The sequence below is a fragment of the Musa acuminata genome, chromosome BXJ2-9 (assembly GCF_036884655.1).
Source record: "Musa acuminata AAA Group cultivar baxijiao chromosome BXJ2-9, Cavendish_Baxijiao_AAA, whole genome shotgun sequence".
Lineage (NCBI taxonomy): Eukaryota > Viridiplantae > Streptophyta > Magnoliopsida > Zingiberales > Musaceae > Musa > Musa acuminata.
In genome coordinates, this window is record NC_088346.1 from 43528269 (window position 1) to 43669718 (window position 141450).

The 141450-nt window shown below is 40.7% G+C and overlaps 14 protein-coding genes and 1 long non-coding RNA gene across 23 annotated transcripts; 7 read left to right on the plus strand and 8 right to left on the minus strand.

Annotated features, from left to right (window-relative positions):
- Positions 1-11085: 11085 nt before the first annotated feature.
- LOC103998705 (uncharacterized) lies at positions 11086-15985 on the minus strand. The gene is made up of 6 exons (XM_009420259.3): positions 15450-15985; positions 13187-13223; positions 12864-13100; positions 12731-12778; positions 11461-11906; positions 11086-11333 (listed from the first exon to the last, which is right to left on the minus strand). Exons 1-6 carry the CDS (start codon positions 15752-15754, stop codon positions 11240-11242), a joined length of 1167 nt encoding a protein of 388 aa, XP_009418534.2. The 5' UTR covers positions 15755-15985; the 3' UTR covers positions 11086-11239.
- Positions 15986-18357: 2372 nt separating this feature from the next.
- LOC103998707 (vacuolar protein sorting-associated protein 32 homolog 2-like) lies at positions 18358-34548 on the plus strand. 5 transcript variants are annotated; one of them, XM_065126565.1, is made up of 10 exons: positions 18358-18608; positions 29212-29392; positions 29480-29589; positions 29678-29980; positions 32294-32396; positions 32776-32875; positions 33296-33381; positions 33464-33555; positions 33869-33983; positions 34068-34548. In XM_065126565.1, the coding sequence occupies exons 5-10, from the start codon at positions 32322-32324 to the stop codon at positions 34254-34256; spliced, it is 657 nt and encodes a 218-aa protein (XP_064982637.1). In that variant the 5' UTR covers positions 18358-18608; positions 29212-29392; positions 29480-29589; positions 29678-29980; positions 32294-32321; the 3' UTR covers positions 34257-34548. The 5 variants fall into 5 exon arrangements, with proteins under 5 accessions (XP_064982637.1, XP_064982634.1, XP_064982638.1 ...); XM_065126562.1 differs by having other exon boundaries at positions 29678-29975; XM_065126566.1 differs by having other exon boundaries at positions 29678-29953.
- LOC135622060 (uncharacterized) lies at positions 22613-24418 on the minus strand. The gene is made up of 2 exons (XM_065123695.1): positions 24256-24418; positions 22613-24117 (listed from the first exon to the last, which is right to left on the minus strand). The coding sequence occupies exons 1-2, from the start codon at positions 24416-24418 to the stop codon at positions 22613-22615; spliced, it is 1668 nt and encodes a 555-aa protein (XP_064979767.1).
- Positions 34549-37221: 2673 nt separating the features above from the next.
- LOC135623509 (eukaryotic translation initiation factor-like) lies at positions 37222-43928 on the plus strand. Its single transcript, XM_065126567.1, has 9 exons — positions 37222-37507; positions 38304-38375; positions 38646-38741; positions 39288-39500; positions 41153-41250; positions 41520-41607; positions 41701-42051; positions 42139-42381; positions 42506-43928. Exons 1-9 carry the CDS (start codon positions 37382-37384, stop codon positions 43535-43537), a joined length of 2319 nt encoding a protein of 772 aa, XP_064982639.1. The 5' UTR covers positions 37222-37381; the 3' UTR covers positions 43538-43928.
- Positions 43929-51849: 7921 nt separating this feature from the next.
- On the minus strand, positions 51850-57306 carry LOC103998710 (uncharacterized). 3 transcript variants are annotated; one of them, XM_018818528.2, is made up of 7 exons: positions 56943-57012; positions 56550-56619; positions 56100-56384; positions 55246-55419; positions 55066-55172; positions 53331-53647; positions 51850-52776 (listed from the first exon to the last, which is right to left on the minus strand). In XM_018818528.2, the coding sequence occupies exons 3-7, from the start codon at positions 56364-56366 to the stop codon at positions 52199-52201; spliced, it is 1443 nt and encodes a 480-aa protein (XP_018674073.2). In that variant the 5' UTR covers positions 56367-56384; positions 56550-56619; positions 56943-57012; the 3' UTR covers positions 51850-52198. The 3 variants fall into 3 exon arrangements, with proteins under 3 accessions (XP_018674073.2, XP_009418538.2, XP_064982640.1); XM_009420263.3 differs by lacking the exon at positions 56550-56619 and having other exon boundaries at positions 56943-57306; XM_065126568.1 differs by lacking the exon at positions 56943-57012 and having other exon boundaries at positions 56100-56387; positions 56550-56612.
- A 2104-nt stretch (positions 57307-59410) lies between these two features.
- On the plus strand, positions 59411-61302 carry LOC103998711 (aspartyl protease family protein At5g10770). Its single transcript, XM_009420265.3, has 2 exons — positions 59411-59735; positions 59820-61302. The coding sequence occupies exons 1-2, from the start codon at positions 59426-59428 to the stop codon at positions 61070-61072; spliced, it is 1563 nt and encodes a 520-aa protein (XP_009418540.2). The 5' UTR covers positions 59411-59425; the 3' UTR covers positions 61073-61302.
- A 1128-nt stretch (positions 61303-62430) lies between these two features.
- Positions 62431-63519, minus strand: LOC135621958 (transcription factor IBH1-like 1). Its single transcript, XM_065123587.1, has 2 exons — positions 62869-63519; positions 62431-62749 (listed from the first exon to the last, which is right to left on the minus strand). The coding sequence occupies exons 1-2, from the start codon at positions 63420-63422 to the stop codon at positions 62743-62745; spliced, it is 561 nt and encodes a 186-aa protein (XP_064979659.1). The 5' UTR covers positions 63423-63519; the 3' UTR covers positions 62431-62742.
- A 9978-nt stretch (positions 63520-73497) lies between these two features.
- Positions 73498-76155, plus strand: LOC135623510 (trihelix transcription factor ENAP2-like). The gene is made up of 2 exons (XM_065126569.1): positions 73498-74819; positions 75824-76155. The coding sequence occupies exons 1-2, from the start codon at positions 73905-73907 to the stop codon at positions 75830-75832; spliced, it is 924 nt and encodes a 307-aa protein (XP_064982641.1). The 5' UTR covers positions 73498-73904; the 3' UTR covers positions 75833-76155.
- A 935-nt stretch (positions 76156-77090) lies between these two features.
- LOC103998714 (D-3-phosphoglycerate dehydrogenase 3, chloroplastic) lies at positions 77091-82301 on the minus strand. The gene is made up of 5 exons (XM_009420268.3): positions 81616-82301; positions 78917-79293; positions 78496-78606; positions 78128-78223; positions 77091-78049 (listed from the first exon to the last, which is right to left on the minus strand). Exons 1-5 carry the CDS (start codon positions 82217-82219, stop codon positions 77378-77380), a joined length of 1860 nt encoding a protein of 619 aa, XP_009418543.2. The 5' UTR covers positions 82220-82301; the 3' UTR covers positions 77091-77377.
- A 9563-nt stretch (positions 82302-91864) lies between these two features.
- On the plus strand, positions 91865-93032 carry LOC135623512 (mitogen-activated protein kinase kinase 5-like). Its single transcript, XM_065126570.1, has one exon. The coding sequence runs from the start codon at positions 91960-91962 to the stop codon at positions 92947-92949; it is 990 nt and encodes a 329-aa protein (XP_064982642.1). The 5' UTR covers positions 91865-91959; the 3' UTR covers positions 92950-93032.
- Positions 93033-94598: 1566 nt separating this feature from the next.
- LOC135623513 (uncharacterized) lies at positions 94599-102683 on the plus strand. 3 transcript variants are annotated; one of them, XR_010491421.1, is made up of 3 exons: positions 94599-94910; positions 98661-99866; positions 102467-102683. It is a non-coding gene; the product is annotated as an uncharacterized LOC135623513 (long non-coding RNA). The 3 variants fall into 3 exon arrangements; XR_010491420.1 differs by lacking the exon at positions 102467-102683 and adding an exon at positions 101669-102120; XR_010491422.1 differs by lacking the exon at positions 102467-102683 and adding an exon at positions 100876-101653.
- A 7-nt stretch (positions 102684-102690) lies between these two features.
- LOC135622061 (zinc finger protein 2-like) lies at positions 102691-103053 on the minus strand. Its single transcript, XM_065123697.1, has one exon. It carries the CDS (start codon positions 103051-103053, stop codon positions 102691-102693), a length of 363 nt encoding a protein of 120 aa, XP_064979769.1.
- A 22307-nt stretch (positions 103054-125360) lies between these two features.
- Positions 125361-127743, minus strand: LOC103998718 (4-coumarate--CoA ligase CCL1). The gene is made up of 4 exons (XM_009420272.3): positions 126635-127743; positions 126347-126545; positions 125930-126143; positions 125361-125851 (listed from the first exon to the last, which is right to left on the minus strand). The coding sequence occupies exons 1-4, from the start codon at positions 127625-127627 to the stop codon at positions 125626-125628; spliced, it is 1632 nt and encodes a 543-aa protein (XP_009418547.2). The 5' UTR covers positions 127628-127743; the 3' UTR covers positions 125361-125625.
- Positions 127744-129188: 1445 nt separating this feature from the next.
- On the plus strand, positions 129189-132357 carry LOC135623514 ((DL)-glycerol-3-phosphatase 2-like). The gene is made up of 6 exons (XM_065126572.1): positions 129189-129349; positions 129434-129658; positions 131280-131340; positions 131536-131683; positions 131812-131888; positions 131965-132357. Exons 1-6 carry the CDS (start codon positions 129274-129276, stop codon positions 132095-132097), a joined length of 720 nt encoding a protein of 239 aa, XP_064982644.1. The 5' UTR covers positions 129189-129273; the 3' UTR covers positions 132098-132357.
- Positions 132358-132469: 112 nt separating this feature from the next.
- LOC135622688 (fasciclin-like arabinogalactan protein 14) lies at positions 132470-133601 on the minus strand. The gene has a single exon (XM_065124729.1). It carries the CDS (start codon positions 133563-133565, stop codon positions 132675-132677), a length of 891 nt encoding a protein of 296 aa, XP_064980801.1. The 5' UTR covers positions 133566-133601; the 3' UTR covers positions 132470-132674.
- Between the last annotated feature and the right edge of the window lie 7849 nt (positions 133602-141450).

Here is a 141450-nt window from a genome sequence, read left to right on the forward strand (position 1 = left end):
TCCATCGACGCTTCGTTCGATTCTTCAGCGCATCGTCCTCTCTTGCGGCATATTGCCCAATCGGCCAGTTGACCTCCACAACTCCGATATCGTTGGCGCAATATCCGCTCTTCTTGGCTTGATGCTCGAATCCATGGCTCGAAGCCTTCTGTCGATACGTCGATCGATCCTTCGGCATCACGTCCAATCTTTTGACATGTTTCTCCGGCTCAACATGATTCTTCTTGCTTTAATTGTCTTATCCTGATCGAAGCTTCCTGCATCACTCAAAATGCATATTAAATAAAAAACACTTATCAATTGGTTTTATCATCAAAATTTAAGTTTCGATAATCTCTCCTTTTTTTTTTTTATGATGACAACCAATTGATGACGGAATTTAAACAAACTCCCCCTATCAATATGCTATATTGATAGAACTCTTGGATTCAAAGATCCAAACAGCATGTTATCATAAACTTATGCATAACATTATCATACTTCTCCCCTTTTGTCATCAACAAAAACGAGAAGTCCAACTATCAAGTATTTAGACATACAAGTTCAAATTATTGCATAAAAAACATAATATCAAGTTTTATCACCATGCAATTTGTAAGTTAGAAAATTTAGCAAGTTTTACATTATGCAAGCTAGTAAATTTTTCATCACTTTACAACATGTATAATCACCAAATCATCATTAATTTTAAAGATGTGCAAGATTGTAAATTATGCGAGTTTGCATTTTTGCTTCTTAAGATGGGCAATCCATCAATTTTTTTTGTGATGTTCAATATAGCAAGCTCTTTCCTCTCTTCTGAGAAGTGTTATTTTTGCTTCCTTTGCAAAGTGTAAGCTAGCAAAATTTTACTTCTTGAGATAGCACTATTGCTTGAGATTGTAAGATAGCATTTCTTGTAAACTAATAAGTTTTGCCTCTTTTTACGATATGTATGTTTATAATTTTTGCTTATCTTTAGATGTGCAAGCTGTAACGAACAAACTTCTAAACAAGATGTTGGATGTAATGTTGATGTCTGTCCGTTGTCTTTTGGCATGGTCATGCCTTGTATAGCAGGTAGAGGGGCGGCCGAAGGCTTATAAGTCTCATTTTAGTTGGGTTGGTGGCCTCTTTAGGCTTGTAAATAAAGGTTGTGTCATGTGGACACGTGCGAGAGCTTTTCGGTCTGTAATGGATCATTTTACCCTTTGTTGTGCAACTATTCAGAGCTTGTAAAGTCTGTTTGTAATTTGTATTGTCTATGAAGTGTTTTTCGGACATGTTTGCTTGTGGATTCCGATTGAGGCGTTCTCTTTAACCCGTTCTCTCTTTTGTTGGTCCTAAGGGACAATAGGAGGCTTCGGGGAGGCTGACCTTTGCGGACGGACGCGCGAGGGTGCCGCACGCCTTAGGCAAAACCAGCTAAGGTCGTGACATTATGGTATCAGAGCGGGACAAGCACTCATAGAAACACTTGACATACAAACGTGGGGGACCTAGCGGGGCTGCGTTGAGGGCAGTCAGCACACGCGCGACCGTTTGAGGGAAAACGGGCATGGAGATGTAGGGAAAAGAGTCGCTCAGAGGAGCGGGCATCTAACATTGGCATTCAGTAGAATGGCCAACCCTTCGCGCGAGAGGCACCACGAGAACAGGCAAGCTTGGAAGAATTTGGAGCGCACAAAGGTTGGGATGGCTGAGTTTGAGCTACGGCTCAACGTTGACAACTATATACTTGATGGTGCTCTAGGCAAGCGAGGCGCTTGGCAAGAATGAGACCATCCAAGGTCGAATGAGTTGCTCAACGACCAAAAGAGTAATGCAAAGCTCACATAGGTGAGGGGAATTGCTAACTCGAAGAATTTGGTACTCATGCATGGGCTTGTATGCGGACGATGGAATGTTCGTGGCCATCCCAAGGCGACCGAGACTCGGCGCCATGGAGCATTGAAACTTTCTCTTCGGCATGTGAAGGATACGTCCGTAGGAGGCTGAAGTGTGCAATGAGTTCAGCATGTTGCTAGGCCTTGAGGGATGCAGCGGTGGCTGTATTGATGTGGAGGCGCAATCTAGCAAGTGCGTCTGCAGGAGGCAGAACAATGCACAGTTTGTTCAGCAGATCGGAGTAGTCCAATGGGATGGTGGTCTCCGTAACGAAGAGAGATGTTGCTCCAACGGGATAGTTATCCAGGAGGGATAAGTCTCAGCACTCCAAAGGGAGAATCATGTGAGACGGACTTCACATGTTGAGGAGGAGTACCTCACAAACAACAACCCCACGAAGCTCAATGGACCGAGCAAGCAGCGAGGAGTTGCCGCATGATCTCGCTCGAGAGAATGCATTGGTGGATGCATTGCGAGATCAAGTGGGGGGGGAGTGACTTGAAGCAACTTAAATGAAGGCACACTTGAGTCGATATGGAGATCGGACTCAAGGGAGGGCTGACCCGTGGAATGGTGGGCGCGAGGGCCACCATCGACTCAATGCAAGAACGAGGAGTGGAGCAACTTGGGTGTAACTTGGCGAAGTACCCAAGCCGCATGAAGGGAGCCAGCAGTGAAGTTGGAACATGGAGCAGAAGCACAGTGCTTTCCTTAGACAGAGGTCAAAGACATGAACTCTTGCAGAGGCAAGGGTAGGATCATGTTGTTCCATGGGTCCTTCTTTCTGACGGAGCGGACTCATCTTGCATGGTGCCAAAGACGAAGGGAGCTTTGCGACACATGCACCTTAACTCGGAGAAGCATTTGATGAGGAACTAAGGCGACTCAATTTGCGGAGGCGAAGTTGGGTTCAGAAGGTCTTTGCACGGGGCAAGAGGACGCAGAGGCGGGTACTCTTGAAGAATATGCCACAGTGTTGCCATTCAAGTTGCCATGAAGGAAGCAGTGCGCAGCGGAGATTGTGCTGGTAGGGGCAGAGGCCCAGGATCCAGACAATGGTGCACAAACTACAATGAAGTCGATGGACTTCGGGAGCTACTAGGCGACGTACTGCCCTAGAGTGGTGCTTCATCTAGGTGTGACCCAAGAGTGGGTGGATGAAGGTTGATTGCCATGGGAGTGAACAAAATCGAAGGTGGAGGAGACCCTGCGATGTATTGGCAGAGGCCACACATGGAGGGTTCACAATTCGAGTTTATTCCAAAAAAAGATCAGAATGCAATGGAGATGTCACCAGGAGGCGACATGGTGCAGCGGATCGTGGTGGAACAGTTCGCGGCAATGCGACACACACGACTAGTCCCGTGAGGGATGAGATCATATGGAGGTATGATCGGGAGCTACTGGGAGCTCCGCTTTGGTGAACAACACGACGGCAAGAAGGGCTATGGATTCAAGGAGTGAAGGCCATGGTACCGCAGAGGCGGGTCTTCCGGGCGTGCACCGAATTTTGCATCGGATGAAAACCTTGGTCATCAGCATATGGGAGCTGGGTTCCACCAAGGGAAAAGTTCGAATGCAAGTACCAGTGAGTTCCATGGGAGGGACTTGATCATGCAGAGGTATGATCGAAGCAATTGGAGAGTTGGATTGCTCCAAAGCTCATATTCGCTTAAGGGAGCCCGACAAGTCAGAGGACAAGGTCGAGTAAGCGAACGTTGCTACCAAGGAAGCTAAGGAGAACAGAATCGGTGCAAACTCTACAACGTGATGGCAGAGGCCATGCATGGGAGTTGCAGTCTGTCTTTCCATCGACCAAACGGACTGCTTGGAGAACACAGAGGTGTTGAAGCAGGGGGTCGAAAGGGGCGAGGAAGCGACGATGAGTCCAGAGGGACTTAGCTACCCAAAAATCAAGCATCAGTTAGAATGGAGATGGACTCAGAGGAGTGCCACGGAGACATCTCTACTGATTGTGAAGAAAAGGGATACAGAGGCGAGGCGACGGATAGTAGGGCCATGGGCATGGCAGCGCCATGGTACCGCAGAGGCGGGACTTCCGTGCAAGTCATTGATCCCTTGCTCTCACGGAGGGAGAGCGCTTGGTCGTGAAAGGGGCTGAGGAGGTGGAGCATGTAGAGGCAATCTCTAAGTACCGAGACAAGGCTGAAGGGCAGAGGCTAAGAAACTTCGTAAGACCGGTGTCAACAAGTTTCTCATCAAGATAGCCGTAAGTGAAGGACTTCGGGTCATGCAAGAGTGCACGACCAAGGAACGAAGCAGGCAGTACGCGGTGCTGTACCTTTGCTACTCAGTGGAGTAGGCGGCAGGGTTGATGGAGAAGACGGTACAATCCCAGAGGCGACCTCATCTATCAGAGAATTACTCCAAGTTGGGGTGAAAACTTCCTGCATTCCAGAAGTTCAATGGCTTTGAGAAGGTGAATCACAGTAGCTAACTCAACGCAAGGAGTGCAAACACTTCAAGTGCTTCAGAAGTGTGAGCAAAGAGCAGGCGAAGACCAGTAACCAGCTCGATGCATGAAGTACAACCTCGAGGAGGCGGGCGAAGTCAAAGTAACCTTTGCCTTCTCAACTCTTAAGAGAATGGGCGAAACCGAGTACCCCAGTTCTCTTATCTATCCAGCAGAGGAGCTCTGCACAAGTTCAAAGACCCTTCGAAGATAATGGAAGACAATAGTTGTCAAATCCTCACCAACGGTGATCAGTGCTACTGAGAGTAGATCGTCCGCTTCATTTCCCAACGAAATGCCAATCGAAAGCGGAAGTGATGCGAACCTACTTGGATGTGACATCTAACTGAAAGAAGAGTCAATGAGCAGATTTTGTGGAGGAAGGACCCAAAACTTCAGAAGTTTGCGAGGCGATGCTCGTTAAAGCTCCAACAAGCATCCACCCAGTTCAAGCAGCATGTGGAAATTTTTCGAGACTGGCGCAGAAAAGATGGTCTTTTCCTTCATTTGGTGGATCCGCAAGAATCGACAAGGATCAACACAACTCAGCCAACCCCACACCAGAGTTAGAGTCATTGGCGAGTTGAAGCAGCATGGCGGATCAAAGGTTCGACTACTCAGAAACAGCAGCGGAGAGCAGCTGGGAGCCAGGAGGCGCATTGCAGCTGGAGCAGAAGATTGAAGACTCAGCAAAGGCGAAGAGTTGCAGTGTTCACAAAGGCTTCGACGAGGACGTCGAAGGGATAAGTGGGGGAGAATGTAACGGACAAACTTCTAAACAAGATGTTTGATGTAATGCTGATGTCTGTCCGTTGTCTTTTGGCATGGTCATGCCTTGTATAGCAGGTAAAGGGGCGGCCGAAGGCTTATAAGTCCCATTTTAGTTGGGTTGGTGGCCTCTTTAGGCTTGTAAATAAAGGTCGTGTCATGTGGACACGTGCGAGAGCTTTTCGATCTGTAATGGACCATTTTACCCTTTGTTGTGCAACTATTCAGAGCTTGTAAAGTCTGTTTGTAATTTGTATTGTCTATGAAGTGTTTTTCGGACATGTTTGCTTGTGGATCCCGATTGAGGCGTTCTCTTTAACCCGTTCTCTCTTTTGTTGGTCCTAAGGGACAATGGGAGGCTTCGGGGAGGCTGACCTTTGTGGACGGACGCGCGAGGGTGCCGCACGCCTTAGGCAAAACCAGCTAAGGTCGTGACATCTTTTTGCATCTTTTTAACTTGTGCAAGCTAGCTAGCAAGCTAGCTATCTCTCCCTTTGTCATTGTAAAAAAGAATTTTTCTTTTTTCCTTTACAATAATTGTCATTGTAAAGAAGAATACAATTTTATATTTCTTTTTTTCTTTACAATAATTTTTAAATCATGACAAAGGATAAATTATGAAGATGAAAAATCTAAGTCATGAATGTCAAAATAATTTTTCATCATGAATATTTCATCATTATCATAAGTTGAAGTATAGCATACATAATGTCAAATCATCATATATATTTCCAAAATATAAAATGTATGATTCCAAATCATCATTCATAATTATATCAATATTCCAATCATTAAAAAAGAAAGATCAAGTCTAAAATTCAAGAGATCAAGATCATAATCTGGAAAATGTATAAGAAGAATTTATGCGTTTGGAAGATCTAACATGTCTAAGTTTATCATTCAAGCTAGCAATTTTCTTTCTCCCTTATTGTAAATAAGGAAGAAGTAGAGTGGAAGAATACAATTTTTACATTAATACTCTACTTATTATAACATAAGGTTTACAACCACAAATACAAACGAATTTACACATCATGTCATGAAAGATAATAATATCAAATCATTGAATGCCATAAGACATGATTTATTTCATCAAATCTCTACTTTTTATAAATGGATAAAAGAAACATAGGAGATTTTGATTCGTGCATAAGAAATCTCAAGTTATAAATTTTAAAAAATTAAGATAAAGCTCATTTAAATTCAAATCATCAAATCATCAAAATCTCAATATTTCTTTCAAGAGATTCAAAATGGCATAAATAATTTTATTGATCTCTTAGTGAAAAATCGATAAGAAAGAGAAAAAGAAAATTTTCAAGAAAAATGCTTTCCTCCTTTTGTTTCAACTCATTGATTGATCCATACATGCATGTTCTTTTCTTTCAAATTCATACATCATTCGTTAACACCAAAAATGAACTTTCAAAAGATCGCAAAAATTATCATACATAAGTTCGAAATATAAACTCATTAAGCATGCTTTCAAATCATCATTACATTTTTATTAAGACATCAAGCATGATTTCGTTGAACATAATGTTGAATATTTCTTAAAGATATCTAAACTTTTTTTTGTTTCAATTTGTGTGATTGACTTTATATTAGCATGCTCAAATATTTTATTCTTATGTTAAAACCATGCATCAACATTTAAAACAAAAAGATAAAAAAATCATCAAGATCAAAAAGTGTAACACATAATTCCAAAACACATGATTTCAAATCATTACTTCAAGTCCTTATGCATAAAAATCATCAAGTATGATACAAACATTTATTTTCAAAATATTCATCAAGGCATACAAGTCAAAGAAATCATTAAACATAAAGCATATTCATAAATCATAGTTTCATTGAGCATAAGACATTTTTAATCAAAATCATTTTGTTTGTTTATCATAAAACATATAATTTTAATGATCATTTTCAAAATTACCATAAGGATAAGCATGATCCTATTTTATTTTTGTATTTTCATTACATCATTAAACATGCAATTCAAAAAATATTTATATAATTTTTTTTATAAACTAATTTAAGAACAACTCATGAAAAGCATTATGTAATCTCGAAATAAATTAAAGGAGTTTCGTTTGAGTTGTTCACCTCATTGTCAAATGTCGTTAAAGTGTAGTTTGCGACCTCGCCTTTGTTGATTTTCTCTTCGTCTTCAGATGAGCTCAATTTGTCCAAAATCACCTTCTTCTTCTTGCGTTCATAGCAAGTAGTTGCGTTCTTTTTGTTCTTTAATTTTTGTTTCATGAACTTTTAAATTTCATAGTGAGGAGTTCAAGTTCACCATCACTTGAGCTTATGCTCGAGTGGTCTTCGATTGATCTTAGTCCGAAATCCTTCCTGTTCTTTGAAGGTGGTTCTCAAGTTCTTCACGTGCATTGCACGTCATTTCATAGGTCATTAGAGACCCGATAAGTTCTTCGATCAAAAAAGTATTCAAATTTTCTGATTCTTGAATAGCCGTTATTTTCGAATCCCAATTTTTAGAAAGCTATCGTAATATCTTGTTAATGAGTTCAAAATTAGAAAAGCATTTGTCAAGAGCTTTTAAACCATTAACGACATCCGTAAAACGGGTGTACATGTCAATAATGGTTTCGTTCGACTTCATTCGAAATAGTTCAAAATCGTGTATTAAAAGATTGACATTCGAAACTTTTAATCTACTAGTGCCTTCGTGAGTGGTTTCAAGAATGTGCCAAATGTCGAAAGTCGTTTCATAAGTAGAAACCCGATTAAACTCATTTTTGTTTAACGCACAAAATAGAGCATTCATAGCTCTAGCATTTAAAGAAAAAATCTTCTTCTCCAAATCATTCTAATGGTTCATCGGAAGAGAAGACCTTTCAAATCCGTTTTCAACAATATTCCATAAATTTAAATCCAAGGAAAGCAAGAAAACTCTCATCCGAGTTTTCCAATAAGTGTCGTCCGTCCCATTGAACAAGTGAGGACAAATGAGAGAAAGTCCCTCTTGAAAGCCGAAAAGAGTCATTTCTCTTAGGTGTTAAACCAAATAAGAAATCACGAGGCTCTGATACCAACTGTTAGGAATGAGTCAACACTAAGAGGGGGGGTGAATTAGTGTAGCAATAAAAATTACATCGGTTTTGAAAAATTCTTCGTATGATAAAATCGATTTCAGAAAGATAGCTTGAAATTGAAAGCGTATGGAAGAGCGTAGAAAGTAATGAGAAGGTAGTTTGCAGTTTAAAGTAAATTGCTTAAGACGAAACACAAACCAAATTTTTATAGTGGTTCGGTCGTCGTGACCTACATCCACTCCGTCGATTCCTCTTCCATTGAGGCTACCACTTACTCCTCTCTCAAACTATTCTAACACTTAGAAGAAAGAGAGGAGTTCACACAAGATTGCAGCAGCATTTTCTTTCTTTTTCACTCTCAATGCTTGTGTTTCTTAACCAGGGATGAGAGTGGTATTTATAGGCCTCAAGTTGATTCAAACTTGGAGCATAAAAATATCTCATCTCGGGTTTCCTGCCTATGGGCGGTACCACCGCTAGTGTCAGTCTGACACTAGGCGGTACCACCGCCTACAGCCTCTCGGAGACTGTGTCTGGGCGGTACCACCGCTCGGACTGATGGTACCACCGCCTAACACAGTCTTGGAGACTGTGCCATGACGATGTCACCTCTTGGGTCACTGTTTGAGCTTTTTCATTGGGCCCAACATAATTCATACATGGACCGAATTGGCCCCTAATTGGGTTGGCCCAATTCAATCTCAATTATGTGCTAACTACAAATTCTAATACATTTACTAAGCTAAACAAGTCCGTAAGTCTAGTTTCTTCCAACGAGCTTCCGACGATCTTCCGACGAACTTCCGACAATCTCTTAGCAATGTTCTAACGGACTCTCGACAAGCTCTTGGACTTCACGACGATCTTCTTGGTGAGTTCCGACGAGCTTCTTTGGCAAGTTCCTGGACTTCTCGATCAATTCCAGCAGAATTTCCGACGAACGTCTAGACTTTCGACGAACTCTTGAACTCTCGACGAAATCGCGTTCTTGACTTCTGGACTTCATTTTGCTTTATGTCTTGCTATCATAATTAATCCTGCACTTGTAAAAACACATTTCGATCTAGACAATTATTACTAAGAATGAATCATATTATCTGGCATGTTATTAGTCCATCGATGCTTCGTCCGATTCTTCGACGCATCATCCTCTCTTGCGGTCTATTGCCCAATCAGCGAGTTGACCTTCATAACTCCGATATCCTTGGCGCAATATCCGCTCTTCTTGTCCCGATGCCCAAATCCATGACCCGAAGCCTTTTGTCGATACGTCGACCGATCCTTCGGCGTGACGTCCAATTTTCCAACGTGTTTCTTCGGCCCAACATAATTCTTTCTTCTTTAATTGTCTCGTCCTGATCAAAGCTTCATACGTCACTCAAAATATAGATTAAATCATAAACACTTATCAATTAGTTTCATCATCAAAATTCGAGATTCAACACTATATTCTTATTATTGTATTTTGTAGAGAGAGAGAGAGAGAGGGGAAGCAGGCGTGAGGCTCATTTCAAATTCTCAAAGGATAAAATTTGAGTACTTTTTTTATCACGTAGATGATAAATGACTAAAAGAATTACAAACTTATTACAGGATTTTTTTTTTACATTTTCTTCTTAAAAGATATAGACAATCATTCTTTGAAGTATTTAAACGGGATGAACTCATTTTGATTTTCCAGAGATAAACTCAATTTTTTTCTAATTTTTTACAACTCTTATTTTGTTTCCTATCATTAGGAAGTCCAAAAGGTGGCCATTTGTTACTTCTGAGCTATCTAAAATAATTTTTTTGTTTTCTATTTCCTTAAAGAAATTTTGTTCCACAAGTTTGGTCACTACTAACTCTAATCTGTGTAAAAATCCTTATCTCATATATTAAAAATGTAATGAAAAGGGTAGTTTAATCAAACCTCTGAGGTAACTATCCAAAGAAAAGAACATGAAACAAGCATAAAGCCTAAGTTTTGGGGTAAAACCTGGAAATATGGAGAATTAAAGCACTGTTTGATGTTAAGACTTTGACAAATGCTATTCCTTTGTATGATTAAGAGAGGATCAAATCTGTGTTCAGATGTTACCACAACAATGCTCATAAGGTTCTCATGAACCACATGCAGAAGACTTATGTGGTGCAGTAATTTAGCTATTGAGGATAGAAAGAGCTTAGGAAATGTACATGGGATTTATTTTGGGCCTTTTCTTCTTATGGAGCTTCAGATAGAAGGAACAGATCAATTAAATGATCATGTTCTGCCTGTCACGGAGAAAAAGAGCAATCAACACTGCAAAGCCCCCAAGTTCATCACTGAAATTGGGAATACTGAAAGAACAGGTACGACTCAAGTTTGTGGAGGAAAAACCAAAAAACCTCACCATATAATACAGATGAAGACTGCTCAGTTGATAGACTAATAACAGGTAATCATGCAAAGGAAATTTTTTTTCTTTCTTTTCTGGGATCTATATGCATTACTGAAATGTCATATTACAAGTTTTTGTTATTATCATTTGATGTATGAAGTCAGATAAGTTAGCAAATCATATTGTGAAGAAGATATTTTGATTAACCTATTCAGCAAAGCAGCAAATGACAAAGGTTGTGTGAGAGACTTCTGATGCATATGTAACACAGCACTTGTACGAGGCAAACAGCCATGCAGAACTTAGCCACCGATTGGACCATATGATTTGCCTTTGGTCTCTAGTTTCATTTCTGGAAAAGCATTCTCACATCAATTGATGTTGATCGGATAGAAATGGATCATCTCCTACATTCATAGTTTGGTAAGAGCAATTTGACTTAAAAGGATAGCTTGAAAAACACAGAACACAACAGGATGCAAGAGACTGCTAATTTTATTAAGTACAGATCCTATGGAAAGCATTGCTTTTGTTTGCACTCCACTGGACAATATATAAAAGAAAATTTGCATTTATGGGAGATAAGTGGCAAAAACAACTCAAAATTATCGATTCTTGAATAAACACGGATAAATTTCCACCACTTTAATATCCCCATACAATTAAAACAATCATTTTATCAATACTCATGCAGCCAAAGGGTGGTACTAACACTGACCTTTGCACTCCTCGGCCTGAGAAGCTGGGACTCTGAAACAATCAATATTGCACAAGTTGACTGACTTTATCATTCCTCCAAATCTGCATCCATTTTAATAACTGATCAAAAGAGGTATCGTGTAACCAAAACTATCAAATATAAATGGGTAATTGCCATAAACTTATGCATGATACATATAACAATCTTTAAAAAAGAGTGTTATCAGACCGGTCAAAACTTTTCCGTGGCTTCTCTTGCTGTTCCACACAGCTTCTCGCTTTGTCAGTGACATCAAAGCTTTTTCTTGATTTTTCTTTCTTATCTGTGCTAACCCTTGGCTTGTCTCTCCTATCTGTACTGTTCCTACCCTTATCCTTACGATCAGTACTTGGCCTTGGCTTTTCCCTCCGATCCGTGCTTTTTCTCTGGAGATCCAAATGATCGGTGCTCGTACTAGGAGGATTCCGGAGAACAGAGTTCTCGGAAGATGCAGTTCTAGCTGGAGGTGCCTTTTCTATGACTGATATGAACTTCCTAAGATGTCTTATGAACTCTGGGTACAGTTCCAAATTACAGTGATTCCCTCCCTTGATCCATAAAGGCTCATACTTTTCTTTGCAACGCTCCCAAAGCTGTTTCCCATGTGATGAATCCACAACATCATCAGCCATTCCCTGCAAACACCATATAGGCCTTTAATATCCAAATAAGCTAGGAGGAAAACCACAAGAAACATTTGCAGGTGGGGTGTGTAACATACTGGCATTTCTCAGTATGGCCAAGCCATATAAAGCAGATGCCTGATTAAAAGCAGCTTTAGGGGATTTTAACCACATAATCATTGACTATTAGGAACTTATATAAACTCAGTGATTGTAGATAAAGGCATTTCAATAATCAAAGAATCAACTTATGATACTGAGAATGTTATGGCAGAATTTTAGTGAATTTCTATAGCTTATTTACCAAAAATCTACAATTCCAAGAGTCAGGTATTGTATAACAGGCTCATGTGATACCTTGTTCCTCGGTCCTATGACCGTAATACATGTGTTTTTCCATGATTGACTTCAATGTAAATTTTTTTTTTATGCACCTGATTGTATGTGAACTACTTGTTATGCCTAACAGATATCAAACTGCAAATGAAAGAAAATATTCTTCTTGGACAACCTAGAATTTAGTATCATTAGTCAAAATGGTCCAATGCATTTAGACATTCGGTGGCCAAGTAAAAGAATATCAATGCCAGCTTAATCAAAAGTAAGTGATTTCATATCCTTTTCTAATATTATGAAGAAAAAAAAACATTTTCTTGCATTTTGTGCTGGTCTTCGTTGCTTTTTTATGTACCATGAAATTTGGCCTACAAAAGCATTATAAATTGCTGTTAGATTTTATCATTTTAGCTTCAGAGGAAAGATCAACACAATACTACACAGCAGTATCTAGAACATGCTATGAAAAATCAAGAAAAGCACTCTAGCAGTGTACTTACGTGTATTACCAACACTGGACATTGGACCAAGGGAATTTTATCAATATTCTGCAGAGAATCGACAAGTCCTGTTTAAGTCCTATTGTGAGGAGAAAAATAGATTTGAACTATTGACAAGAAAAGAAATGGGAACCTTATAAATGTCAAACCAGTATGTATGCTTCACGGGATACATGACACGCAGACCAGACAAAATGGGACTATGGAGAACAATTGCTCTCAAGTTAGGTAAATGAGTAGCTAATTCCAGTGTAGGCCCACTACCAACTGATTGGCCATAAAGGATAACATCTTCTGCATGGATTCCATAAGATGCTTCAAGACACCTATAAGCAGCTTCTATATCTGCATAAGTATTTTGCTCACTTGGCTGCAAGCAAGGAGAGAAAAAGTGGAAAATTTTATTGTTTCACATTTCTAACAAAAGCCAAAAAAGATCATCAGTGATCATCCTACCTTTCCAGAAGACTGCCCATATCCAGAATAATCGTACCTGAAGAAAAATGATCCAATTATTTAATGGCATATTTATATATCAAAATCACCAGAGCATAGACATGCCACAGACCTGTTCGCTCACACGTACATGCACGCACACTCACTAAATCACAAACACAGTGAAAGAAGAAGAGAGAGCAGACACTTGATTTCTAAGAAAATAATCAAGGGTCAATCAAGAAGCAAAAAAACTCCAACTTGGGTTGCATGATTTGATCTCACTCTCTTAATAGATAAATACAAGAATATTTAAAAATAAAAATGTTTTAGACAATTTTTATTTTCTTTTTAATTACCATTTAAATTTATTTTACCATTGATTATTTGTATCATTAGATGATAAATTTCACTATATGCAGTAATAGTCAAAACACAGGGCACATATTTCACTAGATTTTCCCTAATAATTCAAATACCAAACTTACTGCACAAAAAGAAAGTGATTAATTATGGTATTTACCATATATATACTAGCCAGATTAACCATTTCATAACATAAGAAGCAAACATGTACAATGAATCTACCATCCATGTCAGTTTAATATCAAAGGACTTGTCAACAGTGATAGAGATACCACAAAAGATTAAAACAACACCAGAGAATCTTGTCGTGCAGCAGTCTGCATATGGACTAGATGATCCTTGCTTTCATTGAGCTCTTTAAATAAATTAATGGTGATTTTTGCTTGCAATCCTCTTCACATTGTCACATATTCTTAAAGAGCATCTATCATAAGTGTAGTTAGGGAACATTTAGTCAGTATACTATGGATGGCTTCTGTCATTCATATCCAAACTTCATCAAGCTTTAACCTATAGAATCTTGTCACTCTACAATTTTGCTATTATCAGAGCATGCTAATAAAAAAAACACTTTCTTGACTATTTAAAACAGCACATCAGAGACAAGTTCTGCAACATATTTGTTTCGAAATAAGTTAAACTTATTAAAAGTGGCCAAACCTGCAACCCAAATAATGAGTCAACCTCCACATTAACAATCCCATAAAAATTGTCACCAAAATCATGATCTCTTTGTTTCTTTTTCCTTTGGTTGAAGTCATGCCAGAAGCTAAAAAACCATGAATACAAGAAAAAAAATAAAGTATATGGATTGGTACATTAAAAGGGAAGTTAACCTAATTGCAATCAACAATGGGTATGTATCGTGAGACCAAGGTATATTTCTCTCCATTATTTATCTTCATGATAAAATAAAACATATCTGTGCTAAAACATAAATTAGGCCAGTCACATATTAACTAATGTTCCAATTAACTGTTCATCTGCTTTGCATTTCAACTGTTGATGGAGCAAGCAAGATGCAACAAACAATTAAAATTGTCAGCAAGCACTCAAAACTCACCTAATTCATGATTTTAGGTAACAAATGTGAACACTCATCATACTTAGGTTGAATGGGCAACTAAGCTGGGAAATCCCTGTTACACGTATCCTTTTGTTAATGCAAATTTTGACATGTAAGTCCATAACTACAGAATCTATTTGTCCTGGGTCAAGATACTTTTAGCCTGTGCAATTGTTCATGCTATATCACACTTGCTTGACTTTTCATGTACAACCCTATCATCTTTAAAGGCACATAGGGGACCTGCCTGGTCCCCAAATCAGTGTCATATCGTGCTTTGAAAGACCACTCGATTGATGTATTGGGTGTGTCTCCTCAGTGGTGGGAAACAGCATGCATTTATTAGGGTTGGGTAGCATGTTGGAAAATCCATCTGTGCTGTGGATATATTCAGAACAATCATCATAGATTTTTTGATCCCATGAAACCTCATGAATGATTCTGTCAGACAAATACAACTATTGTATCACTATATATACAGTTTATGAATGAATATGCCAACAGAAAAACAAGAACCAGTTACAAAGCTGTACTTTCATCAAAAAAGTTCCCTCAGATGTTTAATAAGTTAGGCCACTTATCCACCCAAATGAAATATAACTTTGTAATCAATACTGAAAAAATAACCAAATGTATTTCAATAAACCTTGACCAAGAACATGAGAAGGACCTCTTCATGAAGACATCTGAGTGAAAGATGTTGGCATAGCATCATGCCATCAACTAAAAGTTCTTGGTGCATAATTTCAGGTCAAATTCATCAACTTCACTAGTAGAAATGAACAAAGCCCTACTTCTATTTACAGAAAACGGAGGAATAAGAGAGAGAGAGAGAGAGAGAGAAGGCCTCACCCCATGAGGTTGACGCAAAGGTGTTTGCTGAGCTCACAGAAGAGTTCAAACATCTGACCGAGGTCGGCGGCGTTGCCGTGGGAGTAGAGCACGGTAAGGCTCGCCGCGGGATTCTTCACGTACATGGCGACGATCTCAGTCCCCCGCCTCGTCCGCAGCCGCCGCACCTCCACGTTCTCCCGCGCCGGCACCTCCGTCATCTCCAGCCGCCCCGCCGCCGCGTCCGCCACGACCACCCCGTACGACGGCGGGCTCGGCGGGAAGAATGCAAACTTCGCCGCCACCGAAGACGTTACCCCGCCCATCTCCCACCCCAGAGCACCCGCAAAGGCCCGACCTTTACGCTCCTCGCCTCTCCAACGCACCTCCGATCGTCAGATTCGCCGCGAAAAGGATCGAAAAGAGCGATTTTGATCGCACTCCAGGGAGACGGCAAGGTTAGGAGGATAGGATTCGAGGGAAAGGGTTCGGCTTGCTCTCCAGATTCGGGCGAGCTCGATCGATGGAAGGAAGAGACGGGAGAGGGGAAGGAGAAATAGAAGCATTAGTTACCATTTTAAAATGGATAAAATTACGGGGGAAGTCTTAAAAGAGTGAGATGGATTTTAAATAATAATATTATTATTGCATATAACCAATAATAATAATAATAAGGAAAATAATTAAAAGAAAAAAGAAAGAAGGAAATGGTATTGGAGCACGTGATTTTAGATGCGGATCACGTGCAACCCGGATACCATGGTGGCAATTTTGTGATTTCTCGCTGCAAATGGCACCATGAACAGTCCCCTATTATTTTCCTTGATGTGTGATCAATGTATACATTCAAATATCAAATCGAAGATTGAAAATAAATGACTGCACAGCCTTTCTGATCCCACTGATGCATTCAAGAACATTAATGATACTCAATAATTTCAGAAGATTACTCAGGAACATTGATGATGGTCAATAATTTCAGCATGTAAAGGCTCTGCTACTCTCCCTTTATTTAGTCAGACAACAAACAAATAACATCTACTAGGAGTGGCTACTACTGTCATTTTCTACTCAAGATCAGAATAGCAAAGATATAAGATGTAGTACTTCAATCATCTGCCTTATAAATGTGTGTAGTTTGATTTCTTTCAGCATATCTGCAATAAAGAATGATTAGAACACATGAATTCAGTAACTTGACACATTTCTTGCAGGATTTTATGCAGAATCAAAGGCAAATTGTGAATATTTCAAGCATTCATCAGTCATTATGTGGCCTCTCCTGTTAATTATGGCATGGGGGAGTCTTGCTATCTGCATCTGCTGAAGCATCAGGCAAAGAGGGGGTTGCTGCTCCATTTGTTTATCAAAAGCTGATGACTTTGGTACTGTCTAAGCTTATCATCTGACATGGGGACCTCCAGCCTTTATTGGAGTGCAAAGGTGGACAGTGCAGTGTTGCTTTCTTAGCTTTGTCCTGAAGAAGTGATGATATGATATCAATTCAAATGGAAAGAGACATTTTTTTTCTTTCTGGGCATGGGGCCATACCTCAAAAGGGCTCATTCTCTTGCATCCTTCATCCTGTTCCTGAGACAATTCCACATGTCACCTCTTTGGGTGGACTTTTATGTGGTCAATGATCCTGTGATTTTTTGCCTCTTCACTAACTGTGGTCACTGGAATTCTACTTTGGAGAAAGAGCTGAAGCATTTCATCAAATGCTATGAATTGCTTGGGCAGAGGAAGATTGGAGTGGAAGTCAACTTCAGCTGAACCAGATGACTTTGGCTTTGATGAGGATGACAAGATTTTTGCAGACCTTGTCAATAGTCAATGTGGAAGTGCACTGAATGATGGCTCCTCAATCACATGTTTGTGCCTGTTACGATTTGGTGAGGATGACAATAACCCCTTGATGAGACTGTCATCAGAGGATTGAACAAAAGCAGATTAAAGTGGTGGCACATCACCTGACTTTAACTATAGGAAGAATCTCTTTGGTGTCTGAATGGTTCTTACCATCATCAAATTCCCCCCTCAGCAGTCCCTTTTAGTGGCTAAGTGACCACTTGGGTGACATGAGAATGATTGATACATCAATCTCATTATGCATACATACATTGCCCTGAAAGATGAGTTCAGAATTCAGCAAAACAAAAGCTAAAATGAAACTTTCTTTCGAGTTAGGAATGAAAGTGGAGACATTTTCAGAAATACTCGTGTTACTATAGTCATATCCACACAGCAACCAGAGAAGATTCAAAGAACCACCTTCTTCAATGAAAATAAGATGCTTCTTGCCAAGTTCATGGACTGCAAAACTAGCTGAAGCTACAGAATGAAGAGCTTGCCATGCCAATCTTTGTTCAATGCACAGATTGTTTCGTTTCAATCATTTTGAATGCTTACAGTTACTGGTGAATATGCTTTTTATTCTTGGTTCCATCTTCTGAAACGAAGCTGGAGAGCAAAAGTCTTGATTGCAAGACCAAGAACACCATGAAGAAATGGAGAATGGCCTGTAAATGGCCCTTCAGTGATCAGCAGCTAAAAGAATAGACTGTTAACATATGCTATAAAGTTGTCCTTTAATGTAGATAGATAAAAAGTACTTGAGGATATAAAATATTTTTTTTTGACAAAGGGTTAGATATATAAAAAGCATGACTAAGTTAGAAATATATATTATACTAATTTAAAATTTTAGAAAAAAAATTAAATTAGATTCATATTCAAACCTTATAAAATCATATAACAATGTCTTAGCAGTGCTCTTCCTAAATTCTGAAAGTAAAAAAATCAATTTTGGACAGATTTTTTCCGATAAATTATTCTGTATTTTTTTTTTCCACGTATCAGTTCGTTTTGTATCTGTTATAGCAACAATGACATAAGCAACACGCGGCACGTGCTACCCACCATCTGGCAGTTGTCGCGGCGGCACCTCGCTCTCCCGCGAACCAATCGAAGAACGATCGACGAAGCGAAGAGAAGAAGAGGTAGCGATGTGCCAAATCCCTAACCCTATCTCGTCTCCTAGTCCCAGTCCGATCCCGAGCCCTGGCCCCGACCCTGACCCCGGCGGCGAGGAGAGGGTCGCCATGCTCCCCGCCCCTGACCACGATAAGCGGGAAGCTGCCCTCCTCGCTCTCCTCAACCTCGCAGTCCGTAACGTGAGTGAGTTCACCGATCTGCTCTTCTTCTTCTGCCCCTCAGAGGACCTTTCCGATCTGGATGTTTTGAGGATCATCCGTCATTTAATTGTGAAAATCCTTACAAGAATTTGCGTCCAAGTTTGCTTGGGCAAATCAAAGCTGATGATGAGCAGGGTTGCGATTTCAATGGGTGTTTGCCTTCCCTGTCTGCACTTGGGGCTTGTTGAGATAATCTTCAAATGATTGGGAATTGAGGAATCTCGTGTTTATCGACTTATTTGAGGATCGTAAAGACATTTAGCTTCTTTGATTTGTTTTCCGAAAAAGAAACAAGCAATTGCAGGCTAAGTTTCATGTTACAGCTGAAGTTGTAATTACCTCGTTCTTTCTGTTCTGATGGCTTCTTAGCATCTTATCTCTTGTGGAGTAGCTTTATGAATCATGTGTCCTGTGCTTTGAATTTTTTTTATTACAAGTCAAGGAACTACTTAATTGTTAAGGTGATGACTAAATTGTTAACCTTTTTAGCACAAAATTTTGTAAATTAAACATATTGTGCTAACTTTAAGCAACCTGATATCTCAAGTATTGGTACATTATGAAATCTGTTAGCCCATGAAAACTTTGCCATCACAATGGATGTTTATGAATGACATTGCGAAATCAACATTCTGAATTACGATCTGCCGAAATTAGTACCTGAACTCTTCTTAAGTCCAGATGCTGCCTGTCACTTACTGAGTATTGTTACTGTTACGGTAAGTAACTTTTTAAGCCGTGGCCTCAGGGCCGACGCGGCTTGGTCCTGGGGTCCGGATGTCGGGGATCTCGGGCGACGTCCCTCGGGGTCTCCCTGCGGTCGGGATCGGTCGTTCGGGGTGGTAGATCGGGTCGGCAGCTCAGCAGCAGCGCCAGGAAGAGACCACCCCGCCTTCATTCCTGCACACAGGTCGGGCCGGGGGCTCGGCCCGACCCCTCCGACGATCAAGTTAGCGATGATGTGGAGAGGGTTTTGGAGGAAGAGAAACCTCCGTGTGTTGAGCGTGTGTGTCCCCTCTCCTCTGCTCAGGACTCAGGGGTATTTATAGAGGAGGTTGGATGTTACCGGACGTAGCTGTCTGTAGGGCAGGACTGTACCTTTGGTGGCGTCTGACATTGCCACTGGGGCTGCGTGGGAGGCCGAGCCGCTGCAGGGTATGGCGAGCCTCGGGGATCGTGTCGCTTAAGGGGATGCTGTCATGGCGTGTCATATCACCACTTTTACCCCTATCATATGCCCCCCCCGAAAGGAGCCATGCGTCGGTTTTTGCATGCAGGGAGTCCGATGCATGGCTTCTTACTTCAGGTAGGCTGTTCATGCGGATCCGAGGGGCATGATGCAGACGAGCCGGTCACGCGAACGCGTCTCGAGCAGCACGAGGCCGAGGTGCGCAACTTAGTCAGGAAGCCGAGCAGAGTTGGACTCGGGGGCAATGGAGCCGATGTGGGCCGAGGAGCACAGTGCATGCGGGGTGACCGCGCAGGTGTGGTTTCGGGAGTCGTAGAGCCGAGGGCCGAGGAGCACAACGCAGGCGGGGTGACCGCGCAGGTGTGTCCTGGATGGCGTAGAGCCGAGGAGCACGACGTAGGCGGGCTGGCCGCGCAGGTGTGTCCCGGAAGCCGGAGGGCCGAGCAGCAAGACGCAGGCGGGTGAACCGCGCAGGTATGCCTTGGGCGGCGTAAAGCCGAGGGCCAAGGAGCACAACGCAGGCAGGCAGGCCGCGCAGGTGTGGCCTTGAGCGGCATAAAGCCAAAGAGCCGAGGAGCACGACGCAGGCGGGCTGGCCGCGCAGGCGTGTCCCGGGTGGCGTAAAACTGAGGGCCGAGGAGCACAACGTAGGCGGGGTGACCGCGCAGGTGTGATCTCGGGAGGCACAAAGCTGAGAGCCGAGGGGCACAACTCAGGCGGGGTGACCGCGTAGGTGTGGTCTCGGGTTGGCGTAGAGCCGGGGGCCGAGGAACACAGCACAGGCGGAGTGACCGCGCAAGCGTGGTCTCAGGTTGGCGTAGAGCCGAGGGCCGAGGAACACAGCACAGGCGGGGTGACCGCGCAGGTGTCTCGGGGTGGCGTAGAGCCGAGGGCCGAGGAGCACAGCACAGGCGGGGTGACCGCGCAGGCGTGGTCTCGGGTTGGCGTAGAGCCGAGGGCCGAGGAGGTGCTTGGCTTTTGGCCAGCGATTGGTTGCGGCCGGGGATCGGCTGTTCGAACGTGCGCGGGCGCGGGAGGCCGGGTCGCCTTTCTTCTGGGGAAAGTAAAGGGTTTCCCCCTTTTGGGGCTGCCGGTTTTCGAGGCTGACATGATTGGGCGCCTTCGCACTGTGCTGCTGCTGGCAGCCATGTCATACTGCATTTATGGCGAGGTGATGCTCTCTGTTTTTCGAAGCGTATTTGGGAGACGAGGGGTTGCGTTTCGGCGGGACGCGGCCCGCTTATAGGTAGCCCGAGGTTAGCCGCTGGGGTTTCGTTCATCCGTTTTCATCGCTCTACTTTGTATACCTACGCTTGTCTCGCATCGGTCGTTCCCTCTTTCCCTACTAAAGGTCAGTGAGAATGGTGTCTTCCTCCTCCCTTTCGTCCTCTTTGAAGATCGTGGAGACGGCGACTTCGTCGAATCCCGCCTCGTCGTCCGATGAGAAGAAAGCCCGGGCCCTTGAGGCCCTGATGTGGTCGCACGACCATGACTCTACCGTGGGTGAGTCGTTGCTGTGCCTCCTCTGGGACCGTTATGGTATCCCGGAGGAGTTCGTCCTTCGTGCTCCTGAGCCCGGTCAACGGGCATATGACCCAATCCCTAGGGGCTTCGCCCTCACCCTAGATGCTTTCGAGGCCGGGCTACGCCTCCCCTTCCACCCCGTCATAACTTCATGTGTTTCCTGGTGGCGTATCTCCCCGTCTCAGATGGCGCCGAACTCGTGGCGCTATCTGGCAGTGTTTCTGGGGCAGTGTCACTATGCCCGCATAACCCCGACCCGTGATCTCTTCCTTTCTTGCTTCCGTCTTACTAAGGGGTCGGGGGTCTATTATCTGTCCGCCCGAGCGGGCTTTCGGGTGAGCGGGGCCCCTTCCAGCAACAAAGGGTGGAAGGAGCGTTTCTTTTTCGTCAGCCGCCCGGGAGATTGGGGTTTTGGGGTTCGCTGGGGCGCGCGTGTGATAGACAACACCGTCCCAGTTTTGGACGACGAGGGGCGCCGAGGGCTCCAGAGGCTTAGAGAGATCCTCCCGGCCTCCCGAGCCATCCGGAATATGTCCGAGCGGTGGTTGGCGGAGGCGGGTCTCAGCCCGGTGCCTCTAGGTATGCTCCTCGGGGTGGTTCTAGGGGTTCTCTTTTCGCTCATGGGTTGCCCGCCTAACTGATTGTTGTTTTGGCTTTTCCTCGCAGAGATGGTGCGTCTCGAGGCCCTTCGAGGGGTAGAAATGCTTGCGGCTGCGTCGGACCGTTCGCCTTCTGTCGCCAAGGCGGGAACAAGGGAGGCCCCCGTGGACGTCGATGCCGGTCGGCCTCGGAAGAAGGCGCGGGTGCTTCCGAGCGACGGTCCTGAGGTGGTCATGGCCTCAGCGGAAGGTGTCATGGCACCTGCGGCGGGGGCTGCCATAGCATCGGTGGCTGAGGGCGTGGTGGCGCCGGCGGAGCATGCCGCGGGGAGTCAGGCGGAGGGCGAGGCTGGTCCGAGTGGGTGTGCAGCGATGGAGGCGCCTCGCCAGCCCTCCATTCGCGAGCTTCTTCGTCTTCCGCTCGGGAGAGAGGACGAGCCTTACTTGGCGCGGGAGGTGGGCGCTCTTGCCTCTTGCCCTGGTCGGGTTGCTGACCTCGGTCCTTCGCAGGACCAGGTCGCCTAGTTTGATGGGTCGGGGTCGCACCCTTCGGTTGTAAATCTTTGCGACCGCCCTTTTGTACGAAAGGGCTCTCACATGTGCGTTGGCGCGCCGTTCTTCCAGCAGATCGAGGGCTATTCGAAGTCCTTCGTCCGAAGTCTTCTCGTCGTAGCTTTATGTTCGGAGGGTGGTGATGGCTACCTCAGGCGGCAGGACAGCCTCAGTTCCGAACGCGAGGCTGTATGGGGATTCTCCGGTTGCGGTTTTGGGGGTGGTGCGCAGCGACCACAGCACGCTGGGGAGTTCGTCTGTCCAGGTCGATCGGGCTGCAGTCACTCTTCTTTTGAGTCCATCCAGGATGGACCGGTTGGTTACCTCCGCTAGCCCGTTGGTCTGAGGATGGGCCACCGAACTGAACCTCAGCTGGATGCCATGATCGACACAGAACTCCCGGAATCTTCTACCGGCAAACTGAGGTCCATTGTCCGTGATAATGGCCCTGGGCAACCCGAACCGAGTTACAAGGTTCTTCCACACGAATTTCTCTACTTGATGTTCCGTGATTGTTGCTAGCGGTTCGGCCTCGACCCACTTCGTGAAATAGTCCACCCCTACGATTATGTACTTCCGCTGTCCGGAGGCTAGTGGGAAGGGCCCGAGCAGGTCCAAACCCCACTGCGCGAATGGCCACGCGCAGTCGATGGGACTGAGCGGGACCGCGGGCTGCCGGGGTGCACGGGCGTGCTGCTGGCACGAACTGCACCACCGAACGTAAGCTTTGGCGTCCTGGGACATGGTCGGCCAGTAGTAGCCTTGACGGAGTATCTTGTGCGCCAAGGTTCGCCCGCCGATATGCTCTCCGCATACCCCTTCGTGGGTTTCGGTTAGGACCATCTGGGCTTCGTCGGGCTCTAAGCATTGCAGGAGGGGGTAGGTGAAGGACCGTTTGTAGAGGCGACCACACTCCACGGTGTACCACGCGTGCGTGCGACGCAGGCGCCGAGCCGCGACTTCGTCGAGGGGGAGGGTTCCATCTCGCTTGAAGCGCAGCAACTCCTGTACCCATGTGGTCGGCGTGCCGCCTGGGGCTGTAGTTGCTATTTCGACGGCGCGGGCAGGGAGCTCCTCGATCTCTGGCCATGTTTCGGAGATCGGTTTTGACGCCAGCTTAGCTAGTGCGTCGGCCCGCTCGTTCTCCTCCCTCAGAACGTTGGATAGTGTGAAATAGCGAAACTTGGCGGTTAGGTCTCTTACCCGTGCCAGGTATTTCGCCATGGTCGTGTCTCGTGCTTCGTATCCGCCGTTGAGCTGCTCGGCCACAAGTTGCGAGTCGGTGAGGACGCGTATCGCGGCCACCTGCATTTCGAGGGCCAGCTCCAGCCCTGCCAGGAGCACCTCGTACTCCGCCTTGTTGTTGGTGGCTTTGAATCCGAGCCGAAGGGATCGCTCGAACGAGCGTCCATCGGGGGCGAGGAGGACCAGCCCTGCGCCGGCGCCCTTTGGGTTCGCCGAGCCGTCAACGTGCAGGGTCCAAGTTTCGGGAGCTTGTTCGAAATCTGCGTTCTCGAGCTGTGTCAGCTCCGCAATGAAGTCGGCTACCACCTGGGCCTTGATGGCGGTCCTGGGCGAGTAGCTTATGTCATGTTCACCGAGCTCTACCGCCCATTTGAGGAGCCGTCCTGCAACATCAAATTTTGTTAAGACCTGTCGAAGGGGTTGGTCGGTGATGACCTCCACCGGGTGTGCCTGGAAGTAGGGGCGCAACTTCCGAGCTGAGAGTACCAGGGCGAGTGCGAGTTTCTCTATCGGCGGGTAACGCTCCTCAGGTCCACTTAGGACGTGGCTGACGTAGTAGATCGGGAGTTGTTGGCCGGAGCTTTCCTTGACCAGGACGGAGCTGACTGCATGCTGGGAGGCCGCCAGGTAGAGGCACAGCTTCTCGCCCGGAGAGACGGAGGCGAGCCGGGGGAGGCTGGCCATGTGCTGTTTTATTTGTCTGAAAGCTTCCTCGCATTCTGGTGTCTATTGGAAGCTCTTCGGGCTCTTGAGCGCCTTGAAGAATGGGAGGCAGCGATCGCCCGATCGGGCGAGGAAGCGAGACAGAGCGACAAGTCTTCCGTTAAGTCGCTGCAGGTCTTTAACCGTCCGGGGAGACTGCATATTGATTATAGCTTGAACCTTCTCCGGGTTAGCGTCGATTCCTCTCTCGTGCACGATGAACCCGAGGAACTTCCCGGAGGTGACACCGAAAGCGCACTTTGTGGGGTTGAGCCGCATGCCGTACTTGCGTAGCGTGGCGAAGGCCTCGGCCAGGTCGGCAAGGTGTGTTATGGCCTCCTGGCTTTTCACGATCATGTCGTCCACGTAGACCTCCATGTTTCTCCCTATTTGATGGGCGAACATCTTGTTTACCGTTCTCTGGTATGTGGCTCCAGCATTCTTCAACCCGAACGGCATGACTTTGTAGAAGTACACGCCTTTATTGGTAAGGAAGGCCGTGTGCTCTCTGTCTCCGGGCGCCATCCTGATCTGGTTGTACCTTGAGTAGGCGTCCATAAAAGAGAGTCGCGCGTGACCGACCGTTGCGTCGACCAGCTAGTCGATCTTCGGGAGGGGGTAGCAGTCTTTAGGGCATGCATCGCTGAGACTGGTGTAGTCGACACACATTCTCCAGTTTCCATTGTGTTTCTTCACGAGGACTACATTGGACAGCCACTGAGGATATTTGGTTTCTTCTATGAAGCCTGCGGCTAGGAGCCGGTCCACCTCCTCTTGTATTGCATGCTGTCGGTCAGGAGCCTGGCGCCGGGCCTTTTGTTTTACCGGGCGGGCGTCAGGTGGGATGTTGAGGTGGTGCTCCGCGATCCCTGGATCGACGCCCGTCATGTCCGATGGGGACCAGGCGAAGATGTCGGCATTTTCCCGTAGGAGACCGACGAGTTGCTCCCGTTCTTGCTCAGGTAGTTCCGATCCGATCTTCACGGTCTGGTCTAGTCGGGCTTCTATCAAGGGAATGTCGACGGTGGACCCCGTCGGATGGGGATGAGGAGTCAGTTTTTTCGTTTCCCGCGGATCTGCCAGGGGTGACTTGGTCCTGGTTTTCTTGCCCAATTATACGGCGGTAAGGTAGCACCGCCGGGATTCTCGGGGGCTTCCCGTGGCTTCCCCGACTCCATCGTGAGTCGGGAATTTAATGGTCTGGTAGTAGGTCGAGACGACCGCTCTGACTTTGTTGAGGGTCGGCCGACCGAGTATGGCATTGTAAGCGGTAGGGAGGTCGACCACCAGGAAAGTGGTCATCACCGTCTTCGACCTTGACGGGGTCCCCAGAGTCAAGGGCAAAGTAATGGCCCCCAGGGGCGATATTGAATCTCCCGTGAAACCGGTAAGCGCCGAGCACATCGGGCTTAGGTTTCTCCTGGCCAAGCCTAGCTTCTGAAAGGCGTCGAAGTAGAGTATGTCGGCCGAGCTCCCCATGTCGACCATGATCCTCCTCACATGTGCGTTGGCTACCCTGGCGGATATCACCAGGGCGTCGTCGTGGTCGGGTTTCTCGGCAGCTCCGGTTGGGAAGGTAATCTCGGGCTCCGGCTCGTGCCCCGAGGCTTCGTCGGGGGCGGCTCGAGCATACGCCTTCCTGCCTGACGTAGAGCCTCCTCCTAATGCGGGGCCCCCGGCTATCACATCGATGTGCCGCTCGACGGGGCCCTCTGGGCAAGGAGACTGTTCCTTGTTCGGCCGAAGGTACTGGCTGAGGTGTCCTCTGAGGATAAGCTCCTCGATTTGCTTCTTCAATTCGTAGCATTGTTCAGTGTCGTGCCCGTGCTGCCGATGAAATCGGCAATATCTTGATCGGTCCGCGAGCTCCCGCGGGTTCCTCATCGGGCGAGGGTCCTTGAGCAGCCCTTTCCCCTTCTCGTGTAGGAATATTTCAGTCCGGGACGAATTCAAGGCGGGAAGAGGAGGCCTTGGGTCGGGTCTGTCCAACTTTCGCCGCGAGGCGGCGGGTTGTTGCTGTTGAGGCGGCTCTGACTTAACCTTTTTGTGTTCCTCCCGCCTTCCAGCCATCCAAGTCTCCGTAGCGATAAACTGACTAGCACGTTGGAGCATCTCGGGGACCGCGACGGGGGGTCGCTCCACGAGCGACCAGAAGAATCTGGAGGGTCGGAGGCCTGTCATGAATGCCTGCATCAAGAAAGAGGGGTGAGCGTCCGACAATCCATGGATTTGGGTCGTAAATCGGTTCACAAAATGGGAGAGGGGCTCGTCCTCCTTCTGATTGAGCCCGAGGAGCAACGCCATGGACGGCTTAGGTCGGGCGTACGCCAGGAAGTTAAGCTGAAAATCTTTGGCGAGCTGGTCGAAGGAGGCGACGGTCCCTGGCTTCAGGCCGCTGTACCATGTGCGGGCCGGCCCCCGCAGAGTCGTGGGGAATGCCCTACACATCAGGGCGTCAGAAGTCCCGAATAGTGCCATCTGGGCGCGAAAGGCGGCCACGTGGTCCGTCGGGTCGGTGGCGCCGTCATACGCATCCAGGGAGGGAAGGCGGAAGTGCGACAGGACCGCCTGCTCTTGTATCTCGGGGGTGAATGGAGACCCTTGGCGTCCATCCACCCCGAGCTCTCCCTTTGACTTGCGGACTTCCTGTTGTACATCGTCAAGCCTTTGACTGACAAGGCGTAGCTGAGCACGCAGAGCATTAGTCGAGTCGGCGGTCGGAGCGTCGGGCTCGGGTCGACTCGCTGTGTCTTCTGCTTCTCGGCTCCCCGGCCGAGCTGCGGGGTTTTGAGGTGAGACGGGGAGCTCAGGGAGTGGTGCGTGAGTCTGGACAGGGGTCTCCCGTTGTGGCGAGGGCCGGGTTGCGTGCGGAGGGGTCCGTTGGGAGACGATCGGGATGAAGGTCTGGACCATGCTGGTCAGGGTCTGGACTTGGTGGGCGAGGTCGTGCAAAGCCTCGGGCGATACTGACGGCGGGCGAGCGGGTGCGCCGTCGGGAGGCGTAAAGGCTGGGTCATTGAACAGTTGCCAATAGCGTTCCGCCACCGCCGCAGGGCGTTCGTCGCGAGCTTGGTCCTGCGGGGGGTGTTCCCCCGAGGCGGGGAGCCCAGCGGGTGAGGATTCGTCGGGGTGGATTCGCTGGTCACTTGACATTTGACCCTCCTTCTAGCGCCAATCTGTTATGGTAAGTAACTTTTTAAGCCGTGGCCTCGGGACCAACGCGACTCGGTCCTGGGGTCCGGATGTCAGGGATCTCGAGCGACGTCCCTCGGGGTCTCCCTGCGGTCGGGATCGGTCGTTCGGGGTGGTAGATCGGGTCGGCAGCTCAGCAGCAGCGCCAGGAAGAGACCACCCCGCCTTCGTTCCTGCACACAGGTCGGGCCGGGGGCTCGGCCCGACCCCTCCGACGATCAAGTTAGCGATGATGTGGAGAGGGTTTTGGAGGAAGAGAAACCTCCGTGTGTTGAGCGTGTGTGTCCCCTCTCCTCTGCTCAGGACTCAGGGGTATTTATAGAGGAGGTTGGATGTTACCGGACGTAGTTGTCTGTAGGGCAGGACTGTACCTTTGGTGGCGTCTGACATTGCCACTGGGGCTGCATGGGAGGCCGAGCCGCTGCAGGGTATGGCGAGCCTCGGGGATCGTGTCGCTTAAGGGGATGCTGTCATGGCGTGTCATATCACCACTTTTACCCCTATCAGTTACCTTCACCATGTATTCATTTGTAAAGTTGCTGAGGTACCTGTGTTCAAGGTGGCAGGAATTTTGATGATATAGAATAGCTAGCAAAGGGTTCAGATTGGCATCAAGGATCATATAGCGTCGTGTGAGTTTCTTTGTCTGATTTGGGTTGTTGGAGTTAGTTATTCTTGTGAATTGCCGGACCAACAAGAGAGTTGACCTGTTTTACTTTTTTTTTTCACAAAACTACCCTTGACCCAACATGACATCTGCCTGAAATTATTTTGTTGATCTTATTTTCATCCGTCTTGAACATTGGAACCAAGAGTGCCATATGCTTCTTTAGTTCAGTACCTTTTCTGGGCTTATCTTTAGGTTGTAAAACCTTGCCAGAACTAAATTAATTTCTGTTGTCAAATGTTTGTCTGTTTGTTGAATAAGATTAACTTGCTTTTTATTTCTCTGATTTTAAAAGAAATTGTTAGAATGAATTATTTTGTTCTTACTAGTTTTATGCATCAAGAGTATTAGGACGAAAAGAAACTTGAGAAGTTAAATAAATTATTGTTGATCTATTGAAAATGGAGATTTTCCTTTTTACAAGGCTGCTTTTCTGTCAAAGAAACACACCAGCATTAGTACTTGTAGTTATTTACTACTTACAACTATTATTGGCTTCTTGTTTGGAATAAGTATTAGTGGTATGATACCTTAAATATTACTGTATTATTTTTTATTAATATATTGTAGTTTTGTTATACTGTGGAATTCGTCTCACAAATAGTTATGGTTACTTTGGTCATTGGGTTTTAGTTCTGCAAACATACATTTTGTTACTTCATATATTTTGTGTGTTTCTGTGATTTTTTTAATCATTTTCTTATCATAGATACTTTAAGATGCTTCAATTGCTTTGATGGTATTGATAGTGTTGGCTGTTGTAATTCAGTTAACATAGTGAAAGTTGCATGCATTTGGTTGAATTATGAACAAGTAGGATAGAAGTATTGAACACCTATTCCTAGTGTACTTTTAATTTATTTTTCACTTTTTTGTTGAAACATTGATTTCTACTAAGATATTTTTTTCTTGTCAGAAATAAGGATAGAATAGTGAAGAGTCGTGCTGTGCCGCATCTAGTGGAGCTCCTCAGGTCTCAGAAGAACAATCTAAGAGAGCCACTGCAGCAGTGCTGACGCTCTCAGCTTCAACACCTAACAAACCAACTATTGCCACCTACGGAGCAGTGCCCCTTCTTGTTCAAATACTCATTGCAGGTAGTATCCAAGTAAGGGTTGATGCTGTCACAGTCTTGTATAATCTGTCTCCCTGTGAAAACATTTCCAATTTTATTCTTCCCTCAGAAGCAGTTAAGCCTCTCCTGACCCTTTTAAAGGACTGCAAGAGATACTCTAAGTTTGTTGAGAAGGTCACTGGTCTATTGGAAATCCTGTCCAGAACTGAAGAATTTGAGGTAGGGATTTTAACACTGGTAGAGACTGTTGAGAAGGTTCATTGCTCAACGCAGAATATGCTGATGGAGTGTTGCTTTCTTTGTGCAGTAGTTGCCAGGAGACATATGGGGATCTTTATCCTAAAAGAAGGTCCAATTCCAGGACTTATGTTAATTTTGGAGGGCACAAAGAAGGCCTGGGAGCGGGCTCACAACCTTTTGGATCCGAGATGACTACACTAAAAAGAAAGTTGTGTCGAAGGAACTGGAGATTCTAGTTTATGACATTGCTACTCGGGTTGATGATCCAATCAATGCTGCAACAACAGCGAAGAAATTAATGGAGGATATGGCTAGATGAGATACAGAATATACCATCACCAAGGTTCAGCCTTGACAAAGACACCGTTAGGTCACTAACTTGATATTGCTTTTTTCTGTAGCTGGTTTACAAAATTTTAGTTACAAGTCTAGGATTTGTTGGCATTAAGTGTAAGATAGCTGTGTTGAATTGTTTGTAAACCATGCTCTTCTTTTCCTTTTTGTTTCCCCTTTTCTATGTACATACACCTTATGCATACTGGCATTTAGCCATCTTGCTAGGAGTGGTGTGGTATGGCTTGAGTTGTGCAATGATTTTCTGCATAGTAATTGTCTTTTGTTTTTATTGAATCTTCAGTTTAGTGAAAAAGATGTTCTTGAAAATTCAATTTAGAAACCCGTAGTGGACTTTAATGTTGTTACTTTTATTACTTGATACAGTATATCAGTGTTCATGGATGATTGATTTGCAACTGCACTGGTACAGTTGATCTGCAAAAATGTGGGTAACCCCATTTAATACGTATCTGACATTTTGAGAAAAATTATCATGCTTATGATATGCCCACATTCCGGAAAAGTGATCCAGTCTGAGGAAAGCCTATGCATATAATCGATGAGTGCCATTACTGCTGCATATACAAAATGTTCTGAATGATGCTACATTCTTTTCAAATATATTTCTACTCCCAAGTTAATCTACCTCAATCAACTTGTGAACCATCTTTCTTTTATTTGATTGTTGCTTCCTTGATCTGAATCAATAGGTGATCGTTTGTATTTTTTGATTTTGTTATTAAAAAAATCATGCTATGATGCAAATATTTCCCTGACCTTTTCGCAGATTGGATTTCCTCTTTTATCTTTCCTTCTTTGTGTGGATCATGTGCCAACAAAATTCCTTAAGAAAAGAAAAGAAGATTAAATACATAAATAAATAATTGATGAAAAATGTTAATAAAAATGTAATGGGAGAATAAAATATATTATTAAAGAAAATTTTCCTCATCAGATTTCTCTTTCTGAATTTTCTTTTCACAAGAAAATTGTTTCCATAAGAATAGGAAAAGAAGATTTTGTCCTAACAAGATTTTTCTATTGTGTTTTCCTTACGAACCAGAAAAGAGTCAAAGTAGTAGTTTATTGTTGTTTTGATAAATAAAAAATAAAAAACACATTTATATGTTTAAAAATATTCTGTGTTTGGTATCCTCCACGGGTTGTGTAATCACTGAAAAATTTAAATCCATTTTTTTCTTAAAATTTAAAAATTTTATAATTCGATTTTTACCCTATCTTAACAAGGAAAATTAATTCTCACTTGAAATCTAATTCTTGAATCATGTGGATAAGAATTAATTATTTCTTTTTTTAGTGAGAAACTCTCCCTCTTCTCATATTTAATGGGTAACCCTTGTTCATCGAGGGTGACCTAGTGTTATATGTCATCAGAAGATCATAAGGGAGGACCTTCAACTCTTTCTTGTCAATTATTTTTATTTTCAGAATTTTAATTCATAATATTCTTTGTTCATTATTTCAATTATTCTCTATTTATAGAATTTTGATATTAACTGTTGATGATGTTTAGGATTAAAAAGATGTTATTGTTGCATTGTTTTATTATTAAATTTTAAATCCTTATTTGCTTAAAACTTAAAAAATCTATAATTAGAATTTTACCTCAGATAGGTTAATTTGTTTCCTTGCATGGATCATATAATAAGGAAAATTATTTCTCTGATAAAATATAATTCTTAATTCGTGTGGGTAAGTTAGAAATAAAATAAAATAATTAACTAATTATTAGATATAAGAATTAATTATTCCTTTCCTTATTGAAATCATCTTTCCTCTCCAATTTAATGACAAACAAACCTTTGTGTTCATCAATACTGGCATAGGTTTGTCTGTCAATAGGGATTGTGAGGGAGGAGGATCTACATCTTGGTGAGCTTGGTGAGAGATAGCTTCTCCTACTCTCTCTTATCAATTATTTTTATTTTTGAAGTTTTAATTCATAATTTCATTTGCTTATGATTGCAATTATTTCCTATTTTCAAAATATTGTTTGCTCATTATTTTTAGAATTTAAAATATATTATTCATGCGCAATTTTATTATTAAATTTATTTTACATATTAAATTATGATTCTGATAAAATTTTTGTTTTAGACTAATTATGGTAGTTCTTGCACGATTTTGTAGATTAACTCTCATGATATTTATGCTTTAGGGACCTTTGATTAAAGGAAATAATTTGTTTTCATGTTGATGTCCAATTTTTTCCCCTCATTTCTGCATGGAGAACATCTTCATCCTTTGAGACCATATTCAAATATTTTTGCTTGAATAAAATTAATTTAATTGTATAGGAAAGATGATTACATTTTTGTTGTTGCAGATTAAAGATCAATAGGAGGAAGCACATCATGATGTTTAGTTGGCTGTTCGGAAAGCGCAAGGAGCAGCCAAATACCTTGGCTACACTGGAAGAACTCAATGAGGTAATTCTGGTTTTCCTTGTTTTTGATTTTATATGTTAGGAACATTTTGTCGTCGTTGAATACTTACCTTTGAGAGGGGGGTTGTGATATGTGAAGGAAGATCTCATATGCAATATGGAATTCTATGCTCTCATGTACTGTCACATTATTTGTGTTCTGAACTTTTTTATAGTTACAGATTTATATACGAGACTCATAACAAATTTATCTTCTTGTGTTTTCAACTTTGTTGCACTTACTGATTTATACATTTGATGACACCAAGAATGTTGTCACATTAACGTGGTGCACATCTGGTTATTTAATGCAACATGTAAAGTAATTACTGTATCTAGCACACTGATACTTGATCCCGTCCTTGGTGTTTTATATAATTCAGAAACTCAAAATGCTAGAGAAAAGGGAGCAATTTCTTCTGAAGAAGATGGCTGCTGAGGTTGAGAAAGCTAAGGAGTTCACCAGAGAAAACAACAAGAGAGGTGAGCCTTTATGATGCTGATGGTGTTAGTTGGTAGAATGATCTACCTAGATATGGCTTTCCATGATACCAAAACTATGTCATCAATTTTTCTAAAAGAACAAGTTTGTGTCACAGGTCCCATAAGGATAAGATATATGTAACATGTCTTTTTCTTTTTCTGTAGAAACTCATTCATATCTGTTATGCAAGTGAGTTCCTTTGAGTTTTAGAGTTTAATCTGATGGCTATTTCTGTGTCTTCTGTGTTTGAGAAACCCAGAGTGCAAAGGATGGATATCATTAGTTGTTGTTTACCAAACACATCTTGTGATCAATCCTTTTTCCGTTGTTGGTTATCAAGATTAAAAAATTAGGATATGTTGATATTGCCATTTTTTGTAAATTTGAGTTTTTTTAATATAATTTTGTGCCAATTGCAGCTGCTATACAATGCTTGAGAAGGAAAAAACTTCATGAGCAAGAAGTTGAGAGGCTTGGGAACTACCAATTGCGGATTCATGATCAGGTTTCTTTTAGTTAAAGATGGATTTCACTGAGGTTGTGCCTCAGAATCAAGTAGTTAACTTTGGGGTTTGGTTATTTCTCAGATTATATTGTTGGAAGGTGCAAAATCTACAACAGAGACTGTTGATGCATTAAGAACTGGAGCAGCAGCTATGAAGGCTATGCTGAAAGATACGTGAGTAGGTCATTTTGAAGTTCAACTGGACATTGCATATGGTTTTTCCCTGGACTTTTGTCTCATTCATTATTGCTTTGGTGGATAGGAGCATGTCTTATCTGTGCTGTTAGGGTTGCACAAAACAAATTAATAATTGAACTATCACCTCTACTGAATTGTTGAGCTTGCGCACATGCTGTATGATGGAATGTCCAACTCGTGAATCATGTTTAATTTGGTCATTCCTTGTCCTCTGAACTGAATCTTGTAATTCTTATATGTTGTCTTTTAGAAGAGATATGTGACTAATTGATTCTGCTTTCTGTTACAGTAATATTGATGATGTGGATAAGACAATGGATGAAATCAATGAGCAGACACAGGAAATGAAACAAATTCAGGAAGCTTTGTCTGCTCCTATTGGAGCAGCAGCTGATTTTGATGAAGTATTAATCCTTAGAACTATTTCCATTTTCTTCTTGATAGCTGTTTTCCTGCATGTTGATTGATAAGCCATGTTGAAATTTCAGGATGAATTGGAAGCAGAACTTGAAGAGCTGGAGGCTGATGAACTGGAGGAACAACTACTTCAGCCAGCAACAACTGCTCCTGCTCCTTCGGTGCATGTTCCTGTCCATAGACAACCAACTCAGCCAGATCCACAGAAAACGCCTCCTGAAGAAGAACTTTCAGAATTACAAGCTGAAATGGCCATCTAGAGAGATGGTTTGCTTTTAATCTCTACAATGAATGGCAGAATTGCTACTTGCAGTTCATGATAATACAATTATCGTTGTTGCTGCTGGTCTAGCTGATAGTTACTGGCGGAAATATTTGTAAAGTTCATGATCGAGTATGAGGAGCCTTGTGAGATAATGAACAAACTTCTGTTGTGTTTTGCTTATCTTTCTATTTTTTACTTGATAATGAACAAACTTCTGTTGTGAGATAATGAACAAACTTCTGTTGGTATGACAAATTTTGAGTTGTGTGGGTGTATGTATAAAATCCAAATTTGAATGTACATCCAAATTAATTGTAATTGGTATGATGTAAACTATGATAGTGATGTTGAGATGCTGCAGTGTATGAGTTTTGTTCAATGGCATAACCAAGATAACGCCTTTGGAAGTTCACTAAATTTGATCTTTGACCATTATGTATTTTGTGTTATCTTATTGGTTTTCTTGAGTAAAGGTTGCCATCAAAGAACAGGTCATTGGGACCTTCAAACTGCTAATCAAATATTGTTGCTTTTATCAACTTGTATAGACTGGGAAAGAATATTGTTCAAATTGTGGACATTAGAATTCTGAGGTGAAACATTAATCTCAATACCAAATATGTTAGCATACTATAACAATGATGATGAAATCATCATCATCACAAATCTCCACCCAAGCATCTTTCTATCATAAAACCTAAGACATGTCTCTTTAATCTTTCAATAAAAAATTGCAGTGCATGTATTTACAGGTTTCTTGAAACTACTTTTGAAATTTAAAATCCAACAACCCAATTGCACCAACCAATTTTAAGTGGAGACTGACTCAGCCCTCCAATTGCTCTCAAGAACTACTTGGCTCCAAGTTTGCATGACAATGATAAGCACTCCAAGAATCCAACACTTGGGCCCACAAGGAGTCTAAAACTTGTTCCACAGGGTTGGAAGTATGAAGTTGAGAACAAAACATAGGTTTACAGTAAACAATTTCTTGATAACAGAAAAAAAACCATTAAATTCTCAAGAAATCATATCCCAGTTGAAAAGTTCTGTAGGGTCTATCTACAGCATGTTTGTATTTTTTTTCTTTTCTTTTTTTGCAAAAAAATATTATTATTAATTTTGTTCTAAGCTCTTGACAACTGTTCTTGAAAAAACTGTGACTAAGAAATATATTACACATACAAATAACACATTATGTGATGGTTAAATGACAACCAATGACTTTTGCAATATAGTGCTCCACTTCCACAACAGGAAAGTGATAAATGATTCCTATAATTATAATTTTTGTTAGTGAGTTTTGTAAGACTTTGGTCTCTTATGAGGGCCAAATACTTAGTTCCTATGGGAGTTGGCTCATATCTTGGGTCATTAAATAAAGAAAAAAAAATATAAAGGTTTTATCTTATTGATGTTTCTAAGGTTGTTTCACAATGTCAAATGTGTTTCTTTTAGCTGACTGAAGTTTCTTATGAATGAATATAGACAATGTTGGCCCAACAACATCTATATGTTTTGGATTTTTGATTGGCTTCAACCTCATAATTGACTTGGTATATAAGAAAACAAATAACTGGGCAAGTGATAAGGCAACAATGAAATATTTGTTCTTTGAAAATGGTTATTGATGGGGTCTCTTTGCCTGTGTTGTCCAAAACAAAAATATTAATTAGTATTCCTTCCCTAGGATTAGGGCACCTTTAAATTGATAGGTGATTGATTAGGCATGCTAAACCTCACATTGAGGCATTCTTATAATCATTGCTAAATATATTAAAAACCATAGCTGAACATATGATTAAAAGCCTAAAGATTTGACTTGTAGTGACCAAAAAAAGCCCATCAAGATTCCAATGTGCTAGTTTGAATATTTGAACATGAGGAGCACTTGCAATGAGGTGGTACATTTTTTATGTTGGACTAGCCATCATAGATGTGGCAAAGCACATTTGCACCTACAAATTGAAGTTTGGGTGTGCAATGAAATTAACCATAGTAAAACTTCCTAATCAATCAGTAGATAGAGAAACTTAATCCAACCAAATACATTGAATGAAAGAATGTATCTAAAATATACATGAACCTTTTCCATTATGCAATACATAATCTTGATGAGATTCTATATTAATCTATGCCTATTCCTTTATGTAGATACCATCACATAAAATTTTCTCATAGGTTTCTTGCATGGACAATGAGAACTTTTTTAATTCAAATATCATAATTTTAATTCATAACTTTGACTTTTGCATAAGTTATGTACAATCTTTTCGATGCATAAAACACATATTTAATTATTGCCCATGAAAATAATCCTCCTTCACTTGGCTGTTTAGCTGATTTCATATAAATCAATTAATCAATACCCAATTAAAAGTCTTTACATCACCTTATTGGTTCTAATTAATCTTTTTCTATCCTTTTGCACCAACAATGTGTTGACTTAATTCATCAATTAATACAAGACTTATTTTGATTTCTTATATTTTCGTTTAGATATATATATATATATATATATATATATATATATATATTAGTGACATTTATATTTAATTCCTCGTTATCACGAACTCAGCACGTGCCAAAGGGGTCGCCAGGCGCCCGACAATGGCACTCATCCGATATTTACTGTCACGCACGGGGGTAAACTCGTCAATTTGCAGAATAATACAACTCTACTAGAAAAGGAAACACGTGACTCGGTTGTCGTCGACGCCGTATTGCAGATTGATCCAATGGGGCCCGCTTAATATCACCAATAAGAAAGAAGGTATATGATGGGGTGAAAGACAGGGCATAAAACGTATTGCTCTATTTAAAGCTACAAATACGAATTGCGTCAGTTACAAGACTTAGATATACCCCCTACAAGTCAATATAATTACGAAACTACACGGCGACAGCACTGTTGCTTTCGGACAATTATAAGGGCTTCCGCATCTCCGTCTTTTGTCCTTTTCTCTCGCCCTTCTCTTCGCGGCCCCCCGATAGCGAAGAGGGCTTCGCCAAGAGCTCCTCCTCTCATCCCCTCCGCTTCCTCCTCCCGTCGCAGAGCCGATTGGATTACCGCCGTGGTCGCACCACCGCCCAGAGAAGGAGGACGTTATTCGGCGAGGTATGCAGACGGATCAGACGGTCATCAGCTTGAGGCCTGGCGGCGGTGGCAGCGGGAGCCGAGGCAGCAGAATCTTCGGCACCCGGTTCGACTCTTCGGCCTCCGCCGGCGTTCCCATCTCGCTCAAGGTCGGTCGGGAACTCTTTGAATTGACATGTGGCTTCCTTCGATTGATGAAAGCTTGCATCTTTGAATTGTTTGATCCGATGTGCGAGATGGGATTTTACGATTTGTTGCTGGACTCATCGATTGGCTTTATTACATATGCTTTAGTTCCATCTGCTTTCTGTTACCTGTGGTGGTTGGAGCTTGATGGAAAAACTGTGGTTTTTGGTGGTAACTCATTCTGCGTTATTCCAGAATCGTGTTTTCCCACTAATTGACACGGTGGAACCAGCTTTTTGATTCTAAAAAGGTATCAAATCATGCGGACTAAGTTTGGTATTCTTAATTGGTGTGGTTATAATTAGGGTGAATGAATCCTTTTTGGTTACTACTGAACTTGACTAGTCTGTCACTGTCAAGTTCATATCTTATTGTCGAAACCATGTTATTGTAAATCTTCATATTTGTTTTCTGTATTACATGATTAGATTGATTGGTTAATCTCTTTGTCCAATTTCCCCAGTGTGACTAGTTGCTCATATACTTTATGTTCGTGGCAGTTAAACCTTGTAACGTGCTTATGAACAGATTCTAGCATCAGTCCTTCAGGTTACTGGGGCTGGTTATATCCTATCCAACTTCTGGAGTTTATCGGACTTCTTATATGTTTCACTAGTACAGCATGCCATTTTGTCATGTTGTTCAAGTTATTGTGATTGCTGCCCTTTGGAATTTTCTACTTGTTATTTATTGCCTTATGGACACCTGTCAGAGCAACTCTTTAGAGTATCATCTAACTTTGTATCACTATTTTGTCAGACTGGAGACTCAAGATTTGAAAGTCGTGAATGCATTCATTACACTAAGGACCAACTTCTGCAACTTCGTGAGGTATGCCAGAATATTCATCTTCTGAAGTGTATTTCTTTCATCACATTATGATCTCCTGTTGATTCTCTTGAACATGGTAAAACTTATTACTCATGACAGTCTCTAACAAGATTGGTTAAATATCGATTGCATATCAACTGCATTTTAGCTAGTTGTGAGAACACTTCTTTGATAAACTAATCCCATCCTAGTAGATGTGCTTGGTGGATCATATGTATCTTTGAAATTATAGCTTTCCATAACTGTTAATCCTACTCCTTCTCTTGCCAGGGTGTGCAGACACCAGAGGACATTCTGAAACTCAAACAGGAGATTGATGCAGAATTGTTTCCCGAAAATCAGACTTGGGGTCATAGTGATGCTAATGTATGTTCTCCTACTTCATGTTAAAGAGCATTGCTAAGTATGGTGTCCTGACTAAATTCGAGAATCATGTGGATTTTCCCCACACCTTTAAATCACAAGATTTACTGCAAGTGATGTGGGATCCTAGGCTAATGAAAGCACAATCTGTTCCTTTCATAATTAGGGCATACTGTTCTCAGCTGGATCATAGGTTCACATGATGCATATTAGGTCCCAACTCTATCATTGTTCTGTGAACAGCTGATGCTCCAGTGTCATATTTATCATTATGAAGCTGGTAACAGTGTGAGCTATGCCTCAAGAAGGTTCTCTTCGGTTAAGTGTCATGATTTGCACATGATACTATATGTCACATCCAATGTGGAACTTTTTGAGGCTATCACATTTGATCTGACATTTATTTCTCAGTGACACAATCCTAGATTGTGCAGCAGCATGAGCAAGCTTCTTGTTTCTAATGGTTGTTTTTTGTATCTTCCATTTGTCTATGCTCATGAATTTATTAAAACGTTTGGGACATCATCTTATGTTTGTCTGTGTCTCCAGTTGGCAAGTCAATCACAGAGTCGCTATTTTGAACCAGAAAGTCGTGATTGGCGTGGCCGTTCAGGACAATCTACTTCATTTGGAGACGAGAGATCTTGGGATACAATTCATGAGAACAAAGAATCAATGGACTCTGGACATCAAGAAATAAGGCAATTGAATAAGCAGGGCTCCCAGTTTTCTTCAAACACTCAAGTTTCTTCTATTCAAGCGGTAATATATTTGTTGGACTGAAGAAATGTTTCTTTTCTTTCATGTAGTTCGAGCTGTTTGCTTTATATACCTTCTTTTCTTGTATTTGGTTTTTTTTTTTTCACTATCTTGGTGACTTGTGGTCTTTCTTTTTTTTACATATATGTTACTTGTCTATCACTGTTGCATTTAAAACCATGGTGTCTGAATGTTTCTTCAAAATTTCATTTTTAATTGTATATAAGTCTCCTATGTGCAGTTTTAAGCTTAGTCTTATATTTCCTTTGGCAGTCTGTTTGACTGAATTTTTATTTTGTCATTATAGTATGTTGTTGCTCCACTTCTAAAGAGTTTAGATCCTTTAGAAAGTGTTGAGTCTATTCATTATTATGAGTGAGTTTTTTCCTTTTATGATTGGTTTAATAGTCTGTTTTGTGGATTCCCAGAAGCTTGATTGCATCCCACACATTGTCTCTTGGTTTTGGAGGCTTGATCCCCTCAAATTGATCATAACCAATTTTTACTATTGATAGAACCATTTTACTCTTACCGTCATCGTTCGATCCTCTTTCCGCTTACATCACATCCAGATTCTCCTTTGCTTTCACTTTTTTTGTCTGTCCCCATGTCTTCCCTCTACACCTTTTAGTGATTTTTCTCTTTGTTTCTTTTTTCACGCAATCTAGAAACTTCTTGTAAAAATGATTACACGAGAAGACAATTATTTGGGCTGCACATGCCCTGAAAATATTTTTTATATGTATGTATATATAAGATATGTGTATCGGTTAAGTGAATCCTGTCACTTTCTTGGTCTAATCTTTCATCTTCTATATGACCACATCTTAGTTAAAGTATGCATAATATTCGGGCATACTATGCTCACATTCTTGGTAGCTGCCAACACTGAATCTGTATAAGAAAGGATGTCTTTTTGCACTTATAACTTGACTACTGACGGTTCTTGTGAGGACAACATATTCATCCCTCCTGTCAAGTTGCTGATTCATTTTCTATGTTTATACCAATCTTCCATGAGAATTTTCTTATTGTCAAGTTGTTGACATTAGTTAACTTCAGCATCTAATGTTCTTGTTAGTTTTGCTCCTTCACATGGGTAGCAAGTATGTGAGTTATTTAATGGGTTTTTCAGTAAAAGGAACGTCTGCCAGATTGAAAACTTAAAAGTGGTACCTAATGGTATATTTAAGATTGTACTGTTTTAACTTTTAGGTGTGAGTACTTCATGATAATTTGAACATCTCATGTAGTCCTTTCCTTTTAACCATTAACTTGTTCCAAATGTGTAACTTATGTTGTTTTTAGGCCATGTTCTTTAAATAGGTCTATGTTTCGGCTTTATATGGCTTGCCTGCCCATGGTCAAATTTGTGCAATACCATCTATGCCTACTTAACTATCCTGGATAACTGTGGCCATGAGAACTGAAACAGGGACTTAGCATGGGTTCATATATAGGCATTTGCTAAGAATCTTGCTTTTATCAGTGTCTCACATGCTTAAGTAGCTGTACTATCCTGCCCACCTTCTAGATTATTCAAGGAACATTATGCTTGTCATCTCTGCAATTTTTAGTTCTTCTATATTTTTTTTGTGCATTTTAGAATTCTTTTCTTGTTTGTGTTTTGACATTTTTTAATTACAATTTATTAGATAGGACGTGCTCCTGCTCTGGTCAAGGCTGAAGCGCCATGGTCTGCACGAAGAGGCAATCTCAGTGAAAATGATCGGGTGCTAAAAACAGTAAAAGGGTACTTTAACTAATTTATTAGTCTACTGAAAGTTGTTAATGATTTGCATAATTGCTCTTGCTCTAACTATGGAGGTGACTATGTATGTGCATTGCAATAGTCATCCTCCATTTGATTTATTTGGTTTTGGCTTTGTGGTTCTGGTTTAGACTAGAATTTGTTTCACTTCTTTTGAAGGTACATGGACTACATTTTACTTGAAAGCAATACAATGTTTATTAATTGGATCCACTAGAACAGGTTTCATTTCCTGGTGATATTTGTTGCAGTATCTTGAACAAGCTGACACCAGAAAAATTTGATGTCCTCAAGGGACAACTAATTGATGCTGGAATTACGACACCTGATATTCTAAAGGTTTTGATTTTCCCATAGATTTATACTATATTGCCATTGATATGTTTAGTTGTAATTTATCAGAATTTAATTTGAAAAACACCTATGCTGCAGGGTGTCATTACTCTCATTTTTGAGAAAGCTGTTTTTGAGCCAACATTCTGTCCCATGTATGCTCAACTTTGTTCTGATATCAATGAAAAACTTCCCTTATTCCCCCCTGAAGAAGAAGGTGGGAAGGAGATCACTTTCAAGCGTATACTCTTAAATAATTGCCAGGAGGCATTTGAAGGTGCTGACAGCCTGAGGGCTGAATTGCGAAAGCTGACTGCACCAGACCAAGAAATGGAACGTAGAGATAAAGAGAGAATGGTGAAACTTCGAACTCTTGGTAACATTCACCTCATTGGTGAGCTTTTGAAGCAAAAGATGGTGCCAGAGAAAATAGTTCATCATGTTGCTCAGGTAATGATTGCTTATGCTGATTATAGTTCTTATTTTTTATGGAATGTACTCTTTTTAGAGATTTTCTAACAGAGAATCTGTATACAGGAGCTTCTGGGGCATGATGGCAAAACCTGTCCTGCCGAAGAAAATGTTGAGGCAATCTGCCAGTTGTTCAATACCATAGGGAAGCAGCTGGATGCAAGCCCCAAGTCTCGTCACTTCAATGATGCCTATTTCAATCGACTAAAGGAGCTAGTTTCCAATCCTCAACTTGCATCACGCCTAAGATTTATGGTCCGTGATGTGCTTGACCTACGTGCAAACAACTGGGTCCCCCGTCGTGAAGAGGTAACTACTTGGTTCTGTCATTGATATTATTTGATGGATGACCATGCAAGGAGGATTAATTCTTTCTAAGACACATTGCTTGATGTTACCCCTGTGAGAATTGACGGCTTTCCTGGTTTTCCAGGTGAAGGCCAAGACCATTAGTGAAATTCATACTGAGGCAGAAAAGAATCTTGGTTTACGTCCTGGTGCAACTGCAAGCATGAGAAATAGCCGTGATATCAGTGCTTTAGGGGGTATTAACACTACTGGATTTCCTGTCAACAGACCTGGAATTGGTGGTATGATGCCTGGGATGCCTGGAATGAGAAAAATGCCTGGAATGCCTGGATTAGATGGGGATGACTGGGAAGTTCCACGGAGCAAATCTATGCCCAGGGGTGATGCCAATCGTGTCCGTAGTTCTCCTATGGCCAAGTCATCATCCATCAATTCTAAGTTCTTACCTCAAGGCAGTCGTAACCTGATTTCCGGTAAGACTAGTGCGTTGCTGCAGGGCAGTGGCCCACCAGCTCGTTCTTCTACTCTTGTTTCAGGCATATTAGATTCTCCATCTCCAAGCTCTGGGTCGCTGAGGCCTGTTGGTCAAGTGGCACCAGCTATGATTCCAGAGAGGTCAGTGGCAACAACAAAATTTGATCCTATGGAGTTACATAAGAAAACTGTTGCTCTTTTGGAGGAGTATTTTCACATTCGCATTCTAGACGAAGCACTTCAATGTGTAGAAGAACTGAAGAGTCCAGAATACCATCCGGAAGTTGTCAAGGAAGCCATCAATCTAGCACTCGACAAGGGCCCTTCATGTCTCGAACTCCTAATGAAGCTTTTGGAGCATTTGCTGATTAAGAAAGTTTTTACTCCAAGGGATTTGGGGACAGGTTGTCTGCTTTATGGGGCTATGCTGGACGATGTTGCCATTGATTTGCCGAAAGCACCTGCATTCTTTGGTGAAGTGGTTGGTAAACTAATACTTGTCCATGGTGTTGATTTGAAGGTAGTGGAGGAAATTCTCAAGAAGGTAGAAGATGCCAACTTCCAGTCAGCAATATTTGATTGTGTCTTAAGAACTCTTCAAGCGAGTCCCGATGGTCAGCCGCCATTGAGTGAATATGCTGCAGAAATCAACGCTTGCAAGAAACTCATACATTTGAACTAGATGATTAGAGTTACTCCTTTGCAACTTAAATGATCGGAGCTTAAACAATGCCAATAGTCTCTTTGCTTACAGGGTAAGAATACGCCCGATGATCCTTCATCCTTCCATACTTTGCATCATTAGCAGTGTTTGCGTACTGGAAATTGGTACATCGAATTTTGTACGATGGCTTCCAGTATAGGTTGTCATCTTCTACATGTTGTACCCCTAGTAAATTCACTTGTTGAGTACCATTTCTTTTGCCTTTCTCTTCCTTTCAATATGTTCCATTTCTTTTGTATGGGATGTGGAACACGTTCAAATTAAGTTTGTGAGTTGTACAATTGTTGCGATGCTATCTGAACTTTATTGAAGTTGGAAGGAACAATTACTCCGGCCATTAGGCATGCAAGTTGAGAACAGTCTTATGTGAGATAGCTTGCAATGGTTTCTCAGAACAACCATGAGAGTTTTTGCGACTGTGGAACTCTGGGAATTGCCCTTTCTTGTTTTGTAAATAATATTTAGTCTTTCTTTAAGAAAAAAATTCTAATAAATTGATCATTTCATCCAACTTGAATAAATAATTCACTATGGATGTTAGATTATCTGCATTTTCTTAGGTAAAAGTTAATAATCCTTCTTGGCTATTGCACTCAAAAATTCTCCACCTCGTATTGTCATTCCACTTATATAAATCGTTTCTTTAAGCTTTCTATCATTGGAAAATTTGATCTCTACCTTCTAGATTATATAGTTTTATTTAATTAGATAAAATATATTATAGATCTGATTAAAGTTATAAATTAATAAAAAATTTAATTATGATAGGATTCTTTAGTAGATGATCTTGATAGGAAGAAGTCTAATTATAATAGGATCGTTATAAGCAATCATAAGAAGAGAGAAGAAGATATATTTTTTTTTCTTTCTTGTGTAGATTCATGGTGCATGCAGATCACCATGTGTTGCTTCACAATATCCGAGATATCATTTTGATTATGATGTTCAAAAAGTATGTATATTGTCTCATATTTATGAGATTTGATTTCAATTATGATATTAAATTTTTATATAATAGTTTTATTTCATACAATACAATGTGTGTCAAAGCTATGTCATTGAAATCTAAGTTATTATAGATTATTAAAGAAATTAGATCTATTTTTAATCTATTTGTGCATTAAATCTATTTTATATAAAATCTATTATTATCATCATTTTTTATTTACCAAAATATGTTTTTATTTACCAAAGTGGTGTGGAGGTGGTTGCGTCACACACCGAGCAGGCTGTGCTACTATGTGCGACAAGGCTTTTGCAGGTGGTGGTGGACACAACAACATAAGATGGTGATACAATGCGCTGCTACTAAGTGATGGTGTACGGTGAAACGGGCAATGGTGCTATATTTCCAGAATGGGCAGAAGCAAGCCACCAGGTGATCAACAGTGTTGGGTCACTTGACGACCGTCGGTGTTGAGTCACCTAGCGACCGTGCAGTATAACAGCAGGAAATCCGAGAAACAGTGATTGTTGGTGTTGAGATTATTCAGATAGTTATCACGATAATACAGTGGTTACAGGATGATTTCAATAACTTCTTCAATCTAGTAGTTATAGGGTGATTGTCACTAGATCCTATAAATAGGACTGTAGTTCATGAAGCAATGTATATGAAGAGTTTGTGAATTTGGTATCTTGTAAGTGTTTTTATCAATCCTCATGTTTTTAAATACTACATCAGTTTTCTTGAGTCAAAAGGATTCTTTTTACTTGTATCGTAGTATTCTATTTTTTCCTTGCTCCTCCATCCCCAATATTTATGGTATCAAAGCTAGTTTCAATCTGAACTGGGCACTATGACTTTCAACGACAATTCCATGTCTCAACCTCTGAATACTCTATTCAAGTCTCAAGATATTTGGGATTTAATAGAGAATGAATATACGGATCCAGATAACGAAATCAGGTTGAGGGAAAATAGAAAGAATGACTCAAAGGCATTGTTCTTCATTCAACAAGCTGTACATGAGACGATCTTCTCAAGAATTGCAGTGGCGACAATCTCAAAGTAAGCTTGGTTGATACTTCGAAATGAATTTCAATGCTTATTAAGGGTGATTATGGTAAAACTTCAAACCCTTCATCACGAGTTTGAAATTTTGTTCATGAAAAAGTAATGAATCGGTATAAGATTTTCTTTCTCAAGTGATTGAAATTGTTAGTCAAATAAAATCTTATGGTGAACATCTTCCTGATCATATAATTATTGTAAAAGTTTTGAGAAGTTTAACTCCAAAATTTGATCATGTTGTTGCCGTAATTGAGGAGTCAAAAGATTTATCTACATATTCATTTGATGAACTAATGGGTTCCTTCCAAGCACATGAAGTAAGGTTGAACAGGTCACTTCAAAAAAGTGAAGAAAAAACATTTCAAGTTAAGGGGGAGTCTTCTACTTCAAAAGAACACAAAAAATCAATAGGAAGATGACGTGGTAGAGGAGGATTTCATGATAGAGGAAATGGAAGAGGAAGAGACAGAGGGCACTTTGATGGGCATGATAAACAAGGGCAATCAAATTATGATCAAAGAAATTACAAAGTTGAAAGTTAGACTTGGAGATAGCAAACAAATCCAAGTGGAAGGGAAAGAAAAAATTAAAGTGAAGACAAATCAAGGGAAGGTAAAAATACCTTGATAATGTTTTTTCTTTGTTCTTACTTTATCACATAACTTGTTAAGTGTTGGACGATTAGTAGATGATGGATATTCAATAATATTTGATAATGGTTCATGCACTATTAGAGATAAAAAATCTGGTTTGATTATAGTAAATGTTTGCATGATTTAAGTAAAAAAGGAATGGTTTTCGGATTGCCCAAGATTAATACACTCAATGTATGTGAAGGATGCATTTATGACAAACAAAGTAAAAAATCATTTCCTATTGGAAAAGAATAGAGAGCATTCAATTGTCTTGAATTAATTCATGCTGATTTATGTAGACCTATGAATACAAAATCATTTGGTGGAAGTCAATATTTTTTATTATTTACGGATGAATAAGTTATGGATATCCTCACCAAATCACTTCCAGTTCGAAAGCATGTTTATTTTCTATCGCAAATTGGTGTATGCAACTATGAATCAAGGGGAAGTGTTGAGATTTGATTCATAATTATCTAGATAGTTATCATGATCTAGTGGTTACAGGATGATTTTAATAAGTACCTCAATCTAGTAGTTATAGGGTGGTTGTCACTAGGTCCTATAAATAGGATCGTAGTTTATGGAGCAATATATATAGAGAGTGTATGAATTTGGTATCTTGTAAGTGTTCTTATCAATCCTCCTGTTTTTAAATACTATATCAGTTTTCTTGAGTCAAAAGGATTCTTTTTACTCGTATCGTAGTATTCTGTTTTTTTCTTGCTCCTCCATCCCCAACAGTTAGATAATGGACGACGATAGCACTAGGTGATAGCATATGCTAGCCATCACCAAACCAGTGAAGGATGCCACAGAAAGGAGTCATGATGGACAGACGACGGTCGCCTAAGCATCACGAGAGGGAATCATAGTGGAAAAGGGAAGCATCGCACCTTGGCGTTGTTCTCTAAGGTAATAACTACAGGCGCTATAGATGGCGTGTAGGCCATGCACCGCAACGACAATAGTCCCTCGTGTAGGCACCATGTCGATAGCTCCACAGCACAACGACGGTGCTGCTCCTTGGTGAGCGCACGACCACACTGCAATAAAGATGTTGCGTGAGGATAGGGCTTCATTTTGACCAAAATCACCTATTTTGATAACTATTTTATTTTGACAAAATTTTGACCTCGATCAATTGACCAAACTTTGATTAGTTTAAATTTGATTGGATTTTGATTTCGATCTTTTTTTTTTTTTACTTGATTTGAATTTTGATTATTTAATTAAATTTAGAATGATCAATCAGATCCAATTCGAAAAAAGTTAAATTTTGATCAATTTTAATTTTGACGGGCCTAATTGAACAAATGATTGGCCCAAATCTATTAGTCTAATTTGGATAGTTCAATTCTAAACCTACCCAATCAAATAGGGTAAACTAGTATAAGGGTTACATGTGAAATTAAAAAAAATTATAAATTATGATTTTCTTTGATAGTTTTCTCATATGATATATTGATAAAATTTTGCTTATGATAAATAAAAATTTAATTATTATTCTTAGATATTTATTTGATCAAGCTATTAATACTTTTAGATGTACATAAATGAAGCCAAGAGATAAGTAGATAAAAATGTTAAAATATCAAATCTAACGAGGGTGATAATTTTTTTTATGATAGATATGATAAGCCTGATCATAATTTTGGTTCTTTTACCATATTCCCAGAATAGTAAGGTATTTATACTTAATATGTCTTACTAGATGTGCTATAGCAAAATGATATTGTTAAAAGGTAAAATCCTACTATTATAAGAGCTTGATAAATTATTCTTTTGTATCTGAATCGATGTGAGGAGAAGCTCTAAGAACGATTATATATATCTTGAATATAATTCCTAATAAGTCAACTACATCAACTCCTTTTGAGTTATTGACTAATAGAAAACCTAATTTAAGATATTTACATATTTATGATTGTTCTACGATAACAATCTTCAATTCACATGAAAAGAAATCATATTCAAGGATTATTTCTAGACATTTTATTTATTATTTAAAAAATTTAATGGGGTACAGATTTTATTACTTTAATCATAGTACAAGAATAACTGAATATGTTACTATAAGATTCCTAAAAAACTAGTAAATCAATGGGAGTGAAACTCTTAAAATTTAATTTTGATATTGAGGAGATATATGTTGATACTCTTTTATTATTTTTTATTCGAGAGATTGTTGTTCCTCAAATCACTGAATAATTTAATAAAAACGTATAACAAAAAAACATAAACTCACACATAATATTGATATTACTACTTATGAGCTTGTAGGATAAATCATAATCGATAATTTTGAGAATATTTTAAAGGAAAATGAGATTTATCATTTTTGTCGATTATTTATATCTACAAGAATCATATTTTGATATAGAAATTAAAATAATTTCTCATTGTTTTCATATGTTAAGGAAAATAATAATTCTAAAAAGTAATATGATATAAAAAAAAGTTAAAAGTTGGGGCCAGAATGATGTTTAAAAACTTATCGAATTATCCAATAACTATAAAAGAATAATTTGTTACATAAACATCACTCAAAGGATAATATCAAACAATATAACAATTAGACTTGTGATTAAAGATTTTACTCATAAAGAACACATCGATCTTAAAAAGACTTTTGTTTATTATTTAAATAAACTTACTAAAAATCATCATGACATTATAATTTTGAGTTACAACATATATATGTAAAAATAAGTTTTTCGAATAAGGAACTAGATTTATATTAAATAATTCAAAGGCAAAATAAAAGAAATAGAAAATTTGGTGTCTAAATTTAAGAAAAATACTATTGATCAGTATTTATATCTAAATATCGATATGAGCAAGTTTATTATACTGGTATTATATATGGATTACTGATAAGTGAGAGCAGTGATCTTATGATCTTAGTTTATTATACTGAATAAAGAAATTTCTCACCAATAATTTTAAAATGGTTGATATGAATGAGGTATCTTATATTAATAGTATTGAAATATTTAGAGATAAATCTCAAGGATTATTAGGACTATCTAAGTAAGGATATATTGATCGAGTCTTGGCGAGACTAAGTATACAACTTTTTTTTAGCAAACAATGAAAGTAAAACAATTTAGTTAAAATAAATGTTTTTTAAATATTTTAGAAAGGAGTCAAATTAGAAAAATATTATATATATATATATATATATATATATATATATATATATATATATATATATATATATATATATATATATATATATATATATATATATATGCTAGTTAGAAGTCTATTGTACGCTCAAGTCTATACTAGATCATATATTAGTTTTGTAATTGAAATACTAGGTATATATTAGAGTTACATAGGAATGAAAACACCAAGAGACTACAAAGGAAATAATATTTGGAATGAACAAAGGATTATATGATCATATATATGAAAAATTATTTATGTATATATAGTTGGAAGTTTATTATATGCTTAAGCATATACAAAATTAGATTTCAATTTTGTAGTTGAAATACTAGATAAATATTAGAGTTACCGGGCAATGAAAATACTAAAAGACTTTTAAAAAAGTAATAAAATATCTGAAATAGATGAAGGATTATATACTCACATATACAAAATTAGATCAGCTTGAAATGATGGTATTTTCATATGCTAATTTTGTAAATTATATTGACAATAGAAAGTCCACTTTACAATTTATATTTATATCAATTAGATAGATAATTTATATAAAAAATAAAATAATATATTATTATATTATTAATAATAGAAGTTGATTTTATGATATGTTTTGATGCCATTAATCAAGTTTCATGGTTATCGAAATTTTATCTCAAGACCTAGATATGATCAGATTCAATTATCAAGTGGTTGAAGATACTTTGTGACATATCAAAGTAGTTTTCTTTTCTAGGGATGATAAGTAATATAGTAGTTTTATGCATTATAGTATAAAGTATATGATAGTCAAAGTTCAGAAACAATTAATGTTAATTAAATATTCGAGTTCTACTATATTAATTATTAATCCATTCAATTAAGACTTATAGCTTAGAGTGTTTGAAAGAGCATGTTCATATGATCGAGTTTTTAAATAATCCATAAAAGATAGATGATGCTGAGTAGACATTATAATTAATATTCTTACTTACGTAATTAAAATTATTTATTTTTATTATCTTGTTCACATTTATGTATGTGTATATTATGATTGAATGTGAATAATAATATTGTCTTGACAAGACAAATTATATGGGTCATTTTAGATTTTATTAAAAAAGACCAACAACGAAGTATGACATTGATGATATACAACCGTTATAACTCATAATGCTAGTAAGACTTAATGTAGTATTATTATGTTTATTAAACTTATTGACCTATTTTTTAAAAAAATTTGTACGTGTACAAATGATTTTTAAAATTTCATAATCTAGTTGGGTAAAATTATTTTAAATAAATTTTATTATATTTATTTTAATTTTAAACCCTTTTATATCTTTTTAATTAACGAGTCAGTTAAAAAAATATTAGATTATATGACCCTATTTAATTAGGTAAGATATATTATAGATCTGATTGGATTTTGATTATTATTATCGGTTAATATAAAAAAGTTCAATTATGATTGAATTTTTTAGGAGATGACCTTGATGGGAATAACTATCTAATTATTTATCTTAGAATCTCCATAAAAGGACCGGACCTTCTTAAGAACTCAATGCGGATATGTAGATATATGATATTATTGAGAAGTTATAGATCTTTTCTTATCATGATATTATCGAGAAGTTATAGATCTTTTCTTATCTTCCTTTTATCCATCACTCATAGTGATTATGTGAAAGATAGAAAGAAAAATTCAAGTCTAGCTTCTTTCGTGTAGATTTACATTATATATGATTTTGATATTTTGTTTCAAATCTACCATGTTTGATTTCAATACTAACATTAATTTTTTATATAATAATTTTATTTCTTATAATAATTACTCCCACAATTAGCTATATGCAAGTTAAGAACAGTTGGTTTATCAGAGAACAGCCATGGGAGCTTTTGCAACAATTGAACTCCGGGAATTGCCTTTTTCTTGTTTTTCTAAATAATATTTAATCTTTTTTATAAGAAAAAATTCTAATAAATTGATCATTTCATCCAACTCGAATAAATAATTCACTACGGAGGTTAGATTACAGCATTTCTTAGGTAAAAATTAATAATCCTTCTTGGCTCTTGCACTCATAAAATCTCTACCTTTATTAATTCTCCACGTCGTATTGTGATTCCACTTATATAAAATCGTTACTTTGTTTTGATTTAATTTTATGTGCTAAAATATGCTTTGCATCAGTTGCTAGTCGTCTAATCAAACTTTTCCCTCTTCTTTTTTCTTTTGATGTAGGAAAAACCATCTTAGAACTTGAATCTGCCACCACCTTAATCTTCTCTACAGATTACCAGTGTCTACAGACCTAATCTTGAATTAATTCTCCCTCCTTTCTTCAGCTGCTTCTCCTTGAAAATATAATTCAGGCACAAGAACTGATATTTTCGTTGTTCAAGAATTGATCCAGGATTGTTCCAAATCAATTTCTCTTGAATAAAGAAGGCACAACAAACAACACAAATAGAAAGCAACCAAGCGGAAGAATATGCCTTGTTATAGATGAAAGAATAAAGGTCAATCTGTACCACAACTGATGTCAATCCCAGCAACTGTAACCCACAGAACAGTTCAGCCAATTTGGTCAACTGTATTACCAAAAAGGATGGCCTACCTCAAGAGTTTAGACAGCAACATGACCTAACATCTTTTCTCTTATTTATTTGAGCTTAACATACTTCACCAAAGCACATAAAAAGCTCCAACAATATCGTCAGCTACTGAAGGAACTTTATCCCATCCATCACCATTATCTGACATCCCAAGACTAATCTAGACTCTACTGTTCTGTACACAAAAGAGCTGCATCGAACTCAGCTTGACAGAGAGCTATCTTCTTCATCTTCAGCAATGTTGAACAAGAACTGAGGCAGCGAGGCAATGCGAGGGAGTTGCATCAGCAGATCACTGAATGAATCCTTCCTTGACATGCTTGCCACTGCCTTGGGACCAGGTACATCGTTGATCTCACCTTTGGTAATTGATGTGTGCTTCTCCGAAATATTATTGCAGAAACCATTTTCGTTAGCTGCAGGTCCGCCGCCATCTGTCTGTTGGCTGTCGGCTGTGCCAACATCTTTCTGGAGCAGACAGCAAAATGAATTCACCTTTGACATGACAGATTTCTCATCTGAGGTGGGCATTTGGGAATCGCTGAAGAGGCATTGGGCCAACTCCTCCAACATTTCTTTGTCAGGTATAACCGAGCCAGATAATTGTGGATTCCCCAAACTGATCTGCTCAGAGATGCGATGTCCTATTTGATTAACAAAGTCGCTGATGGACATTGAATGCTTGAGTCCAGGAACTTTCAACTGGTCCCAGCACCACTGATTATTCGAGTCTTCAGTTTCAGCAGTTCCACTTCCTTGCGTCACCCAAGGTTCCATCACTGTACACAATGCCAAGGATAAAAAAACAATGCGAAATTGCAAACAGTAAATATGTTACTGCAGGTCAATGGATTAATAAATTAGCATCCAATCTGAAGTAATGTGGAACTAAGAACTCTTACAAATCGATGAGCTAATGGAATCCGTCAAAATATTACCTTTGTTCCAAAAAGGCATGCATGCATGACCTCATGGAACTCTTACAAAATACCAAAGATCCACATATCTACTATATCAAGCAGTTTTGAGCAGCCAAAATGATGTGGAACAAAGAAGTAGTCATTTTGGTATTGATACAGAAGATCAGCATAGAGATGCATGAATTTAGTAATATAAAAACAAGAGGCCAAGCATGTAAAGAATGGATGAAACATAACATGTCCTTTAGATAGTTTAATGCTAAAGTTCACAGGAATAATAAGATGGGAAGAAATTGTACAGAAAAAATGCTAGTCATAGTTGGTCCAGCCTTCTATGTAATGAAAAGCAAAAATTTATTTTCCTGAACCATAAAACTTAAATACACCATCATAAGAAAGGGCTTCAAAACTACCTGGGCTTGGTGAGTGGATTTTCCCAGTATCAATAGGATCTCTGATGTCATTCTTAGCAGAAGTTGATGTGCTAGCACAAGTCAATGCAGAATCTTCAAACTCTTGAACCACAGATCCATATGGATCCTTCAGCTTGTCAAATGGATGGCACTTGGATTCATCATGATCCTCAAAAACAGAGCACCTTGGTTCAGAGAATGGTGCATCCAGGAGAACATCTGGTTCATGACTTAGTGCACATAACCGTGGATCACACTGGATAAGCTTCTCAAAATGCTTGCTCAACAAACCTTGTGGACAACGTAGAAGATGCCTCCTGAAAGCAAGTATATCATATTGTAGGCATTAAAAATAATCAGTCCCAGAAAAATCTTGAATTGCATTCTCTTATTACTTCACATTTACCAAATAAATAGCACATACACAAAGAGACATATAACTAATGTATGTTATGAATCAATCAACAGCTCAACATATACCCTATAGATCTTAATTTTTTTTATCAACCGCGAAAAGCACATTTAGAAAGCAGAAAAACAAGTAAATATTCGAGAAAAATGTCAGCTAACAATTCTAAAACATGATATAGAATAGCCAAATGAGAACAAATGCTAAATCCAACTAAGTATCTCATAGATAAGTTTCCAAGTTCTCAATATTTTTTTTGTAACTCAAACTAGATTAGCTAAGACCATCTCCATGCCAAGATATGATCATGATGCTCATGTATCTCAATGTTTCCAAAAGACACTCGGGTGAGATGAGGCGTTTCAATGAAGCACCACTTGGGCGCAAGCTTGAGCCCAAGTGTTGGGCGACTCGAGCATGCGCCCGAGCCAAATTGGTCATGGCTCAACCTGGGTTCGAGCCTCGGCAACTAAGTTAGTTCAACCAAACCAACTAATACCACTTACTCGATCCCCAATGCAAGCAACCAACGAAACCCTACCACTTCATCTGCGGCCATCTGCAGCCTTGTTTCATCGCCAGTTATCTACCAGTGCATACCCATGCTGATTTATTTGATAGTTTATCTTCAGCTTTAAGGTTTCTCATATTGACAATTACAACTGAACTTAGAGGGTGATGCAAATTCATTAATTTTGTTGAGTTATTTTCTCTTTTATTTTGTTATTTGATCCTTTTTATATTTCAGGTTTTTCATATGTGTCAATTTTATTTTTGTGATCATATTTATCAATAATAATATATATTTTTAAATTTTAATATTCGGGAGCATTTGCTTGGATTGTGTTTTGGGAGCTTGGTACTTTTTGGTGCCTAGCACTTTTAAGAATACTGTTGTATGTATAGGAAAAGTCCATCATATCTACCACATGGAACCATGCAGTGAAAGTCAGCATATTAAAAAATGTAACTATGCATAGTTCATTGCGACCAATATAAAAGAACAACAAAAATTCTAAGACAAATTAAACAAACTAGATGCATTTTCATAAAATTGAATATCAATAGCTCACTATAAGTTGAAAGGACCATACCGTAAGAACATGAGAAATAAAAAATTGGTCAGCAACAAATATATCATTCCGAGGAAGGTAAATAATATCTCCATTTGTGGCAATTTTGTTTCTTGTAAGAAAAGGTAACATGAATTTCCTAAACTGTTGATTCTTAAATGCAGATACAATCAAGGTACAGAAGTCTCAGTGGTTGTAATATCAATATCCTCCTTAAGGTATCAATAATTCAACCCAAGAATATCCAGTTTACCTGTGCATGCTTGCTTGCCCATCAGTGAAATCTGAAGTAGCTTGCCATAAGGTGTGCTTCCTAGGCTGTGGATTGGTCTCCCTAAAGAAAAGAGGCTGCCCACCCAGCTGCACAAAAGAAATAAATGTTCATGGAATTTTGACAAACTCTGTGCAATGTACTGTCAAATTACCACTATACCACTATATCCAAAGTCCCAGGAGCATCTTCTGGGCAAGTTGCCTTGAGAGCTGTGATATCTGACCACTGGATCTCAATCTTGCTCTTGAGACCACCTTCAAGAATTTCCCAGACAAGTTTCCGCTTTGCAAAATAGCATTTGGCCACCAAATCCCCTTCATACCTTGATACATACTGTTCAAAAAGGAAATCGGATAACATCCCTAAATTCCACCAACTTGATATGTAAACAACAGATTCAAGGGCTATGGATGCTATTATATCCAACCGAACTGGAACACAGCACTAGTATATGCTGCCGATTATGCTACTACACAAAATTACAGCACACATGTTGATATATGGCATGGCAATGCACAACATCTTGTCTTGATGGGATGGCATGCCGTGTCTGTGGCTCCCCCAACAGAGACACAACACAACTCAACCTTTGATATTAACAATTCAAGACAAGAGAAGGCATATGAATTCTTAATGACTCATCTGTTTTGCACTATGAACATTTGCAACAGTAATCATCTGCAATGTTATATTCTCAAAATCCAAACTAATTGCATAGTACTCAAAGAAATAATGGCCAAACACTTGTGGTGAGTAAAGAAGGCTAATAGTAACTACAGAAAAACAAGAGGAATAAATCACAAAGGAAAACATCTACATAATCGGGTCTACTAGTTCAACAGAACATTCGAAAGCAATCAAAGTATTGGTAAGCCAGCATAACTTAATCATACTTCTGTGACATAGTACTTCATATGGACATAAGAACAAACTGGAACGTACTAATCAAAGATATTCACTCCATTAAGGATAAAAGAAAATAACAAGATTTCATCAAACATAATGGAGATTACCTCCCACGTCCCAATCCTCAAAAGGGAAGCTGGAAAGTTTGATGCTTTCAACTTTTCGGTGTTAGCCAAAGCAATGGTAGACCTAGTATCATTCTTTTTCCCATTCTCCAAGTTCTCATCGTTCAAAATGCATGAATTAGCAGCTGCATTTGCTTGAGACAACCTCATTTGAATCAAATCTACCAGTGATGGACTCTTTCGCAGACGAAGACCCAATGGGCTAGGCTCATTAAGCAGATTATTTTGAATAACTTCTGTTAGAGGCATGCTTTCACCTGTTCCACACTGCTATCACACACAAATTTAGTAAGTAAATCTGCAAAACTATATAACAATTTTGTTTTCATAACCAGATTGTAAAGTACAATAAATTGCCCTAAATACATTGCTCGTGTCAAAAATCACATCAGCGAAAGGAAGAGATTTTGTGAAACAATTAAAGGAACTCACCCAATTATGCTCCAAAATAAAGTTTGATTCTCAAAGATTAACATTCTCTTCCGTGAAAACAAGCATCGGCCTATGAAATTTAAATCTTTAGAAAGACGGAAACACAATTCAATGTCACATATCTATCATAAGTTATATGGATTTTTATATTTTCAGTGATCCCAAAAATATATCTTTCAAAAATATAGATCCGCCAGCTGATATTTGCCAATACGAAAATTTACCATGAAGAAAATTTGCCAATACGAAAATTTACCATCAGAACCCTCAAACCCAACCAGATCAAGTTATTTTTTGAGGGCACTCACAAAGATCGTCTTTTTAATTGAAAAAGAGAAAGAAGAGAAGAAAGCAAAGAGATATCCCCTGCTGAAGATAAGGAAGAGAAGCGACCTTGGATCTCTTGTTGAGCGGACCATGCTCGTCCTCCAACGGGTCCTCGATCTCCAGCTTCGTCGCTAGCGGCAGCGTCATCTTCATCGGCAGCTCGGATTCCGGCCGCAGCTTGCCGTGATTCGTCAACTGAACCATCAAAAAGCCCACACCACAAGAAGAACAACGCACAAAAAAGCCGGTAGGATCACCGAACCCCGCGGAAACCCTAACTAAAACGCGGATCCCCGCGGTCTCCCCCTGCAACCCAAGACGAATCAAAGCTCTAATCGCCCACTACGGATCACGAAATGGAGTTGAGATTTGGAATGGTGGGAATCGACGAATGCGCCTCTCCACCTTCCGGATTTGGGGATTACAAACAGATAATTTAATGAAGCGGTGGCCTCGTTTTTGGCGAGCAGCCGTACACGTGCCTCCCGGTAGCTGCGCACGTGGGGTTTAGATTTTTTCCCCCGAAAATTACATCTTTACCCTCCCCGAGCCACGACAAAAAATATCAACCTTCAAAAATAAGAGTTCTGAATAATAACGATAATAATAATAATAATAATATAATTGTGACCGACGTGGGCTATGATCGAGACAAAAGTCGTGACTCAGTTCCGGTCAAAATAAGCTTAGGAAAACGTGTGTTTTGTTGGTCAACCATACCAAACGTTGGAGTTGGTCAACGTGATTCTAATTGAATTTGCAATTAACAGGTATCAAATAACATGGATATCAATCTTTCCTGCACTAATTTATGGGATTAACACTGTGCCCTGTGATTACCTTCGATTAATTAGCATCATCGAGTTGGGTAATACACCCAATAATTAGGATTTGTGTCCATAAAAATAAAACTAATTTGGTCGATAATAAAAAATAATAACACATTGAAACGTCTACTATAATTGTTATATATAAGGTTGATAATAAATAAATATGGAACCAATGGAAGAAATGGAGAAGGGCAATTTCGTCTTTTCGTACTAGCGAGAAAAGGTACGGGCCGCCGGATCGTGTACCTTCTCCATGGGGCCCGCGGCGGGACGGCATGTGGATGGTGGGGCCAACGGCGGCGTGCCGCCGAGTTGGATTCCCAGAGGAGTAAGATGGGATGAAAGGCGACGCTGAATCACGAAAGCACTCGACAACCGTCGCGAACAAGGCGACGAGGATTGAGAGTCGATTTAATGGCAAGTATTGTTCATGAAAGATTCCTTCTCGTGTCCCGTTTCATCGCATGCAATCCCTTTCCCTTTGAAATGACATGAAGAATTGTTTTCTATTTCATCCCCGTTGTTATTATGGTCGCCATCATCGCCTTCCCATCAATGAATGCTACACTTATCAGGATCGTACATTATTGTATGCTCTCAGCAGAAGCATCGGCCACTTATCCTGTCGACGTGTGCTGCAAGCAAGACAAAAGTGTTTATGTCATCCTCCTATGTTAAATATTCATTCTAAATTGATAAATATATTGATATCGTGTTTGCGGATGGGGAGGATAAAACCTAATCTTAGATCATTCGTTGTCGACGTAAAATGCATGAAGAGACACTCAAGCTATGAGCATAAAAAAGTTTATGAGAATACATTGAAAATAAATCATATATCCATCTATATTAGTCGCTATAGGTTGATATCGATCAAAATTTAATAGCGTTGATTTTAAACACAATGATCATTTAAATCCTTCTCCCTCTCCTCACTCTCATTTTCACTCATTTTCACACACTAAAAGTTCCTAATTCATGATTAATAATAATAATCAATTTATTAATTTGAATTAAAAAAAAGATTAGAAATTTTACTTAAGTTAATTAGTTTAACTCTAATTAGAGATAATTAGGCATAATTCAGGTCAAGTTAGGATTTAGAATCATTTGATCATCTTATCGTACTAATGTACTAACATATGATATGTTGGATCGATACCATTGGTCGGCACGAGATAGCAGTCCTTGATTTAAGGGATAAATAAACTTCTGTAATGTAAAAAAGAAAGTTATCTTTATGATTCCTGTGTGTGTTTTTAGGATTAAGGTACTTTAAGGGATTACGAGAGGGAGTGATTAATCCAAGGAAAAATTTTGTTTTGTTGGTTTATTCTCAAGAAATTTAAGTTTTTCTTTTGCGAATATAAGCAAAAAAATATCGAATTACATAAATTATATTTACATTATCGTGACATGATTACATGCCATTGAGATGCAAAAGCCAGCATGAAGGTGAGGTTGCCTGATAACCTCAAGCGATTCTACTGCTTTGATGAAGAAGGAGAAGAAGAAGAAGAAGAAGAAGAAGAAGAAGATAAAAGGACCGAAGCTTTTCGCCTACCTCTCCACGCCCACCAGGCTACCACAAATCACGGGAGCTGATAACCCACGCACGGCCAACATCCGATTCCACGGTTTCGGCCGCCCGTGAGCCCCCAGCGATTCCCCACCATGCGCTAATGCATCCAAGTAGCCAACCCGTCCTCCTCTGTTCTCATGCCGAGCCCCGCAAACGCCCAAGAATCCCCCCCCACCAACCTGTCTACTTCCTTCCTCCTCCTGCCCTCACTTCGTCACCCAGCATCCTTCCGGCTGGCTTCTGCAATGGTGGGACTACCATGCCATGTTCCGGCCTCCAAGCTCTCGCTTTTGCTGCACCACGTTCTTCTCCCTGTCATCGTCGTCGTCGCCGCCGCTGCTGCTGCTGTCGATGGTGTCTGTTGCTCCCATCAGAATCTGTTGTCCGTGCATGAGCTGCAGTGGGGAGACAAGTTGCTCCCTCGGTCTACTTCCAGTGGAAGAACAAGTGAGCCTCTTAGCAGTTCTACTTTGTGATGGTTGCAGTCATCCGTCGATCGAGTTTTCTTGCATGAAATCTTCTTCCTTGCAGGGCGTCATACCGGTACTGCAATGCTGGAAATGAGGCAGCAACATCAGGTTTCGAGGCATATCAGCAATCACGATGACTACGTCTCGAAGCTCCTAATCGCCGACGAAGCTCGAGTCTCATCACTTCAGTCCAGAATCTCCAACAAGCTCCCACAAGATTCATCGGGAGCGCAGGTGCCTCTTGTCTCGGGAATCAAGCTCCAGACTCTGAACTACGTAGTGACCATCGGCGTCGGCGGCAAGAACATGACGGTCATCGTCGACACCGGCAGCGACCTCACCTGGGTCCAATGCAAGCCCTGCTTCTACTGCTACAGCCAACAAGACCCCCTGTTCGAACCCTCCGCCTCGCCCTCCTACCAGTACGTCCCCTGCAACTCCACCGCCTGCTACTCCCTCCAGGCGGCCACCGGGAGCGCGGGCGTCTGCGGCGCGGACCAGTCGACCTGCAGCTACGCCATCAGCTACGGCGACGGCTCCTACTCCCGCGGCTTGCTGGGACGAGAGAGGATCGACGTCGGCGGAGCTAGCATCGAGGGGTTTACCTTCGGCTGCGGCCTGAGGAACCACGGGCTCTTCGGCGGGACCGCCGGTCTGATGGGGCTCGGGAGGACCCAACTCTCGCTGGTGTCGCAGACCACCGCTCGCTTCGGCGGAGTCTTCTCCTACTGCCTCCCCACGAGGATGCTCAGCTCATCGGGCTCCTTGGTCCTCGGCGACGATCCTGCCGCGTACAAGAACTCCACTCCAATCTCCTACACCAGAATGCTATCAGACCCGCTGCAAGCACCCTTCTACTTCCTCAACCTCACCGACATGAGCGTCGGCGGCGTGGCCCTCGAGGCCGCCGGCTTCTCCAACGGCAGGATTCTCATCGACTCGGGCACGGTGATCACGCGGCTGGTGCCGTCGGTCTACCAGGCGCTGAAGGCGGAGTTCGTGAAGCAGTTCTCGGGCTACCCTCCGGCGCCGAGCTTCTCCATCCTGGACACCTGCTTCGACCTGTCGGCCTTCGAGGAGGTGAGGGTTCCGAGGCTGAGGCTGGGGTTCGAGGGCGGCGCGGAGATGACCGTGGACGTCACCGGCATCTTCTACTTCGTGAAGCGGGATGCTTCCCAGGTTTGTCTGGCGATGGCCAGCCTTCAGTACGAGGACCAAACCGGCATCATCGGGAACTATCAGCAAAAGAACCAGAGGGTGGTGTACGACACCGTAGCCTCCAGAATAGGGTTTGCTGAGGAGGCTTGTGGTTGATGGAGCAGAGTCCCATCAGCTGTAGGTTGGAGATGAAGAAGCCATGCATGCAGCTGCAAGTGACATAAAATAAGGCTCTGTTGTGTTCTTGAAATTGTTGCTGATAAAAGCAGCATTATTTCCAATTTATGAATGCCAATCAAGACCTAATCAAATGTATCTTATACTATTATGGCAGCTGACTTAGCTGCATGATGGCATCAAGAAGAACAGGAACAATGACTGCTGCATCTACTCAAGTCCCATCAAGAATTGATTGCATCCTAGAGTTGACCAATCCCTGATGACAGTGAATGAAAGGGATTTGAGATGTCTTGATCTAGTGATTGATTAATCCACCATCTCATAGTTTTCTTATTATTCTTGATTATTTTTTAAATATATAAAATATAGGGTTCATATCAGAGCCAATCAAACTGGTCAACTCATGAGATGGGATTAATCCATGTCAAAATAAAGGGATATCAAATCCCTTTCATATGGCAAGACTAGTTATATTACTAGGGATTGGTCAACTATCATGTCAAAAAGATATTGAATCCCTCAAATAGTAAGTCTAAACAACTGTAGGGGAAAATTAATTATTTTAAACTTAAAAAAAAATGACTGCATTTTTTGCAAAGCCATTTGGTTGGATAAACTTAACCATATCCTATAAATAAAATACAAAATATTTTTGATGATTAAGAAATAGATAATTTCTAGGAAGGGGATAAACATGAACCAATTCAGGAAAAATAACACTATTTCTTGCCATAGTCTGTTCATGTTAAACATGTCCAGTTTGATTAGTTTAATATTGGATTCTCAATGGTTCTGTTCAACCTTCTTTGGGAGACCTTAAATCATTTTAAATGACCTTGATAGTTGACAGCCATGCTAAGGTGCAGAGCAGATTGCTTGTCACCATAGGAGATGATAATTTGATGATGCTTTCATGTCACAAACATGTTTGACTTCATAACTTGATCTCATTGAGATATAGAAAAAAAGCTTGATAAAAATTAGACAAAGTTTCAAGAATAAAGTTGTCAATACAGTTTCAAACAAGAGATGAAAGCCACATGTAGATTGACAAGTTAATGTATATATACACTACCTTAATCTGAGCTAATTTTTATCTTTATTTTCCTAACCTAATAAAATAATTATGTAGAATGTGAAATCTTTGGTGGTTTTGATGGGTTATCTGTTCTCTCATGTCCTCATTGTTTATGATTTGATTGACTGCCAATCCAAGTATCTGATATTGGCCTTGTCATGAAACTTGGCAGTGTTTGGTTTATGAGAAAAATCTAACACATATTTCAGTGTTTTGAAGAGGTAATCTTCTTATTATTATTCTTATATATCTCAGAAACATTGTAGCCATTATATGTCCACATAATTACAGCTAGAAATGACATATCAACATGAAGGAAATTAGTTGCACATCTACTTAAACTTCCTCTCTCTCAAGACATTTCTGCACTGCTGTACAACCTTAATCATTTCAATGCCTTTGGGCATGTTCTTCTTCTTCTTCCTCCTTCAGATGGAGGCTGTAGAACAAAAGAGCAGGAGAAGTCCAGTCATGCTTCTTTCTTCATGAGCACATTCTTGACTTCATGCTACATATCCAGAAACATTTCTTCTGGCTGTGGAATCTGAGCCTCCACATCCACAAACCTTCATTTGCTGATTTATAGAGGGAAAAAGAAGAGAGATGATGATGATGCAACAGTAGACCGAATCCAAGTATTCAACGCAGATGAGTCGAAGATTGTTTTGCAAGGGGCTAATGCTCGATGACTTACTTGAGATTTGAGGCTTTGGAGATCTTCAAGAGCCTTCGCATTATGTCAACCTGAGCTTTGAGAGACACAGCATAGTCCAGAGTCTGATCCAGCAAAGAGAAGCCTTCCATGGACTCACCTCCTGGCAGAAGCTTTTTGAGCACTTGGATCCTCTTCTTCGCCAGCCTCCTTGCGAGGGTGCTACTGCTCTCGACATCATGTTGTGGACCTGTTGCCTTCTTCCTCCTTGAGCATAGCCCCAAGCACCTTTTTAGGATCTTCCTGGACCTTGGGATCTTCCATGAGTTGCAGCATGGCAAGCTTAGCCTCTCATACTTCTTCCCCAGGATGCCTCTGAGGAGGCCGTCGTTGTTCCTGTTCTTGGAGAGGCTTGCGACGAGGCCCCGAGTCCACCTTGTGCTGCCTCTGGCGAAGACCATGGCGGCGTCGGCCGAGAGCTTGATGGCATTCTTCCTCTCGTGGAAGCTCATGCTGTTGGATGAAACATCTGATAGCTGGAAGCCCAGAAGCATTTGCTTGAGCAAAGCAAGCTTGAATGAGTTTGGAACTTGCATGGTTGCAGACTTGGGAGCACAAGAGCAAGGCAGTGAGCTAAAGGCTTGCTTTGCTTATATCGAGGAAGGAGAAGAGAGAGAGAGAGAGAGAGAGAGAGAGAGAGAGAGAGAGAGTTGTTCTGCTAAGAGGCACTGCATGTGACACTATTTCACGAGAATCCAATACCTTTATTCCTCTGATCTCTGTTCTCACTCAGATCCTAGTTGGTATATGTTATGTATCGAAGGAGGGGAACATAAGAAAAGAGAAATAGCTGTCTCTAATTGAGCAAAATCTTAGAGGCTCACATGAAAACACTGTAACATCATTTCAAGAGGGAAGCTATATGCATCTGTTCAGTACTCATCAAGCTCAGATACAATGAAGGAGAGAGAAAGAAGAAAGGAAAACAAGAGAAAAAGCTGTCTCTAATTGAGCAAGTGCATCACATGCCAACGCTGTGTTGTGGTACAATTGGGAACAGCAAATTGGATCCTTGATTGCATGCAAGGAGGTCTGTGAAACATGGAGCTGCCTTTACATGTGCACTGGTGTACCCTCATCATGTAATCTTGGGTGCAAAGAGTTGGATCTGCCATCAAAGACACAGAAGCAAAACAAATGAAAGATGATGAAAAGAACTTGGAGTTGAAAGGTGAACAAAAGCTGCAATGAATCATGAGGTGGTGTGATCAAAACCAATACAAAAGAGAAGTAGGGAAGGGACATACTTGGCAGAGACAGGCCACATGCATGCACATGATTTCCAAGGCCCACACTCACAAACAATTCCTGTGAACTCCTCCTGTAAACTAGTTAGCCACAGCACATCCTCTCACTGATTCATATCATAGGCTAGTTTAATGATCTTTTTGCTCCTTGATCATAGATTACTCTGCTTGCCAATAGTAGCAGCTCCCTGTGCTGCTATCATGGCAGTGAATCCTAATGAAAGACAATAACTCCTTGAGTTATGACAATCATGGAAGTCAGACCAGACAAACAGAGGATTAGTAGCAATTTATCAGACCATCATGACCGGGTTTCTCGCAGAAATCAAATCAAAGAATCTAATTTATGAGATATTTGGTAGCAGTCACTAGTACAAATAATGATTCAGCAGAACCATTTTTTCCCATTATTGTGATTTGATGCTATAATGCTGATACTCTTAACAGGTTGCAGGAGACATGATGTAAGATGCCACATAAAGTTGTGATCTCTTTCTTTCTCTCATTCCATTTCACATTTGTTTTTGATTTCTTTCTCTTGTTTAGGAAAAATATTTGAATAAGCATGAAAGCTACTGTAGAAGAATATTAAGATTATGAAGGATTTCTTTGGTCCTCAATGACTATGAACTGAAACAAGAGAGGGATGTAAAGATAGTTTTGAGGGCAGATAATTGATCATAAAATTAACCAAGAATGTACCCAAAGTTTAGGCTACTGTTGAATAGGAACATTCACAAGAACAAGTTTGGTGAGAAAGCAATCACAATTTTGTTTGGATAATGTCTGGTTTTTCAAGACACCAAATCCATAATCCATGCTGATTGACTTCTCTCAATGATAGTGAGCATCACAAGGATGTGACACACAAGAGCTAACTTAACTCATTGTGCTTAACTTGCCAAGAGATACTTAGCCAAGGAGTTGTTCTTTTCTTCCTTCCAAGGGCCAACAGCTATTTGGTCTCACAAGTAGTGGTGCTGCAAGATCCAGGAAACATGGTGATGGTTGCTCCTCTCTCTCTATCTCTCTTGTTCTGCCCTCTAAGTCAGCTTTGGGAAAAGGAAGATGATATCCCACATGGTATCCACATGGGAGCTTCTAATCTTTGGATCTCCACATGATGAGTCCCCTGCCTTTTCCACTCCTCTTCATCATGTTATCCAAGTACAGCTCTTACTGTGCAGCTTTAAATTTTGCCCTCCAGGGCTGGAGGTGGCTTTCCATGTTACTGGCCATGTTTGTGCTTGAGATGATCCATTAGTGTCATGTTACATCAGCTAGAAAACACTGTACATCCAAATTGTCAAAGCAAAATTAATGGTGTCCTAACACTCACACAAACCACCAGAGCACACAACCAAACTTGTTCTTCTTGAGACACTGAAAGAGAGATCACTCTGACTGTTACTGCTGTGACCTTCAAATGAAAGTTGATCTTTGCTATTCCCCCTGGATGATCTGTTTCTATGTGAATCAACTTAAGCCTAATTGGTAGGATTGTTATTCTGTTCTAATTAATTTGGTTGATACAATTGATTAAAGAGACAGATAGTAATCAGAATGCTGATGTATCTGCATAAAAACAAAAGATCTGCTTCAGCTATTGGTGTAGGCCATACTTTTTGAAGTCAAATTTAGAATGCTGACATAGATTGAATATTTGCAAAGATCATTCTTTACATGCACATCTTATGATAAAAAAATGTAATAGAATATCTTAAGAGGTTAGTTCTTGTGTCATTAAACTTGACATAAAGCTAGTTATGTATTTGAATTTAATAACTAAATGGCAAGTCATGAAAAAAAAGATCATCAAATCCTCTCCATCAGACTATTCTGAAGCTTTTTTGCTATATAGAGCAGTATTGTCAGTATCAGAAGAAGAAAAAGCCAATTTTATCCTTCTCTTATTCAGAAATAAAGCATGAAAATATAAACCCTTCACATTCTGATGCAATTATATTCTAATTCTAGTTTTTAACCTCTCATGGAGGCTTTGTTGATGACAAATAGATTCATGTTGTCACTGAAAGATTTCCCTTTGAAAGCCTACAATAATTACTAGCCAGGAGGATGGATTGAAATGAATCCTTCAATAGATTCTTTGCTAAAAGGACCACAAAAAAATGATCATCTCACTGGTCTTCAACAGTGTAAAAGAATCCTCCAATAGTCTTTTCTGGTGTATCTTTCTACCTCCAGAGAAACCATGTTGTTATACATCCAATGAACATGGAACACTTGCAATGATCAATCATCAATGACACTGAACAAGCCAATGCTGCAGAAGTGGGATAGCATGATTGCAAGTGAAACAATCAAAAGGGCAGTTGGATAAGAGTGCCAAAACCACCAACATTGATCCTTGGAAGCTTATCTCATTCCCTGTAGAACCCTGCAACAAGACAGAGAAGAGGAATCAAGCAATGCAAGTGTGTGTGTGTGTGTGTGTGTGTCATGATGGATGCAGAAGGCATCAGTGCACTGCCTACACTGCCCCTTCATTTTGCACTTGTGGATCTGAAAACATTTTTCCACACTCATGAGGTGCAAGCACAGTACATGTTTTGTATTATAAAGACAAGGTTTGATTAGGCAATGGAGGTGGGGCAGTGAGATGGTCCTTGCATCAACTAGGAGAGGAAAAGGATGAGTGAAATCTCATGCCAAAAGATAAAGTAGATGTCCCCAAGACCTGCCCAAGAAGGATTGAGGATAATACTTACATGGGATGGTGGAATAATGCCATATCCTTCTCTCAGCTTCCTGTCTGGCAACCATCCTTATTTTTCATTTTTTTCTGATGCAAATTTGATTTTGTTTTGCTAGAATCCAATCAAGTACAATGAAGATAACATCATGACTCCCCTGTTCAAGTGAAATCCTATTCCCCATATATACTCTGAAATCAAACACACTTTAGATAGAGAAAGAAATACTTTTCACAGAAACTTGGTTTAACACTACCTAATAATCCATATAATTATTCATGCAAGGAAACTAATTTTGAACTCATAATCTCGTTGTTAAATCAATTATCCCTATGAATTATTTTTTTATATAAAAAACCTGTTATTTAATAGTGCCTTGGAAAATCCTGCATAGGAACCGAAACCGAATCAATTAAGAACTTAAACCCAATCAAGTCAATGATTTGATCGAAACGGTTTTGATTCGAATCAGAACCTGGAACTAGAATCAAAATCAAAATCAAATTAGCTAAAAATATGATATAAATGGATTTCAGTAGTTAACACGATTGGATTGTGATTCCTGAACCTGAAACCAGAACCAGAATCAGAATCAACATGAATGGTTTCGATTCGATTCCAAACTAGCTAAAAAAAAAAAAAAGATACAAATGGGTTTCATTATATAGTTAGTTAACATTTCAAACTCGGAGTCAATGATCTAGATTGAAATCTTGATCGAACCTTTTTTGTTTTTTTTTTCTAGCAATCAAAACTAGCAGGTTGAAATGGAGTCGAACCGATGATTTCATAATCGAAAGCTTGGATTCGGTCCGATTATGATTTCATTTTCCATAGGAACTATCAATTTCAATTCCATTTTCCGCGGGATAAAAACCACTAGTTCTGGATCTGTGATCAAGTATACTTCTAGTGGAATTCATAACTTGCCAAGCTTTTCAAGGGTAATTAAGTTCACTTGAATAGTTTTTTTTATTTCTGGCTCCATATACTTTTACATGTATGTGTATGTTTATTTCCTATCAATGCTTTAATGTACTATAAACAACTATACTTTGTTAAGGTTGTACAAAATCACAACATAGTAATACAATGTTAGGTTAACACTCCATAAAAATCTTCCAAGATGACTTGAAGAGTAGAAGAAACTTGTTTTATGTAAGCATATGTACCATAGATAAATTCTTCTTCCATTGAGCACATGTTTAGATCTCTCTTATTCTTTGCTCTTTGTCTGCTTCATTGTGTAACTCAAAACAAAAATAATCTTCAAACCCTTTCATATATTAGGAGGGTATTGGAACAGAGCAGAAAGCTTTCACCCTTCTTCTTCCCAACTAGTCATTCATATTTTTTCACTGTCTCAGCTCAGAGAAAACACAATCTCATATAGCCACAACCTACAGTTACATTTTAGCTAGCAAGCTAACAAAGGGACAATGAGGCATCTCTCAAATGACTGTTTAACCTCATCCTTGTGATGCAGACAAAGTACATTGGGAAATCTAACAGTAGATGAGCAGAAGAAACTCTCATCTCCCTTGCTAACATAATGGAGATGAAGTTGAGGTGATAAAATTGTTACATAAATAGCAGAAGACAAACCCCACTCCACATGAACCCCATTCTAACCAGGAGATGTCCAACTGATGCCATGTTCACACAGAATACACATTTGAAAGATACTTGAGAACATTCACTCACAAAGGCCTCCATGTTCTTGAGGGCTTTCTTTGAAAGCCTAGCCATGCAGGTAAAATCATCAGAAACCCGATAAGGATTATAATGTATGCATGAATGGATAAGTACAATGGACAGAGATCAATGTCTATTCACATGGGTGAACAGATGAGGACAGAATTCTGCTGTGCATGGAACACAAGTTGAGCAATGAGACAAAATGTGCAGAGGCTCATCTAACAACACTCGAGGGACCATGTGTTCACAAATGTATGTACATGTAACCCGACTCACCCTGTTTCTGCTAGTACTTCATTATTTCACAGAGCTACTAACATAGGACAAAGTCAGCATGCTCCTTTGTCTAATTATATAGATGTAATTCATATTACAGATGTCTACTATACATAGTACCCCTTCTCATGTTCTATTCATTAATGCAGTGGGTCATGTTAATTAATTGTACACTAGATAGTCAGAAAGTTGCATTTACAAGTAATTTCTTTGTCTTACAACTATCACATCATATGAAGAGTGATCAGTGATAATGTTATTCCTAAGATAAAGTGGCATGTCTGATTTATCGAGAAACAGTTAAATGTTCTGTAATTATTTGCATGATAACTAAAAAAGTAAGCACATAGATCAAATGTAATATTAGGTGGATGGAAAGTAAACAGAAGCCGCATTCAGTTATAAAAAGAGTAGAGTGCTAGGAAAATTTCAAGATGAACTGAACATGTATAAAAAAATGTCTGCAAATGTATCCATGAAGTCAGTGTGAACAAATACAGAATATGAATGGGCCATATTTCATCAGTAGAGCTAAATGGCTGAAAAATATTTCATGTATACAACCCCAAAAATTTGCAAACAGCAACTTGCCTTGATATATACTTGTTTAGTACTGAGACATATGCTCATATATGCATGCACCTGGCTCCTCAGAGGTTTGACAATCTTATCTATTTTAAATAGTAAAAATCTGCATATGTTCTTTCTATAGCCATGTGATATTAGGTACCACCAACCATTTTGCTAATGGAATCATTTGGGTATCATCCAGAAGAGTTCGAGGAATTAGCATATGTATTTGAAGGTGCATATGGAAAGGATTATCAAATATAATTCCCCTTTCCCATGTGACCCAACTAGGCAAGTAGTGGTACATGGGACTGTGCGCAAGTTAAACAAATCTATTTTTTGTGAACTTATGGCAGGAGCTCAGTGACATCACTGCAAGAGAAATCAGATCATCATGATATGTCATATCTAAGTATACCTGCACCCTACCTTGTACTTGTAGCCTAATCCATTAATTTTGTGTATCTATCCAGACACAGAGTAGGACCAGCAATTTGGTCATGTTTTTGCATAACCTGAATTAAAAAGAAACTATTCTAAAAAATAATATAAATAAAATTATCTGACTTGCACCTTATTCTGTTGTAGCCATGAAATTTGCACCTGCTGCTTATTTTGGGAATGACCTTGTCAGATCAAATCTGACAAAACTTGATCTAGCCTGCCAAACATCAAAAAGTTGATTCTTCCTTGCCCCCTTTTTCTTTTTTCCTTGGGCAGGCAGGATGAAACCCTGAGTATGGCTATAGAGAGACCAAGACAGATTTCTAACTGTTGAATAAGTCATATATATGCAGCATGGTTGTCATGGCCCAGAATCCATATAATAGAGGTACCCTCATTTATTTGTTCAGTTACCCTATAAAGAGGGTAGGTTCATGCGGCATGGGTCATTTGTTTGTCTCATGATAATGGATAATATAAATATTTAGAAAGAGGTAAGCAGATAGCTTTCTCTTTTTCATTTCTTTTTTGCCACCACTTGGGACAACTGAGCCAGAGAGTATCTAACAGAAGACAATCCAGAAAGAGGAGGGTCTATCTGTGAACTCCTGAGTGGAGATGTTACATATTCTTTTCTGAGAAAAAAGAGAAGTGAGCCAACACCCACCAAAGCTCTGATTAAGATATTGAAAATACATTAAGATAAAGAGAATATATACAAATAGTAGAGAGAAAGTTGAAATAAAAGATTAAGAAAAAGGGGAAGAAACTGAGGGAAGCATTATGACAAAGTGTGGTTGAATGCTCTATGGTTAGCATCAATTTACCATGATCAGAAGGCAGAAACATAAGGGGGAAAAAACACAAAAAATGCCACATTATGAAACATACAGAGTGATGAGCTAAAGATGATTCCGACATTTCCTGTTAGGAAGGGCATAGCATAAATAGAGAAGTTGATGAAACACAGACATGATTGGGTTTCTCAAAATAGACTCCATATTCCGTTAGACATAAGTTCCACTTTTCCACAATATAAACATTTAAAAGCCAATAGTTTTCAATTTGAAGACACTGCCAGAATATCAACAAGGAGAAAGTCAGTGATATTATTAAGGAACAAGTGTCGTATGACCTGAGGAAAGAGCCAAAATTGGAAAGGACTTTTTACCTCTAAATACTGATCAAGATATTTGAAATGTTTTCTTGATTTTGTATTGTCGTTACCATGAAATTCTTTTTTGGAGAAGGGTCACCCACAAAATCCTTCAGATTAAGGTGAAATAGAATTATCATGTTCTGTATGCAAGGTCAGAGCTCAAAAGATAGTAAATTTAAAGAGAAGCAAATAGGAAAAAGATACTGCTTACTTAGAATGGTGATGAGCTGGTTTTAATTAATCAAAAAGTAAACAAGCCAAAGAGAAAAGGAAATTCATAAAGTTTTTAAAGAAGATCATTGGCTTTTCTCCTTCAGCTATTCTTCTTGATTCTTGAGATACTGTAGGCGTTGCACAAGAGAGTTGAAGAGAGCTGATTTTACTCTTAGGTGTGTACTAAACCTCCAAGATGAATTTGGTCGTGCTGAAATGACTTAAATAAATATGGTCAATGATGAATAATTAACATAAGGATTACCACCGATTCCAAGCACCTACCTATATTAAATATATCACAATAATCTCACTTCAAATTTCAAAAGCTATATGAATAAGAACAGTGGTTATATGTTAAGTAGCAAACCATTTCTAAAATGATGGAGATGGTTAGGAATAATGCTCCTATAATTGTTGAATTTACATGACAAATAGTAGTTTTAGACTTACATGGGATCATAAACTAAAATGAGAGCAAACTAATTAACATAAAAAGATAATAACAGATTCAAATATTAAAGTGATCTAACATATACAACATAAAAAGATCAGCAATCAAGTTCAGAAATTACTTATGGGAGGAGCTAGGTCCACTGTTGAAGATTTGTTTCCCCACCCATCTAGGATAAGGCTTTCTTCAGTTAGCACATATTAACTAGAGCTTTCATCCTACTTGTTACTTGTGATAATGCTGTTTCATTTTTGTCATGCATAAACAACACTGATCATGAAAAGAAGATTGAGACTTTTTACTGTTTTACAATGGCTTGTAGTCCATTTGCACCAGAAATTTTAATCATTTGGCAGGTCAATGTCAAGAAGCATCAACTTCAAAGGGCATAAGCTAAGTTTAGCAGGAGTCAATAAACCCTATGTTCATTGACAATTCAGTTCCTTTGCACCCTGATGAAATTAATGATTTTTCAACTCTTTGTTCAATTGAACATAAGATATTTTAGGTAAAGAGAAGAATGTATATCAATCATATATCCCCCAAAAAAAGTCCACACAAGCATTTATCTCCACGACATTGAAGCTTAAATGCTCAAACAACTCTAAACAATGATGATAATTTAATGGTAATTCAAATATGAATGCACACACCATATACAGAGCATTGTTTGTGTGAAGAAAGGAAATTGCAGCTCATTTCACTGATCATACATGATAACCACAAAAAGCTAGGTCTACGCAATCATATTTTAACAAAAGATCATATTTTAACAAAAGAAAGATCAGTAAATCATCTTCCACCAGGAATATTTAAGTAACCTAACAATCTGTGCACTTCTTTATGCCAAATAAGACATAATAATCAAAGAAGCATATGGGTGCCCCTGAATGAAACACGAATAAAGACAGAAAAGAAACCTTCCATGATCCTTCTACTAATTTATTACACTTACCGAAGATCCCCCAGCAACCTGATTCAGGTATCTATTCATTCCACCAAATAAAGAAAACCAATCATATTGGCGCCAGCCAAGAACCAACAAACACTAATCAAAGTTCAAAACAATCTCTATCTATCCATCGAGGGAAGTAACAGAAGATCTAAACTTTGGCATCAAATCTATCAAATCCAATGCCTATTACAACAAGGAAAAAAGGGGCATCATAGACTCTTCGTGCGCGGATTCCAAAATCGCGGACCCGACTACAATTTCCAATTCTGTCGTTTCCATCACCTGAAGAGGATCCGACGAACACCCGATTCAGAGCAGTAGGGTTTAAGAAGCCGGACGGAAGGAGACGACGATGTACGCAGAAGAAATCTTATGAGTCCCGCTCGGATGGACCTTTTCGTGGAATCGGACCGTTTCCGCACCAAATTATTATGCAAAAAATCCAAGTTACCAGCATAATTTTACCCAAAACATACCCAACAGTATATTGAATATGTTGTGGGCCCAAATCGACCTTGCGGTGGATACGGTGGTCAGCGGTAAGGTTGCCCAACGGGTAACCAATAATCCGGTAGGAAACAATTGCCCATCGTCCCGCGTCCGCGATTCGACCGATGAGGTGACAGATAACTGCGGGGCGTTCGTCTCAAGATTCGCGGTTTTTATGATTGACACTGATGCCAATCTCGAATTCCACGCGTCGGCGTCTCGCTCGACGTGCTGACGCGAGCCTCCACTGCCGCGCCATTGCGCTCTGAAACGGCCGACTTGTCCTGCACTGACGGTTCACAGTTCTCCACGTGGCATAATCCCGTACGTTACTGTTGCCCAGCAGCGATTCGCCTGTGCTCCCCTGCTCCCTCTCCCTGCTTCCACTTACCTTTCCCCCCTTCTTTCTCCCTCTTCCCTCTCTCTCTCTCCACCTTTCCCTTACTCTCCCTCTCTCCTCTGAAGAGTGGTATTGTAGAGATCAAACGGACGCCGATCTCTCTTCCAGATAAGTGCCAGTTTTGATCTTCGACTAGTGATGTAATCTTGTCTTCTATGGCTATTCCTATGTTTTAGTTCCTTTTCCTGTGTAAAGTTTCCTTTTTTGTGGAGAAACTATCAATTCTCTAGTTGTTACCATCCAAATTCCTGCTTTAGAATCCCCCAAAGATGGAATTTTTCTGCTCGAAACACCAAATTTCGTGTCAATTTGTGGCCAAACCATGAAAGATGGGATCTTTTGTAGAGTGATCCTTTGTTCCGCACCTTCCGGGGGTCTAATTCGCTTCTTAGGGTCCCCATGGATGGTGCCCATCCCCCGACCTGCCGGGACCTGGCACCGGCGCCGGCACTGAAGTCCCCGGACAAGGGGAAGAGGGACGAGTGGAGCGAGGGCGGCGTCCGCTGCCTGTTGGAGGTCTACGAGTCCAAGTGGGTACTCCGGAACCGGGCCAAGCTGAAGGGGAGCGACTGGGAGGAGATCGCCCACCATGTGTCCGTCCGGTGCTCCGGGCCTAAAGCTCTCAAGACCCCGACTCAGTGCAAGAACAAGATCGAGGCGATGAAGAAGCGGTACCGCTCGGAATCGGCGGCGCATGACCCCAGCTCCGGGTCCCCGTGGCAGTTCTACGCCAGCATGGATGCCTTGCTCAAAGGCACCGGGAATTGCGCGGCTCACCCGAAACCCAATCATGACGCCGATCTCCCACCTTTGCCGAAGGCGGAGATGGAGGTCGAAGCTGACGGCCACCTGCACGATAGCAATCATGACGATGGGTCCAATACAGTGCCCATGGACATCAACATCAATGGTGACAATAACAATGAGACTAAGATGGAGAACAGGGGAACAGATAGCCACCTGAGCGCCCCAAGAAGCAAGGAAGCTGCTTCTGATGACGGTGCCAGAGATCCCGACAGTTCGTCCAAGCGGAGGAGAATCCTGGGGAGCGAGGTGGCGGAGAGCATCAGGTTGCTGGCTCAGTCCATGTTGCAGGTAGAGCGGGCGCGGCTGGAGATGTACAAGGACTCCGAGAGGATGAGAGCAGAGGCAGAGATCAAGCGGGGGGAGATGGAGCTCAAGAGGACGGAGATCATAGCAAAAACTCAGTTGCAGATCGCTAAGCTGTTCATCGAGGGAATGCGTAGGAGCAGCAAGAGCAGCAATCCATCGTCAAGGACTGAGCTTGACATGCTACCTGAAATGGATGGAGAGGTCAGTCATATGTTGTTCTCTTCTTACGTGTGAACTATTAACTCCATACACAGCTTTCTTCTTGCTTCTGTTTACTAAGCATGAAGCTTTAGTTAGGAGCTCTATGATGGCCGATGCTTCTGAAACTAATGTTCTTAGGAAATTACTCAGACTATTTATTGTGACAGAAAAATTACAATTGCATGTATTGCACAACCATCCAAGAAACTAAAACTTGTCCTTCTCTGTTACTATCCAGTTGAAGATCAAGAAGCAACATATATGAGCCTTATAATGGAGTGGCAAAAGTGATCATCATCCATGCAAACTAGGAGTGATTTAGTTTTGTGACATTATTTTGTCGGTAACAGGATGACATGGTATGTGTAAAACACATGTTACTAGACCATAAAATAAGGAGCATGTATTCCACTGCAGAAGTTATGAAATAGCTGTATCATAATTAAGTTGACAAGAGTATGACAAACAAAATTCACCACTGTTTCATCATCCTGAACTTTTTGCTGCACACATCTTGAAGGATCGAAGTCAACTAGTGCTGATTAAGGTTTTCCTTTTAACTAGTTCTTGTCCTTTTTGCAGATTTTTCTTTTTTATGTCCATCTGCAGATTTTTGCTTATAATATGATCATCTTCTGCAGTTGGGTTTCCAGTTAAATACACCCACTCAAGCTACAAATAAAACTTCTCATATCAAGTTGTAGTTATCATTGTTGCGAAGCATGTGTTAGAATGAAAAGCAAGCCATAACTAGAAAAAAATAAAACAAACAGAGATTATAATGAAAGAAAATGTTGGATGAATCAATCAGTTTCAGATGAGATTTTTTGAATTAACAAAGCAACCAAAGCTGACCCACCTCATAATCCATCTGTCATCGGCAGCACACTTGTTTATTTCTGCTCTCCATTGTTTAGCTTTTTGGCAGATTCTAAATATGGGTGGAAAGTGAGACTATGGATTTTATCTTGAAATATTCATATTGGCTTCGTGTTTAATTTTAGGGTGATTAGCTGCATGAAGGGGATAAGCTTTGAAGCAAAACATTGAAATGCAAGGATTGTGTCTGCAACTTCTAGATGTATGTATGATTCAGTGTGTACTATGGGAGAGATGTTAATAAACCCAAGAAACTGAGATTAGAGGCCAGTTGCCTGCCTGTGAAAGGGGATTCCAGGTAAAATTGTTATCAACTGATTGATAAGCTTCCAGTTGCTGAGAAATTGAGCTCTCAAAGATGTGGATGCTTGGACTTCATTGTTTGTTGTCATCAATAATTGTTAAGACTTCTCTATGCTCACATCCTAATATCATTCAATCAGGTGTTTTATGTTCATTCATTTCCAAATTTTTGGTCCCAACATCCTGCATCAAATCTTCAACCAATTTACAGTGGATTTCTGGATTGCTCCCTACCTTCCTTTTGGTCATTGAACTTTTTTTTACACTCCATTTTGTTTTCAGGTTTTGAGGTTAAAGCCATCATATGTGTTCAGTTTCTTTTGGTTTTAAATGTAATATTTCCAATTAATCTCACTTCCATACTATCATCAAATTCCATACTATCATCAAGTATTTTTATTAATATTTTCAGTCAAGTGAAATTGATGAATTAAGTATTTTTATTAATGTTTTGGGTCAAATGAAATTAATATTCTCTAAATTCTCACATTATAGTCATCATAACCAACACCAACCTTACTGAATGTGGAACCTAACATATAGAAACCATAACACTTATAAATTTCACATACTGTTTAATCTCAAGTTTAAATCCCATATACTGTCATCTCATTTTCAGATAAATTTCATATGCAGAGGAAGTTGATAGAAGATAGGAGTTGGAGAAAGAATACATCAAACTGGAGAGATCAAGACAGAATAGATAGGAGTTGGAGAACTTAATTAATCTAGGGAAGCAAAATCGAAGTTAGCACAAGAATTCTATAACAGAACAGGGTTAGAGAAATTAACTTGAGAACTGCAGTGGCATTTATGTCTTATGTCTTAATCTCACCAACAGAACTGCTACGAAGATAAAAAAGTATCAACTTATTTCAATTCTCACTCAGATAGACTCAGTTGATGAATGTGAAATAAAACACAGCAGTTCTTATGCCAATCACATCTAAGGATTAAGATCATGCTCCACAACTTCATAGAATTTCCATAATCTGATTTAAGAATCTTATCAAACACAGTTAAATTGAATGCCTGATTAGCAGGATAAATGATCAATAACATCCCAGAACTATCGTTCGAAGCCGAAAATAATTTGAATGGTATGGTATGGTAACCAATGTAACACAACATCTAATGCATGAAGAACTCAGAGCACAACAAACAGTATCAAGATAGAGCCACTTATAAAGCAGCATCCATCATGCAACACAAAATATACTAATGTAGGAATGATGCCAACCTAAGAAGAGCAACTAAAAATCTTCCACTCCATTGCTTATTGTTAGGGAGCTGGAGACCCTCAGAGTTCCCACTGCCTGTTGCTCAATTAAAATTTCCTGAGACCTTAAAATTGTGATGGTGGAATGTCTTCCCCTCTATAATTTGAGGAACACAAACTCTTCGATAGCTGGTGATTCACCAATCTTCTTGAGAGTTTCCTTATCCGGCTCCTCATCAACACCAATTGCCATTATGGCCTGTTTCCTTGGAGCAATCCTACCCACGCTCATAAAGCTGATATTCACGTTCTGCTCCCCAAGAATTCGTCCTACTCGTCCGATATTACCAGGCTTGTCAACATTCCTGCACAATATTACATACTGTTCAAGGCTTACATCCACACTGAAAGACCCTACAAGGGTGAGATGAGGATAGCCATCCTTCACCCTTCCTTCCACTGTAATATCACCAGTATCAGATAAAGCACTGGCAAATTTAGACTCCACATGAGTCAGGTGGACCTGGATCGAGTCCAGAGGGACCTCGGGTGAGCTGTCAAGGTAAATTCTCTCCTCACTGATCCGGAGACCTCTCTGCTTGGCAGTATAGTCAGCATTAACAATGTTGACAAACACATTGGATATGGGTTCGATGATTCCTTTTGTGATCATAGCACGAAGAATCCTTGTGTCCAAGTCATCAGGGTCTCGAGCTGATGTGTACACAACCTTAACTCCCTTAATTCCGCTTCCACCAGCTACTAGTTGGACAGCAAGCCTGCCCAGCTTCTCAGCCAGAATAACATAAGGGGCCAACTCAGAAAGAACCTGAAAAAAAGGGCAGTATGAGCTATGCTGGAAGTGCATAATGGAAAATTTTATGGGAAACCTATGAAAAATAACCACCTCAGCAGGAACCATGGGAGCATTCACGGCAGTTGCAGCGAGTTCACCTTTCAATGCACCAACAACTGCCTCTGCTATTTCTACTGCTACACCTTCCTGAAAATGTTGTTGACAATGTTACATGAGATGATTATCATGGGAAGGTCTGGGTGACAACATTTGTGCAGCTCTAAATTTTAGCATGCTTATTATATTCTAGTTCTGCTCCACAAACTGACAACAAGGAGCAATGCAACTTCCACAGAGGAAACCCTCCTAGATGCTTCCATGACAAATAGGGACTTGAAATACTTTAATAACTCTTGCAGTAAAGTTGCCTTTTTTTCTTTTTTGTTAACATAATCAAGCTTGAGTTTAGAAAGACAGACCTGAGCCTCAACAGTGCTAGCACCAAGGTGAGGAGTGACAGTAACATTCTCATGCATCACCAACTTGCTGTCTTTTGGTGGTGGCTCTACGGTGAAAACATCAAGTGCTGCCTGATCCAATTCATAAGACAATTAGCAAGAGTAACTAATTATTTACCCATTAGAAGAACAGTTATACCTGGGATGCACGCTAAAGGAGCACTGAAGTCACAAAGGAGTTTAATAGATATGCATTGAAGATACAGATAATCCCTCTTTTTCTTTTATCTTCATTCATGAACTATAGCAATCTATTGCATTCTTGTCAGATCAAGGAAATGAAAAATATGCTTACGAATGTTCGACCATGTTCATCAGATCAATATGATAGATGGTAGATTACAATAAAAGGACACAAATTGGTAGCTGGACAGAAGCTTACCTGAGCAACTGTCCCATTGTCAAGTGCTCTCACTAAGGCATCTTCATCAACAACTCCACCCCTAGCAACATTAATGATTCTCACTCCTTTTTTAACCTTTGCAAATGCTTCATCATTGAAAAGCTTTGCAGTAGTAGTTGTCATTGGCATGTGGAGTGATATGAAGTCTGCAGTGGATATGGCTTCATCAAATGATACAAGCTCTACTCCAATGGCGCGGGCTCTATCAGCAGGTGCATATGGATCATGGGCAATCACATGCATCCCTAGTCCTTTTGCACGTCTGGCAACTTCTGAACCAACCTTTCCAAATCCCATCACCGCTAGAGTCTTTCCTACCAGAGAGACACCAACATATTTGTTGCGCTGCCATTTACCTGAAACACGTCAACATGTTGATAACAGATTTTCATCATACATTATCAAGTACAATTAGAGCCAAGAATAGTAAACTTGATTAGTCTAACAAGAATAATTATAGTATACAGTATACACCCAAAATGCATTAAACACACTTCAGTTTAACAAGTACAAGAAAGACCAACTTTTATAAACATCTAATCTACAGTGAATGATTAATCCCTTAAATTATGTTGAAAAATGATGCCTTAACTAAAATATACACCTCAAATATTTTTCTTTCCAGTAGTTAAGAAATGGAATTTGCTTTAGTATTAGTAATTTATCACACAGATACATTCCTCTGACATTGTCGGTGCACATGCTATCGTCCAGAAACATATGGATCCCTGAATTTTGCATTAAGATATATTTTTTTTTATGCTTACATCTTCTATAGAGTTTCCATCTTTTATTTGATGTGATACTATATTCTCTACCATATAAGTTTTCTAATATTTGTTATTAGCATGTGATTTTCTGACTGCTTAGCTTGCCGGACATGACCCATATAGCACAAGCATGGGTGGGCAGTAGGACAAAAAGATAATGTTATATGATGAATCAAAAATGTAGATCACAAAGTGGCAATTTAAAAACATATTTTTACATATCATTCATAAAATCTACAATGACTTGAAAGAAGCCATAATAATTGTCGCCAACAAAATATTTTAAAATCTTCTTAAAGAAAAGTACTCTAGTGCAGCATCATACAAAGTCACAGGAATTGATATATGTCTTGGAGATTACTGCAGATGATGGCTAGCTGTTCGAGATGCATGTTACACGCTAACAATTTTCCACTGCTTTTATGTGGACCGAAGTATGAATAATTTGATTGTGGTTAAGTATGAATAATTCTGTTGTCATTTGCTCAATGTACAAAAAAAATGATATATTTGCACTTTAAATCAGCCATAAAAAGAATTGCTAGCTGATATATATATGTATATGTATGTATATATGTATATGTATGTATATATGTATATGTATGTATGTACATATGTATATGTATGTATGTACATATGTATATGTATGTATGTACATATGTATATGTATATATATATATATACATATATATATATATATACATATACATATATATATACATATACATATGTATACATATACATATATATACATATACATATATATATACATATACATATATATATACATATACATATATATATACATATACATATATATATACATATATATATATATATATATATATATATTTGTGTGTGTGTGCGTGTGTGTCTATCATCAGCTATGTTTCTGCAGTAAAACTATAGGCTCTTACTAAGTTTGTAAGTACATTCTTAAGACATTGTTAACACTAAATGAAAAAATTAGTATTAGCCAAGTATTGGTGTTAGTGTTGTTCAAAATGGTTTCCAAATAAATAAAAGAACATTCCAACGACCAGAATAAACATTTCATGAGGAGCATTGGCCAATTCAATCAAACTTGTCACTAATCAACATAGGTTTTTCAAAACATGATGTTTATGAAGATCATTTATACACTCCACCATAGTGTGTGTGTTGTTGTGTGTACATGACAAAAATATCAATACTACCAATAAAATAATGCCCTTGTCACCTGTCTGCCTAGTGTTGGGTGGCAGTGATGGCCCACAGGTGGGTCCTGAAATGGACTCCATCACCACCTCCAATCAAAAGGGAGGCGGTTGGCACTGGGAGGTAGGAAAGGAACCGTGCACAGAATAATTAAAAGGTGTTCCTAAAATCTATATTGTAGTATCCATTAAACCTGTTCGATAGAACTGGAGGCATCATCTTATAAAATGCAGACAATAGACACAACTTTGGTCTAGCAATTCAAATAAATAAATCCATGAAAAACACCAAATTCAAATAAAGAAAGCGCATCACATAAAATTGGCACTCTTCTACAGTTGCTAGATCAACTAGCAGATATAGATGTGATCTTAGTAAGTGTAGTTCCTGGACCACAGACCCATCCACTTTTTCTGGAGCAATAAGATATTTTTATCTTTTTTACAATCTCAAGTGGATATAAAAGCTTGCGAAAATTAACCCTTGCAGACAATAAAAAACTACATAGGTAGGTGGAAATCACGAGGAAAAATAGAGTCAAAATTTGACATTTAAGGCACAAACAGAATACTAGTTAAATGACAGATCTAAAGAATCTCTTGTCCGTCCAAAACAAAAGATCAAATCTTTCTCACTTTTTTCCCACTTAAAAGAAATCAGATCTAGTGAAACGCATGAGAAGGGCAATAGGAAGAAGAATGAGGGGCTTACCGGCCTTCATGGAGGCGTCAGCCTGCGCGATGTTCCTCGCCATGGAGGCGAGCAGCGCGATACCGTGCTCGGCCGCGGCGACAGTGTTCGCGGTGGGCGCGTTGACGACGAGGCACCCGCTCTCGGTGGCGGCGTGGAGATCCACATTGTCGATCCCCACCCCGGCTCTGCCCACCACCTTGAGACGACCCTTGGAGGCGTCGAACACCTCCCGCGTCACTTTCGTCCCGCTCCGCACGATCAGCGCGTCACAGAGAGAGATCTTGGAGCAGAGATCCTCGGGGGAGAGGTTATACGAGCAGTCCACGTTGGCGAACTCCCGGAGCAGCGCCAGCCCGGCCTCCCCGAGCTTCTCGGCCACCAGAATGGTGGGCCGTGCCGCCGCCTCGATCCGGAGCCCCCTGGCCGCGCTCCGCGCGTGGAGCGCCGGGATCTCGGAGCTGGTGGCGAGGCGGAGGCGGAGGCCGAGGCCGAGGAAGGGGGATCGGGAGCGGGAAGAGCGGAAGGAGACGGCGGGGGAGGAGAAAGAGGTGAGAGGGAGGTGGTCCGGCGTGGTAGCGGAGAGGTGGAGGAGGGCTTTACCGGCAGCGGTGACGGAGGCCATGGCGGCGAGCGCTTCGAGGAGGTAGAGGAAGGGAAGCTTTTGAGGCGTGCCTTTCTGGTCGCTTCCGAAGAAGTGATGCGTCGAACGGCGACGCTTTAGGGATTAAATAGTGAAGTAAATTGATTGTTTTGCAAATACGCCCTTATCAATAATAAATTACACGATTGCTTCTCCAATTTTTACAATTATTTTTATTTATTTTTATTTTTATTTTTTATCTTATCAATCCAATCAAAGATCAGTCATGCTAAAAATAAATTATTTTTCTCAAATTAATTTAGGATTGTATGTTCACTAGTGTAATAATAGATTTAATAGTAATATAATTTCTTATCTTTACAGGGTTTTAAGTGAAAAATTAACCACACCGGGGAGACAGGGGAAGAAAGTCTAAGACGTGGGGCCCTCCGGATCCGGTGACCGGATCTAAACGAGCAGCACTTATTACCGCGGGATCCACGCACCATCGGTGGTTCCCCCCTCGGCGTCAGGCTCTCCTGTCGAGGGTCAGCCGCCAAACAGGAGATGGAAAGAGTTCCGACGGTTGAAACACCCGGGTCCCGCACGCCGACAGTGGTGCCCCGGTTTGTGGGCCCTGTGTGGTCCTGGCATTCCGCCCTCCGAATCCAATCAAGTTGCATTGATTACCGTGGGGTCCACGCACCAGTCATCGGTGCGTGCCCCCACCCGGGCGTCGAGTTCTCCTGTCGCGCGACAGCAACCAAACAGGAGAAGAATCGTTCGACCAACTGACACGACACGAGCCGGTCATCGGTGTCGAGATGTACATGAGTTACCGGTACAGACAATTATTACTGTTATTTTTATGCGGACGCCATACGCTCTTTTCTCCCTCGAAGTGCGACCAACTGATAACATAAAAGAAATATTTTAGAACGTGTCAAAGAAGATTACAGATACTTCTTTTTTAATCAGCATATTAATCTGAAAGCATCAGATATTAACATGAAACAGATGATTAACACAAAATAAACTTGTAAATTTGGAAGCATCAGATATCAAGATTTATTTCTTGATGGGTAGTTAAAAGTAGAGTCTTATATGCATCTTTTTTCCCCAAAAAAACCACTTAGCAATCGATATTTCTTCTTTTGAGCTGTTTTCCTAAGTCGAAAAATCATGTATTTATCCTATACAATCTTCTATAAAATCGATATCAGATGAATTGAAGTTGACAGTGAAGGCGGAGGAGAAATATGGAGACGAACACTGTGTGGTGCATGGACACATGAAGCCTAGATTGGAGGAATCATTGGGCATGCTTGTTTGGTCCCCTGAAAAGTCATCGATGCGTACATCACGTGGGCTTCTGGTATCATAATGGGAGTACAAATTTGGCGTCTTGGGCACACATCATTCAAGTGAGTCTTGGCCACCTCGGCCACCCCCACCCACCCCCGGTTTGGTAGACCCACGTCCTACCGGCTAATCCCTATAGTTAGATCGATATTTTTTATAATTATAAAAAAATATCTAAATAAATTTATCCTAACATCATCGATTTTATCAATAAAAATATAAATTAATAAATAAAAAAAATATATATTTCAACTGACGGACGACAATATTGTTAAAAGCCGTGATTAAATGTTATAAATGAAAAAAACGATAACGAGAGATAAAAGTTACTCTGCATCTGTATCGATACCGACGTAATTATCGAACGACGAAAGAGCCACCAATGCATATGCTAAGTGACGTCGTTTATCACCACCTACGTTATTCTTCGTCATCAATCGAAACATTAAAATTATTATTTTTTTATTTTTTATTTTTATTGATAAAATCGATGATATTAGGATAAATATATTCAGATGTTTCATTTTTATAATTATAATAATATAAATATAATTTTTTTAAAGTGTAAAGATTGAAATACTAAATGTAACTACGGATAATATATATTTAGTCCATTTATATTTGTATTTCTTTCTTTTTTATTGTTCGGTGACATGCATTCCATAGTTCGGCAACGATGAAGTCGTTGTCATATCACCTACCGCCTTTGTGCACCGGAAATAGTCCCCCGGAAGAATAATTTCATGAGAAGGGAAAAGTCTAGGGTGGCTACGTTGAAAGATCCTGGAAAAAGACATGGAGGTCATAGATTGAATGGACAACATAGCCAAATTGGTAGGATCAAAAAGTTTGTAGCATCAAAAAGTTGTCTGCAAGGAATGGAGGAGGTATAAGATTACTGTCCATCATCTTTCTAGAATAATATCTAATGATTAAAGAGGACACATGAATGCACTAAACTTCCACTAGCCATAAATTAAGTAAAAGAGAGGGCTAATCTATTGATCTTACCCGTGACAAAAGAGAGACCATTTGTGTGACTGGAAATCCTTTGTCGTCCAAGTATACATGTAGATGTTACAAGAAGTAATACACGAGGGAAAAGAACAATATTATTGAAAACATGAGCACACTTCACACTGATGAGATCAATAGGATTGATAGAAAGATCAAAATATAGTCAATATCATCATCACTGAGGATTATAATAGTTGTTATATGCGTGTTCAGCTACACCAACAAGAACGGAAAAAAAATCAAGGAAATAAGGCTGCATCCAAAATTAAGTTCCTAGTAGATCTTAATATGTGCAACATGAGATTTTTATTCAAAGGGTTTTAATAAAAAGGACCTATCACTATTAGCAAGACACTACAAAATGAGCACAGTTGCATCCCAAGAGAGAGAAACACATTGTGTTTTCCAGCGTTTTTTGCAAGCCTATGAGCTATATAATTAGTTTTCCTAAAACTCAAATAAGAGATTTCAAAAACCAAGGAACTTCGACTGCTCCTTCAACAAAATTAAGTAGTCACCACAATCCAGCTAAACCAAAATGTTCCTCTTATTCTCCAGCTTCATTCTCTTTAAACCCTCCATCGAAACCATATATTCCACCATGCTAAGATTTGTAGCTTTACATGGGACACTTCCAAACGAAATGAATTCATCAGCCTTCTTGACAACGTAACCACTCCTGCAAGATCATTACTAAGATTGAATGAGTCATCACATACCAAGATAAAAAGAAGATGGGAGATATTCATGATAGGTTGATGTCCTTCCCCAGTATTCCCCTCGGACCTACTTAAAGTAATGTTGATAGGCATGAGTGTAAGCCAACACCTTCCGAAATATGTTTGGATGTTATGGGTTGTTATCGAAGAAAAATTATAACACCTTATAATTTGCAAAAGTAATTAATTCAAAGTACTCGTTTCTTATTGTTCCATGAATTTGTTCTCAATTTTTTCATTATATATAGACAAGCATGTCTCATGCGCTAAATATTAGAAAGAAGAGTGTATTTGTGAATTTCACTACACCGACTGTCCAATTTAACTAACTATTTAAACAACTCAACCCATTTCAATCTCAATCAGAAACCTGAAACCTATTTTCCTATCTGCAAACTAAGTAAATCATATCTGACCTAGGTGGGTTGAGTTGTTTTATCATTATCTGATTGTTCCATGAGCAATCTCTGTTTTACCATTATTTTAAGTTACACTAATTTTTTCTTCAATGTCTCCCCCTTTATATGTGGTTTGATCTTTTATTTTAGAGTTTCTTTTTTTCGAACCTAGTCTATTGGATGGGTTCACCCATTTGAATCTACTCATGGAACAATCTATTTTGGTTGGAGCTTCCTGTAATCTACTCTTAACCTTTTGTTTGGTGGATTCATCCAACATAAACTTGCACCCTAGCTTTCATATCGTATTGAGACTTTTAATTATTTGAGTTCCATGGGGTACGTGTCAATACCTAATCTCTAACCCATCTTTTATCTTCTCTCGCTCATGAAATATTTTCAATAATATCATTCACAAATCCATGAAAACTTGCTTTTCTACTATAACAGGTCATACGGACAGGAAGAGAAGCTCCTTTCAACAATAATGTTAAGAAAGGCAGTGACACAAATTACGACAGCATTGATTCCTTTGAAAGTATGTGAAGCAGTTTTAGAGAAGAAAAGAATGATGAATGTGGTCTAATGGAACATGAAATCAGAATAGCTCACGTCTAATGTAACCTAATTCGGACATATGTCAACCACCTTAACGGGTAAAAATCTTGATAGTTTATTGCAAGGTCGTGAGCTCGAATCTCGTCTTTGTCACTTATCCTTTGCATGAAAAAAGAAAAAAAAACAGATGTTGAGTCCACTAACAAATAATAAAAAATCTTGAATGTTTGTGTACATGTGTTTATCTAGATAGTTAATCAAGTAGTGAATTTCAACATGATTCTCATTTTGTGAGTTAAGCTGTTGTTTAGCAATCCAAGAGCATGAACTGGTCCTCTTTCATTGTCCAGTTTCAAGGACAATTAACTCATCATAATCACCACTTTCCTTTATGTAATTAAAGTATCTACCAGTTAATGGAAATGGCTGAGTCTCAAATACCGGAATGTAACGGACAAACTTCTAAATAAGATGTTGGATGTAATGCTTATGTCTGTCCGTTGTCTTTTGGCATGTTCATGCCTTGTACAGCAGGTAGAGGGGCGGCCGAAGGCTTATAAGTCCCATTTTAGTTGGGTTGGTGGCCTCTTTAGGCTTGTAAATAAAGGTTGTGTCATGTGGACACGTGCGAGAGCTTTTCGGTCTGTAATGAACAATTTTACCCTTTGTTGTGCAACTATTCAGAGCTTGTAAAGTCTGTTTGTAATTTGCATTGTCTATGAAGTGTTTTTCGGACATGTTTGCTTGTGGATCCCGATTGAGACGTTCTCTTTAACCCGTTCTCTCTTTTGTTGGTCCTAAGGAACAATGGGAGGCTTCGGGGAGGCTGACCTTTGCGGACGGACGCGCGAGGGTGCCGCACGCCTTAGGTAAAACCAGCTAAGGTCGTGACATTATGGTATCAAAGCGGGACAAGCACTCATAGAAACACTTGACATGCAAATGTGGGGGACCTAGCGGGGCTGCGTTGAGGGCAGTCAGCACACGCGCGACCGTTTGAGGGAAAACGGGCATGGAGATGTAGGGAAAAGAGTCGCTCAGAGGAGCGGACATCTAACATTGGCATTTTGAGGAATGGCTAACCCTTCGCGCAAGAGGCACCACGAGAACAGGCAAGTTTGGAAGAATGCGGAGCGCACAAAGGTTGGGATGGCTGAGTTTGAGCTACGGCTCAACGTTGACAACTATACTTGATGGTGCTCTAGGCAAGCGAGGCGCTTGGCAAGAATGAGACCATCCAAGGTGGAATGAGTTGTTCAACGACCAAAAGAGTTATGCAAAGCTCACAGAGGTGAGGGGAATTGCTAACTCGAAGAATTTGGTACTCATGCATGGGCTTGTATGCGGACGATGGAATGTTCGTGGCCATCCCAAGGCGACCGAGACTCGGCGCCATGGAGCATTGAAACTTTCTCTTCGTCATGTGAAGGATACGTCCGGAGGAGGCTGAAGTGTGCAACGAGTTTTGCATGTTGCTAGGCCTTGAGGGGTGCGGTGGTGGCTGTATTGACGTGGAGGCGCAATCTAGCAAGTGCGTTTGCAAGAGGCAGAGCAATGCACAGCTTGTTCAGCAGATCAGAGTAGTCCAAGGGGATGGTGGTCTCCGAAACGAAGAGAGATGTTGCTCCAACGGGACAGTTATCTAGGAGGGATAAGTCTCGGCACTCCAGAGGGAGAATCATGTGAGACGGACTTCACATGTTGAGGAGGAGTACCTCACAAACAACAACTTCACGAAACTCGATGGACTGAGCAAGCGGCGAGGAGTTGTCGCATGATCTCGCTCGAGAGAATGCATTGGTGGATGCATTGCGAGATCAAGTGGGGGAGCAACCTGAAGCAACTTAAATGAAGGCACACTTAGAGTCGATATGGAGATCGGACTCAAGGGAGGGCTGACCCGTGGAATGGAGGGCGCGAGGGCCACCATCGACTCAATGCAAAAACGAGGAGCGGAGCAACTTGGGTGTAACTTGGCGAAGTACCCAAGCCGCATGAAGGGAGCCAGCAGAGAAGTTGGAACATGGAGCAGAAGCACAGTGCTTTCCTTAGACAGAGGTCAAAGACATGAACTCTTGCAGAGGCAAGGGTAGGATCATGTTGTTCTATGGATCCTTCATTCTGACGGAGCGGACTCATCTTGCATGGTGCCAAAGACGAAGGGAGCTTCTGGGCACATGCACCTTATCTCGGAGGAGCATTTGATGGAGGAACTAAGGCGACTCAATTTGCGGAGGTGAAGTTGGGTTCAGAAGGGCCTTAGCACAGGGCAAGGGGACGCAGATGCGGGTACTCTTGAAGAATATGCCACAGTGTTGCCATTTGAGTTGCTATGAAGGAAGCAGTGCGTAGCGAAGATTGTGCTGGTAGGGGCAGAGGCCCAGGATCCAGACAATGGTGCACAGATTACAGTGAAGTCGGTGGACTTTGAGAGCTACTAGGCGACGGACTGTCCTAGAGCGGTGCTTCATCTAGGTGTGACCCAGGAGTGGGTGGATGAAGGTCGATTGTCAAAGGAGCAAACAAAATCGAAGGTGGAAGGGACCCTGCGATGTATTGGCAGAGGCCACACATGGAGGGTTCACAATTCGAGTTTATTCCACAAGGATCAGAATGCAATGGAGATGTCACCAGGAGGCGACATGGTGCAGCGGATCGTGGTGGAACAGTTCGTGGCAATGCGATACACACAATCCGTCCCGTGAGGGATGAGATCATATGGAGGTATGATCGGGAGCTACTGGGAGCTCCGCTTTGGTGAACAACACGACGACAAGAAGGGCTATGGATTCAAGGAGTGAAGGCCATGGTACCGCAAAGGCGGGTCTTCCGGGCGTGCACCGAATTTTGCATCGGATGAAAACCTTGGTCATCAGCATATGGGGGCTGGGTTCCACCAAGGGAAAAGTTCGAATGCAAGTACCAGTGAGTTCCATGGGAGGGACTTGATCATGCAGAGGTATGATCGAAGCAGCTGGAGAGTTGGACTGCTCCAGAGCTCATATTCGCTTAAGGGAGCCCGACAAGTCAGAGGACAAGGTCGAGTAAGCGAACGTTGCTACCAAGGAAGCTAAGGAGAACAGAATCGGTGCAAACTCTACAACGTGATGGCAGAGGCCATGCATGGGAGTTGCAGTCTGTCTTTCCATCGACCAAACGGACTGCTTGGAGAACACAGAGGTGTTGAAGCAGGGGGTCAAAAGGGGCGAGGAAGCGACGATGAGTCCAGAGGGACTTAGCTACCCAAAAATCAAGCATCAGTTAGAATGGAGGTGGACTCAGAGATGTGCCACGGAGACATCTCTACTGATTGTGAAGAAAAGGGATACAGAGGCGAGGCGGCGGATAGTAGGGCCATGGGCATGGCAGCGCCATGGTACCGCAGAGGCGGGACTTCCGTGCAAGTTATTGATCCCTTTCTCTCACGGAGGGAGAGCGCTTGGTCGTGAAAGGGGCCGAGGAGGTGGAGCATGCAGAGGCAATCTCCAAGTACCGAGACAAGGCTGAAGGACAGAGGCCAAGAAACTTCGTAAGACCGGTGTCAACAAGTTTCTCATCAAGATAGCCGTAAGTGAAGGACTTCGGGTCATGCAAGAGTGCACGACCAAGGAACGAAGCAGGCAGTACGCGGTGCTGTACCTTTGCTACTCAGTGGAGTAGGCAGCAGGGTTGATGGAGAAGACGATACAATCCCAGAGGCGACCTCATCTATCAGAGAATTACTCCAAGTTGGGGTGAAAACTTCCTGCATTCCAGAAGTTCAATGGCTTTGAGAAGGTGAATCACAGTAGCTAACTCAACGCAAGGAGTGCAAACACTTCAAGTGCTTCAGAAGTGTGAGCAAAGAGCAGGCGAAGACTAGTAACCAGCTCGATGCATGAAGTACAACCTCGAGGAGGTGGGCGAAGTCAAAATAACCTTTGCCTTCTCAACTCTTAAGAGAATGGGCGAAACCGAGTACCCCAGTTCTCTTATCTATCTTGCAGAGGAGCTCTGCACAAGTTCAAAGACCCTTCGAAGATAATGGAAGACAATAGTTGTCAAATCCTCACCAACGGTGATCAGTGCTACTGAGAGTAGATTGTCCGCTTCATTTCCCAACGAAATGCCAATCGAAAGCGGAAGTGATGCGAACCTACTTGGATGTGACAACTAACTGAAAGAAGAGTCAATGAGCAGATTTTGTGGAGGAAGGACCCAAAACTTCAGAAGTTTGCGAGACGATGCTCGTTAAAGCTCCAACAAGCATCCATCCAGTTCAAGCAGCATGTGGAATTTTTAAGAGACTGGCGCAGTAAGGATGGTCTTTTCCTTCATCTGGCGGATCCGCAGGAATCAACAAGGATCAACACAACTCAGCCAACCCCCCCCCAACAGAGTCAGAGTCATTGGTGAGTTGTAGCAGCATGGCGGATTAAATGGTCGACTACTCAAAAACAGCAGCGTAGAGCAGCTGGGAGCTAGGAGGCGCATTGCAGCCGGAGCGGAAGATTGAAGACTCAGCAAAGGCGAAGAGTTGCAGTGTTCACAAAGGCTTCGACGAGGACGTCGAAGGGATAAGTGGGGGAGAATGTAACGGACAAACTTCTAAATAAGATGTTGGATGTAATGCTTATGTCTGTCCGTTGTCTTTTGGCATGTTCATGCCTTGTACAGCAGGTAGAGGGGCGGCCAAAGGCTTATAAGTCCCATTTTAGTTGGGTTGGTGGTCTTTTTAGGCTTGTAAATAAAGGTTGTGTCATGTGGACACGTGCGAGAGCTTTTCGGTCTGTAATGGACCATTTTACCCTTTGTTGTGCAACTATTCAGAGCTTGTAAAGTCTGTTTGTAATTTGCATTGTCTATAAAGTGTTTTTCGGACATGTTTGCTTGTGGATCCCGATTGAGGCGTTCTCTTTAACCCGTTCTCTCTTTTGTTGGTCCTAAGGGACAATGGGAGGCTTCGGGGAGACTGACCTTTGCGGACGGACGCGCGAGGGTGCCGCACGCCTTAGGCAAAACCAGCTAAGGCCGTGACAGGAAGCCGAATTAAAAATGAAATTATGGCTCCTAAAATTGCCTGACTCAGACAATGAAAACCCATAAGCACAGAAACGAGCAATATACCAGAGAAAACTAAGCATGAGATCAAATTATTGCATTGCAATATGAAGGTAGAGAGGGAAGTTGATAACCTGTTCTTTAAGTTTGTCCGCTGACCCGACTTGTGTTTGCTCGATTGACAAGCCGGGGAAATGCCATGTTTGACGGGGCGGGGCGGGGCTTCTGCTCGGTCTTCCTCATGGTTTGATGCGGTCTTGAGAGTCAACACAATAGATAGCTGAACCAGGTCAACCTGGGAAGCTCCTGCCCCGTAAAGGAATGCAAGGAAGCTTGTGAATGTATGGCAATGATATATATCAAGGGATATTATCACAACAGTATTATAGGATTCCATACCTAATACCTTGGAAGTGGAAGTCTCAGGGAGAAGCTTCACGTTTCCGCACTCTGTTTTCTACTTCGCCGACTTCCCTTCACCTCTCGCTAATCTCTTTCTCGCCCAGTTGGAGCTGTTTGAGACGACGACGAATACGAAGCTACCACACACCACGCCGCGATTTCTCCACACGCTCTCCTTCCAAGAACTCTCCCAAGAAAGACCCAACAAATCCCCGGTCTAATTCCATTGGGTATATTATTTGCCCCCAGTCGCGAGCTCCTCCCTCAAAAGCCGAGACCGAGAACCATGAGACCCGGACCGTCCCGGTCGAGCCAGACCGCACCGCAGAATCGCCCCCGCCGCCAACTGGGCCTATCTCTACCCCTCCCCCAGCGCGACGCCTCCTTCGCCGTCCCCCTCCCCCTCCCCCCGCACTCCGCCGGCGCCGACCTGGTCCCCGCGCTCGCCGACCTCGAGCGCGTCCGCCGCGTCGGCAGTGGCAGCGGCGGCACGGTGTGGATGGTCCGGCACCGCCCCACCGGCCGTGTCTACGCGCTGAAGGTGATCCACGGTCGCCACGACGACGACGTCCGCCGCCAGATGCGCCGCGAGATCGAGATCCTCCGCGCCGCTGACAGCCCCTCCGTGGTGCGGTGCCACGGGTTCTACGACCGCGGGGGGGAGATCCAGATCCTGCTGGAATACATGGATGGCGGGTCGCTGGAGAGCCGCCGTTTCGCCTCCGAGGTGCAGCTGGCCGCCGTGGCGCGGCAGGTCCTGGTGGGGCTGGCCGACCTCCACGGCCGCCGGATCGTGCACCGCGACATCAAGCCGTCCAACTTGCTCGTTAACGGCGCCGGGGAGGTCAAGATTGCCGACTTCGGGGTCGGCCGGATCCTGGCGCAGACGATGGACCCCTGCAACTCCGCGGTAGGTACGATCGCCTACATGAGCCCCGAGCGGATCAACACCGACCCCAACGAGGGCGCCTACGACGGCCGGGCGGGCGACATATGGGGCTTCGGCGTCAGCGTCCTCGAGTTCTACCTGGGTCGGTTTCCATTCGGGGAGCTGCTGCGGAGCCAGGGGGCCTGGGCGAGCCTCATGGTGGCCATCTGCTACGCTCCGCCACTCGAGGCGCCGTCCACCGCCTCGCCGGAGTTCCGTAGCTTCGTCGCCTCGTGCCTGCAGAAGGAGCCCGAGCGTCGACTCACGGCGGCGCAGCTCCTCCGGCACCCTTTCATTGCCCGGGCGGCGGCCGCCCCTCCGGATATATCGCAACTTAGACTTAGGTAGACCGATAAAGATGTTGTTTTCATGTGTCTTTTTGCGAAAATGATAAAATAAAAATAAAATAAAAAAACGCGTGTTGATTTGTATGTTTTTGACGTATACTTTTATTTTTTTTGAAGCATGTGAACTTAAAAAAAAAAAATCTGAGTATAGGAGAGCTGACAAAGATACGAGTCATTGATTTTTATACTCCTCAATTAATATGAGATTAAATAATCTTATCAGATGTATAATAAATAAAATATAATTTTATATTAATCAAAGAAATATAAAGAATAAAAGGTAATATACTCACAAAGGTATTTTTTGAGACATTAGTTTTTCATATATTTAACATATTATATCTATCGAGACGTACTAAAATGATACGTACGTAATCAAATTTTTATTATTTTTAGATTTTTTCAAGATATAAGTAGTGAATAAGAATTATTTTTCATATATTTTTTATTGAAATTTGATTTGGTCATCTTTTAATTTAGGATCTATTATTGGATGATTGTTCTAACTCGATGAAATTATTCGGGTGCATTTGAAAGTGCCGATTTGTTTCTAGCAAACATTTGTAATTACACGACTTAGCTAAGTTTATTACTCTTACTTTCTAAAATGCAACTCCATATTTATACCAATACAATGGGGGTTTTGAGGACAAAAGTGTTATCTAAAAATGACATTTTATATCATAAAAATGCTACATTTAGATAATAAAAAATAAAATTATGAAGGGTAAATTCTTGGAAAATTTTATTTTTTTTGTTTTTATGGAAATACCCCCCCTATTTTTAAATTTGGAATATTCTTTGTCTTCCCTTTTCTTGTGGATATAGTATAAGATGACTCAGTCTAATTATAGTATTTTTTTAAATAATATTAAAAAATGATAACATAAAAAATACTATAATATATTATTTTTATATAAATAAAAAATACTCAATTTATATTATTTTTGCACTACATTATAGTGTTTTCAGCAATATTAGAAAATATTATAGCGCAATATAAATATACTGTAATATGGTGTTTTGTATTACTTTATAGTGTTTTTCTAATATTATTAAAACTATTGTAATGAATTATAAAAATATGATAATTAGATCGATTTACTCAATAGACGAGTCTATTAAAATAATAATAATTAAGGGTATTTTAAGGTATTAGAGAAAAACATATTGTTAGATAATTCTAAAAACAAGAGCTTTTTTTTTTGGACAAATTCATAATTTTTTTTCAGAAATTCACCCAATTATAGACCCTAAGGATCCCTTCTTCATGTTAATTTCTGGTCAAACCATATGTGAGCTAAAGTTGACTTGAAAAAAATGTCTCTGTAAATTATATATTCCTATATATGCGAAGCTTATGAATATATATTTATTTCAAAATTTAAAGTAAGTTGTTAATATTCATCTAATAAATTCATATTAATTACTTTTAGTGATGATTATTACTAAATTATAAACTAAAAAATAATACTTAAAACACTTTTAATTATTTCATCAAGTTTTTTATCATTCACGTTTTTAAATAAATAGGAAAACCATTTATATAAACATTTAATATTTTTTGAAGGAATATACATGAAAATTTGAAGTTCCAGGGGCAAATTCGACATTTCATTGTTTTGAAGGGACATGTAAGGGCGAGGAGAAGGGCGAGGAGTAGGGCGAAGAAGTGGCGATGGAATCGGCGGCTGAGGCAGCGAGGAACGCGAAGGAGACGCTGGAGCTGGCGTTCCAGATGTCGAACATCTTGGAGACGGGCCTTGACCGCCACACCCTCTCCCTCCTCATCGCGCTCTGCGACCGCGGTGTCAACCCTGAGGCCCTCGCGGCCCTCGTCCGCGAACTCTCCCCCGCGCCGCGCGCTACGCCACCAGACCCCTCCACCACCACCAACTCCTCCTCCTCGTCTCGTCCGAATACGGTCCACCATTAGGTGGGTCCTCTTGCCTCCACCCCGAGGTAGTAGCTTTTTTAATTTGCTTTCTCCGTGTGCTAGGGTTTAGCTGTCTCTAAGATTAAGTGCTTTCACTGACTTCTTATGGTTACGAATCAAACTTTATGAGGTTAATTGACCTTAGACTTTGGGTTTTCACTCGAAAGGTGGGATCTTGATGTTCATATTTTGCGTTGACATCCTTGAGACTGTAATTTCATAAAATGAAAAGAAAATTCTAATTTCTGTACTTTCATGAAGCTTTAAGCTTAAAGATTTAGTGTCTCAGAGTTGCTACGTGATCTTGATATACGCAGATAGATTTGCATCATGTTTAATGCTTAAGAAATTTAGTGGTAATCGTCTCCATCTGACTCAGAATCAGGGGAGAAGTTGGTGCCACATATTCTCCATCGTCTTCTTCTTCATAATCGTTGACGAAGAACATCAGAGAAATGAAGTCGTGGTAGATTGTCTCACTTTTGTGCCGTATTGTTAAAAGTGACGCATCTAACAAGAGATTCTCAAGTTCACGAAGGAAAAAAGAAGACATTTCTAATAATCAACTAGAGAATTAAACAGCTAAATAAACAAACTTCATTGCACAAAAAATAAAAAGAACTTTCAGAAAATAGCTTTTAGGTTTATGATCCTTTCATGTATATTAGAGCATGAACCACCAGGGAAGAGATCTAAAACTCTCAAAATAGTAATGTTAGTTATAGAATAACTTGTCTAACCTACACTATACCCAGATTGTGACTTTATGTTAACAATTTGATGTAAAGCAGATCCTTTTTTATCTGCTAAATTAGTTACAAAATATAATAGTGAAAGAGGCGTGGCTGGGGAGGAGGCTTGGTTGGCTTTCGAATTTCTTGACTTTGATTATGAGAGTCTAGGGAAAGAGTTTCTTTTACTCCCATTCCTATAAGGATTGAGTTCTCCACCCTCTTTAAAAGTTGGATAGATCCATCCTCCTTATCCAAGACCACATTGGACACCTTTAGCTGAGGGATAGCTGTATCAAGCTGGATATAACTTTCACATTTTTGCAGACTCTTGTGTACTGAAATCTGCTGGATTGATGCGTTGAGACGCTGTACCAAGTGGTCCAAAGCTGAATCATGGTGAATGGGTTCATATTTAATCTCTTTTAATGTTTAAGAAGGCCAATATGTGCTCACCAGTGATTTAAAAAGCGCTAGGCGTCAAAAGGCGTCAAGGTCCACAAACGCCCGAGGCGCTAGGCGCTCGCCCGAGCGAAGCGAGGCACTAAATTATAAAAAAATATAATATAATTATAAAAAAAATATAATATAATTATTTAAAATTATCTAAATTATAAAAATGTATAATATAATTATAACAATAATTTCAAATAAATAAAAATTAACAACATTAAAATCAAAATAATATATTATTAATCTATTAACAGAAAATTAATCATTTCAAAATTCAAATAAACTTAATATTAAGAGTATACTGAGCCTGATGGAGAAATGAGGAAGCGGCGGCGGCGGCGGCAGCAGCGGCGAGCGGCGACGGCGACAACAGCAGCAGCGAGCGGCGGCAGCGAGCAGCAGCAGCGAGCGGCGGCAACGACAGCGGGAAAGGGAAAGGGAGCGGAAGGAGCGAGCAGCGGGAAGGCTCGCGGGAGGGCTCGCAGGAGGCGAGAGGGCTCGCGGGAGGCGTGAGCAGCGGGAGGGCTCGAGGGAGGCGCGAGCAACGGGAAGGCTCGCGGGAGGGCTCGCAGGCGACGCGAGCAGCGAGAGGGCTCGCGGGAGGCGCGAGCAGCGAGAGGGCTCGCGGGATGCGCGAGCAGCGGGAAGGCTCGCGGGAGGCACGAGCAGCGACAGCGGCAGCGGGAGCAGCGGTAGCGAGCGACGAGATCGCGATCGCGATCGAGAGCGGCAGCGGCAGCAGGTTAGTGTTGGGTTAGGGTTAGGGTTAGGGTTGGGGTTATATCGGTTTAGTTGGTTCGATTGAACCAACTAACAATCGAACCAGACCTAAAATTCTGGTTCGGTCGCCTTGGTTTACCCATACGCTCGCCCGAAGCGCCCAGCGCTTGGGCTCGGGCGAGCGCCCAGGCGGCGCCTGTTTGAAGCGCGCCGCCTGGGACATTAGCGAGGCGCTCGGGCCTCGCCTCGCCTCGCCCGAGCGCCTTTTGCAATCACTGGTGCTCACACCCATATAGTGATCCATGCTTCCCTTTTCATTCCCAAGTCAACTTTGTGGGAAATTTACCATCAAGAAGTGATGTAGGGGAATAGTATGTAAAGAGGAACTCAGATCATAATGATGACTTGACCAACACTCACCTTTTATTCTCAACTAGTTGGATGGTATTTCCCAACCCTTTGGATCAGCTACATGGTACTTTTCCAGTCATATGCCCATTGACAGATGTGATTGTTTTTATTTTGTGATGCTTTTTGACCGAGCCTTTCTCTCTCTCTCTCTCTCAAGATCTGGTTTCCAATGCATCTTTGATTTGCATACTCTTAAAGGAAGACTCAGAGTAGTTTCTGGTGTAAAAAAAAGGAAAAAACTGTGTGGGAATTGTAATGACTGAAGCTTTGACTTTTTTTTCTTTGTTTCACATACTGGATGATTTTACATTATTTCACCCTCCTTTGTTGGAGTTGGTATTTATTTAAACAGATTCAGGATTTAGGCTCATTCTCAGACAATGTCATACTCTCTTTGCTTGAAAACTCACTCAAAATTTTGACATAGAATTGATATTGGTAACAACAGTTATCATTGCTTTCTGGTTTTAGTTACATGTTTACCAAATACAATTTTTTTTGGCATTGCGTTATTTCATAAAGCATTCGATCAGCTTTCCAAAGTTTTTTTTTGAAACATCTTGGACAATTCTTAGATGCAATATCTGTTTTATGATGTTTGTCACAACTCTTATGGCTGACTAATATACCAGATCATTATCTAACTCCATACAAAAGGATGAAATGTTTCAAGGTGTTTGGACTTGTTTTAAGACTTAAGTTGCCTTTCATTTTTAGCATGTGAATTAAAACTACCATGTTGATGAAATTCAAGATGCCTCCCTCATATCTGTATTTAGTGTTAAAAACTGTCAGTTACTCCTTCACTGACAAAGTTCAACCTCTGCCAATCATAAAAATACTCCACATAAGGTAAACTTTTAAAGCCACCAGTAAACTTGCAATCCATTTAGCTAACAGCCAATATTTTCGTTCGCATTGGCCTGTGGAAAGAAAGTCAACATGCATTCATATGCCATATGTACTTGTTAAGGTCTGTTAGTTCCTGTTTTTCAGCCTAACATCTGAACATTTGATGATAGAATCATATTTGCAGGTCTGATATGTTTAGTTTTTTCTAGATTATGCTGTTTGAATTTCTTCTCTAGCTTTTGCTGTTATTTCTTTGGGATTGCTTAGATCTTAAAAGTGGTTTCAAATCCAGTTTTACATGTGTTTCTGGTGGGGTACTTAGCTTGATTGACACATGGATGTTCTTTTCTTTTAAGTTTTTGAATTTTCTTTTTATAAATAGATTTCAGGGCATAATATGGGCAGACATTTAGTTACTGTGAGAGAATTAATCTTTTCCTCCTCTTCGCGAAGTAACCATAGGATAAATAACTTTAAATGCCAGATACTATGCTAGTTTAATTAAATGAACATTCTTATCTATGCAAAAAGTTGTCGTAACACATTATAATGAAACCTGCAAGTCCAGTTGATAACTATTTTTCTAACTTGAAGTGCCAATTGAAGCAGGTCTAGAAGCTTGCAGCATTGTTTCTGCCATCTGAGACTGAGGATTCTGTCACAAATTTGTTACCATGAAGAGATTTGAGAAAAAGGAAGGTCTTAAAAAATTTAAGGTTATCTTTGTGCAGGAAAATTATTATCCATGCTTGTAAACAAATTGTTGTGTGAAAAATGTAATAGTTTGAGGCATTACCTTGTCTTGTCTACTTTTTCCACCTTGTTTGATTGCTATATGTTGTATTAGGTTCATAGCTATGTCCCCAAAAGTTGATTGGTTGTGTACCCATAACTTGGTTTACTTTCTTTTCATTTGCATGCCTTCCTTTTTTAAACTCATGTCAATGCCCCTGTTGCCATTGAGAAACCAAGAAATTAGTTCCACTAGTAGTAGATGTCTCTGGTCTTACAATCCAGTCAAAATTTATTCTGGTTGCAGTATTATTAGAAACAATGGATTATTTTTGCTTGTGAAGCCATTCAAAGCTTAAACAGAACATGATTGTTTGAAATAATCCTTGACTCCGTATTACTTGTGAATCTGCATACATGTTTGTATATATGATCTTTTTATGTTACCTCATTAATGTTATTTTACATTTAGTACATGTGTATGTATGTATATATGTAATATATGTATATATGTATATGTGTTTGTGCATATATGCCTGTGTATATATATATATATATATATCATGGAACGATTCCAACATGGTTTTATTGTCATTATATTGGGCCGGGCTTTATTGGCCCAAAGGCTCCTTTTGTGGTCGGCTTCTCCTATGAACGGAAAGAAAAAAGCTTTCTCTCGCTTCCCCCACTTTCCATCATCGCCTTCCTTCTTCTTCTTCTTCATCTCTCCACTTTGGAACCCTAGCATGACGGCGACAAGAAATTCGAGCCAGCGGCCTTGCCGTCCAGAGTCGGCCGGGAGCATCGAAGGAGAAGAGCCCCGAGGCCGCTGCACGCTTCCCTACCGTCACTCCCCTCTCCAGGTGCTGCCTCCGCTTCCTGAAGTTAGAGTGCATCAAGGACTGCCTCCTCCACCCCCAGGAGGAGAAGAACGAGTCCAAGGTCGACGACCTTCGGTGGTCGCCCGTGAGCGTCGGGAGCCTGGAGGAGCTCATCGGCGAGAGCCACCCCATCATCTCTTCGTCGTGTGGGTCGGAGTACCATCATCTCGAACGGGGTTGCTCCATCCTAGTGCACAACAAGGTCAGTTTTTGTTTTTTGTTTTCTGTTTTTTCGATCAACTTGCTGTTTGGAGAGTTTGGGGTTTGCATGGGGATAAGAGCGGTGGTTGGTTACCTTTATTAACTTAACTTGCTAGCCTTTGTTAACTTAGTAATCATATGATATCTAGAGACAGCTACTTCTAATGTGGTACACATCCTATCAAACCTTTGTGACCAAAGCTATATGATAGCTAACAACATACAACAACCAAAGGGTGGAAACAATTGACATGACAAGGTAATACGTCAAACTACTGCATTTTCACACAACAATTCGTTTACAAGCATGGATAGTAGGTTTTTGGCACAATAATAACTTCAACTCTATCAGACCAAATCTCACCATGGTAGGTACTCATGTTCTTTCTTTGGGACTAACAATTTCTGCACCAGAATCCTCAATCTCTGAGATGGCATAAACGTTTATGGCTGCTTCAAGTAGAACTTCAAGTTAGAAAATAGTGATCAACTAGAGTTGCAGATTTTTTTACCCTAAAGGTAACTTTTTGCAAGCATAAAAATGTCCATTTAATTAAACAAGCATAGTATCTGGCTTTTAGAGTTAAGAATCCATTGCCCACTTTGTGAGGAGAAAGAAAAGATTATTTTTTTCGAAGTATTAAATGTATTCCCATATAAGGCCCCTCAAAATTTGTTTATAGACAAAAAAATCGAAATGCCTACAATAAAAACATCCATATGTCAATCAAGCCAAGTAACCCACCAAAAACACATTGAATCTGCTAATGAATGATTGTTCTTCTGGTGTTTTGGCTGCAATGAAAAGAGAATCAGTGATTCGCTGCAGATTTTTTTTTTTAATTTACCTTTGCATATCTAAAATTTATTATGAATATTTCTAGAAAAGTTTATTAGCAAAAAACAGGAGATACATCAGTTTGCTCGTTGGGAAACCTGTGGTCATGCTAATATCTTTGCCTTTCTTACCCTTTGGTCTATGCAAAAGAAGACTCTTCTTCTTGCTTCAGGTAAAATTGCTCACACTATATGAAGTAAAGCAAAGTTGTTCTCAAGGGGCCCTTGATGTCGCATGAGATAAGATGCGACACCTCTTCATCAGGCTTGAGATATTGTTTTTTCTATCTGTAGGTTCCTTTGGTCTCATCTTGGATAGATCTATTGCAATATATGTACTTGAATTTCCCATAATTACATATCATAGACTCGGTAATATCCTCTAGATGAAGATATGAAGGACTTTCTCTAAAGTTGGCATGCTACACAGACTTTGTTTCATTAACTCATTTAGAATGAATTCTTGGTCAGAGCTAATTGAATCTGAATGTTCTTCAGTCATGCATAATTTTTTAATCTAAGTATCATTAAATTACTTCAGTCCAAATTCTACTGTTCATGTTTCACATTGACTTCGGATTGGAAATAGACATAGTTTACTTGTTCCATTTTTCACACACAACACAAGAAGTGAATCACTTTCAACCTTAGTCAAATTTGGAAGTTCTTCTTGGGTTCTTGGTTACATTTCTTTGTAGAACAATTCTGTAGGTAGAGAGAGAGTGATGGCCATTTTTTCATCTGAAACTAGAGTAACATGTAATGTGGACTGTGAACATCAATGATGAGGTTAAGTGAACATCAATGATTTAGGATTAATAATATGAATGTGATGGTGTTAAGTGATTAGAAGTGGGAAAAAGGTCAGCCGCTTGTGTCCTCTTTCATCTTTATTTATGTTCACATCATCATATGATGTGATGGTTGGTCCAAGTATCTAATCTTTTTCTTTCCTTCATGGCACAGTCTCAAGTTCCTTTGGAATATCACACACAGCTCTTTCAATGGTCCATCAGCCAACAATCAGCAAGAAACCTGTTGATAGTGTCATGTACAACAGGAGTGCATTTGGAATCTAAAAAAGAAGGATGAATAACCTGATGTCATATTGCATCTCAAACGGTTGGTAAAACTCATCTGTCAAATCATATATATATATATATATATATATATATGATTTAACGAGTAAGTTTTACCTATCCGAGGATACTTGAGAAGAAGAAGGAAAGCGACAGGAGCAGCTGCAACAGCAATGGAAACAACATCTTATGCAAGAAGAGTTCTCACATTGAAATGAGGTTATCATATGTATCGGTCAATGCTCAATCCGGTATATACTTTTTGATTTCGTATCATTTCAGATGGTACAATAATCCTTATAAGTTCTTAGTCACAATGACAATGTTATATATATATGTATATATATATATATATATATATATATATATATATGTATATATTTATATATGTATATATACATATATACATATATGTATATATATATATATATGTATATATATATATATATGTATATATATATATATAGGGGTAGAGAGAGAGAGACTTTTTTCTTAACTCTGATTATGATGTTTTGGGTTGTAAATAAGAAATCTTATCTTATATGCCGAGATTCATTGGGATTTATGTGAATTAATTCTGATATGTTTATCTAAACACTACATTGGATCATGCATCAATGGCAGTTCAGCAATGTGATATAGTTTGTAAGGGGCTGTATCATATTTGAGCCATGACTCATCGCAGGAAATGGGACGCGGCGCAGATCCAAGAGTCAAGATGGTGCTCCTCTCGTGCCTCGCGACCTAAGCCGCGACATATTGTCTCTCGTGTCAAGCGCCGTTCTCGGGTCGGATCTACACGAAGAGGATCTCGATCCACACCATTAATCATCAAGCTTCATACAAGATCACAAGAGCATACGGACATGAAGAGCTCGAAAAGGCGTAAGGACCGCCACCGGCGCGTCCTCACAGTCTCAAGGACAAGTCGATCTCGTCGCCGAGCCGCACCTTCTCGTCCAATCCGCCATTGTCGTCGGCCGCTCCCTGTTCCCTCCCCTCATGCACGCCAACTCGCGCCGCTGCGTGGCTGGACGACGTCGACCGAGCAGGCCGAGCGGCCGCGGCCGCAGCTGCCGCCAGCTCCCATCTCCGCCTCGTGATGCTCCGCTCCAGCTTGTGGGCGTTCTGGTGCCCTCCCAACGCCTGCGAGCTGTGGAACTTTCGCCGGCAGTAGGTGCACCTGAACATCCTCTCCGGCTCCGGCGGACTCGACGGCTCCAGCCCCAGCTCCAGGTTCAGCTCCTCATCCTTCTTCTCTTCAAACTCCATTGCTCAATCAATGAATGACTCTTGGCGAGAGAGAGAGAGAGAGAGTTATATGGTGTTAGTGAGGGAGAAAGCGAGCATGAATCGAATGGAATATAGAGGACCAAGAGAGACTTATATGGTGTTGATGAGGGACAAAGAAAGCATGGATCGAAGGGGGATATAAAGGAGGAGAGAGAGGTTGTGAGCTTGAATTGATGGTGTCGTCTACCTGGGACTAACAGGGACTTCGAAGTCTTCCCTCATAACCTCAAGATGCTTCCTCCCTCACTTTCAACATGCATGCATGCATGCATGCTACCAGAACATTTCCTTTCATAATTATCACATGCATGTTTCTACATAGAAAAGATTTGATCCTTGATTACTAATAAGATTTAAACGTGTTAAAATATATCTATTTTTCACATGAGATTTAAATGTCATATGGACAAGTCTAACAGAGCTTCTGAAAGACACTTCTCAGTTCACACAACATAAAGTCAAAAGTGTAGCGTAAGACAAAAACAAAAAAAAAACTATGTATCAACACTTCTCAATGTTGATATATAGTTTTTTTTTAATAATATAATTTTTCCCAGGTAAAGGATAAATATTTTTTTTAAAAAAACCTCGATAGTGATGGAGGCTTGGGGGCGATGACGAGGACATGCAAGGAACGACTTCATCTTCCTCGCCTACAATCTATGACAATCGTAAAGTCGATAAGCAGGGGAGGTAGATAGGAAGACACGGCCAACTAATCGACCACTAGTGGAGGTGACAAGAGAATAAAATCATCATTTATTTGTGAAAAAGAGTTTTTTGTGAAATTTTTTAATTTTTTTAATTCTCCCCTAGATAAATTTGAAATTTATATTAAATTATTTGGTGACAATGCTCGCTTGCCCGCCGCATTCCCTCCTTTAAGAGGCCTTTCACCGCAATCTCTATCCATCAAGGAAAAAAAAAAAAAGGTGGATCAATTATTCTACAAATGTCACATTTGTGGAATATCTTTTTCACCCTTTCTCATTTTGTTGTTGACCACATATATTTGTAAGGGGCATTCATATTCCCAAAATAAAGTTGAAAGCTATCCTATGACTTGCACTTAATTCTTTGAGTTATTTATTTGGATGATTTTTTAGAAAATATTTATATTTTCAGTATTTCCCCATTGGTACCTCTTATTTTTTTTATTTTTCAAATAGTTCCCTCAATTTAAAAAATACTTAAATTATGTCTCAAATTTTTTTTTTGTCCATTATAGTGTTTTAGTCATCACAATAAAAATACTATAAAGTCTACCAGAAAACACTATAAATGATTTAAATAGACGTTTAACCTCAATTAAATTAACACAAGAAGCCTAAAAATATGATATTGTAATTGTCTATGAGCAATAAAAACCAAAGCGACACAATGATGTCATTTATAGTATTTTTAATAATATTTATAATATTTTAAGTATATCAATAAAACATTATAAAATTTTAAAAAATACTGTAAATGAGACAATAAAAACACTATAATAGTTGAAAATTGATAAAATAAAATCGGACAAAAAAAATTGATTAAAAATCTTCGATGCTCTTTTGGATATTTTAATTAAGAACATTATTTGGAAAAAAAAAGCAAAAAAAAATGGTACCTTTAAGGAAATACCCAAAATATTTATTTCATACTTCTAATAGATAAAGATCATCAAATCACACAAGTCTTGTACTAGTTTTTCTTTTCTGAATTTATATTTTATCTGTCTCTATTATTTTGTTTTAATCAAAGTCTTATCCCCATGAGGTCAATTTTAAACAAATTTTGTTCCCCATAGGCTCAAACTCAAACTCAAACTCAAACGCGTTTTCGCCATATTAAATATCATGGAATTCAAAATTTTCAACTATTTTAATCATGATTTATGGTTTTTCAAAACTTAGTCGTAAAAAAATATTTTTAAATTAGTCTAACATGCACATCAAATGGGAAAAAGATGCTATAATGTTCTATATTTTTCCTACAACACAAAAGTCCACATGTTTGTTCTAAATAGGAGACAAATAGACAAATAAAGCCTCCATGTTTGAATTTTACGATGAACGGTTAATCCAAATATTACATATTAAGTCCAATTTAGTTCATTAAGGAATCAGGAAGTCAAAACATATATATATATATATATATATATATATATATATATATATATATATATATATATATATATATATATATATATATATATATATATATATATATATATATATATATATATATATATATATATATATATATAATGTTACAATCAATAATTAGATTCTCAAATTGTTCTGAATTTTTCCTACAACACAAAAGTCCTCCACATGTTTGTTCTAAATAGGAGACAAATAGCTAATTTGGCTCGAAAAGAAAACAATGGGTGCTCGAAAGGGATCCATCCTACCTTGGCTTGTGGTGTTGTACTTGATTCCATGAAGAATAATTTGTTTGGTGGATAAGAATAATTCATTTTGACCCTTACAAAACTGATATATCCTCTCGTTCTTTTAGAATCAAATGGTGGTCATTCATGTCATCCATCGAATCCCAAAAGGATCAATCGATCTATGCCGTCTTAGCTCTATATATAATTCAGCTTACCCAAATCTAAATAATAATTCCATTTATATGGAGAGCCCCACCATCATCGTTAACCTTTGTTTGCGTCATGTGTGCATCCTAAGATGAACAAAAGCTCGATGTTGATTGAGAAGAGACAGCATGCCATCGATTGAACTGTGCACTTCCAAAGCATGTATTGACACCCAACTCCCCTAATGGTCTCAAGCTGAACTCAATGAATGCATCATCATGTCGTCTTCGTTAGCCCAACACCACAAAATCTCAAAAGTTTGAATGCGTTGTATCGAGTCATGTTCTCGTTGGGTTGTTTTCTTCTCGGGTCGAGATGCTTTTACTAAACTTATATATATGTCAGTCAAAGTTTGGCATGTCTTTCCAATGATCGTGTTAAACGTTTGCTATCAATCCAATCTCTTCCCCGTGTGCTTCGATTCATGCAACCATTCGAGGAAGATATGTGTTTATCTCGAGTTCAAGGCGTGCGTGCGATGTCATGATTCCATCGATGATACATTTGATTTGATCATCAGTTAGGTTGAGTAGGTGTCATCGATTTTCTAAATCTATACCTAATCAATTTACTAGTGATGTTAATCTTGCAAAGTCATTTTCTGTCCTAAACCCATGCAAACATGTCAATGTCTATTTCTTAGGACATAATGTTACTCCCGATTCCATCGCCAAACCCAACTTTGGTATCACGTATTATAATATTCTTCATCTTTTCAAATAGTAGAAGATAATTGAAATTTAAATTTGTAGCATGTTTTGATACCACGATAAAGATTTTAATTATTATGTTTTGAGGCTACAATAAAATACAATAATCAAATCTCTGAAAAGATAAATACTCCTTTAGTATGATACTTGGGAGTCTCATGTATCATAAAGGATTACTTATTTGATATTCGGAGTATAATTGTCTGATAATTGAATCAATTTGATGTCTCTCATCGAAACTTTTATATTTATATGAACTTTTTAGTTAGAAAAGTTTGTTCTTAAATATTTTATAAGAATGTTATTTTTTTTAAATAATATGATAACATATTTAAGATCTCAAATTTACCTAAAAGATCCTATCGACCAAGATCTACTAATAGATTTCTTATCCTGTATAAATCTTATAATTTCTTCTCCTCACACAACAACAAGTGTCAAAGTGTCACTAATGTGACACTTATTAGAATGGTTAAAATAAAATTAATAATAATATATTTATTATTTTTTTATAAATTAATCTTAATGTTATTCACTTTTTTTGATATAAAATTAATTAATCGGAGTATTAAAACTGAAGCAAAAAGTATGGACACAGCAATGAGTTCTTCTGTTGCTGCAATGTTTGAGATTCGTGCCCTTCCCAAGAGACAATAAGCACAACACTGTTTCATTGGATTGATGGCGTAATCAGCAGTAACATTCATCACCTAAAGTATTCATATTATTTCCCACCACGTTCTTGATAAGTACTTCATGTTTCTTCTCCATTTCTCGAGTGTAATCAAGATGTGTGATTGCGAGTGCTCTTCAAACGTTCCATCAACATGGAATCCAACAGTGTCATGTTTCCACCATCATACAACTGGTGGGAAGTTGATGTGAGATGAGAGAAAGAACAATAATGCTCTGCCTACCGAGAGAGATCAGTCCCACTAACAAACCTAATTGACACCACCACATTTCTAACACATGGGAATTATTTTTTTGATGTGCCCATTTTGAATCTATCATCAAAGTATAATTATATATTAGATCCTTTTCTAACAACAAGTATTGGAATCATGTATCTATTTATTTATGTGGAATCAAACTAAATATTTGTCTATTTAGTTGAGTGGATACATCATAATAATTTTCATTTATGATCCTCATGGATTAATAATTTTCTCTATGCTAGTGAATCTATATCAGATAAATCACATAGATTTCATTTTGTTTTATCTTTACAACTTCTTGTCTTAAATGAAGATTGTGGATTCGATTACGGTTTCTTTGATTAGGTTTGTCTATCGACTAGGAATGGTTTTTTTTTTTTTTTTGGAACATATTAACTTGGTTGAAGGATATATGTATTAGGCTTGAAATTGACTTCATGTGAAGTTTGTATCTAATTGGATTTGATTAAACTTGAATTGAGCTTTCTTTGTTTCTCCATATGTTTGTACATAATATGTGCATTTGGTTTATTAGATTGGATTTCGACTAACCTTGATCTTAAAAGTTAAGTCTATTGGACTACCTTGAGCTATGTTTTTAAGTTTATTGGATTAGAATAGCCGATGGTTACTATTAATTAATCTCTTTCGAGTACAAATTAGTTGATGATAGTATAAATATGTTGCAAAGCTCTCATTGTCGATATACTTGTAGAATATTGCTGTTGGATAGTTTCGATTTAGTTTCTTTGATACTTAAATTACTTAAGTGTCTAAGTTAGGGTGACATCCGAAGTTTAAAAAGATAAGAAAAAGAATGAGATGATTAAGCTAAGTTGGAAAGGCCATTGAGGTGATTGAAATTGCAGAATAACTGTCTCTTGGATGATGGTTTCAATCTCTAAGGTGGTACAAATGTCGGTAGGATAAACGAATTTGGACATCATGATGATATAATGACCCTTGAGATGACTGATGATGTAGCACAATCACCTCTAAGAGTAGTAGTTTTTGATATTTATAGGGTTTTGGTTCAACAATCCATCAAGCCATCATCTCTCAGATGAAAATTTTTGATGGAGTTATGTTTCTATTATACGAAATATAATAGAAAAAAGAAATTAATCTACTCTCGCTATAAATTTAAAGTGCCTAAAATAGGAAATTAATGTAAAGAACTATCATCGTCACGAGAACATCATGATATAATGCCTATTACCAATTATACATTTCTTTCCTCCTTGATCTCTCGCGACACAATGCTTAGGAGTTGCAGAGAGGGATGAAGTGTTGGTTTTATGATGATTCTCTGTTAGGAAAATTCTACTGTAAGTTGTGAAGAGGTTGATCATAAGAGAGGTTGTTATTTGTTGGCGTCTCTTATAAGCATAAAAACTATAATATGTAATTGTTATATAAAAAACTTTGATTTTCGAAACTGAAATCAAATAACGATAGATCAAATTTAAGATGTATATCTTTCGATGTCATTCGAAAAGTCTTTATATGATATATAGGTGTACCATCATCGCATTCGAAAACTACAGCAATATCGATTTGTATGGAGAACTAGACTTACCTTCTCTTCTCTTCCTATGAATGACCGAATTAGAGAAAAGGAGAGATAAGAACAGATTTGTAATCTCTCAAAAATTTCACATGATTAAGGTAAGAGCAGAAGGTCTAAGATAACTAATTAGTAGACTCCATCTCATCAAGTTCATCTCTTAAGAAATCATACTATAATTAGATTTATTTTTATTAGTCGATAATCATAATGAGAATTCAATCGTATCTATAATAGATCTTATTTAATTAGATATGATCACATAATCTAATATTCTCCAACTTGACTGATTAATTGATAAATTATAAAAAATTAAAATCAAAACAAATAAAATAAAAGGTTATTTAAAATAATTTTACTTAATTAGTTTTTAAAACTTTTAAAAAATATTTTACATGCATGCATGAATTTTATAAAATAGCCCAATAAATCCAATAAACATGATACTATATTAAGTGTGACTATCAATGTGAGTCATAACGATTGCATGTTATCAATGTCATACTTCTATCTATGTATCATAACACTATTAACCCATCCTAATGCAATCCAAAATAATCCATATAATTTATCTTGTCAAGACAATCCTATTATTATATTTAATCATAATATATACATATATATATTAATAAGATAATAAAAATAAATAACTTTAATTATGCATATAAGAATGTCAATTATAATGTCTACTCATACATTCATTACCATATCTTTTATGGGTTATACAGAAACTCAATTATAAGAATATATTTATTGAATCTCGGATTTTGATGATGAAGTCAATTGTCATTTGTTATCTAATCTATGTGTTGAGATAAGTGTGCAGGATTAACTACGATGAGAGTAAGACAAGCAGCAGGTGTTGCGCCGGAGTCAAGATCATGATCACGTTGGGAGTTCGAGAGTTCGACGGAAGTTCGGACGGTCGTCGGAGGTTCAGCGAGAACAGATCCGAGAAGTCCAGAAGCTTGCCAAGCGAAGCTCGTCGGAACTCGCCAAGTGGATCGTCGCAAAGTCCAGGAGTATGCCGGATATCCGCAGAAGGATCACCGAGGGTTTATCGGATGATCGACGGAAGTTGGCCGGAAACTCGCCGGAAGAAGCGATTGACGCATCGGAGCAAAGCTGCAGAAGTTGTCTTAGAGTTAATCGTAGTTAGCATGATGATTAAGCATGAAAATGGGAGGTGATCCCATTAGCTTAATCTTGGGGCAATTGGGCCCCTGAAAAGATTCAAATTGGGCCGAATGGAGCGAACCATTCGGACCCTGATTGCACCAGGAGGTGCAACCGCCCCAGCCAGGAGGTGCAACCGCCAGGGCTGTGAGGTTGGGAGGTGCAACCGCCCCAGCCAGGAGGTGCAACCGCCAGGGCTGCGAGGCTGGGAGGTACAACCGCCCCAGCCAAGAGGTGCAACCGCCCAGAGCTCAGTCTTCGAGCTAGACTGGGCGGTGCAACCTCCTCTGTCAAGAGGTTGCACCGCCAGAGCTCAAGTTTCGAGCTCTGCCAGACGATGCAACCACCGAGCTCAGTCTTCGAGCTCAGGCAGAGAGGTGCATCAGCCTGAGCTCAGTCTCGAGCTCTGCCAGGTGATGCAACCACCGAGCTCAGTCTTCGAGCTCTGGCAGAGAGGTGCATCAGCCTGAGCTCAGTTTCAAGCTCTGCCAGGTGATGCAACCACCGAGCTCAGACTTCGAGCTCTGCCAGGCGGTGCAACCACCGAGCTCAGTCTTTGAGCTCTGCCAGGTGATGCAACCATCGAGCTCAGTCTTCGAGCTCTGGCAGAGAGGAGCAATCGCCTGAGCTCAGTCTTCGAGCTCTGCCAGGCGGTGCCACCTCTCCAGTCAAGAGGTGCAACCGCCTGATCCCAGAATTCTGGGATTTGATCGATTTGATCGTTTTGAGCTCGAATTTTGAATTGGGTTGGGGCCTATAAATACCCCACCCATTCAGCACTGAAAAGATAAAGACCTACACCGAAATCTTGATCTTTTCTGTGATTCTAAGAGCTCAAAAGTGTTGTAAAGCCTTTAAGTCTCCTCCTTCTGTTCTTCAAGTTTTCAGTTGTAAAGTGAGGAGAGAAAGGTCTGTAAAGGTTGTCTCCTGAGCCTGTCAAAAGGAGAGAAATTGTAAAAGGGCAGTTTGGCCTTCGCCTATTGAAGGAAGGCCCCTAGTTGACGTCGGCAACCTCGTCGGTGGAGGAAGCCAAAAGTGGAGTAGGTCAAGGCTGACCGAACCACTCTAAATCTCTGGTTTGCGTTTATTTTCGAGCACTTTATCATTACTGCAAACCTCCTTCATTACTACTGCTCTCTGCGCTTTCACGAACAAGTTCTAAGTGCTGTTCTTCCGAATCTGCATTCAGACGTAAATTCGTATTTTCATACATTACAGTTTACGTTTACGTTTGATTCTGCAGAACTGTCTTCCGTGCTTTTACGAACGAGCTTCTTTGCAGTTTACACTTACATTTTGATCCTATTGATAACTGCAAACTGTCCTCTACAATTTTACGAACGAGTTTCAACATTTAGACGTAAAACTGCATTCAGACGTAAATCGGCTTTCCTCGCTCAATCATCAGATCTCAGTTCACGTTTACGTCTTGATTTCAACTGCATACTGCCTTCTGCGAGTATACAAACAAGTTTCAAAGTTTAGACGTAAATCTGCGTCTAGACGTAAAACTGCGTTTAGACGTAAATCTGCGTTTAGACGTAAATCTGAGTTTAAGACGTAAATCTGAGTTTAGACGTAAATCTGCGTTTAGACGTAAAACTGCGTTTAGACATAAATCTGCGTTTAGACGTAAATCTGCGTTTAGACGTAAATCTGCGTTTAGACGTAAAACTGCGTTTAGACGTAAATCTGAGTTTAGACGTAAACTGCGCTTAGACGCAAAACTACGCTTAGACGCAATCTGCGCTTAGACGCAAACTGCACTTAGATACAAACTGAGAATTTGCTTTTGCATCATAATAGTTTTTGAACGAACGCAGCTTGTGGTTTTTAATCGCTGTAAGATTTCCGCTGCACTAATTCACCCCCCCCCTCTTAGTGCTCTCGATCCTAATAATTGGTATCAGAGCAAGGTTAACTCTCTAAAGGATTAAAACCCAAGAGAGATGGCATACGCCGGAAACCAAGAGGGGCATTCGATTACACGTCCACCCATGTTCAGTGGAACGGACTACACTTACTGGAAGACCCGAATGAGGATCTTTCTTATTTCTATGGATTTTGAACTGTGGAACCTTGTTGAAAACGGATTTTCAAAGTCTTCTCTTCCAATGATCGATTGGAATGAGTTGGAAAAGAAGGCTTTCGCTCTTAATGCAAAGGCTATGAATGCCTTATTTTGCGCACTTGATAAAAACGAGTTTAATCGTGTTTCAACTTGCGAAACTGCTTTTGATATTTGGCACACACTTGAAGTGACCCACGAGGGCACAAGTAGAGTGAAAGAGTCAAAAATCAATCTGTTGCTGCATTCTTTTGAACTTTTCCGAATGAAACCGAGTGAAACCATTGGCGACATGTTTACCCGTTTCACGGATGTCGTCAACGGTCTAAAAGGACTCGGAAAAAGTTTTTCGGATTTTGAACTCGTAAATAAAATACTAAGATCCCTTCCTAAAAGTTGGGATCCTAAAGTCACTGCCATTCAAGAGGCAAAGGATCTGCGCAACTTCCCTCTTGAAGAACTAATCGGGTCATTAATGACCTACGAAATGACTTGCAAAGCTCATGAAGAGCAAGAAGACATCCTTCCAAAGAACAGGAAGGATATGGCACTTAAAACTTCTGAATGCCACTTGAGAGAAAACTCAAGTGATGAGGACTGTGATGATGACTTGGCACTTTTGACAAGAAAGTTTAAGAAATTCTTCAAAAGAAACAAGTTTAAAAACGATGTGAAAAATAAACTTGAACCCAAGAAGGACCAAGTGATCTGCTACGAATGTAAAAAGCCGGGACACTACAAGAATGATTGTCCCCAAGTCAAAAGAAGAACATCAAAGAAGAAGGCTCTTCAAGCAACATGGGATGACGCAAGCGTATCTGAAGAAGAAGAGTCCAACACCGAGCAAGTTGCTCATTACGCCTTTATGGCCATCGAAGAGGAGGTAACGGATTTATTAGATGCTGATTTATCTTTCGATGAATTATTAAATGCATTCCATGATTTATTTGATGAATGCAAAGTTATAAATAGAAAATACAAGTTGCTAAAAAAGGTACATGATAATCTTACTTGTGAGTTTGATAAGTTAAAAGTCGAACATCATGATAGTTTAAATTCATGTATCAAATGTCATGATTTAGAAACTATACAAAAAGAAAACTTGCTACTTAAGGACACCTTGAAGAAATTCGAGGTTGGTAGCAAGTCATTAAACATGATCCTTACAAACAAGGGTCATGCTCCCAAAAGAAGTGGGATTGGATTTGTGAGGAGTCCTCACCAAAATCCAACTACCTTCATAAAAGGCTCCATCTTACATGTTCAACACCAAACCAAGTGCAACTTTTGTTGCAAGTTTGGACACAAGACACATTGTTGTCCCTTCAAGAAAATAAGTCCAAACAAATTAAGTTGGGTTCCTAAAGGAACCATGATAAACTCTATGCAACATAATAGAAAATGTAGATCTATTAATGAGGCACCCAAAAGCAAATGGGTTCCTAAAGATCATCCCTTCCTATAAAAACATTAAAAGTCTAGGCCGGAGCAAGAAATAATATTCTGCTCCTTGACTCTCAATGGTCATAAACCAAGAATCAAAAAGGAACTCGCAACGCTTAAGTAACAAGTGGAAGTTGTGAAATCACAAATACGATACAACCTTATTAGAAACATATGATATCCAAATTCACATACCCCCCTGATCTTCAAAACCCGTTCATCTACGAATTAATTCTTGTAGAAACTAAATATGTCATGATCTTAAAAGGGATACCAAACAAACATACGTATGCACGTTAAAAGATCTATCTTGATCGTACAAAGAGCTTCTTCCTTAAATAAAAACTCATACGAAATCATGTAACAAACATTAATTGCTCTGAAACTCTCCTCAAGGCAAAGGCTCCCTAATCAAATCATCTTAGGTGCTCACTGGCTGCAGGCGGTGGCACCTCTCCAGCTGGCGGTGGCACCTCCAGCTATCACGGGTTGCCAGAGGTTGCACCGCTCCAGCCAGAGGTGCAACCGCCAGCAGCTCTGCCCTTTAAACCCACACTAGGGCCGGCTAAGGAACCGACCCCAACTCACCCCCATTTCCTCCTCTACTCTTCCAAGTCTCCTCCATTCCCATTTCACTCCTCTAAGCCTTCCAAATACCTCCCATTTCGGAGCAAAACATCAAGAATCCTTCCTTCTCTTGAAGATTTCACAAAGGTACTCTCTAAGAAGCTCTTAAATTCTGTTTTGTTCTTCATTTACTTTAGCTTATCATCATCCCTCTAAACAGCAGTAGTTATGGGATCTAAAAGATCCTCAAGGGACAAGGGAAAGAGGAGATTAGTAGAAGAGTTTGATTTCACTCTTTTCGATTCAAAAAACCATGCTGAAAAATTTCTCTCCTTCGAACTAAGAAGCATCAATAAGGGAAAATACGTAGATCTGAATGAACTAAGAGATGTAGAGACTATCCAATGGTTTGCAAACCTAAATCTACTTCCAATTTTGCAGATCAACGAACCCATTTATCCTAGACTAGTTAGATTATTTTACAACAACATGCAAATAGATGATGAAGAAAGGATGTCAACCTATCTCTTAGGACAACACATCTCAATCACTGATAGATTCATTTGTGATATGATAGGTATTCCCATGAAAAGCATAGGACTTTACTTTAAAGGATCATGGGATGAAAAAACCATTGAAACATCCTACGTTGAAGCCTTAGGAACAATCCTTGCCAATCCTAACATAGAATCTGTTCCTAAAAGTTGTGAACATCTATTGCCCTTTAACACTAAGATACTTCATCATATCATGACTAGTATAATTCTTCCTAAACAATACCATCATGATGAAGTGAGTCAATTGGAATTAGGAATTATGTACCTAATCATGAAAGGACGTGACATTTGTCTTGGCTATCTGATCCAACAAAACATGTTAGAATTATCTACGAAAGATATGATGCTCCCATATGGTGGAATAATTACTAGAATAATGAAAGCTTACGACATTCAAATACCACTAGAAGAAGAAGTAATGAAAGCAGATAGATTCAGCATAATAAACAAAAATCTACTTCACCGACTAAGATGTCACTATAGAAACGGTAACTGGGTTAGAATGCCTAGAAGAACTGATCCCCCTCAGCCTGAACCTGAACCTGAACTAGAGCCGGAAACCCCAGTCTTTAGGAGTACCCAATCTCCTCCGATCTGTCCCTTTGAGGAAACATATCCGGTTGAGCAAACTCACACATCATCCATCGAAGATATCGGGATTCGGATGGACCGATTTGAACAAAGACAAGAACGGCTTGAACTTCGACAAGATCAAATCCTAACCGAGCTGCAGCAAATCCATCGACAATTTGACTCTTTACTTAGGCACTTTAATCTTCCACCTCATGAATAAGCTTGTATGAACATCTGCTGTTTTTGATATGACATGTTGTAAACTCCCTATGTTATTCATGAAGGACTTTGTCTTTATGGTTACCTGATATGCTGTACATATGTTACCCTGATATGGTTATCTTTGTTTGTGTAAGCATATTTGCAAACATCTCTTGTTGTTTATCTCGGTTTTTGCACTAAAACTAAAAAGGTTTAAAAGCCTATGCCTTGAAAAATATGAAGCAACATACCAATGTAAGTTGATAAGTCAGCAGTATGACATTGATATGGTTGCTATTACTAATATGATTGCTATCATGCCATGTATCAAGATATCAAACAAAAATTTGCATCGTACGAGCTGATATCTTACCATGTGATGCAATGCTACACTTGCTGAAATAAAAATCTTGCTATGCAATATGATAGAATGCTGCACTTGAAATAATTGTGTTACTACATCAAAAGCTTAACACTCAAGAATCAAACACATTGATATTAGACATCACTTTATACGAGATCATGTCTCTAATCATGATGTAACCATAGAGTTTATTGATACCAAACATCAACTGGCTGATATCTTCACAAAACCCCTATGTGAAGAACAATTTGATTACATAAGAAAAGAATTAGGAATGTTGATTTGTCCAAATACTTAAACTAGTTAAAATTATTTTTCGGATGTTATTACTATTACATGCCTTGACAACGCTTGATCAAATAACATGTTGCAAATTATGTGACAAATATTTTTAACCAAATGCATGTAAGAAGTTCATTTTTCGGTTTGTATGGGATGTTCCTGTACACTCTTATGAAAACTCTTTGAAAAATGACTTTCCTCCGTCAAGCAAAAACAATAAAGAGATATATGTGTCATGACTTCCTTTATGTACTTGATAATGCTATCATGCTTTTTGTTGATGACAAAGGGGGAGAAACATATGAATTGATAAACACTATGTCATAGCTGAACTGCCATAATCATGTCTATGTCATAGTTGCAAATACTTGAGTGATGCTATAAACAATGTTATGCCATCCTTGCATCACCAAGAGATATGTGAACATGTGCTATAGTTTGCATCATATCTTGATTTGATATTCTATAGAAAATGCAAACTTGCTAGAAAATCTTAAATGTGTGCATCATGTAAAAAGTCCTTCGTAGCTTTATATTATTACATGATGAATAGTTACAAACACTATCATACAAACTTGATGATGTATGTCATGCCTTGACATCATTCTTGAAGAGATACATCATGATGGGCATCATGATGAGAGCATTGATAAGTTTAACTGATCTAACTTATCAATACGTCACTTGAATTCTTTGGTCTTGAATTCAAGGTTGACTTATCTCAACTATGGCATATAGATAGGGGGAGTTAAGGACAACTCCTTTATCAATTGATTGTCATCATCAAAAAGGGGGAGATTGTTGAATCTCGGATTTTGATGATGAAGTCAATTGTCATTTGTTATCTAATCTATGTGTTGAGATAAGTGTGCAGGATTAACTACGATGAGAGTAAGACAAGCAGCAGGTGTTGCGCCGGAGTCAAGATCATGATTACGTTGGGAGTTTGAGAGTTCGACGGAAGTTCGGACGGTCGTCGGAGGTTCAGCGAGAACAGATCCGAGAAGTCCAGAAGCTTGCCAAGCGAAGCTCGTCGGAACTCGCCAAGTGGATCGTCGCAAAGTCCAGGAGTATGCCGGATGTCCGCAGAAGGATCACCGAGGGTTTATCGGATGATCGACGGAAGTTGGCCGGAAACTCGCCGGAAGAAGCGATTGACGCATCGGAGCAAAGCTGCAGAAGTTGTCTTAGAGTTAATCGTAGTTAGCATGATGATTAAGCATGAAAATGGGAGGTGATCCCATTAGCTTAATCTTGGGGCAATTGGGCCCCTGAAAAGATTCAAATTGGGCCGAATGGAGCGAACCATTCGGACCCTGATTGCACCAGGAGGTGCAACCGCCCCAGCCAGGAGGTGCAACCGCCAGGGCTGTGAGGTTGGGAGGTGCAACCGCCCCAGCCAGGAGGTGCAACCGCCAGGTCTGCGAGGCTGGGAGGTGCAACCGCCCCAGCCAAGAGGTGCAACCGCCCAGAGCTCAGTCTTCGAGCTAGACTGAGCGGTGCAACCTCCTCTGTCAAGAGGTTGCACCGCCAGAGCTCAAGTTTCGAGCTCTGCCAGGCGATGCAACCACCGAGCTCAGTCTTCGAGCTCAGGCAGAGAGGTGCATCAGCCTGAGCTCAGTCTCGAGCTCTGTCAGGTGATGCAACCACCGAGCTCAGTCTTCGAGCTCTGGCAGAGAGGTGCATCAGCCTGAGCTCAGTTTCGAGCTCTGCCAGGTGATGCAACCACCGAGCTCAGACTTCGAGCTCTGCCAGGCGATGCAACCACCGAGCTCAGTCTTCGAGCTCTGCCAGGTGATGCAACCATCGAGCTCAGTCTTCGAGCTCTGGCAGAGAGGAGCAATCGCCTGAGCTCAGTCTTCGAGCTCTGCCAGGCGGTGCCACCTCTCCAGTCAAGAGGTGCAACCGCCTGATCCCAGAATTCTGGGATTTGATCGATTTGATCGTTTTGAGCTCGAATTTTGAATTGGGTTGGGGCCTATAAATACCCCACCCATTCAGCACTGAAAAGATAAAGACCTACACCGAAATCTTGATCTTTTCTGTGATTCTAAGAGCTCAAAAGTGTTGTAAAGCCTTTAAGTCTCCTCCTTCTGTTCTTCAAGTTTTTAGTTGTAAAGTGAGGAGAGAAAGGTCTGTAAAGGTTGTCTCCTGAGCCTGTCAAAAGGAGAGAAATTGTAAAAGGGCAGTTTGGCCTTCGCCTATTGAAGGAAGGCCCCTAGTTGACGTCGGCAACCTCGTCGGTGGAGGAAGCCAAAAGTGGAGTAGGTCAAGGCTGACCGAACCACTCTAAATCTCTGGTTTGCGTTTATTTTCGAGCACTTTATCATTACTGCAAACCTCCTTCATTACTACTGCTCTCTGCGCTTTCACGAACAAGTTCTAAGTGCTGTTCTTCCGAATCTGCATTCAGACGTAAATTCGTATTTTCATACATTACAGTTTACGTTTACGTTTGATTCTGCAGAACTGTCTTCCGTGCTTTTACGAACGAGCTTCTTTGCAGTTTACACTTACATTTTGATCCTATTGATAACTGCAAACTGTCCTCTACAATTTTACGAACGAGTTTCAACATTTAGACGTAAAACTGCATTCAGACGTAAATCGGCTTTCCTCGCTCAATCATCAGATCTCAGTTCACGTTTACGTCTTGATTTCAACTGCATACTGCCTTCTGCGAGTATACAAACAAGTTTCAAAGTTTAGACGTAAATCTGCGTCTAGACGTAAAACTGCGTTTAGACGTAAATCTGCGTTTAGACGTAAATCTGAGTTTAAGACGTAAATCTGAGTTTAGACGTAAATCTGCGTTTAGACGTAAAACTGCGTTTAGACGTAAATCTGCGTTTAGACGTAAATCTGCGTTTAGACGTAAATCTGCGTTTAGACGTAAAACTGCGTTTAGACGTAAATCTGAGTTTAGACGTAAACTGCGCTTAGACGCAAAACTGCGCTTAGACGCAATCTGCGCTTAGACGCAAACTGCACTTAGATACAAACTGAGAATTTGTTTTTGCATCATAATAGTTTTTGAACGAACGCAGCTTTTGGTTTTTAATCGCTGTAAGATTTCCGCTGCACTAATTCACCCCCCCCCCTCTTAGTGCTCTCGATCCTAACAATATTTAATCAAATACTTTACATTATAAAGTCTTAGTGAATGGATCAATATAGTGAAATTTAAGTTCATACTAATTATTTTTAAATTTTAACCGTCAAATACTTTATACACAATACGTAGAATTGTTAGAGTACTTGTTGAGAAGAAAAATACTATGATATATCATAATGTATTTTTAGCGATTTGATAATTGAGTCTAATCACACTAAATCCTCACATAAAAGCATGTGCTTTATATTTTTCTCTATAAATTGCCTCTTCAACTAATATAAATATAAAACATAAAGTAAACTTCATGATATTGAGATAATTTATAGGGATCATGGGTTGATCTCTTGTCGACGGCTACAAAGAGTAGATGAGAGTCGCTATACTTTCGATTTGAGTGACAGGATGAGTTGATAGTGTCGATACTTTTCTTATTAGAATTTGTAGCATGTTTTGGTATCAGATAATATTTTAATCATTGTGTTTTGGTGTTATAATAAGATACAATAATTAGATCTCCTAAACTATAGATGCTGCATTGGTACGATAGTTGAGAGGCTCATGTATCATAAAAGGTTACTTATTTGATATCGAGAGCATATTTGTTAGAGCCATTAGGATGCTCGAATTAATTTGATATCTCTCTTCACATTACTTTTATTTATATGAACTCTTTAACGAGAAGAGTTTTTTCTTAAATATTTTTATAAGAATGTTATTTTTTTTAAAATAATATAATAACATATTTAAGATCTCAATTTTATCAAAAGATCCTATCGACCTAACAAGATCTACCAATAGATTTCTGCACAAAAACTAAATTTACCGTCACAAGCAATATCTTATTCTTCTCGAACAACAAGTATCATTAATGTCATCATCTAGGTTTGGTGATTTAAATTACTGATCAGAATATTTAAATTAAAATTAATAATAATATATTAATCAAATTTATTTTCCATATGGGATTAATATTACACCCGAAGCAAAAAGGATCTTGCAGCACAGCAGTTTCCCTCCTCAAGCTTCTGCTCACGTCCATGCCATTCCTCACAGATCACTTGTTCTTGGACATAACAGTGAGTTCTTCGGTGCACTACTGCCGCGATGTTGAGATGAGTGTCCCTTCCTAAGAGACAACAAGCACAGCACTGTTTCATTTGGCCTAATCAGCAGTAACATTCATCACATAAGGTATTCAGATTCTTTCCCACCTCGTTGTTCTTCATGTTTCTTTTCCATTTCTCTGATGTGTGATTGCGAATGCACTCCAACTGGTGGGACGTTGATGTAAGGTGAGAGAAGGAACAATAATGCTATGCCTACCAAGAGATCAGTCCCACTAACAAAGCTAATTGACACCACCACATTTCTAACACATTGAAATTATTTTTTTTATGTGCCCATTTTGAGTCTATCATCAAAGTATAATATATATTAGATCCTTTTCTAACAACAAGTATTGGAATCATGTATATCAAACTAATATATTTGTCTCTATCGATGAAGAAAAAAAAAAGGATTGGGTGGATGCATTATAATAATTCTCATTTATGAACGTCATGGATTAACAATTTTCTTTGTGCTAGTGAATCTATATCAGATAAATCACCTAGATCTCATCTTGTTTTATCTTTAGAAGTTCTTATCTTAAATGAAGATTGTGGATTCGATTAGGATTTCTTTGATTAAGCTTGTCTACCGAGAACTGTGTTTTTTTAACAGATTAAATTCTGTTGGAGGATTTATGTATTAGGCTTGAAATTGATTTCATGTGAAGTTCTATCTAATTGGATTCGATTAAAATTGAATTGAGCTTTATTTGTTTATGCATATGTTCGTACATAATATGTGTATTTGGTTTATTAGATTGGACTCCGACAAATCTTAATCTTAAACCACCTTGGGCTATGTTTTCAAGCTCATTGGATTAGAACGGCCAACGACTAATTAATCTCTTTCGAGTACAAATTAGTTGATAATAGTCTAAATATGTTAGAGAACTTTTGATAGATTTCCAATATATTTGTAGAATATTGTTGTTGGATAGTTTCGACTTAGTTTCTTTGATGCTTAAATTAGTTAAGTGTCCTAATTAGAGTAACATCTAGAGTTTAAAAAGATAAAGAAAAAGAAAATGATTAGCTATTTATAGTTGGGCGACTACTTCAAGATAAGATGATTTGGTTGGTGGAAAGGCGATTGAGGTGATTAAAATCAGATGGTTTCAATCTCTAAGATGATCAATGATGTGGCGATAAGCATGGATAGATCTTGTTGCCAATTATCCTTTTCTTTCCTCTTGATCTCTGAACTAACAGCAATCCTATTAGGCATTATATAAGAGGTTGATTCTGTTATAGTTGCTTCTACATATTTGGACGTTGAGGATAAAGATGAAGTGTTCTATGATGATTCTCTGTTAAGGAAATTCGATAAAGAGGTTGGTGCTCGCTGACCTCTCCTGTAAGCATAAAAACTATAATATACTATTGTTATATCAAAAACTTTAATGTCAAAAATTAAAAATCAAATAATGATAAATCAAATTTATGATATGTACTTTCGGTGCCATTCAAAAAATATTTATTTAATATATAGGTGCATAAAACTACAATTATGTTGATCTGAATTAGACCCATAATCTCAATAACTTCATTTGACTAAATAAAAACGAGAAAAGATCTATAATTTTTTAATAACTTCACGTATCTATGTTGAGTCTCTAGGATGTTTTGTCTATTTATATGTGAGAGTAGATGGTCTATGATAAGTAATTAGGAGAGTCCCTCCCATCAAGATTATCTCCTAAGGAATACTATTATAATTGAATTTTCTTTCTATTGGCTGATAATTATAATCAAAATCCAATCATATTCATAATATATCTTACCTAATTAGATAGAGACACATAATCTAACATTCTCTCACTTGAATTTTGTAAGATATAAAAAAAAATTAAAATCAAAATAAATAAAATAAAAGGTTATTTAAAAATAATTTTACTTAATTATTTTTTGAAATTTTGAAAAAATTTATAAGTACACACAAATTTTACAAAATAAGCTAATAAATTTAATAAACATAATACTACATTAAGTCTAACTACCAATGCGAATCATAGTAGTTGTATGTCATTAATGAAATACTTCCTTCTATGCATTACAATACTATTAACCCTTCGTAATGTAGTTTAAGATGACCTATATAATTTATCTTATCGAGATAATCTTGTTATCATATTTAACTATAATATATACACACATAAATGCGAATAAAATAACATAAATAAATAACTTTAATTGTTTAAACTAGAATGTTGATTATAATGTCCACTCAAATATGAATTACTATATCTTTTATAAGTTGTATAGAAACCCAATTATGAGAATATATTCTTTCGAATACTTTAGACCGTAAAGCCTTAGTGAATGGATCAATAATTAATACATTAAAATTTAAAATTTTAATTAATATTAATTATTTTTGAACTTATTTTTCTAACCATCAAGTAATTTATACTATAATGCATAGAACTATTAAGGCACTTGTCATTTTTAGAGAATAAAATTATTATGATATGTCACAAAATATCTTCAACGATTTAGCAATTAAGTCTAATCATACTAAGTCATAAGATAAAGCTTGATAAATGACCTAAAAATATGCCACAAACAAACTTAATTTTTATTATTGATAATATAATAAAATATTATTTTTATATTTTTCTCTATAAATTGCCCCTCTAACTAATATAAATATAAAACATAAAATGAACTTCCTATTATTAAGATAATTTATAGAATTATTATCTAAAAATATCATCATTTTAAGATAATTAAATTTTATATATGTGATCATATCTCTTCCAGATATCTTATTATTTTCTTTATAGTCTTTTAGTATTTCATTCTTGCGTAACCTTAATATCTATCTAGTATATCAACTATAAAATTAATATTTGGTATAGTAAAAGTGTGAGTATATAATAAACTTCTAACTATACATACATAATAAATTTTTTAAATCTAATTCTTTTCTAAGTTATTTAAAAATACTTGTTTTGACTAAAAATTTTACTTATATTATTTGCTGAACAAAGTTGTGTACTAAATTTCTTTAATATTTGATCAATATATCTCTGAATATTTCAATGTCAATAATATAAGATATATCATTCATATTAACCATATTAAAATTCTTGATGAGAAATTTTTTCGTCTAGTATAATAAACCAATATCACTATTAACAAGAAAAATATTATCCATATATAAGACCAATATAACAAGTTTGCTTCTACTGATCTTCAATATAAATACTGATCAATAACTTTTTAAATTTAAAAAAGTAATGATATTAAGAAACTTTATATACCATTGTTTAGAAGCTATTTATAGTCATAAATGTACTTCATAAATTTACATACCAAAATTTGCATTTCTTTTATTTTCCCTATGAATCATTTAGTTTATTCCATATAAATTTTCTTATCCATATTTTCACTCTGAAAAATTATTTTCGTATCTATATGTATAATTCAAAATCATAATGAGTCACCATAGGTCATGATGTTATTACAATTGCCGCACACAACGACACTACTATAACCATCGTAGTCATTGTGTGCAGTGACATTGTTGAATCCTCCTACGACTAAGGTAGGTCGATCATTGCAAGGTTGTTGTACACAAGCAGCCATGTATGCGGTTGCTATCAGTTGTCGAACCCTATGATGCTTCCACTCCGTACAAAATCACTACCTATAGTTGGGTTGGCAATCACTAGTGGTTATCGTCCTCAACAATATTGTCATCTACAGTAAGTTATCAACGATAATCCATCAATCAAATATGAGGAACCTCACGTTGCTTGTAAGCAGGCGATAAGATGGACGAGATAAGAAAGTAGATCCATAACAAAAATAAATTATTTAAGTATCATAAATCAAAATCAAAGAATACATTTTCAATAGTAAATAGTGCTAATAAACATATTTAAATATAAAATAGATTTGAAATACTTTTACGATCTAAAGTATTTGATTTTAAAATATGGTTATAATATCAATTGTAAATATAAAAATTATAATATACTATTATTGTATAAAAAATTTTAATATCAGAAACTAAAATCAAATAGCTAGATCAAATGTATAATATATACCTTTAGATACCATTAATAAAGCTCTTATTTGATATGTTTATCTTATCTACAATTGCATCATCATCATTTTCAAAAACGAGTGATATTGATCTATAAGGAGAACTAAACTTATCTTCTCCTATTTTTCTATCCTTCATAGGATGAGTATTGGATTAAGAGAAGATTTGTAATCTTGTGACTAAGAAAAAAAAAATATATATCTCAATAATGTCATCTATCGAATCCTTACGAGGTTCTATCTATTTATAAACGAGAGCATAATATTTAAGATAAGTAATTAGGAAAATTCCTTTCACTAAAATCATATCCTAAGTAATTATATTATAATTAAAAAAAATTATTAGTTGATAATTATAATTAAAATTTAATTATATCTAAATACATATTACTTAATTAAATAGAATCACATAATATAGTATCTCCTTCCTTTTACCCGTTTCTTTCGCTTGTCGATGTCGCTTTGAATTAATTCCGTGTACTTCCTTAAAAGAGATGCTACAAGTATTGTATTCTCTTGAAGCTCTTTCCCCTCTACAGAGATTTGCAAATGATGTGACACCAATTATCTCTAAAATGATAATTTCAATTATCAAGATGACATAACAATTATTGAGGTAACCAGTGATACTAAAAAAATCATCATTTCATGTAACATTGATATTCACTTTTCACATATGCTGGTGTACATGTGTCACCCATGAGGTGACAATTTTACCGTGAGACATAAATTATTATTTTTTTTAACATTCTTATAACATAATTTATCTCATCTATCACCTAAAACTTTCTTGTATCACTAGAAAAAACAAAAAAAAAATTAATGGTTGAGGTAAATAGAGTTTAGTTTTTACCGTTAGCGTATATAGTCCAACAAAGAAGTTACAAGATTTATTAGTTATAAAAAATACGTTCCTAATTTTAAAGATTTTACAAGAATTTAATAAATACACATATTCCGAACTCAAATTATAGAGCAAATATAAAAGTTAATCTTGTATATGCAAGTGTATCTGTATTAAATACCACTTTAATAATAAGCTGCAATCATACGTTCCATTCCAACAAATACATCCCATGTCGTATAACAACATTACAAGCTTAATATACCAAATATACACCTTTTATAGCTTCTTCGGGAGACCAAAATACCCCTTCGCAAGCGGCCACCCATAAAAGCACTCCCGGTCGCTCGCCCGGGGCATTTCAGGAAGAAAAAGAAGATATATACGGACCGTGGGATGGAGATCAAGCGGACGCGAACTCACTCGTTAGCTTCGCCCTGAGATCCTTCCTCAGTATCTTTCCCGATGGCGCCTTGGGAATCGCCTCCGTGAAGAATACCCTGTTGATCCTCTTGTAGAACACCACCTGTCTCGAGACGTACTGCTTGATCTCCTCCTCCGTGATCTGAGATCCATGGGCACGGACGACGAAGGCGACGGGGACCTCTCCGGCCACCTCATCCTTCATCCTGGAAAGACGAATTTGCTGCATCAGTATCCATAGAAGAAGCTACGTGAAGGGGTTGAGCAGGGTTGGAGGTACTTACGGGACGACGGCAGCGTCCGCGACGTCAAGGTGGGTGATGAGCAGGGCCTCGAGCTCGGCTGGAGCAACTTGGAATCCTTTGTACTTGATTATCTCCTTCAGCCTGTCGACGATGAAGATCTCGTCGTCGTCGTCCACGAAGCCGATGTCGCCTGTGTGCAGCCAGCCTTCCTCGTCTATGGTGTTCTTGGTTGCTTCTGGGTCATTGAGGTATCCTGTACGACGACAGCAGCAGCAGCCAGCAGGTCAACGTGTGTTCGAACCACTTTGAACACATACACTCTCTCTCTACTTGTTGACAGACAAGGGGATGTGTGCTATCCGTTTGGTTGGTGTGAACGTGTACGGGAATACTATTTTGATTTGGTCAAAGGCTTGTGTGTGTTGGTCAACGGAATGGAACAAGGAGGAGACGGACCTTTCATGATTTGGGCTCCTCGGATGCAGATCTCGCCCCGGTGGTTGCGGCCGAGGGAGGCGCCGGTGTCAGGTTCGACGATCTTGAGCTCGGCGTTCCTCACAACGGTGCCGCACGTGCCGGACTTCATCGGGAAGGGCTCCTTGGCAAACGCCAGGCACATCGAGAGCACCGGCCCTGCTTCCGTCATCCCGTAGCCCTGAGAAATAGAGATTGGATCGTTTTGAGTCGTTCGCGTGAGGTGGTGGATCGAACATTTACGTTGTGTTGTAGTGTTGTGTGTCTCACCTGGCCGAGCTTGGCGTTGGGGAGCTTCGCCATGAACTTGTCCTCCAGCTCCTTCCCCATGGGCGCCGCACCTGACATCACCGTCCTTATCGACGACAGATCGTAGCAGTCCACCAGCGGGCTCTTCACGAACTCCAGCACGATCGGTGGCACGAACGGCGCCACCGTCACCCGGTACCGCTGCACCAGCTCCAGCATGGCTGAGATCTCGAACCGCTTCATCATCAGGATGGCGGCGCCTGCCCGAAGCCCGCAAAGCAGCACCGAGTTGAGGGAGTAGATGTGGAAGAGCGGCAGCACGCAGAGCAGCACGTCCTCCTGGTGGAAGTAGAGGTTGGGGTTGTCGCCGTCCACCTGCTGGGCCACGCTGGTGATCAGGCTCCGGTGGGTCAGCATGACGCCCTTGGGCAGCCCGGTCGTCCCTGAAGAGTACGGCAGTGCCACCACGTCGTCGGGGTTGATCTCGACCTCGGCGAGGTTGCGCTCGTCGGCGGCCAGGAGCTCCGAGAAGGCGCGGCAGCCCTCCGGCGGGTGGTCGACGCACACGACGGTGACGCCGCACTCCCGCGCGAACTCCCGGACCTTGTCGACGTAGCAAGACTCCGTGAAGATGACGCGAGCGCCGGAGGCGGCGGCCTGCTTGTGGATCTCCGCCGGGGTGTAGAAGGGGTTGGCGGTGGTGGCGACGGCTCCGCGGTGCGAGGCAGCCAGGAAGGCAATGACGAACTCAGGGGAGTTTTGCAGGAGGATCATGATAACCTGGCCCTCCCCAACGCCGAGGCCGTGGAGGCCGGCGGCTGCGCGGCGGGCGGCGACGTCGACTTCAGCGTAGCTCATGACAGAGCCGCTGGCGCCGTCGATGATGCATGGGCGGTCGGCGAAGTCGGCCAGATGCTCGAAGCAGTAATCATGGAGCGACCGGCGGTTGTCGATCTCGATGTCCGGCAGCTTCGACCTGAAGATGGTCTTCTCCGGCATCGAGTACGAACCCATGGCGATAACCAAGGCAGCTGCTCTGCTGACAGTAGAAAACAAAAAGAAGAGTAATCTGGCTGCGCTCTCTTCCCTGAAGAAGGAGATGGTGGGAGGAGGCACGCAAGATAATATACCGGCGAAGCGCATCGGGGAGTTGGTGAGGACACTTGGCATTAACAAAATTCCTATTGGGTAAACAGGAAGACAAATGCTGATGTGGGTTTGGTGAGACACGTCCGAGCGCGGGATTGCGGCAAGCAATTGTTGAACGCGGACGGTAAACCAGCGGCCAAGATCTCCTTTCGCAAGCGTTTTTACCAACCACATCACGATCGCAGCCGTCCATGGAGACGCGAACCGGACCGGCTTGGACCCGATCTCACCTACCCCGAACCGGATGGGTGGGAGGTGGGTGGGCATGACGTCGGCGTGGCGTGACCCGACTCACACCATGGAGAGGAGAAATCAGGACCGTCAGATCGGAATCGATGGCGGAAGATGCGATTGGCGGGTGATGGAGATGTTGACGTAGGAATTGGTGCGATCTCACCAACCTTGTGTTGGATAATATGCCAACTTAAGCATATTTATCTTATAATAAATCTTAGCTTCGGTATTTGGTCTCATACAACCAAAATAATAGCAAAATCCATGACGTGATGCATGCGAGGCAAACATGCATCTATTTCTCTCTCGTTATTAGCTTCCAACATTATAGATGATATTTTCCGTATCTAATTATATTGGAATTGCAGTTGTATGACATCTTTATTTGATTTAAATACTAAGTTGAACAGCAACTAATATATTATTTAGAACTCATTTGACTTAAATTCTTTTTGCTTACCAACCACATTGATCAAGGTCTACAAGTCCAGGAACACAATCAACAATGTTGCTTACTAGAACAAAAGTGGGATAATATAAAAAGGAAAAGAAAAAGAAAGGTGGAAGAAGATGAACCACTATTTTGGATCATTCTTCTTCCACTTTGTATTGTGAAACTTTTGACCTATGATGATGAGTTACATTGGTCGATCCTCCTTAAAGTCACCAAGAAAACTATGTGTCAACCAACAGCAACTACCACCTTGACAAGGGTCCTTCTGTGTCAATGATGCATGAAATCAGATGATAGGCATTAGATATGAGGCCATCAGAAGAAGATGCATTGGACTCCTCTTTTCATTTTTGGGATCATATGTAGGGGTGAGAGTGGATCAGGCAATATATATATATATATATATATATATATATATATATATATATATATATATACAAAAGTATTTCTCTATTATGTATTCATACCGTTGAACACATTTGAATGTTATATATACATATTTATATATTAAATCTTGGTTGCTCTAAATGTGTAAACATTATCGTACTTGCTTAACTTACCCAAAAAAGCACCCCATCTCTCTGCTATGACGGTTTCTTTTTCTCTTTACGTAGGTGAAGGTATGAATCTGGGTAGAACGAAAAATAAAATAAACACGAATAGTGAGGAAAAGGTTTCGTGTGCGGATCCTGGATTTGGGGGCGGTGTGGGTGTCCAGTACTTGAGGAGGAGGAGCATCCGAATCCGATAACAAAAGGAAGAGAGGGAGACCAGTCTGCTCTACACCGACACCGTTGGCGGCCGCTCCGGCGCAGATCTGTTCATGGCGACCCCGCTCCTCCCCCGCGTTCGAGCCCCCATCACCCACGTTATCTTTGACATGGACGGCCTCCTCCTCGGTATGCTATCGATGTGTTCCCCCTCTCCCCCTCTGTGATCCTCTTGTTGGTGTCGTTGACGTGCGATCGCTTTGCGATGCGTAGACACGGAACCGTTCTACACGTTGGTGCAGGAGAAGATCCTGGCGAGGTTTGGGAAGACATTCGACTGGTCTCTCAAGGCCCAGATGATGGGGAAGAAGGCCATTGAGTCCGCCCGAATCTTCGTCCGCGAGTCCGGCCTCGATGGCCTCCTCACGCCCGAGGCCTTCCTCGAGGAGCGGGAAGGGATGCTGCAGGACCTCTTTCCCACGTGCCAGCAGTTGCCCGGTGAGTCGATGATCTACGTTCGTGGCCGTATTTTGCCTTTCTCTTTTCTTGATCTTTTGAATTCATGACGTATTAGATGATTGACGTGTTAGAAAAGGCAAAAAAAGAGATGCTTTTTGTTTTGATTTCTGAGTGCGCAAGTGCATAACTATTTGCAGTCCAGGTGTTCGGTATAATGCTTGTGAACTTCTGTGAAGAACTTTTGGAGGTTGTTATTCTGCTTTATCTTTTGCCTGAATGGATGGTTCAGTAGCTATACATTGGTTTCATGAATGCATGCTGGATCTTGTGGAAATTTCTTGCTTGAAGTTTCAGCATTCGATAGTAATTGTTCTTGACCAAAATTGAGTGAAGGCGCCAACATAGACAATTTGAAGATCCTTGAATATGCCAAAACATAGTTGGTAGTTCCATTTTAGCACTCTCAAGGAATGATAGATTGGATGATGTAGTTGAAAAAGAGGACTTGGGAGTAGTGTGATGGATGATCAAATCATATATAAAGACATCCTTGGAATGTAGGAAACTATGAGTCAAACGAAGTTCATGTGCTTTAGGTGGCTGGTAGACCGCTTACATCCAAAGCGCCTTTTACCCTTTGTTAAAGAAGTAGAAGGATCTATTGGTGTTGTACTGTTCTGCGAGATTAGGTATGGAACTAGTGACACCCTTGTGATCTTGTCTTCCTACTATAGAACGGTCAATGAAGAGATCAGGGTCTCTGTGGGGCAGGAATAAACCAATGCGATGTTAAGCATTGGATAAATGCTCAGACCTTGAGATTACATAGGTTGTCTTATGCTTTTGTGTCAAACCAATTGACTCAGCAAATGGAGAAAATAACACATTAGAAAGAGACCCTACCTGGATCTAGCTCTTAGCTCTCAGAATAAGCACCGGTCATTAGATGGTAACTTTGTTGTTTCAGAACATTGGTGGTCAATGAATAGCTAAATGATTCCACTTGAAGCTTGCTGGTCATAAACTATTTAATAGTTTGACAACTTATACATTTTACTCCATTTTATGAGTTGGCACTCTAGGAAAATTCCTGCATAACCTCATATGGTAAGGCATTTACACAGTAGGATAGGTGATGTTCAGTTTTGGAGTTGAGTGTATGTGGAAATGCTTGCTTTATTTTGGTTGCACAACTAAAGTGCTCAGCAACTGTTTTGTAAGGTTAAGTATAGGCATAGCTATCTGGATATTCCATAATATGAAAAATAATTAAGTCCATTTTCAGATATCAGGAATGATATCATTGTCTACTTTACCAAGTGGTTGCAGTGCTCTTAGAAGAATGACTCTCCAAGTTCAAACAGAAGTTTCTTGCTTTCTCAGGCACTCAAGAGTGCCTCATAAGATAGATATTGAAATTGAATTGCCAAAGGATATCTGTTAACATTTGATTTATGTGTGTTGAACTTTAGTTTTGGATGAGTATTGATTTCCCTACATACTTGCATGGCAAAGATGCATTTCTATAGGCAGAGGTAGATCCACCACAAACAAAAACAATCTTTTAGTGCTTAAGATATTTTATTTTTTTCCTTAGGTATCAGAAACTTTTCTTCTATCATGTTGCTGAGTTTTAGTTGCATAAATTATTCTCAAACAGGTGTCAAGAGACTTGTCAGTCATCTCCATGCTAAGGGGATACCTATGTGTATTGCAACAGGGTAAGTTATTTTGTCATACTCACTTCGTTACTAGTTTGGATGAGACGTTTTGTGTTTTGATCCTTGAAGATCTGCTTACTTCTGGGAATAATTTTTATCTTAAAATCCTATTTGCTAGTGTTCCTTTTCCTAAAATGTGGCCTGCCCATGAGCCCAAATGGGACATTATTTCCAATAATTAACAATTTTCGACAGATCTCATAAGCGGCACTTTGCTCTGAAGACGCAAAATCATGGTGAGATAATTGCTATGATGCACCATGTGGTCATGGGTGATGATCCAGAAGTGACAAAAGGCAAACCTTCTCCTGAAGTATTTCTTGCTGCTGCAAAAAGATTCGAGGTGCCAATGATCAATTTGTTCTGTGAATAGATATATGCGGTTTTACTCTTTAAGTTGTGAGAAATGGATCATGATCATCTCTTACATGGTTTCCAATTTATGCTCATTGGATATTGCCTATTAAATAGGGTAGCGTGGACCTAAGCAAGATTTTAGTTTTTGAAGATGCACCATCAGGAGTAGCAGCAGCTAAAAATGCCGGGATGTAAGTGATTGAGATACACATCCCCATCCAGTCACAAATCGTTTTCTCATTTCCTTCTATTGAATGCTTCATGCAGGAATGTGATTATGGTCCCAGATCCTTGTTTGGATGCTTCGCATCAGAAAGAAGCAGACCAGGTTCTTGGTTCCCTAATGGATTTCAAGCCAAAAGAATGGGGCCTGCCGGCGTTCGAGCCGAGCAATGAATAATTTGCTGTGCCTGCTACATGCAAGCAATTCTCTCTTAGTTGCATCCAATCGTCTTCAGGAGGTCACAAACTTCTAATTATTTTCTGCAAGATAATTGTGCTTTACCTTAGGTGAATTTGCACACATTTACTTCTGGAAATTTGGCCGAAAGCCAAACATATTATTCATCTCTGTCTAACCAAGTTATGTATGCTTAGTAAGCTGGAATAATTGACAGGCCAATTTGATACCTGAATAAGATGGAATGCTTTTAGATTGAAGTAGTGTTTGATGGTTGTTGGATTTCATGTTCTTCTGTAGCTGGCTGTGAAATCTGTCTTACAAACCAACTAGAGAGAGAGAGAGAGAGAGAGAGAATACAATATCAAAACATGTGTGTCAAAAACGCTCGAGTTATGCATACATTGCAGGTCTGCTTTAAGTGCAGAGAGACATACAATTACACACCAAGGACCTTTACTTTGTGACTATACTTGGTGTTATACTCATACTATCTCATGACCATGCAAAACCATGCAATAAAGATGCATGCTTGGTCATGTACGTACGTAACACTAAAGGTCTCTGTCGCTCTCTCTTAACTCATTTGGAGAGAACCTAACATGGCGAAAGCCATGGTAATAGCAACTCCAGCACCAGCAACCACACGCTCGGCGGCTGAAGATTCACCTGCCGGAGCGTCGGCGTCGTTCGACGGAGCTCCGGCCGGTGATCCGTCCGGGCTCATTGGGCCCGGCGGTGACGCCACAGGAGTGTCTGAAGCCGGTGCGTCTGCCGGTGCGTCCGCCGGTGAGGGCCCGTTCGACACGTCACTCGGAGACGCTGCGTCGGGAGTTGGTGATGGGGCGTCTTTGGAAGGGGCCAGCGTCGGTGTCAGTGTTGCATTCGCCGGCGCAGGTGCCGCGACTGGCGCTGCCGTCGGCGATGTGCTGTGGTTGCTGGCCCCACCGCTGATGCTGGGCGGGACGATGACGCTGCTGATCTGGATGACCGAGATGTTGTAGGGCCGCGTCGCCACGACCTTGACGAAGTTAGCGACCAGGGACGAGCCCGGCACGGCGGAGCCGAAGGCAATCTGCCCGTTGCCCATGTTGGTCACGTTGAGGAACCCGTTCCGGCCGGAGGCGAGGCCGGTGGCCTGGAAGAGCGTGGTCAGAATGGCGGTGTGGTTGGGGAGTTTGTGGAGCTTCGCGTCGTCGTAGTAGTCAAGTACGACGTGCACCGAAAGGATCTTCTTGAGTTCGTCGGTGGGGCGGCTGGAGACGGACGAGGCCGCACCGTTGTCGACGGCGAGGACGGTGATGGTGCGGCGGCTGTTGATGTCAGAGACCAGCTGGGTTTGAGTGAGGAGGCTGTTGAAGGTGGAGAAGTCGTCGAACTGGGCGAGGATCCTGGTGATGTTGTGGGAAGCTGCCAAGGGGAAGAGAAGGAAGGGGAGGAAGAAGAGAGTGGGTGGTCTCAAAGTCATGTTTGCGAGGTCTTCTCAAGCTAGGACGGAAAAGAGGAGGAGAGGGGTGATGTAAGTAGAGAAGTTTCCTAGGTTTATATAATGGATGTATCCATCCCTGGTTGACTTGGATTTAGGAGGATAAGTGGTTGACCTTTCTCCATATTCTCTGTCCAAGAAGAGCAAGTTTGATCTTTTCCCAGTAGCCATTTTTGGTACATTTGGATCCACAAACGGATAACAATAGGTTTACTAAATGTTGAGTGATCAAGAAATCATCTTTCTTTCAGCCACTAAACCAAACTTAAATTTGACAGTAAATAACAAGGTATATGACTTTGGTCTCAGTTCTCATCAAGGTTTGTAATATTACCCAGTAGTTTCATCACCAAAAACTAAATTATTATTTGTGAATTTTATGTATAAAGTTACATCAGCCTAGTTGAGTCTAATTTTTAATAAAAAGATTACAGGACATTTACCTATAATGTTATATATTTGAGCAAGTTATCCAAAAAAAATTATTATTTTTACTTTTTTTCATAAATCATCCCGTTTTACTTGATTTTCAAAGAGCACTCATTATTATTTTTAAAAGATAAGATTACATGTAGCCTCAACCCCATTATGAGTGTCTCTTGCCTCTGTCTCATCACGAGGCTATGTCACCTTCATCATATTTTCTTGACATCAGCGCTACTTATAAAGGCACATTGTCATCCTCACAAGCCTCATGAGGCCCCTTGTTGTTATGCCTGTCATTGCGTCATTGTCTTCACAAGCCTCGTGAAGCTCTCATCGTTGTCCTCATCAACTCACTTTCACCCTTTGCTCTCCATGACTTTCGTCTACTGCTTTTATCCCTTACTTCCACTTCTACCACATGGGACTTTCCCTCCCTCCTCCCCTCCATCTCTACCATAGCCCATATCGTTTTTGTCATTTCCATCTCATCTCAATGTGGCAGGTGGGAACAGGTGAGCAGAAGTAGTGGATAGCGAGGAACGGGGGGAGCATTGGGCAAAAGCGAGGAGGGGTGTGCTCCTTCAGTGCTAGAGGCCTAGAATCCAAGAGACTGAGGAGAAGGCCAAAATACCCACCTTGAAGTTGGCATTGCAAGAGGCATTCAAGGTGGAAGTGAGGAGAGAAGCAACAACAACGACATGGGCTGTGGTGGAGATAAAGGTAGCAAACAAAAACATTAGTGACAATAGCGACGGACAAGAGTGAGAGTGCATTAGAGAGTGACGAACGAGGGCAAGGGTGGAGGTGATGGACGAGGGTATGATGGTGATAGTAGAGGCAATGGGGTAACAACAGCGATTGACAAGGCAAAGGCCAAGGTAATCTCATCATTTAAGAAATAAAGGATGCTCTATGAAAACAATAAAAAAATTAGGTTTCTTTTAAAAGAAATTTGGCCTATGTATTTTTGGTTAACCAACTTATAAAGTGAATGGGGGGGGTGGTCTCGGGACGGTCGTGGCTCGGTTTGGAGGTCCGGATGTTGGGGATCTCGGGCGGCGTCCCTCGGGGTCTCCCGGCGGCCGAGCACGGTGGTTCAGGTCGGGTCGGCGGGTCGGGTCAGGAGAAAGCTCCGCCGCAGCACCGGGAAGAGTGGTTCGGGTCAGGAGGTCAGGTTGGCAGGTCGGGTCGGGAGAAAGCTCCGCCGTAGCGCCGGGAAGAGGCGATCCCGTCCTTCGCACTTGCACACAGGTCGGGCCGGGAGCTCGGCCCGACCCCTCCGACGATCAAGTTAGCGATGTGGAGAGGGTTTTGGAGGAAGAGATGCCTCCAAGTGCGTTGTGCTTGTGTTCCCCCCTTTGTTCGTTTAGAACTCTAGGGTATTTATAGATGAGTTTTGATGTTACCTGATGTGGCTGGTTGCAGGAGGCAGGCTGATAGCGTCTGACCTGGGGTTGGCGTGACGTGAAGAACTAAGCCTGAGTTAGGCGTTAATGTCGACTTCCTCGGGCAGTGTATTGCCCAAGCATGGCTGACGTCATGGCGTGTTACATCGTCATTTTTACCCTTATCATATTCCCCCCCCCCCCCCGAAAGGAGCTATGCGTCGGTTGTTGTATAAGAGGAGTCTGATGCATGGCTTCTGTCTTCAGACGGGCTGGCCGCGCGGACGAGGTCTCGGGGAACATGGAGCCAAAGGGCCGAGGAGCCCGATGCAGGCGGGCTTGGCCGCACAGGCGTGTCTCGGGAACATGGAGCCAAGGAGCACGACGCAAGCGGGCTGGCCGCGCATGTGTGTCTCGGGAACATGGGGCCAAGGAGCACGATGCAGGCGGGCTGGCCGCGTAGGTGTGGTCTCGGGCATTATGCGGTCGAGGATCACAACGCAGGCGGACAGACTGCGCGGGCGTGGTCGCGTTGGTCATGCGATCGAGTAGCACGACGCAGGCGGACATACCGCGCAGGTGTGGTCGCGATGGTCATGCGACCGAGTAGCACGACGCAGGCGGACAGACCGCGCAAGTGTGGGCTCGGGCATCATGCGGCCGAGGAGCGCGATGCAGGCGAGCTGGCCGCGCAATTGTGTCTCGGGAACATGGGGCCAAGGAGCACGACGTAGGCAGGCTGGCCGCGCAAGTGTGGTCTCGGGGAACATGGAGCCGAAGGGCCGAGGAGCCCGATGCAGGCGGGCTTGGCCGCACAGGCGTGTCTCGGGAACATAGAGCCAAGGAGCACGACGCAAGCGGGCTGGCCGCGCAGGTGTGTCTCGGGAACATGGGGCCAAGGAGCACGACGCAGGCGGGCTGGCCGCGTAGGTGTGGTCTCGGGCATTATGCGGCCGAGGATCACGATGCAGGCGGACAGAGTGCGCGGGCGTGGTCGCGTTGGTCATGCGACCGAGTAGCACGACGCAGGCGGACAGACCGCGCAGGCGTGGTTGCGATGGTCATGCGACCGAGTAGCACGACGCAGGCGGACAGACCGCGCATGTGTGGGCTCGGGCATCATGCGGCCGAGGAGCGCGATGCAGGCGAGCTGGCCGCGCAGTTGTGTCTCGGGAACATGGGGCCAAGGAGCACGACGCAGGCAGGCTGGCCGCGCAAGTGTGGTCTCGGGGAACATGGAGCCGAAGGGCCGAGGAGCCCGATGCAGGCGGGCTTGGCCGCACAGGCGTGTCTCGGGAACATGGAGCCAAGGAGCACGACGCAAGCGGGCTGGCCGCGCATGTGTGTCTCGGGAACATGGGGCCAAGGAGCACGACGCAGGCGGGCTGGCCGCGTAGGTGTGGTCTCGGGCATTATGCGGCCGAGGATCACAACGCAGGCGGACAGACTGCGCGGGCGTGGTCGCGTTGGTCATGCGACCGAGTAGCACGACGCAGGCGGACAGACCGCGCAGGTGTGGTCGCGATGGTCATGCGACCGAGTAGCACGACGCAGGCGGACAGACCGTGCAAGTGTGGGCTCGGGCATCATGCGACCGAGGAGCGCGATGCAGGCGAGCTGACCGCGCAGTTGTGTCTTAGGAACATGGGGCCAAGGAGCACGACGCAGGCGGGCTAGCCGCGTAGGTGTGGTCTCGGGCATTATGCGGCCGAGGATCACGACGCAGGCGGACAGACCGCGCAGGCGTGGTCGCGTTGGTCATGCGGCCGAGTAGCATGACATAGGCGAGCAGACCGCGTGTGGTGGACTCGAGCAGTGCATGGCTGAGGGAAGTGGCTTGGGCCGAGAGACAACTCAGGCGGGCAGGCCGCGCTGAGGTGAACTCGGCAGTGTATGGCCGAGAAGCTCGGCGTAGGCAGGCTGCGGCCGAGGGACCCCGCTCAGGCGGGCAGGCCGCTCTGAGGTGAACTCGGGCAGACTGCGACCGAGGGACATGGCTCAAGTGGGTAAGTCGCGCTGAGGTGGACTCGGCCGTCTACGACCGAGCCGTGCGAATGCAAAAAAAAGGGAGGTTAAACCGAAGCTAATCGTGAGCCAAGAGGCGGTCAGGTAAACATGGAGCCTTTGCTTGGAAGAGACTGAGGAAGGGGCTAGATTCCTTGCACGAGGATTACACCGGATAGCAACCGCGGGTGCTTGACCGCTGCTACGGGGCTCGCCGCCCAGAGTCACTCCTCTTCCTTGCGGTCACCCAAGCCTCCGTCGTGACGTATCGATTGGCTCGCTGGAGCATATCTGGTACTGTGGTGGGGGGTCGCTCTACGAGGGATCAGCAGAATCTGGAAGGTCGCAAGCCTACCATGAACGCCTGCACTAACAGAGAGGGGTGAGTGTCCGGTAAGCTCCGGATTTGCGTGGCAAAGCGATCCATAAAATGTGAGAGGGGCTCGTCCTCTCTTTGTTTGAATCCGAGGAGTAGTGCCGCGGAGGGCTTCGGCCAGGCATGGGCTGCGAAGTGGAGCTCGAAGTCCTTGGCGAGTTGGCCGAAGGAAGTGATTGCTCCGATCTTCGGGCCGCTGTACCATGTGCGGGCCGGACCCCTCAGGTTCGTGGGAAACGCCCTGCACATTAAAGCGTCAGACGTTCCGTACAGTGTCGAATGGGCACGGAAAGCGGCAACATGGTCCTCCGGGTCAGTGGAGCCATCGTATGCGTCCAAAGAAGGGAGCTGGAAGTTCGGGGGAACGACGTGATCTCGTATCTTTGGTGCGAACAGAGATCCTCGGTGTGTGTCCATCCCAAGCTCTCCCTCTGAGTTGCGAAACTCCTCTAGTTTGTCGAGCCGCCGACTAAGAAAGCATAGCTGGGCTCGCAGGGAGTCCGTTGACTCCGGAGATAATACCTTGGGCTCCGGGCGGCCGCTCGGGTTTGTCCTTACTGGATCCCGAGTGGGGTCGGTCTGACCCGAGGAGAAGTGGAAGGCTCCAGAAGCATCACGTGGGCCCGAGCGGGTGGCTCTTGTTGCCGTAGCGGTTGAGTCATAAGTGGGGGTGTCGGTTGGGAGACGAGCGAGATGATGGTTTGCACCATATCCGTCAGAGCTCGGACTTGACGAGCGAGGTCGTGAAAGGCCTCGAATGACACCGGCGAGGGGACGCTCGGAGCGCCCTCGGGCGAAAGCAGATCCAGGTTGTCGAATGAACGCCAGTAGCGTTCCGAGGTCGCGGGGAGGTCATTAGCCCGCGGCCCGTCGCGCAAGGGACGCACGATCTGCGCCCCTGCTAAGAATGATCCCTCGGTAGGGAGTTCGTCGGGATCAGTCTGAGGATCCCTCGACATTCGGGCCCTTCCTCTAGCGCCAAAATGATGGGGGGGGGGGGGCATCCGTTTAAGCCGTGGCCTCGGGGCCGTCGCGGCTCGGTTCGAGGGTCCGGATGTCGGGGATCTCGAGCGGTGTCCCTCGGGGTCTCCCGGCGGCCGAGCACGGTGGTTCAGGTCGGGAGGTCGGGTCGGCGGGTCGGGTCAGCAGGTCGGGTCGGGAGAAAGCTCCGCCGTAGTGCCGGGAAGAGTGGTTCGGGTCGGGAGGTCGGGTCGGCAGGTCGGGTTGGCAGGTCGGGTCGGGAGAAAGCTCCATCGCAGCGCCGGGAAGAGGCGATCCCGTCCTTCGCACCTGCACACAGGTCTAGCCGGGAGCTCAACCCGACCCCTCCAACGAACAAGTTAGCGATGTGGAGAGGGTTTTGGAGGAAGAGATGCCTCCAAGTGCGTTGTGCTTGTGTTCCCCCCTTTGTTCGTTTAAAACTCTGGGGTATTTATAGATGAGTTTTGATGTTACCTGATGTGGCTGCTTGCAGGTGGCAGGCTGATAGCGTCTAACCTGGGGTTGGCGTGGCGTGAAGAACTAAGCCTGAGTTAGGCGTTAATGTCGACTTCCTCGGGCAGTGTGTTGCCCAGGCATGGCTGACGTCATGGCGTGTTACATCGCCATTTTTACCCTTATCATAAAGAATCCCAAAATTTCCTTTCATTTATAATATAATGGTCCAATTATATTCTTCATTATTTTACATTTATAATATTATCCATAAAAGTATGATTATTTGCATATAGATCCTCAACCTATATTTAAAATAAGATGAGTGTTGGTATTGTAGTAAAATACTTGGTATACTTAGCAAGTGTAAGTAGTATGATAGCATGTGTACAACATGCTCTCAGAAGATTATTATCATCTCAACTTTATCTGGTGTTAAAAGTATCTAAGTTACCTAATCTGTTAATATTTTATCATATTAGATTAATATACAGCACTCATGCGATATTCATAAGCAAGAGTCAATATAGACCTTAACTTTGTATTGTTCACAAAAAAATTATAAAAATAAGAAAAATATATTAAAATGACAAACATACGAATAACATATCATCACATAAAAAGGGCAAGATAATATGGATCATAAGCAACATAAAATAATTGACTTTTATAAAATATAAAAGGTTATTTAAAATAGACGAACAATTACACACAAAAAGAGTCACCAGAGCATACGCAAGCCAACATACTCGCTTTCCTAAAAGTGCAGGATTAAGGAGATATGTAGTAATGTAAATTACACAAATGAAAAGAAAACTAGAATTTAGAATGGTTCGATAAATGTGACATACATCCACTTTCGGATTCCTCCTCCGATGAGGTCACCGGCGTCCAGTAAAGGCCTTCCTTCAATAGGCGAAGGCAAACTACCTTTTATAGCTTTTCTCCTTTTGCCGGGTTTAGGAGATAACCCTTACAAGTCTCACTCATCTTTCTTGGATGGTTACAAGGTTAAGAGATGAAAGAGGAGAATTCTTTACTTTTACAACACTTTAAGACTCAAGAACTCAAGATTATGCCAATAGCTTTTCGTGCCCTTTCATGAAAATAGTGGGGTTTTTATAGGCCCCAATGACTTCAAAATTAGAGTAAAAAAGTGTCTTATCCTAGATTTTCGGGGTACTGACGGTACCACCACCATTACTGGGCAATACGATCGCCTGACAAAGCTCGGAGACCGAGCTCTAGCGGTACCACCGCCTGATAGGGGCGGTACCACCGTTGGCAGCATTAACTGCTGACAATACCACCGCCTGACAAGGGCGGTACCATTGCCCAGAATTCCTAGGAGATCGAGTCTCCCAAGCAGTGCCACCACCGACCAGAAATTTAGCATCCTGGTTGGGCCTTGAATCCGGCCCAAACCAGCCCAACTCTAAGCCCCGTTGGCCCCTAACAGAGTTGATGGGATTACCTCCCAAATCAACTCTAATTATCGTTTTAACTATGATTAAGGCAAGCATGGTCCAGTATGCCGACTTTTCACTCGGTAATTTTCTGGTGAACTTCTCGGTGAGTCTTCCGGCGAGCTTTCGGTGAACTCCCGACCAGCTCTTGGCTAGTCTTCTAGCGTGCTTTCGGCGATCTCCCAACAAGCTTTTGGCGAGTCTTCCAATGTGCTTCCGGTGATCTCACGATGAACTCTCTGCAAGCTCTCGGTATATCATCCGAGTCTTTGACTCTGGCCCATCATCTGCTTTACGTCTTACTACTATCGTAGCTAATCCTGCACACTTTTCTCAACATATAAATTAGATCAAACAAATTACGATTGACTTCATCATCAAAATATTTAAGATTAAAGACATATATACCACCCCTCAAATAGATAATTAAAGTCCCATGTGTCACCATAAGATCATTAACTAAAAATTAACCATTGGCATACAAGAATAATGTTGTTTTGACTATTTTCCATACCTCACAATTAGAAATATATTTTCAGCATTACAAAGCAGAGATAAGAAAATTAAAAAAATACTTTCAACAAAGTAAAATGGAGCAATAATACTTTTTACCTCATACACTTTACCTAGAAAAACACTCAAAAATATCAAAAAAATAAAAAACAAGAATCAGAAAGTGTCATGGACATACGTTAAACACCTTGACTATACGAGCAAATTAAACCATACTTTGTCGAAGTACACAAATCAAAATTATATAAGAAACACAAAATTAA

Bases quoted from the DNA above. Each gene is read 5' to 3' on its own strand.
- LOC135623512 (XM_065126570.1), top strand. From the start codon at position 91,960: ATGAGACCCGGACCGTCCCGGTCGAGCCAGACCGCACCGCAGAATCGC.
- LOC135623509 (XM_065126567.1), top strand. From the start codon at position 37,382: ATGCAGACGGATCAGACGGTCATCAGCTTGAGGCCTGGCGGCGGTGGC. The intron at 39,501-41,152 runs GTAATATATTTG...ACAATTTATTAG, and splicing joins AAGTTTCTTCTATTCAAGCG to ATAGGACGTGCTCCTGCTCT. The intron at 41,251-41,519 runs GTACTTTAACTA...TATTTGTTGCAG, and splicing joins GTGCTAAAAACAGTAAAAGG to TATCTTGAACAAGCTGACAC.
- LOC135622688 (XM_065124729.1), bottom strand. From the start codon at position 133,565: ATGACTTTGAGACCACCCACTCTCTTCTTCCTCCCCTTCCTTCTCTTC.
- LOC135623510 (XM_065126569.1), top strand. From the start codon at position 73,905: ATGGATGGTGCCCATCCCCCGACCTGCCGGGACCTGGCACCGGCGCCG.
- LOC135622060 (XM_065123695.1), bottom strand. From the start codon at position 24,418: ATGGCCAGCCTCCCCCGGCTCGCCTCCGTCTCTCCGGGCGAGAAGCTG. The intron at 24,118-24,255 runs GTTACCCGCCGA...TTGATGTTGCAG, and splicing joins CCTAAGTGGACCTGAGGAGC to GACGGCTCCTCAAATGGGCG.
- LOC135622061 (XM_065123697.1), bottom strand. From the start codon at position 103,053: ATGGAGTTTGAAGAGAAGAAGGATGAGGAGCTGAACCTGGAGCTGGGG.
- LOC103998714 (XM_009420268.3), bottom strand. From the start codon at position 82,219: ATGGCCTCCGTCACCGCTGCCGGTAAAGCCCTCCTCCACCTCTCCGCT. The intron at 79,294-81,615 runs GTAAGCCCCTCA...GACGTGTTTCAG, and splicing joins TGACGCCTCCATGAAGGCCG to GTAAATGGCAGCGCAACAAA. The intron at 78,607-78,916 runs GTAAGCTTCTGT...GAATTGGATCAG, and splicing joins ACAATGGGACAGTTGCTCAG to GCAGCACTTGATGTTTTCAC.
- LOC135623514 (XM_065126572.1), top strand. From the start codon at position 129,274: ATGGCGACCCCGCTCCTCCCCCGCGTTCGAGCCCCCATCACCCACGTT. The intron at 131,341-131,535 runs GTAAGTTATTTT...AATTTTCGACAG, and splicing joins CCTATGTGTATTGCAACAGG to ATCTCATAAGCGGCACTTTG. The intron at 131,889-131,964 runs GTAAGTGATTGA...TGCTTCATGCAG, and splicing joins GCAGCTAAAAATGCCGGGAT to GAATGTGATTATGGTCCCAG.
- LOC103998710 (XM_009420263.3), bottom strand. From the start codon at position 57,080: ATGGTTCAGTTGACGAATCACGGCAAGCTGCGGCCGGAATCCGAGCTG. The intron at 55,173-55,245 runs GTATAGTGGTAA...TCTTTTGTGCAG, and splicing joins CTGGGACTTTGGATATAGTG to CTGGGTGGGCAGCCTCTTTT. The intron at 53,648-55,065 runs GTAAACTGGATA...ACTTGCTTTCAG, and splicing joins GGGCAAGCAAGCATGCACAG to GAGGCATCTTCTACGTTGTC.
- LOC103998705 (XM_009420259.3), bottom strand. From the start codon at position 15,754: ATGGGCGGGGTAACGTCTTCGGTGGCGGCGAAGTTTGCATTCTTCCCG. The intron at 12,779-12,863 runs GTTCCCATTTCT...GATTCTCTGCAG, and splicing joins ACTGGTTTGACATTTATAAG to AATATTGATAAAATTCCCTT. The intron at 11,334-11,460 runs GTCTGATAACAC...AAATGGATGCAG, and splicing joins CCACGGAAAAGTTTTGACCG to ATTTGGAGGAATGATAAAGT.
- LOC103998711 (XM_009420265.3), top strand. From the start codon at position 59,426: ATGCCGAGCCCCGCAAACGCCCAAGAATCCCCCCCCACCAACCTGTCT. The intron at 59,736-59,819 runs GTGAGCCTCTTA...TCTTCCTTGCAG, and splicing joins TACTTCCAGTGGAAGAACAA to GGCGTCATACCGGTACTGCA.
- LOC103998707 (XM_065126562.1), top strand. From the start codon at position 29,926: ATGAGATACAGAATATACCATCACCAAGGTTCAGCCTTGACAAAGACA. The intron at 33,556-33,868 runs GTGAGTAGGTCA...TTTCTGTTACAG, and splicing joins AAGGCTATGCTGAAAGATAC to TAATATTGATGATGTGGATA. The intron at 33,984-34,067 runs GTATTAATCCTT...TTGAAATTTCAG, and splicing joins CAGCAGCTGATTTTGATGAA to GATGAATTGGAAGCAGAACT.
- LOC135621958 (XM_065123587.1), bottom strand. From the start codon at position 63,422: ATGCAAGTTCCAAACTCATTCAAGCTTGCTTTGCTCAAGCAAATGCTT.
- LOC103998718 (XM_009420272.3), bottom strand. From the start codon at position 127,627: ATGGGTTCGTACTCGATGCCGGAGAAGACCATCTTCAGGTCGAAGCTG. The intron at 126,546-126,634 runs GTGAGACACACA...TCTATTTCTCAG, and splicing joins CCAACGCCAAGCTCGGCCAG to GGCTACGGGATGACGGAAGC. The intron at 126,144-126,346 runs GTCCGTCTCCTC...GTCGTCGTACAG, and splicing joins AGGAGCCCAAATCATGAAAG to GATACCTCAATGACCCAGAA.